The sequence below is a fragment of the Varanus komodoensis genome, unplaced genomic scaffold (assembly GCF_004798865.1).
Source record: "Varanus komodoensis strain SLA01 unplaced genomic scaffold, ASM479886v1 scaffold1, whole genome shotgun sequence".
Lineage (NCBI taxonomy): Eukaryota > Metazoa > Chordata > Lepidosauria > Squamata > Varanidae > Varanus > Varanus komodoensis.
The window spans coordinates 53,970,062-54,114,240 of NW_025335268.1; the positions used below are offsets into that span (position 1 = coordinate 53,970,062).

The 144,179-nt window shown below is 42.6% G+C and overlaps 2 protein-coding genes across 2 annotated transcripts in view; one reads left to right on the forward strand and one right to left on the reverse strand.

Moving 5' to 3' along the window:
- Positions 1 to 58,954: 58,954 nt before the first annotated feature.
- RFX6 (regulatory factor X6) lies at positions 58,955 to 105,364 on the reverse strand. The gene is made up of 19 exons (XM_044420437.1): positions 104,545 to 105,364; positions 102,494 to 102,650; positions 99,862 to 99,985; positions 97,022 to 97,083; positions 85,976 to 86,053; positions 84,943 to 84,970; positions 81,945 to 82,052; positions 80,278 to 80,355; positions 80,068 to 80,181; positions 77,488 to 77,537; positions 76,018 to 76,177; positions 74,168 to 74,312; positions 70,927 to 71,036; positions 67,068 to 67,185; positions 65,803 to 65,925; positions 64,582 to 64,791; positions 63,704 to 64,219; positions 61,599 to 61,811; positions 58,955 to 59,130 (listed from the first exon to the last, which is right to left on the reverse strand). The coding sequence occupies exons 1-19, from the start codon at positions 105,362 to 105,364 to the stop codon at positions 58,955 to 58,957; spliced, it is 3,390 nt and encodes a 1,129-aa protein (XP_044276372.1).
- Positions 105,365 to 129,114: 23,750 nt separating this feature from the next.
- Positions 129,115 to 144,179, forward strand: part of GPRC6A (G protein-coupled receptor class C group 6 member A) — a 16,986-nt gene continuing 1,921 nt past the window's right edge. Inside the window, exons 1-5 of the mRNA XM_044449099.1 lie at positions 129,115 to 129,308; positions 133,977 to 134,280; positions 136,800 to 137,630; positions 142,190 to 142,402; positions 144,076 to 144,179. The exon at positions 144,076 to 144,179 is cut by the window's right edge and continues 20 nt beyond it. Of these exons, the coding sequence (XP_044305034.1) occupies positions 129,115 to 129,308; positions 133,977 to 134,280; positions 136,800 to 137,630; positions 142,190 to 142,402; positions 144,076 to 144,179 (1,646 nt within the window). The remainder of the gene's footprint in view (positions 129,309 to 133,976; positions 134,281 to 136,799; positions 137,631 to 142,189; positions 142,403 to 144,075) is intronic.

The following is a 144,179-nucleotide window of genomic DNA, read 5'->3' on the forward strand; positions in this document are numbered from 1 at the left end:
ATTTGGCCACTAAAGGAAGGATTTTTTTTTTTTTTTTTGAAGGATGGATGGATCCTGAATTAACTAAAATTGATTCTGAGGAAGAAGAAACAGTGAAGGTTGATTTGCAGCAAAAAACACAGCCATTGGGAATAAATACTGACCTACAACAAATGCTACAATCACTGAAGATAAAGCAAGAAATAGTGAAGACTGAAATACAGACTTTGAAGTGGGTTTTCAACAAATAACACCAAGGGGAGAAAGATGGGCTGGAGACGTAAAGTTTAAAAATATTGATTTTCAATAAACCCTATAAAAACAAAAGCGGTTTGGAAGAGGTGTAAAAAAGAAATCTTAAAAAGGAATGGTATAAATGGGTTGGCATGTTTATTGTGGTATGGAGAGGCTAAGGTATATGATTTTAACTGTGGAAGCTTTTCTACATTTAAATGTGTTGAATTATGAAGAGATTATAAGATAAGATTTAAACTGAACTAAGAAGGAGAAGAATAGGAGTGGAGTCCCCCCCCCTTTTCCCCCCTCTCCTTTGTGGGTGATATAAGGGAAAATGAGAGATTTTTTATTATTTTTTTATCTTAAAAATGAATGACCAAAAGCTAAGTTGCATGACTCTTTTGTCTTTGAATTGCTATACTAGAAAATGAGTATTATGGGAGTAGGAGGAGCTGTACTAAATAGATTTCTTTTTACAAGCGAGATATATTAAAGATTGTAAGGAGCTAGACTCTTATAAGGGGTTAATTGTATGTGATTAAGTGAAGTGTAAGCTAGATGAAACTTTAATAAATTAGCTTAAAGAAAATTTGTTTAAAAGATATCATAGATAATTGTTGTCGTTAAATAGATTAGATAAGATGTCCTTAAAGATGCTAAATGGATGTTAGACATGTGAACAGAAATTGGGTTAAAAGTCTTTAGTTCTTTTTTAAGCTTGGAACTTTTCTTCTCTTTCACTTTCCTTTTTAGTGGATATTAAACTGGAATACTAGTAAGCAAAAAATGTATTTGATCGTATTTGTAACTATTATAATGAGGAGCTTATCTGTTTAATATTAGAAAAATGAAAAGATCTGGAATTGTGTACAGTTGGTTAGATTGAAACTACTATCGAAGAAGAAAGAAGATATTGACTTTTATCAAATTTGGAGAGTCTTTCTTTTAATATTGGTCAAGGAAAACGGGACTCTGTAAGAAATGGATGGTCTGATCTTACCGCAGAAGGAGAAAGAAGATAGTGACTTCTATCAAATTTGGAACTTTTTTTTTTTTATTGGCTGGAAAAACGGGACTTGGTTTAGATCTAAAAATGTTTTTTAAGATTCCATAAATGGATCTGAATATGATTACAGAACGTTAAAAGAAATGTAGTAAGGGGATGACTCAGTAGTTCCAATGTTTGTGATGATTGATGTTTTTAGTACTGTTTTAAAATTTAATAAAAAAGTACTGCAAAAAAAAAAAAAAAATCAGCCTGTATATGAAGGGTGTTATTCTATGGTTTATTCACTAGATGGCATCATACAATTTTAGAATTCAATGGGATCTTGGAAGTCATCTAGTCCAGCCCCCTGTTGCATCACAGAAATGTGCATCAACACATCTGCTTATGCCTGGCGGGAGACAGGAGCTTCCTGTGGCTGTGCTGTTCCTGCTTAAGAAGGACAATGTGGTCCTCTTCTAGTTTCCAGACTAGTGTGTAATGTCATTCTCTGTGTTGAAGGTTCGGGTTGTTGTAAGGTGATGTGACGTGTACATTTTGGACGCCAGAAGAAGACACAGTGGGCAGAGTGTGACACAATGTGAGCATTTTGCAGAAGAAGAAAAAGTAGGCATCCACATGGGACCCACATGGTCTGAAAGGGACAGTGCTGGAAAGCTGTGAGGACAAGGCAGGAGACATTCCGAGGAAGTGAAATGAAGCACATATGCCATGGTCTAAGGCAGGGGCTGGCAATGCCGATGCCTCCTTTGAACCCTCAGTTACCTGGCCAGCTGGGCAGTGGAAGCAGTGAGTAAGCCACAGGTAAGCAAGCTGGTGGATGGAGGGGGCAGCAGGAGCAGCTGGCCAGCAGGCGGAGGTGATGGAAGCGGGCTGCGAAGACAGGAGATGGTCAGAAATAGCTTCAAAGCAGCCTTGCTGGGCGGGTTGGCATGGCGGGGGGTTACTTCTGTGAGTGGCATTATCAGTGAATTAAGCTCTCCCACCTCTTTCTACTCCTACCCTGTGTCTGTGTCCCCTGCATTCTCTCTTTTTTTTAATAAAGATTTTTATTAAGATTCTAAACTAAAACTGAAAACAGCAATCATCAAATACATCGGACATACTGGGTCAGCCCCCTACTACATATCTTTTTCACATTCTATAGTCATATTCAAATTGATTTATAATAACTTAAAAGCATCTTTAAATCTAAGCCAAGTCCCGTTTCTCCAGCCAATCATAAAAAAGATCCCAAGTTTGATAAAGTCAGTATCTTCTTTCCCCTTCAGTGATAGAGTCAATCTGTCCATTTCTGCACAGTCCAGAATCTTTTTTTAAAATCAGTTCATCGGTGGGTAGTTCCTCACTCTTCCAGTATTGAGCAAGCACAATCCTTGCCGCTGTGATTAAATGTAACATCAAATACATTTCTTGTTCGCTAATATCTTCCGGTATGATGCCTAACAAGAAAATTTCAGGTTTAAAAGCTAAGGGTTTTTGTAGCATTTCCTCAAGCCATTTATGTATTTTAATCCAATACTTTTTTGCATTTTCACAGGTCCCCTGCATTCTCTATGTACAGATTCTATTTTTTGTGAACTTTAATTAGGAAGACAAATTTGAAATAAGGTTAGCTAATTAGCAAAGCAAGCTGTTCGTTGTACCACAACCGATCTATCTAGTGGTTCTGAGGTCTGTGTCTGGAATTCAAAGAATGAAAGCTCCTTCTCTTGGCACTGGGCCGAGCAGTTGGTGGTTCAACCCCCGCCCCCCCTCCATGCCCCATCTGTGCATGGAGGAACTCTCAGTCATGGAAGGGCTGGCCTGGCGGTTTTAGCTCCAGCACCGCAGAACATGTTATGCGTGGGAGCTCATCCTTCTTGGCTGGAGATACTGTTGGATAGATCTGTGTAGCACATGGCTTTGCAGTGGCCTTCTAATGGCCCCTTCGTCAACAATTCTGGGTTGGGAGTTCTGATGAGAAGAAAGAACCACCTGGAAGGCCTCTCACGCCGCATCGTGGCACTGCCCTGCCATTACCACCTTCACCTGCTGCTGCCGGCACTGAAGGCACAGGAGCACAAAGCACCTGCTACCAGCTTCAGTTGGTGGCCCAGTTATGCCGCTATCTGGAGAGGGATAACCCGGCTTTCGGTTTATTTCAGTCACCTCCAGATTAGATCCCTGCAAAGCGCCATAACTGGAGTTTCCTTTGAAAATGGTTTGGAAGCTGCAGCTTGTGCAAAATGCAGTAGCGAGACTGATCATGGGAACCAGAAGAGCTGAGAATGTGGCGCTGATTCTGGTCCAATCGCACTGGCCGCCAATATATTTTCAAGTGCAATTCGAGGGGCTCTTCTTGATCTAGAAAGGATTACATGGCTTGGGACCACAGGACTTACCCTGAACCTACACCAGTATCAGAGGCCCCCCTCTGAGGGCAGACTGGAGGATGGCAGCAAGAGAGAGTGGTGCCAGCCCTGCCACTGGTCCCGCTCTCCCCAGTGGGGTCCTCTTGGGACCAGCACTGCCATCTTTCCACCAATTGGTAAAACTGTTCTTCTACCTCCAGGCAGCATGGGATGGGGCATTTTTCTTTTTATTAGGTCCTGGTAGTGTACCTGCCAATGGTTTTCCACCTGCTTTTAAAGAGTTTTAAATCTCTGAATGTCACAGCTTGTATATTTTGCTTCATCATGCTGTCAAAGAGTGTGGCTGTTGGGCAATTCAGAGATGTAAGAACTGAACTGAGTTTCAGAGGCTTCAAAAAGGCAAATGGGATGGCGAGAATCTTTTGTCTGGGAGTCCTAGCTGTACTACGTCTGTGCTGCTTTGGAGGTGCACTTTTTAATTGGGTGGATAAGGCCTATTGGTAGCAAAGCAAGGGTGGCTATGTTTTGGCCTACAACTCCCGTCATCCCTCACCACTGGCTCTGCTGGCTAGGCCTGATAAGGGGACATCTGGACAACCAGAAGTTGCTCACCTTCTAAATACACCATTCACTTAGTTTAATTGTCTCGAATAGCTGCAGTTAATGAAAACAAATCTACCTGTGGATTTCTTGCAGTTCATTCCTCTTTAATAACCCTCGACTTCTTCCCTTGGGCCCAGCAATCAAGCAGTGTTGTTGTTTGCTTGTTTAACATGAGATCCCCCTACTCCATCTGCAGTTCGTTGTTTGTGATTCCATTACTGCTCCTAAGAAAGCAAATAGCATTTGGGATACAACACAGTTGGTGTTTAGAGCTTCCATACACTTCACACAAATTGCAGTTCAGGTGCCCCACGGTGTTGAGGGGACAGGACAGCATCCCGATCCCTCGATGGCTAGAGGAGGCAGCAGGCATTCAGCCAGAGGAAGTCTAGCAAGTCTTCCTTGCCTGATCAGAAGGCAAGATAAGGATGAAACTCTACCTGCCAGAAAGAGCCTTTATCCCAGTAGGAGGATTCTGAATAGAAAGGCACCCACACAAAGACCCTTCAGCCTTTGCTAAAAGTGAAATGCATTGAGAGGTCGGCACTAGGAATGAACTGTGCTGACACTCAGTATCAAAAGAAATCATGCATCCTTCATAAGATAAATTTGTTAGACAAAACCCACCAATTTAGTGTTATTGTATTATGATTATACTGTATTTTTTTAAAATTAAGGCTTTTGAAATTTTAAATTGTTTTATTTAAATGTATTTTTATGATTTTGTAAGCTGCCTAGGGCCTTTTTAAGTAATCGGCAGCATAGAAATGGAAATATAAATAAAAATAAATAAACTGTTTTTTTAAGTAAGGGAAAAAAATAAAGAAAGCAGTAGAGAACCTGTGCAATGCAGAATTTGGAAGCAGTATGCATTCTCAGCTTGTTGGAACACTTGCTCTGGAAACTTCAGTGGCAGCCTTTACTGCATGAGGGATCTCTACCTACAGGAACTGGGTCACAGCTTATGGCCCATATTCCCTCTTTAGTTTTCAGTCTGATGAAATGGGAAACTCAGCCGGCACCAATCTCTGGTGGCCTTAGCTTCTCTCACACAGGGACACATGCATTCTGGACCCATGAAGATCAATACAATACAGCTACAGCGGATCGCAACATTTATCTTTATTCCTGCTCCAAATGTACCTTGCTCATGTGTTCTTATGTAATCACAGATGCTTGTGTTGTACCTCTGCCCTGGGTCCTAGCATACTGCTTCCAATGAAGTTCATTTTGTTTTGTGTTTGTGTCTTATATCATAATTCAGAAAGGCTGGGATTATAAGCAATTTATATTTCAGTGACTGGAACCCTTGTCAGTTTCCTGTCAAGTGGTTTGGGAATTCAAGGGAAAGCTTATTAAGGGAAATTTCACTTATCAAAGTGAAAATAAAGTAGCAGTTTCATAAGTTGCCCCATTTTCAGTAATACCGATGAGCTTTAAGTACATGCTTGAGAAGAGATCTAAGAACAGCTGGATTTAAGTGTGTATTTAAATTAGGTCGTAGGAGATGCTGGACTATATAGTGACCAGAAGCAAAAAGGAGCTATTTTTATTCTCTGTTGTGGAGACCAGCTTCATCTGTATTGCCCAGAATTCCATTGGAATGTAATTTACAGCTCTGGGATTCCAAATGGTTCAAAGTGAGTAAGAATGCAACAACTGATACAATTTTAAACAATATGTTAGCAGAAACATGAAACATCACCAGCACAACAAACTGTGATATACCCTGAAAAAATCCAGATTCTTGCGAGAAAGAACCCAACACTCTTAAAACTTGCTTTTGAAGGAGCTTTCTCATTTCCGCATATCATTAGCATGACCTTCTTTTTCAGTTGCTGCAATATGGACAGAGGGGTCTTTCTCTTGTTTCCGTCTCTGTCAATAGGTTTCATGTCTTATTAACATGGCCTCTAATCTTTCTGCCCTTTGACTAAGCATTGTAAGTCCCACCACAGCTGTTCTGTATAAGTTTAATCTATCTTACTATATATACGTACAGAGGAGAATCTCCAAATGCCACTTTCTACTCAGATGTTAGCAGAAAGACATAGTGGCCTTGACCTTTCATGTCTCTTGGTTGGACATGAAAGGTGGCAATCCCCAATCCTTCGCCACATAAATTTCATGCCTGTTACATCAGCTGCTGTAGTGCGGAAGAATGTATTATCCCCTCCTCCTGTGACAAGTTCATCTAGCTCTCTGCTCTGCAGCTCTCTGAGAATGGTCTCAGACAACCAGGTTTTCCCCAGCAAGCTTAGATGCATTTTTGTGACCAATAACTGACGAAAGAAGCCATACAAATATTTATTTATTTAGGAGGCTTCCATGCTGCCCCATTCGCCAAAGCCTCGGGGCAGCTCACAATAGAGCTTATGGATTCACATGGACTTTTGCCACCAAGAAGTTGGTGAAGTTTGTATGTGTGTTTCTATTGCCTTCACTTTTGAAATGGCAGCTATGGAATCAGTTGTGCAGAAACAATTCAGTCCCCCAAATTCACACACTTTATTTTTCCTGTTGGAATCAATTAGACTGAGTTTATTTTCATTTCTTTTTACTAGATCACTAGGAACGTTAAGAAGTAGGTTGGTGCAAATTGATGACCCGCAACAGCAGGAGCTTGGACCTGATGGCCTTCTTGACCCCTTCCAGCTCTACTGTTCTGTGTGCCATTTAGAGAACTGTGATGGGAAGAACCAAGCACGCAGTGCCCAGACTTGGATCTCCGCACTTGAGACAGGCATAAAGGGCAGAGATTGCTGGGCACCTGCTGCAGATGCACATCTCATCCTCAACATCTCTGCTGAGAAGAGCTCCTGTGACCCGCTCCTGCTCTTCTCCCTTGTAACCTTGCTTGTTCACCTGCCTCTCACTGTGGCCAGGCAATGGTGGTGGGGAGGAGGAGGAGCAGCAGCAGATGCCCCCGCCTGCTTGGCCACTGGTTCTCCAGGCCTGAAAAGCAAGCCTGTGGCAGCAGCGCTGAGAAAGATGAGGGCAATGACAGTGGTAACAAGAAGGTGGACTCACTGAAGACAGGAACCCATTGAGAATGTCTTGCACCCGTGACTGAGAAGGGGTCTGCCACTCTTTGGCAAGCTGCTGGCATCCAGGTGTGATGGCTGTCAAAATCTATTTAATCCCTGAGCAACCCCTTCAGAGAACGTAGCTCCACTGTACATCCAATCTATTCACTGACTGCAAGAGGAATCACGTATTGTCTGAACCCACCTGCACTTGGAGTTCTGTGTGGATGTGGTCCTGCATGTGCTACAGGCATGTGACGTAACAATTTCAATAGATCTTGCATGGAAGCAGAGCCTGGCCATGGACCATGTTGGCTGGGATGGAAGGGAGCTGGAGTCCAGCATATCTGTAGGGTGACCAGTTCCCCATCCTGGTGTCCAGATTCAGAAAAGTATATGGAACAGTTTTTATGGGACTGTGCCATTGCATGTTTAATTGCTTGCCTTATGACAAAAATTCTGAAAAAGTAGCATGTGAAAGAGAATGTGCTGCCTTAAACTTGTCCATGTCATATTTATTTATTTAAACTTTTACATGCCGTCCTTTATGCATGGCATCTCAGGATGGCTTACAGTCATTAAAATCAGAATGCAATAAAACAATCCATAACAATATAATAAATAACATATAACCAGTAAAAACAAATATAAAGCAACTGTTGAAACATTAAAATACTAATTTTTAAAATAATGATTGAATAAAAATGTTAAGTATTCTACAAGTATTCAATACTACATATAAGTATTCTGCATGTAAAGAGGTATTTTAAAAGGAGAAGGGAGAGAAATAATTCAAATGAATAAACTCCCAATTGTTCTCCAAAAATGGTCCTCCTGAGTTATTTTATATATACCTTGCCTATTCTTAGCCAAGCTTTCACAATACAAAACTCACATAGCAGCCATACATTAAAACAGCAGCATAATAAAATGTCATCGTGCTATGCATAAAAACAAACAATGCAATCTAATGCAGTATAGGAGGTATAGAGCAACTCCAGTTTCAGCTCCTTTCAGCTTAAATATCCAGGCAAGAAGTAAGAGCCATAACCAGCAACTATTTTTGTTTAAATGGCTGGAAGGAACCTGCCCGCATTCCTTTAGCTCAGGGAAAGGTCCCACAGGAAGTTTTCCTTACTGCTACTGCTGGGTACGGAGCCCATAGATCTCATGAGCTGGCTTTTGGCCTAGGGAGAAAAGATACTTACCAGCTCCTAAAAAAAGGACAACCAATCAGCATGGAGTGACTGCCGATGCAGTCTTTGGTGCAGTACAAGAACCTTCTATAGCAGTCATTGGAGATACCAAGCAAAAATGACTGACATGAAAATGGTGTTTTGTGGTTTGTTTGTATATGTATGGCATAAATCATGTGTTGCATCATGGAAAGCCACATTTTATTTCAGCTTCCCCAATCCAAGAGGTGCTCTGCATACAGTAAAACCTTGCATTGTGAGTAACTTGGTCTGAGAGTGTTTTGCAAGATAAGCAAAATTTTTTTCTAAATTTTAATTTGATAAACGAGCGATGTTTTGCAGTACGAGTATCATGTGCGCTTTGCCTGCTGAGAGTCATGCCACAACTGAGCGCCGGTTCTTCTCTCTCTCACTGTGGGTGTGAGTACAGCATCATCTCCCCCTACCCGAGCGAGCCCGCTTCAAATTTTTGTTATTAAAAAAAAAAAAAAGTTACAGAATGGATTAACATTTATTTACATTGAACCCTATGGGGAAATTCGCTTTGATATACAAGTGCTTTGGATTACAAGCATGTTTCCAGAACGAATTATGCTTGCAATTCAAGGTTTTACTGTATGATGTCATACAAACCCCATTTGGGCATTTTCTGAATCCGGAGAAACAGAAAATGCTTATCATTTAATTGGTTGGTTGGTTGGTTGGTTGGTTGGTTGGTTGATTTCTGTACTGCCCGACAGCCAAGGAATTCTGTCAGAACATTCTCTGCTATCAGCTAAGGCTGAACTGAATTCTCATACTAGCTCACTCTTTTTCCAGGAGTCTCACAACTCCCATAATTTCCATCCTGCCACCACACATGTGTGTGTGCTCTAGATACAATGACATACATTTTTAGTCCATGATGTGTTCAGGTTTTCACTAAAACCAAGATACAGCACAATACAGTTTTATCAAGAGCTACTTTCAATGTCTTAATCCCTTGAAATGCTGTGCTGTATGTGTTAGATGGTTTACATATTCGCTGTTAATTAAGGGGAACAGATGGAATCTGTCAACATTAGAAAAGCACTGTGCTAAAGCGTCCGTGCCAGCAAAGAAATCCTTAGTCTGTATGACAATCCTATGTGAAATATTATCTCAGGACTGCATTTTCCTTACAATGCTGCATGTCACACTCTTAGTAGATATTAAGGCTCATGAACAGCAGTGTGCTTCAGTGTATTGTAATTGTTTTCTCTCACACAAAGCTCTCCAAGTACCTTTGGGGACACTGTCAAAATTACTGGGCCTAGAAGACTCCCTGGCCATTCTCTGGCCTGCTTCAGACAGGGCTTATTTTCCATAGTGCAACTAGTATCTTTGGGCGGTCACCATGACAAAGAATTCTGGGAACTGTAGTTTTGTGAAAAGCTGGGAATTGTCTATGAGCCCAGACTTTAACTTGACTGTTTTTGGCTGCAGTCAAGTTATATCCACCACAGTCCTCTACAGACTTTGTTTGATCGTGTTGGTGACTTGCCACTTCAGTCCAACAACAGAATGAAGAGATAACATTTGAGGTTGCTGTTCTTGTGAAGTATCAAGAAATAGTGCATACAAATGTTCCTCCATCTCTATAGAAAAGAGAGTGAGAAAGGACTGAAACAACGACAGATTCTGTAGCTGAATCAAAGCACGACAAAGTCAGAATTACAATCTACCATTTTAAAGACAAGATGTGGCAGGCTTGTTTATTTAAACAGAGGGGCTTCCAGTCCCCTCTGGGGGGCCTTCTTGTAAAGTAGTCCATTTTCCAAAGGGCAGCCCCATTACTGGGAGGCATCGCACAAAACAGTGTGTTTGGTAAACAAAGGAATGAATAGGGTGAGCTCTCAGTTCCTGGGCTTTCCTGAATGCATGACTGGACATCACTAGTCCAAAGTAAAAACAAGTATGGAAGAAACAACATAATACCTGGCCACAACTGAGAGACTCACAGTGTATTCCTCAAAGGATAATATCTGGGGAATGTCTTGTCCTAAGCGGAAAGGACAGCAAAAACAGAACTCTTTATAGTCTTAATGAAGCTTCTCCAGACTGGTTCCCTCCCGTTGTTTCAGCCTACAATACCCAATATTCCTAACTATTGGCCATGCTGGTTGGCATTGATGGGAACTGAAATCCAAAGAATATGGAAGGCACCAGGTTGGGAAAACTTGATTTAAACTAATTCCTAACATTCACAGTGCCTTGCAGAAGTATTTGCTCCCCTGGGATTCTTCCACATTTTGTTGTACTACAGCCTGGAATGGAAATGGATTTATTGGCAGTTTTACCACTTGATAAATGCAAGATAGTCCATGCTGTGAAGATGCAGAATATTTTTATTGTGACACAAATATTAACTAAACAAAAACAACTGGCAAACTAACTAAGCAAAAACAACTTTTCTGTGACATGCCTAATACATTCTGGTGCAACCCACTGCCTCCAAAAGTCACATATTATAGCTAAATGGAGGTAACCTATGTGCAATTCCAGTGCCATATTAACTGAGATTAATGTTTTTGGAAGGTCTCAGAGGTTGCTGGAGAGGATATCGAAACAGCACCAGGAAGACCATCAAAACAACTCCAGGATAAAGTTCTACAGAAGCACCAACCAGGATTTGAATATAACCCTCCCACCCAACCTACGAACATGCCCCAAAGCATGGCTAAACCCATGATTACAAATGGGATGGATATGGATCGACCGTGACTTTGCCTAGACAGTTTGTCAGAACTCAGTGATTAGGTAAGAAGGCAGTGATTAGGTAAGAAGGCATTAATCAGAGAAGCAAGCAAGAAGTCACTGGTAATTCTGAAGGAACTAGAGAGATCTTCAGCTGAGATGGGAGAAACCTTTCATGGGACAACTATCAGACACTCAAAAGTGGTGAAACGAAAGTCATTGTGAAACAAATCCATATCGAAGACTTTCTGGAATTTGCAAAAAAGACATGTGGGATGCAAAGAAACAGGAAAATTCTGTGGCCTGGTGAGACCAAAACTGAACTTTAAAATATCTATTTTTACATTTTCAAATAAATTACAGAAGTACAAGTATAGAAAATGTGTAACATTATAATAACAACAACAACAACAACAATAATAATAATTTCAGTATCCCCTCTCTCCAAAATATTCCATCTGTCCATGCTTGTCTTGTTGCAAAATTTTTTGCATCTGGTCTTGCTTTGTGTAATGCAAAACCAACAGTGCGGGTTGCCCTGAGACTATGAGGAAGCAGGAGTTGTGTGTTGTTGTTGTTATGGTTTCTATGTTCTTTGTTTATTTGGTTTTTTGCCCTTTGTAAGCTGTCTGGAGACTTTTAGTAATGGAATGGCATAGAAAAACTTTAAATAAATAAATAAATCAGGGTGATGGCAGCACCATGCCATGGAGATGTTTTTCCTCAGGGCTGGGAGCAAGATGGGTGGAGCCAAATGCCAGCCCCCTAAGAACTCTAGAGGAAATCTTGTTTCAGTCCACAAGGGACCTTAGACCAGGGCAGAGGTTCACCATCCAGCCAATGGACAATGAGCCTAAATTTGCATAGCTGAAGTAACACTGGAGTGGTGTAGAAACAAGAATGTCTTAGAATGGCCCAGTCCAGGCCCAGACCTCTATCGGACTAAGAATCTGTGACAATACTTGAGAGCTGATGTTCCCCAATGGTCTCCAGAGCTGGAGCAGTTTTGCTAGGAAGGCTGGACAAGCAGTGCAGGCTTTGGATGTGCCACGCTGATAGAGATTTAGCCAAGAAAACGCACAGCTATAATCACTGCCAAAGGTGCTTCTGCCAAGTACTAACTCCAGGGAATGAATACTTATGTAACCAACAAATGCCAGTTGGCTTTTATTTACTTAACTTTTCTACAACCATAAAAATATTTTGCACCTTCAAGTGTTAAGTATCTTGTTTCTGTCAAGTGGTAACAATGCCAATGAAATCCATTTCAATTCCAGGCTGTAACACAACAAAAAGTAGAAAAAATCAAAGAGGGTAGTGGCTGAATAGTTCCTTGCTAAACCAAGTCCAGTTTCCGGGTTTAATTTATCTATGGAATATCTTCACATTCGCATGTCTTATGTGCTTATTACTCAGTTATAATATTCTCACTATACATAGTTAATGTATAACAGAACCCTCTCTTTACATATAAATGGATCAGTCCAAAATGTGGCAGGTGGCGATTAGTCCCATTGATTTTAATAGCATGCAGAGGGAGGTCATATACTCTGTATATGCAATTGTCATGTGGCTGGTTACTTGTGCTATAATGCAGAAATCAAGTTAAATTTACATCTTCCTGACGGAGTGCTTCCTTTCCTTCCCACTATTTGGCTGGTCGGTCAGCTGACCGACCAGCCTGCTTTCCTATCTTACACTTTTGGTGAAATGCATATGAAGCATATAAAGTCTCACTGGGTGGCACTACATTGCTGTTGGCCTAACTGCACCATGAAGCAAGGCCTCCCTTGAAAGCAGCCCACTCTTCTTCATCTTTAATAGGGGAGATGTACGGTTTCTGGTCCATGGCATTTTCTCTTCCTTAAGTAGCAGTCAGAGAAAGTGCACAAAGAGCTTCAGTGTCGTGCACCCCAAAATGTGGTAGGAGGCATTTTCATTTGTTATGTGAGTAGGGAGTCCATTACCTGTTCACAACAACCCCCTTGGGTAGGCCTTGAATCTGCATGTCTGGCACCAATTATTTGGTGGATGGCACTGGGCTCCACACACAGAGAGAGGGCCTGCCCTACCCACATTCAGGTGCCTGGAAAGACATACAAACATGAACAGATTGAGTCAGAAGGGCCGTCCCCGCCCATCTAGTCTGACCCAAGGCTCCAGTCAGCTCCTCTCATGACATGCCTACCATGTGCATGTCCAGCCTATCCTTGAATACCCTCATCAATGGGGCTTCAACTACCTCCTGTGGAAGCGCATTCCATACCCTTGGGGTCCTAACTGTCAGCAAATACTTCCTGGCATCCCAACTGAGATTTGGTTCCCTGAGCTTTGGTCCACTGGAAAACGTCCTGCCCTCCTCCACAGGAAAAAACAGGTCTCTACCCACCTCTGTGTGACATGACAGTTGTTGGCTCATCAAATGTGGCTTGACCATCCCTCACATGCTAAATAATAATCTGGTGTAATCCAAATGTGAAGACAACCATTCCTCTAGAGGCAGTGGACTGAAAGAGGTATCTTCACATTACATCAGTTAATAGGCAAACACTATGAATTTCTCTCCTGCGAGGATTTATAGACAACGTATCAACTGCCCCAAGACATACATTGCAACATCTTCAAAAAAAAAAGAAAAAAAAAAGTTCCATTCCCTGTATGACCCAGCAGCGTTCACTGCCTTGGAATCCCCAACATTACTGGAAGACTTGGCTAGCTCTACAAAGAAAACCATGTGAGCAATATATATTTACAAAAGATTCTTAATGTACACCTAGCTTGACATCCAGACACTCAGAGTAATGGAGTGAGGAATTAGATGCCACACCAACCACACCAATGGAAAATAGCTACATCCTCTCTACAGTCCATATTCTCTGACCAGGAACTGTGTCTTAACAGCAAAAGCTCTTCTTTGGGGCATATTAGACTCCACAGTGCATCTTTTAGGGGGAAAAAACTATTCACTTCTAATAGATGTTGGTGATGTGGGATGGCAGGAGCATTATTAGTGCACGTGATGCGGAAATGCCCAGGGGTGGCCCCCTTCTGGACAGAAGCCGTAAGACACATCAGCTTTGTCCTAACACAGAATTGCCATTTAAAGATGTCAATATATTGCTGATTGACTTCCCCAAATCCTGGAAACCATCCTCTGGCCACAAGAGGATTATACAGGCCCTCATGGTGGGTAAGAGACTCACACTACAGAGATGGAAAGACAAATTATCTCCCTCAACCACACAGTGGACTGAAGACCTCACAACATGGGCATCCTATGAGAGAATAGGATCCCAACATTTGGTCAACCTACCTAAATCTATAGTAGTGCTGTGTAACAGGAACTTTGAATATTTCTGTGCATATGTGTTAGTGTATATGTATACATATATAGTATGTATATATAATATATATATTTTCAAGACCAGTTCAGCATATCTCAGATCATTACTGTGTGGCTACGTGTTTAGTTGTTTTGTTTCCCCCTTTTTCTGTGTATGTTTTTGTGGTTCTATTCTTGTTTTGTATTCTCAGCAGTTTTTCACCGTTGTTTGGTTTTGCTGAAACATTGTAAAAATCAAATATCAATTATAAGTATTTAAAAAATTAAAAAGAGGTCAGAAGATGACTGAAGTCTAAGATTCAGCATGAAGGTGATTGAGCAGGCTTAACAGTATCTGAACACTTTCACTGTGTGATGATAAAGGAAGCAAGGAAGGTTTATTTTTCTGCCTGCTTGGTGTCCTCAAGTAGCCATCCAGCTGAGCTTTCCTGAGTGGTTTAGGGGTCTGTTTCATTTCATCCAGGAAACCCAGTACTGGAATCTTTGGAGGCCCATTGTGATGAGTTTGCAAAACATTTTGACAATAAAAAATACTTGTAACAGAAGGTCATCAGAGATTCCCCATTACCCCAGCCAACTGGGCAAAATCCAGTCCAGTATTTCACTGATCCTTCAACCCAGGACCAGTCACTGGATTCAGTACAGGACAGCCCAAGCTTGGGGAGCAAAAGAAGTTTATTTAAATGGATAAAATAGAGAGGTGGAGGGTTCTAAAACATACAAGCTAAAAGGATAAAAGCAGAATAAAATAGAGGAAGGGATGGGGAAGGCTGAAGTTGGACAGCAGCAACAAGACAATTTAGAGCTAACCAAGAAACCCTAACTCCCAGGTCCTCGTTGGCTCATTTGGACTAGAAAATAAAAAAGCTAATCCTATCCTTAACCATGCACCAAAGGTCTACCTTCTGCAGGATCGAAATGTACAGGGCTTCACAGCGTTCTTCATCACAGTGAGCAGGAAGCCAAGTGAAACCTCCCAAAAGAAGAACAATGATCCTCTTTCCTCACTGGCCTTTATTCCTCCCACCCCTGATGCTGGTCATATGACCCCCCCCCCCAGGCAATGGCCTATCTCCCAGTCCTTGGGGCCAAAAATGGACTCCAGGTGTTGCTCGCTAACCAGTCATTGCTGCTATCTCCAGTGCCCTTGTGGCCATAATTTCTGATAAGCCCCAAAATGCAGTTCCACGGTAGGGTGTTTGAGAGTGTTGATGTCTCAGCTGCAGATATTTCTGAATCAAACAATTATCTGGATCCATCCCTGTCTGGACTAGGCCCAGGTTCTGATGGTGTCCTCTTTTAGGAGAGGAACAGGTTGGCTGCGACCACATTACTTGGTCTCTCAGCAAGGGTGGTGGGAAAAGAAGGCCCACAATGACTGGGGCTCTGAATCTTTACTTTGGGGCCCACATCTCTGGGAGGCTATCCCTACTCTGCCTTCTGTGACCACCTGCACTGCTCCCCTTTGCACCCGCTGAAGTCTTGCAAAAGCCCATTTCTGTACAAATGGAGTCAGGATCAAGACTTCCAGATGGGATCTCACAGAATGTCAGGTGGAATCACCAGGGCTAGGAAGAAAAAAGGTGGCATGGCTGTTTCCCAGAACCCTGCTTGGTGGGTCTCTTGGGGCAAATGCCATGGTGGATGAGCATCTGGCAGGACCCTTAGGCACAGCCACAGAAGGGGAAGGAGGCACAGCAGCAGCAGCAGCAGCCATCTTGGCCTTTTCTACTTGAGGCAAATTAGTTACCACTTTGCTGAAGCTTCTTACATTTTCTTTGTGCGACATTCAGAGTATCCTTCAAACAGAGCCTTTCTGCCCCCCTCCCAGGCATTTTTCTTCTCTGCCTTTGTAAACATTGCATGACACAATGCAAGGTGGCACTGTGGTACAGAGCTGAATCATGAAATATGCTCACCCTCTGAGGCAAATAGTCACACAATCTGGGAGAATATCAGCGTTTCCTCTCTCTCTCTCTCTCTCTCTCTCTCTCTCTCTCTCCAAAAAAAAAAAAAAAAAAACAACTTCCACAGGTAAGGAATCTTGAGAGTACAGTGAATGCCTTTCTAGAGAAGCCCTCTTTACCAGGCTCTGCTCCCATGCCTTTAACAGCTGTCAGAGCTATGACTTTTATTGCTGTGCCCCGAAAACCTTCTCCTATTGATTTCTGTAGAGCAGACTGCTGTTGAAGGCACAGAAAGATGCCGAGCAGGTTTTCCTGAACAGTGGGAACTCCAATTGCAGGTGGAGGTTTGCAGTTTGTGTATGAGCAATTTATGAGAAAGATGAGATCTGAAATAGGAAACAGCTTATGCTCTTAGCTGCTAGTCTCATTAAGGACCCCTGAAGTCACTGCAGTAGCAAACATTGCAACATTCAAAAGGAGTATTTCCCATAAATTTAATCCTTGCTCTTTTTACAGGGTGTAACAGTATCACTGACTAATTGGCAATACTTGTGAGAAGCACTAAGTCTGGAGGTCTCTGTCTTACAGTATGAATAACTGAACGGAGTTGGTGTGGATTAGTTCTTACAGGCTTACTGATCTGGAACAGTGATTCTCACCAAAGAGAACCATTTTAAAAAAACTTCCAAGGACATGGAAGTAGAAGCAGTTAAGAAGCAGTAAAATGCAAAGTAAAACCCAAGTATTCAAGTCCAAAGCACTCTAAAGAGATGAGATGGAAAGCTGGCGACTGATGGCTGTAGAAAGATGTAATAACTTAAAAGGGAGGAGCAACTCCCTGTGAGAAAAGGTACTACATCTGGGATTGTTCATCTTAGAGTAGAAGAGACAGGATGAACGAGCACAAAATTATACCTGATGTGGAGAAAATGCACAGGGAAGCATGTTCTTGTAATCCTAGAATCCAATGAAGTTGAGTAGTGAGAGATTCAGGACAGATAAAGGAAAGTACTTCCTCAGGCAGGGTATACTTAAACTAAGGAATTCACCTCCATGGGACTGCAAATCTGGATGATTTTAAATGTGGATTAGACAAATTCATAGAAGATAAAGCTATCAATAGCTCTGTGCTACCTCCAATATCAGAAAAGTTGTATGGGTTCAGACATAATGACAAACCACAATAGAAACTGCACTGGCATGGCTTGTTGTTATGCTGGAACTGAGGAAACATGGTAAAGCATGAAAGGTAAAGCATGGTAAGGATGGTCTCCATGGAACCGCACAGAAAAACAATGGCTTGTTCTACCCTTCATCATGGCTTGCTTTAGTCTCTGCACCCAGAAACCATGTCTCCACATGATTTCCAGGTTTCTTCCATAGAGTTCTGCTCACAGAGTGGTTCTGGCTGCAGCAGCTGCTCTGCTCTGTGCTCATTATTGTCCAGATTTGCCTAGTAACTGCTGATTTGTAGCCAGTAGCACTCTGATTGGTTGCCATATGCTCATTTCCTCCTTTTTTCTGAACGCTGACTTTGGATGACCACTTGCATCTGCAGAAGTTTGGCAACACTGGGGCATTGGCTGCACCGCCTCCAGCAGCACTGACAGTGGGATCAGCCATGCCTGGCACTCCTGTCTGGTTGCTACAGGTTGATCAGGCAGCACCTGGAAACATCCTAGCAGGTGATCTACTCATGCAGTCAGCTTTCTCCTCTTGTGAAAGTTGCCTAAACAAGGGGAGCACGCAGGGTGCATGTGAGCATCGCCAGCCGGGCGCTTTCTCTGGAAATTCTGTGTCTCCAGCTCAGTCTCCCCCGCTCCACTTCATGCCTATCCTGTCCCCGGCATCCCTTGGGTCTGTCAGCAATTCCTGCTGTCCCCTACTGCCTGCCGCAGCTGCAGGACAAGCACATTTCCAACCGGGAAACTTTCCCAGGTAGATGGCCACATGCACTCCCTCGGGGAAGTCTTCCTGGCAGGACATACTGCTTTTGCCTGGGCACAGGTGCCCGCACTGATGCCCTCCATGTGCCTGGCTGCAGGGGGAGGCAGTCCCTGGCAGCCCGTGTGTATTCTGCTGTTGTTTCCCAGCAGACAATGTCTTCCTACCTACAGCTGAAAGCCTTGCTTCTTTCTATGGCTTCCTTCAAGGAAGCAACCCTTTGGTCCAAATGTCTTTACATTTGGAGGGATGAGGGCATGGCAAAAATTTGAGTGTGGACATGAGGCCACGTCCTCCTAGGCTTTGCTGTGCAAGCAGCTCACAATAGATCCAGACACCCTCACAGAAGGGTCTTTTCTCCTCCAAAACACATGAGAAAACACTAATGTCTGAGACTGGTGTGATGCTGCCTCTGCTCTATGGCCAGCACGGAGAGAGATGGGGAAAGGATCCATTTGGGCCTCCTGCGAGAGATAAAAATGGAAGGCTCTCTTCAAGCTCTGCATGTGTGTGTATCACAACCAGTTTTTCTAGCCCTTAATACATTCCACCACTGCTGCAATTTGTCAGCCCCAGCTGCATTCTCCTAAAACACTAAACTGTACTGCAGAGTTGTCATTTATAACTTACCCTCTAAAGGATGGGAATAATAAAACTGGGCTATTTAGCAGGTTTCATGTAACCCACGCCATTTATTTATTTATTTTTCAATTTATATCCTGCCTTTTTCCTACAAAGGGCTCAAGACAGCTTACATCATTCTCCTCCTCCATCTGATCCCCACAACAACAACCCTGTGAGGTAGGTTGGGCTGAGAGTCTGTGACTGGCCCAAAGTCACCCCGTTGGCTCCATGGCTGAGCGGGGACTAGAACCCAGGTCATCTGAGTCCCAGTCCCACACTCTTAACCACTACACCACACTGGCTCTCAATCACACCTTTTCCAGCCATAGCCCTGCCTGCCATATAATGGGTATTATAATGTTGAACATTATTTGCATATGTTGACTGTATCCATACAATGCAACAACCCATTGTGGATGAGAAGTCATAATGGGTTGTCATTTTGTGCAAACCCATACTGTTTTCCATATGGTGGCTTGTTCACAGGCAACACGTCATCCCAACCATTCTTGTAGGAGGAGTTGTACCTATTCCTGGATGTTGTGTTGTTCAGAGCTGGGCAACTGACCCCTTCTTGGGTACTGAGAAATGGTGAGTGAGCCTCTTGGCAAGAGAAGTAACAACACTTGCCAGTCCTGCCAGGGTTCCCTGGGCCAGTGCTTGCTGCCCTGCAAATGCTCAAGGTATACTTTGGGGCAACAATTACCAGGTTGATGATTCCAAATGTAATTGTGTACTTTTTTTTCCGGCTTGCTGTAGATTTTCTTCCCTCTCTGCCTTTTCCCCAAAGAATATGAAAAGTTATCTCCAAATTGAGAGTCATTCCTAGCCCCTCCAAGCTTTCTCCATGGCACTTTAGCCTGCCTGCCACTGGTTAGCCATTAAAAACAGTGTGTCCTAAATGTGTCGCTAAGTATCCTAGACATCCTTGTGCCTTCGTATGCTTTTTCAGGTCTGTAATAGACCAACTTACCTGGGCATTGTCCTGGCAGGTGTCTGTTGTCAAAGTGCAGGAGGTGTCCTTCACAGGCGTTGATTCAGAGAGGTTGTAAAGAGGTTTCAGGTTCACTTTACTTTCCCCTGACAGCTGTCAAAAGACAAGTTGATGGGGAAAGAATAGCCACAAGTCATCTTTACTGGCATAAGCAGGTGGACACAGAATACTCAGTGTCTTTGCATTTCCCCCCAAATTTTTAGGTGTTTGGGAAGGTGTAACAGTGTGATCCACTACTTTTTATGGAAGCACAAAATTTTGACATCTAGCTGTCAAAACCCAGTCTCCCCCCCCCCCCACTATATATGTATATATATGGACAGGGTTTATCAGAGTTTTTTCACACCTATATCTCTCCAGTCTTTCGTAAAGATTAGCACATAAATACATTTATATCAGTAATAAATCTTCACATTTTAAAGAAACTGGCCTTTAAGCTACACTTAATAAAAATAAATCTAAAATCAGGACTGCATTCTAGTTTCCAAGGACACTTAAAATCATTTTCTTAATTGTCCTCAGTGGTCTTTTCATTCTCGATACTGACGTTAATTAATGATGTACTGCCAATTTTCCCTTTTTTGATCCATTAAGCCTTCCTTACACAATGGACATTTTATTCTCCAAGCATACTTTGCAGAGGCTGTATCTGTAGCAGACGTAATTCACATTGCAAGTGTTGCCTGGAAGGCGCCTACTATGTGGAGCACTCAATTGTTTGGGAATTGGACTGAATGAAGCCAATAATACACTGATGTTGCCATAAAATATGTTCCCACATAGCCTTTCTTAAAGGACCTTTTCACATCTAGATTAGTATCAGTGTTTAATTGACAGCCTCTTCACTTAATTAATTACTGAGGTTCTTGTGACAAGAAGGAGAATCTGGACAAAAATATTTGTGTTATGTATAACATCACTCTCAAAACAAAGACATGGCGGCGTCCTGCCCAGCAGGGTGGGTGGTGGTGGAAGGGATCTCTTTGCATCTCCATGAATTTTCATTTGCGAGTTTCAAAGAAAAGAGGGATTTGCCACAATAATGCTGCTGTTTCAAAGGAGGGTTAGTTGAATGCATTTATATTTTTAGGTGACTATTGAGAGAAACTCATAGTTGAAGGCTGCTGTTCACCCTTTGTTATATGAAAATACAGCCACAGAGAAATAGCAGATACACTCTTACAGACTATGCAACAAATACAATAAAAGCAAAGCAAAGAATGACAGCCAGAAACTAAATAACTGGCAGGTTGATTCAAGTCAATTCTGCCCCTGCTGCCTCACTTAATTTTTTTGGTCTTTTTTGTCTATCTTAGAGCTCCCAGATAGCAGTGCTGCCAGGAGGAAAGAAGCTGTAATGGGCATAATTCCATTGCTAGGGCATCCTGGAATCCCCAGTGTGGCCTGTGGGTACCACCAATATATTCTTGGTGGCCATGAAGTTTCCTGTTTCTCCTAATATTTTATTTTATTTCTTAAGATTTTTCAAACCAAACAAAGGAATTTTTAACTGAGAAGGTAGCATGTTGACCTATAAGCTCAGCTTTATTTGAGCTCAAGAGAGAAGTTTTGTGCTTGAAAGCCAACCCTCCATCTCTGCATTTTACTTTGATTCTTGGAAATCCTACTTTTCTTTCAGCCTCCCCACTTCACTTTATGGAAAATTATAATTTCAGAAGCTAATTTTGCACCTGAGCATCTCCTGCCACAGCAGCCATGTTGTGAGGACATCCATGACCCACTCTCAAAACTCCAAAAGTTCCTGGGGTCCCCAAATGGAGGAGGGGCCCTGAAATACAAGTTCCACGTGACAGACTGGGGCTGCCCCATTTGCACTGGCGTATCAGTAAATTTTGAAGTGCAGGTGATTAGCCATGACCCCAAAGAAAGCCCGAAAATGCCAGCCACCATATTGCCCCATATCAGGTAATCAATCCCAACATTTTTCAGCGCTGCCATGAGCAGGTCTTTTGTAAAGTGGACAGCTCTCAACTTTCCATTCAGAACTGAGCCACTGCCCTCCTCATCCCACGAACAGCGTGCAGCAGGGATAGCCCACAACAATAGGCTGCTGCTGAGAAAACCGTCCCGTAGGGGTTGCAGCTAGGCTCAGAGGGAACGAGAATCACGGACTCATAGAACAGTAGAGTCGGAAGCAGCATGAACATCATTGGGTCCAACCCCCTGCTGTTGCAGGACACCAGGGTGGTGGAAGTTGACATGGCTGACCCTGCTAGTCATGAAATCACAGTGCATTGACCCTGCTGAGTGCCAACTCCAAACGCCCCACCCTAAATGCCACAGAAACTTTGCATTTAGAAGTGCCTCTTTCATGTTCTCACTTTAGTAGTTACATGTCATAACAGGGCTACAGAATTCCTCAGTACAGGCAGTCCCTCCTCTATGAATGAGTTTTGTTCCTGAGAAAATGGACATTCATCTTTAAGTTGAATTTGTAGGTAAGTCAGATCACACATAGTCAGCCCTCCACATTTGTGGGAACTAGGGGCACAAAATCCCTGTGAAAGGGGAAAAACTGTCAGTGCCTCTACCTGCCCCCCACCCCCCAAATCACCAGGGCGTCTTTTTTGCAGCGAGGAAAGGCCAGAGAGTTTTCCTTCTCCAAATAGGCAGATCAAGAAGGCGTGCTCTGGAGGCCTCCCTCTCTCCCCTTTCACTTAATCTCTCTCTATGGTGATGCTTTGGAGGCCTCCCTCTCTACCCTTCTGCTTTCTCTCTCTCTATGGTGATGTTGATTTTCCACAGTAATTTTTTTTAAAAAATTAATAGGCTTTATGGCAGCTTGTTTGTAAGTATGGGTTGTTCACAATTTGGATGTTTGTAACTCAGGGACTGCATATACTGGTGCGCCATTAGATCAGATGTAAAAATTATTTCCACCAGTGATTAAAAACTATCAAAAACAATACCAGTCTGCTTGATAATTTACCCCAAATAACAACTTTCCACCACTGATTAAGCCCATACAGCTTTCTATCATGCTAGTCTTTTCTTGTTGGCTCTTATTTTCTTTTTCTTCCTAAATCTCATGTGCTTTGGCACTGCACAGGATAAGCCTCACAATAAAAGTTTATTGGCAGAAAGAGGGCCATGTCCATCCGTTTATGGACCCTGTTGCACAGGCACAGAATTCCATGAGTGCATGCTTCTTAACTTGAAATGTGAAGCAGGTCGCTAATTCTGTGGGCAGAATCCCCCAGCAGGCATTGCCGGCATTTCTCTCATCAGTGGTAAATATCTGGGAAATCTGTCTGCATTTTTTGGCATGGTAAATCTCACCGCAAGCTACAAGTTAGAGATAAATCACAGTGCATTCAGCTACTATTCAGTACATGTTAGGTGCATCTAAGCAAACTTTGCAGCAAGCATGAATGGATAGGCCAATATATGAACTATTAATCCAGGGGAGATCATGCTTCCTTATTCATGGGTATTAGGGATTCTCCCACTGATTAAAGTAGATTTTTTGCACACATTGCTAAGCTATATTGTTGATGACTGGTTCTTTCTTCCAGAAAAAAATTAAGCGCTAAGAAATTAACTGTCCTTCTCTTTAGGAGTCCATAGTTTGTCCTGAGAAATAAAAAAGAGGTTGCCTCTGCCACTCTTGGAGAATTTTTTCCAGTATGGCAATTGGTATCATCTGAAAGAGAAAGTTCAGTTTAAGTAGTACATTCATTTTTATAACTGAAATTCTTCCCAACCAGGATGCGTTTAGTTTAGTTCATTTCTCTAAGTCTTTTTGGATCTTCATCCAGGTCATTTGATAATCGCCTTGAAATAATGTATCATTATGTCCAGCGAAGTTTATCCCTAAGTATTTAATTGGGTGTGAAGTTATTTCTTTGGGGGCAAGACGATGACAGTGGATGCCCGGCTAGTAATAGCACTTGGATTTTCAATATATGAATTAATGGATTCACACAGCACAGCAACAGATTGTGAGTTGTTTAACCTAGGAGTTGTGGGGATGAGTGAGTGTGCAAGCTGCATTTCCACTTTTAATTAACAACAATTCACAATGTGCAATTGGCAATTATTGCATGAATTCTGGGTAATTTCATCCATAAACAACACAGTTTCAGGTTCACCCTTCACAAAGCAACCTAAAAATGCAGTGTTCCTGGCTCAATGCAAAGTGGAAACAACAAGGATCTGGCTTGTGTGCTCCCTCATCTTTACAATTACTAGATTAAACAAACCTGGAAACTGATGCCCTGCTATGCGAATGTTGCACACACCATATTGTCATGTCTGGTTATAAGAGGACACAATTCGTGATTGCACAGTAAAACAGATCATAACACTCAAGCTTTAAACATGGCACCTTCCAGATGTTTTTGACTACAACTCCCAGCATCCCTGAATATTGGCCACACTGTCTGGGGCTGATGGGAGCTGATGTCCTGGAAGGTGCCAAGTTGGGAAAAGCTGCTGTTAAGGGAATCGGTCTATTTATAAAATGCCTGCAGCTGCCTTCATCCATTAGATTTAAACAACAACAACAACATGCTAATCTTTTTATTAAGGGTGCTTTCAGATGGAGAGCTCTTAGTGCTGACAGTTAGAAGGCATTATGCAGCTGCTCCTTATCTCTTTTTCCTTATCAGATTTTCCAGGCTAAGATCAAAAGACATAAGAAGTGGTGGGAAAAAGCAGGAGGGCTCTTCTTGGAGGACAGTCATGTCTGGAGCTCCACACTTTTCTGTAAATGAGGCAGGGCAATATTATGATAAATGCCACATCTGGAAGTACCTAAAGATCAACCAAACAGGTAACATAGTTTGCAAGCTTTGCAGGCCTCTTCTGGATGGATGTCAGAGGAAAGAAAAATAGCTCTTAAAAAGAGGCACAATAGAAAAGTCCTGCTGTGCAGGCATGGTGTGACTTTGGAATAAAACAGAGACGTTTCTTTCTTGACTCACAAAAGTGTCTATATGAAATGAGCTTGTGGCAGGTTCTGCTGTGCCCTCCCCTGCTATTATTCTGGGGTCCTCCTCCAACACAGCATTTGGGGCTGGGGAGGCCGACAGCAGATAGGCAACCGCCTCTTCTCCCACTTCAGGCACAAACATTCCCGTCAGCCACCCAAACGGCAGGATTCATTCCACCGACGTTCTGTTTTGTACAGAGCCAGACCAGCCATGTTTACGGTCGTGGGCCCTGCCTCGTGCGTAGCACCTCTTCCACTTTCAAGGGGTTCGTTTCAGCAGGCAGGCCCTGCTCGTACTGCAGGGGATTGGGCGGGCCACCATGGCCAGCAGTGCCATTAGGCAGAGCGAGGCGAATAGCTGGGACAGCCACTCCACACAAGGCCTCAGGGTGCGTGGAAAGCACCTGGAGGTTTGCAAATCAATCCCAAATCCACCTCACACCACCCACAAGCATTGGAATTCTCAGTGTGTAACATTTCCTGTTAGAGCAGGAACCAGATCAAAGACAGGAGGGCTGAGAAGTGATGACGTTTGTGACACAGATTACAGGAACAAGCCAAAATAACAACAGACCTCAGCCAGACTCAGGCCACCTTGGGTTTCCTTCTGGGTTGTACTCATGAGACTTGACTACTTTTCAAAAGGCCTTCCAGGGCTTATCTTTAACATGACAATCACTACTAGTGTGTTAAATAAAATTGTATTTTTGTGCAATAGGTGTTTAATTATTCCTCAGTAAGCTGAACCCCCTCACAAATGTGAAACTGTAACTCAGTGAAGAGAAAAATGGACAGTAGAGTACACAGAACTACCCATTGTAAAGACAGGAAATTGCTGCCTGGGAAAGCTTTTGTGGGTGCACCTGAAGGAAATAAACTTAGGGAGTTTGACTCTTTTTCCCTTGATGATCTGAAAAGATCTGGGAATCAGCTCCACAGAATGAAAAAACCACATAAATCTATGAATGCTATTTTACATATGCAAATTTATATATGTTTTAAAGTGTTATGGGGGTGGTCTTTAAAAGGCCCTGGCTCCTAAGGACTCCCCTGTCTGTAAAAAGAAATATAGACAGGGGAGGGGAGAGCATTTGATTTCAAGAAAAAAGCTGAGGAAAAAAGATTCAAGGAGTAGGGGTAGCAAGAGCTTGAGCACAGTTTTTGGCTAAAAATCCCCCAAATCATGGAGATCAGAGGCCATGGTGATCATCAGGGCCCCAGTACCTGCATTTCAGCAAGTGCCCATGGGCAGTAGGCCGGGGGGACAGATATCCTCTTGGAGTTTGGGGGCCCCAAAGGAGAGATGCTGGGCTCCAGGCATAGTGAGATGCTTGCTAATGCTACCCCTGGTGGCAGAGCTCTAGGCATACATTGTGTAGATACCCTTTCACTCAGCTGAACAGGCAGATGCCAGGGTGTCTAGGTGGGGGACATAGCTTGTCGACATCATCCTTCTCCCACTTCTCATATCCATTGGACACACGGAGCGTGCCTGCACTGGGAAATGAATGTTTTTATTGCCATTCAGTTCTATCACATTCCTTTGTCTTCAGTATAGACATCCAATGATGCTCATAGTGGAAGCCACACCTTTAAAAAACCAAACAGAATTTCACTGCTAGAAGTTAAATTTTGATAAATTTTCAGAAAGCCTAACTGGAACAACAACACATTCCATTGTTAACTGAAGGGAGATTCAAGTTGCTGGCTGCATTTTGGAGATGGTACTTCTTGCATGGCAAACCTCTAGGTCCTCTTCATATACAGTATAATGGACTGTAAACGCTCATTTTAATAGCACATAGTGCCTGGTAGATTATTGAAATGAGCTTTCCTGCTTTGGAAATGAGACTCCAACTCTGACTCCTTCTCCAGGCTTTGAAAGATCCAACTTTATATGTACTGTAATCATGTTCTGTTCACTGAATAGCAGCCACTTCTTTCAGCTGGTGTCTTCCACTAATTACGTGTAATATCTAGCTAAAACGAAGTGTTAATTCCTTTAAAATGCAGCAATGTTAAAATACAGATAAGAATTACTGTGTAATTTGGAATTAAAATAGTAGAAGGACAAGCAGGCAAGTTTTGTTTGGCATGCATTGTATGTCCTATTCAATCTGGCATGCCCTCATCCAAGTAGGCACAAGGCCATCCTTAACAGATGGTCATGACTGAAGCCTGCCAAAAGACCATGTATGATCATCAGATGTGTTTGCTAAGGGCAGGATTCCAGACTGGGAATGTCTAAATTGTTTTCTATCCCAAGCATACAAGCCTATGGCTAAAAGGGCCACACATTCACCTCTGTCTCTCCCTCTCTCTTTCCCTCTGGCTATCAGTCAGGTGACCAGTTAAAATACCAAAATTGGTTCCGTGGTTAGATAAAGTTAGAATGAGGATGTGGCAGGTGATTATGAGTATCCTGGGAAAGGATGAAGATAAAAGCTATTAACAGCTCTGGGTGTTCCACTCCCTTTTGGGACCTTTGGAGGGCTTCACAGCACTGGCTTTTCCAGCAGCTGAACCGGATGGTCTAAATCTGTGACACAGCATTTACTAGCTGGGTGAGAGAGAGGCTGGACTGGGACCTCGAGGCTGCAATGATCAGCACAGGGCGTTCTGAAATTTAGGGCATGGCCATCATGCACCGCTCTTTGCAGTTGGTGTGATGTCTGTGTCTAGCTAGAAAGGTCAGAGTCACGTCAGAAAAGGCAGCTCCAACCTTCCCCATGAACATGAGAAGGTTGGCAATGCACACTGTATATTCCACTGGCACTTGCCAGATATCTTGGACTGTACCACCCATCATCCCCAGCCAATATGGCCAATGTCAGTGCTTTCTAGCTGCTCGTTAAAATAAACACTGTGCAGGTATGCTCTAGATCAGGATGGGCAGAAAGCAAATCTCCTGGACCAACTCTCAGGATTCCTATCCCTTGACTATGTGATTTCACCAAAGAATCTGGAGATCTGACTTCTGGCTCATGGGTCTCAGTCACCCGTTAAAACGGGGGGGGGGGGGGGTTGGAGTTGGGAGGGGTCTTTGAATGTCCATACCATGTTTTTTCACCTTCATCCTCCAAGTTGTATCTTAGAATTGTAGAAAGGTTAGCAGCTACCGGTTAATTTCAAATTGGTCTGATGGGCAGAAGAAGTCATATCTGACTTCAGAAAGAGGGATATTTCTTTCTGACTTACACTGACCCACATGGAAAACAATGTTTATCCATTTGCTTATGTTTGTCTGTAGATCACTCTCTGTTAAAGGAAAATGCCAGTGCTTTGCAGACAATGCGCACATATGGTGGTGGTGGTGGGGGGGGGGAGAACGGGGGACGGACGGGGATGGACACAGGCATCTATGTTAATAACGCCTTACCGTGAATTGTGGCTCCTCTCCACCAATACCTAGCCAAATGGCACAGCAATTTAGGTCAAAAAGTAACGCTACAAGAATGCTACATTGAATTAAAACTTTTGGTTCAGATTGAAATGGTCTTGCTAAGCTCTGGCATCACCAGGAAAAAAAAGAGAAACAGTAAAAAGGGGGGCAAAGTAGATTTTGAAAGCCTAAATGCTGTCTCACATATTAAACATTTTATTCCCAAGCAGAAAGTTATTTTATGTTTTACACTAGTGCTCTGATTTCATTGCAAACATTTATACAGAGACAAGCAAAATTGTTCATCAAACGCCCTTTATCCATTCTTTCATGTATGTTTAACACTGATATGATACTGCTTTTACACATTTTACTTTACTTGAAAAGGCTTCCTTGCAGTGTGAGTCTTGCTAATCACATAAAGAGAATGGTAATGTCATGGTACCACACAGACAGCCAGATTTGGTTATGAAATGGCATTGTGAAAGATGAAGAGGGAGACCTCCATTTGCTCCTCTTCTGAAAAGGAGAATAAGGGGAGAAAAAGAGAATGCACTGCATTTCCCCAATGTCACAAGGAACGTCTTGCCAAACTGTTCTGATCGTTATATCGCCTATCAAAACAGTGCAGCGGGACCTTTGTCACAGTTCGGCTCTGATTGTGTATGACTAGTTGGGACAAAATATGGACGGGCACATTAGCAATGGGAGATGGCTGCTCAGCTCCAAGGCAGTCATGCTGCGGCATCCCACAATGTTGCCCACAGTGTTATTTCCCATCTTTATGAAATCACCACAGAAGAGGTGGATTTGGAGCATGGTGACACTAGCATGCAGATGGCATCCAGCTCTATCTATTTTTCTCCTGCATCAGAATCAGGAGAGCTCGACCAGAGCCTGGAGACAGCCATGGGCTGGATGGGAGTCAATAAACTGAAATAAATCTTGATAAGATGGATGATCTATGAGTGGGTGGTCCCCATCAGGTAGAAGGCCCATTCTGGATAAGTAAAATTCTCCCTGATGGAGCATCTATGTTAATTTAGGAGCACTTCTCAATCGCTGGAAATTCAACTGGCCCCAGTATAAAGGAGTGCGTAGGGCCAGTTATGGATGGTTCACCCACTATGAGAGTCCCTGGACCAGGATAACCTGGCAACAATGGTCCATGCTCTGATAATGTCCTTAATGGACCATTGCAATTCTTTCTGTGTGGTGTTTGCCTTGAAGACTATCCAGGAGCCTCAGTGGGTGCAGGATGCTGCTCGTGTGTGGACAGGGCAGGGAGATCACAGCTTTGAAATCTCTGCACTGACTGCCATGAACTACCAGACCCAATTCAAGCTGTTAGTATTAGATTAAAAGGTAAAGGTTTCCCCATGACATTAAAGTCCAGTCATGTCTGCCTCTTGAGGGTGGTGCTCATCTCACTTTCCTAGCCGAGGGAGCCAGCATTTCTCTGCAGACAGTCTCCGTGGTCATGTGGCCAGCATGACTAAACACCAAAGTGCATGGAACGCTGTTACCTGCCCACCAAAGTGGTACCTTTTTATCTACTTGCATTTGCATGCTTTCGAACTGCAAGGTTGGCAGGAGCTGGGACGGAGCAATGGGAACTCACCCCGTCTGCAGATTCGAACTGTCGACCTTTCGATCAACCAGTGCAGCAGCACAGCAGTTTCAACTACTGCGCCACCCACAATCCCAGTACTAGATTACTAAGCCCTAAATGGCTTGAAGGACTCCCTTTCCCAGTATTGACCTTCCCAAGTTTCATATTGGCTGGGGAAACTTTGCTTGTGGCAACTTTGACGTATGTGACCTGAGGGGCTCCCGCACACGGCGAGGGATCTCAGTGGCTCCAGCCCAGCAATGAACACCTTTCTGGCAGAGGGTCGGCTGACCCCATGCCATGTCACTCAGGGACCACGTCAGGCATTTGTGCACGCACACCCTTTGAGGGTATTTGAAACAACTGCTGCTTGTATCAATGCTTGTGATGTCCTTTATTATGTATAAGTAATTTTAGCATTGTGGTTTTAATTATATGTGTTACATTGTTTTTATATTTGCAGTTGGCTATGAGAAAAGGTGAGACATAAAGGAATACAAGGTGATGATTCAGGGTTTGGCAAATTGCCCTGTGAGGACAAACTGAGAGAACAGGCTATGTTCAGCATTGGGAGGACTGAGGTGGGACATGGTAGCACTTTATAAGTACCTGAAAGGCTGTCACAAAGAGGAAGGTCAAGGTCTGTTCTCACTGATACTGGAGTGTAGGACGCAGAATAATCAACTCAAGTTGCAACAACCCAGATTCAGACTAGATATCAGGAGAAGTTTCCTCACTGTCAGAGCCATATGACAGTGGAACCAGTTGCCTAGAGGGGCTGTGAGCCTCCCACACTAGGGACATTCAAGGCAAAACTGAACAGTCACCCAAGAGGGATGGTGTACATTGATGTCCTTCAGCAGCAGGGAGTTGGACCCAGTGGCCTTTGTGGCCCCTTCCAACTCTACTATTCTATGATTCTAGATGATGATGATGATGATGGAGCCATGTGTAGTAATGTGCTGCAAATGGAAAAGATTAAAATTAGGATGAATATCTGTTTACAAATTGAAATTCAACCTATTCATCCATGTAATGCTACTTTCAGTGGACTATGCATTCACACTCATGGACTAGTGCAAGGGAGCACTGGCCCAGTTTCTTTGCCATCAGGGACATGCTTCCACCTTCCTTTAACACCCCTCTTTTGAACAGTTTCAGATCCTTTCACAAAACAGTGTGAAAAATCACCTGAAATTTCAGTGGCAATGTTAGCAAAGCCTATCTCCCATTTCAGGTCAGCATTAGCTAAAGGTGACAACTACCAATGTCAAGCCGTATCAAAGGTGCACCAAGAAGGACTTTCTGACACAAGGAGTACCCTCCAGACAAAGAGCAAGCAAGAAAAGGAGAGAAATCTGCACTGAAGAAGGAAAGGTGCAGTTGTGAGAGCAGAATGAAGGAGTGAAAAATCCACTTGTACACAAGACCACTTGCTTTTACTCAGCATTAAAGCTGGACTAACCTCCTTGTAACGCTTAAGCCTATTTACCTCTTATTTACTCCTTCTGCACTCAAAACTTTAGAACAGCCTGAAATGTCTTGAAGAGTTAAGGCTTTCAACAACCAAGCCTAGAAGGCAATATTAAGCTGAAGTGAAGAAGGACATTTTGACTTGCAGCTGTGATGGGGTTGCATTCCTAGAAGTCTGTTTAGGATGATATTGCTTTTACAGCAGCTGAGACTTTTCTCCACCTCTCTTCCAAGTTTTCTCGAAATCATCCATGATCCTTATTGTTCCTCTTTCCTCAGGCATAACCTAGCTAGTGATTTGTGAGGAGGAAGTGATTTGGTCTTTCCTGATAGCCCACTCCATATGTTATGCCAGCAGCTGGAGGAAGCCATCTCAAATGGCTAGAACTGAGACAGAATGTACCAAGGAAGAGAGGTGAAACGGCATTTTCCAGCACAATGAATGTGGTTTTTGGAATCCACTGCATTCCAAGGCACTTATTTTCTCAGCTAAGAACTGGGTTCGAACCAATGAGAAAAGCTAGAAAGGGAAGGAGGAGACTGGAGAAGGAGAGACTGTAAGAAGTGGGGTAGTTACAAAGGGTTCAGCAGTAATTTGCATAAATATATAAACAACATAAACAACTGCTCTAAATGGACAGATAAAAATATTCCCCCTCCCTACTGCACATTGCAGATTCAAGAATGACTACATTCTAAGCAGACTATTCTGGTTTTTACATTTTCATTGTCTTCTAGACAGTGTTTGTGCATAGTCTGTGTTTTCAGAAGATGGCATTCTGATGTGGCGGCCTCTCTTCTCTTCACTCCTATGCATTGCAGTGCAATGTAACATTCAGGGGCACTTCAGTGGCTGCTTTTCTTGACATGTCGATTCATACCATATGAGACAAACGAAAGTAATCTCTTTCTCTCTCTCATTTGAGGTATGCGGCAAGGCAATACATGCAGGGCTTCCTAATGCACAAGCAACAAAGAGCTCTTACGGCATTCACACATTACATTGTCATGCTTTTCTAATTTGCTTTAGGTTATTTATGACAGTGGGATTTAATTAGTCTGCCTTAAGTTAAGCCCTGGCCATGGCACCATTTTCTCTTGGGTTGTGCTGCAGGGTACAGATACTTGGGAGCTGTACATTAGAATACATTACACATTATGCATAGCCACCTTCTTTAAAGAAGCGGCATTGTCAAACATTGGAGGGGAAATACTATAGTGGTGTGTCTAATGGATAAATGGGGCTATAAGAATGAAAGAGGCACTTCCTGGAAAATACATTTTTACTTCCCTTTGTTCATAGTCATGAAATGGAAAAGAAGCCTTTGACAGTTCTAGTAAGAGTACTTTTCCAACCCTTATTTGAGCATTCCCATGTGGCCAAATGTTATGTTGGTTCCATGTTCTGCTCATGTTTCCTACATGCATGTTCAGAATATAGCTAATGAAAAGTCAGGTCTGAAATATTCTTAGCAGCTCCGGATCCACACAGTGTTTTCAGTGATCAGAAAGTCCACGTGCAGTCCATAAAAAGCAAAACAAAAAGTGTCTCTCCTCTTGCCAGCTTTTGCTGTTTCCTTCCTACTGGGAATAGTATTCCAGTTGTATTGGGATGGGGTGGGTACGATACAACGGTATCTTGTAATTGCTACAGTTAAAAGCATCTGTTCTCCTCCAAGTGTACTGCAAATGCTTTGTGTAGAGAAGCTTCTGGTGGAACTAAGGTGTCTTAACTGCCTGCCTAAAGGATAACGGAAAAGGGGTTAGTGACTTCCCTTGGGACAGAGTCCCACAATCAGAGCACTACCACCAAAAAGGCCCTGCTCTGCATACATACAGGACATACCTCCCTGGTTGCTGGAGCACAGAGTGCGGCCACAGAGAAGATTGCTGCTAAAAGGCAGGTTTTCTTATTTATTGTTAATACTTGTATAACCATATAATAAAATCCATAAGGAGTTTATGTAGGAAGAGATGGACCTTCATCTATCCTAATTGAAAACCATTTAGGATAACAACCATAGGACCAGCACTTTGAATTTACTAGGAAATGAGTGGGAAACTAAGACCAGAAATTATACTGAATGTAGCGCTTTGTGCCAGCTCCATGCAGTTTCCAAACATTTTTCAAAGGTGGCCCATCTAGCATGCCTTCCAGTGGCATCCTTAAAATAGGACTTCAATATGGTGAAATACAATGTAAATACTTTCCTTTTAGTCACTTCTCATCCTTGCCAGACCTGACTTCATTGTATTCAACAGAAACGTGTGCCTCTGGCTGGAACTAATCCATGAAGTCCTGGGCAGTGAATTTGATACTGCAAAGGCAGTACTGCCATCTAGTGGTGTGGTGGCCATCTTCCAAAGGCTTTCCTCCGTTTCATTTTCATTCTGCTCGTTTTCAACCCATGGCAAAGACGGGCAGGAATACACTCTTGTCCAGTTCTGTTACATCCAATTCAGTGAAAGCAAGGGGAGCAGTGTTTGTCCCCTTTTCACTATGATGCTAGCTGTGGCGGTGTCTCTGATAACCTGATGAAAGGCTGGGTACATTTCAAGTAGTCTGAATTTCCTTTCCTGTCTGGCATACTGTATATGGGAGCCAGGACCATTATAATTGGTATGTTCATGATGCTCTTGAAGTCAAATTATATTACTATTCACGTCGTAATGATGCAGCCGTCACCATGTTCGTTGTGCAAAAGAATGTTTTTCCCATGCTGATCTGACAATGCCCTTGCATTAGCTATTTTTAAATTCTATTTCAAATGTGTCTTCCCACCTTGATATCTGATGGTCTCCAAGGCAGCAGATGCAAAGGAATACAAAGGATTTAACCCAATAGGATCTAGTAACTGCAGTAAACTGAAATCCACCAGAAAAGAAATAAGCAATATTGCTGACATCAGTATCTGTATCAGTAGCTAACATTAAACAGAGTTGAATGAAGAAAATACTAGCTTGGGGAGCAAAGATAATGTTCTCTTATATAGACCCTTAGTTATTGGGAATGCATATGTAGTTTCCAGAAATATTCTGGGAGGATACCAATATATACCTTCTAGCTGTTGGAGTTAGCGTTGCTTCAGATGTGTGCAAAGCCTTGGGGAATTTTGATTTTCCAAGGAAACAGCTTTCCTGACATATGAAAAGCATTGATGCAGATACCAGGGAAGTACATTTGAGAAAGGTTAAGGTCTTCTTCTGCTCTTGCTATTTCTTTCTTAGTAGAGTTATTGCCCGTGCATTAAGATATTTTTCAACTAATTCTTTAGATGTCTCCAGATGTTAAAAGTATTCAAAGAATGCTATGGATTTTCAAATTAACCCCATTTTGAGGTCATTGATATATTGATATGATTGCTTTTTCAAAGGGATATTTTAACTTCATCTATAACATCAGTAAACTCGGTGGGACAATAATTTATAGTTCCAGTAATTTCTGTCAACTGGATTGCGGGTTGGGCTCTAAACCAGTGGAGGGAGCCCTAGTATTGCTTTGCTGGTTTCCTAGGAAAATGTAGTTAATGCATTACCTCCACCAGTAACCCCACTCTAGAATAGGAGGCCCAGCTCACATTTGTTTAGTGTTTGAGAAAATGTGTGTAATTGTCAGATACGCTTCTAAAATATTTGCCTCTCCCCACTCTCATCTACTGAATGACTCATGAAGTTCCTGTCATACTTTAAAGAAAGTAAGTCATTATCAGACCTGCTATCCAAATTCAGATTTGTGTTGCAGGTCCAGAATAGAAGCTAAGAATCTTTTGAAGAAATTAGAAGGCATTTCTGGTATGAAGCCTTTTCAGTATTTGGTACCTCAATTAAGGTCAGCATCATAGATTGCTGTACCTTCCCACCATCCCATGGAGAGCGTTTCCAGTTTGGAAAATGTACGGCTCTCATTATTCATGGGGGCATCCTTACCACTCACTGGTCAGAGTGATGCCGGATGGAAACAGTGGCCTCTGACAGTTTCCCTCTTTTAGTGTCTGATACAGTCTTGAAGTAAAACTAAATGCCACTCTAGTCAGCTTCTGCATGTGATGTGGGGAGAAAGCACCATCTTGTTCTTTGCCTCAGACAGCAAAATGTCTGGATGCCACATGACATGTTTCCCTCTTCCCTCTGCCACAGACACCTCCACGACTGGTGATTCTCTCATGTCTGAACTCCAGCAACAGAAAGGGAGGGAAGAAAGGATTCCAGCATCATGCTGAGCTGGGAGAGATAGTGGACCTAAAGGCACCACAGTGCTCCTGGTTACTAGACATGTCTCCAAACCAGCAGTAGATATCTGCCATCCCTGGTGTAGATTAGCTACTTCCCACGGAGGTCACTGGGAAGGAAAAGCAAAAGCAAGCACCAACAGCTGGAAAGGGGAGGGAAAGCAAGCCCACCACTCATCTTTCACTGTGCTTCACTGCCAACAGGAACCTTGGATGAAGGAACCTGGAAGGAACCTGGGAGGAACCCTTGGATCTTCTCAGTTGAGGTGGTGGGCTGCCTGGTGTAGAGTGTTGGATTGGAGGTCAAGTACCCTCTTGGCCAAGCTGCTCACAGGGTGATTATGGACCAGTCATTGATTCTCAGCCTAACCTACCTTCCTGGGTTGTTGTAAGGATAAAATAGAGAGGAGGAGGATCATGAAGCTACCTTGGGTTCCTTGCGGGGGGGGGGAGATATAAATTTAATAAATGAATGATAATGATGTGCTTCCCAACTTTCCAACTTCATGTGGATAATTTTATTTTATATTCTCTTGTTTCATTACTGCTGATTTAGCTACTCTTTTTAATGGCTGATGTTGGTTTTAATTGGCTTTAATATTAAACTGTAGATTGCACTGTCAAACATTGTACTATTTTGCTAGCCATGCCACTTCTACTGAATGACAATAAAGATTGGTTATTTTAACCAGTCAATCATGTGGCTCCAGAAGCTTAAATTCTGGGCTTACAAATTTGCCAGCGAGTACAAACTAAGAAATCCTTCTCATTTAGAAGGCTGTCTTCCAAATGAGCAGTGCCCATTGTTTTGTTGGTTTAAAATGAGAGCTTCAGCAAGGAAATTGTATCAGACTTCCTTTCTCTCTCCCACACTTCCCCCGACACTTTTTTTGCTAGCTCAAAGTCTAATTCTGCTATGAGACATGATAATAAATCCGCCTACCCAGTGAACATGTTAGAGCCACACACTACATTGGGCAATCCCTTTTCTTAAAATTTGCAACTTGAAGGTTGGATGCTTAGTGTCTGTGTGCACGTGTGTAATCGTCATGTACTTGCTTCTCACTATTTTGAATCCCTAAACTGCTCTACCAATCATAAAGAGGTTTCAACACTGGGCAGCCCAAGGCTTATAATGCTACATATTTGCTATGTGCATTTGAGACCTGATGATTTTTGCTAACTGGACTAACAGAGCATTCAGCACACTCTTTCCGAAGGTCACAATAAACAAAACATGCTGAAGTGGCCTCCAGTGTGGACAGCTGTTTACTTGACTTGACATCTTTGTGGAGGAGAAGGCAATCAGTTCTGATGTCTCTATGCTACCCTCAGGTCAGAAGCAGTGTGTCTATGTACACCAATTGCTGGGGAACTTGGGCCAAAGGGTGCCACTGCACTCACATCTTGCCTGTGCCATTCTGTGAGCAGCTGGTTGGCCACTGTCCTGGCCTAGATGGACTCTTGATTTGATCCAGCAGGGTTCTTCTTATGCTCTTAAGAAAAGTTCATTTGCACTGGCTTCATTTTGAAGTCATTGGTGAGGGACATCTCCCCTGCCTTTACCTTCCCCTCCTTTGTTTCACCACTAGTAAATATTATATTATGAAGGCAGAGAAAAGAACACCCTTTCCTATATGCAGGAAGGGTTGCTACAGCTTCATTCCCTCCACTTTCTATAACCCAAAGTGCTTTTTTTTAAATAAGTTTTATTCTTAATATACCTAACAAAAAGAAACTAAGAAGCATCAATCATCGGAAACATCAGACCCACTGGGTCAGCCCTGCACATTTTTTCTTTTTATGTTAAACTATAAACATGTTTAAGTCTATGCATAGTCCCGTTTCTCTAGCCAATAATAAAAAGAATCCCAGGTTTGCTAGAAGTGTGTATCTTATTTCTCCCTCAGAGACAAAGTCTGTCTATCCATCTCCACACAGTCCAAAATCTTTTTTAGAATCAGTTCATCGGAAGGTGGTTCTTCACTCTTCCAGTGTTCGGCAAATGCAATCCTCGCTGCAGTAGTTACATGTAGAGTCAAATACATTGCTTGTTTACTAAGATCATCAGGTACAATGCCTAATAAGAAAACTTCAGGTTTAAATGTTAAAGGTTTTTGTAACATTTCCACAAGCCATTTGTGTATTTTAATCCAATACTTTTTTGCTTTATCACAAGTCCACCACATATGATAAAACTTACCCAATTTGTGTTTGCATTTCCAACGTCCATTTGACATATTTGGAAACATCTTAGCTAACCTATTTGGCTACAAATACCATCTATAAAACATTTTATACAAATTTTCTTTATATGAAGTTGCTAATGTTTACTTTAATATTTCTTTCCCACAGTTTTTGCCATTTCTCTAACTCAATATTGTATCCAAAATTTTGTGCCCACGTTATCATAGTTTCCTTAACCTGTTTATCTTCCATTCTCCTCTCCAGTAGGAAATTGTACAATCTTTTAATCATTTTCTCATCAGATTTAAGAATCACGTGATCAAATGCTGTTGACTCCTTATAAAAACCCCACATTCTATTATCTTTGGCATATCTTGATTGCATTTGAACCTTGTGCCACCAAGAAATATTAATTCCTTGTTCTTGTATTTCTTGATTCAATTTTAATCCTCCATCATTATCCAAAATATCTTCATATCTCACAATGCATTTGGATATACGAGAGCTTCCATAGGTGAAACCCATCTTGGTAATATAGTATACAGTTTTGTCTTCCCACACCAACATTAGTGATTTCCTAATATAATGATTTAAGAAACAACCATGTACCTTATACTTTTCATACCACATATAAGCGTGCCAACCCATTTGCAAGTCATGCCCTTTAAGATACAAGATTCTCTTATTTCTTAAAGTTATCCATTCTTTTAGCCACGTTAGAGGCTTGGTATTACAACATCCAATTAGGAAGACCAAAACCCCCATTCCCTTTAGCCTCCTGGAGCATTTTTAATTTAATCCTTGGTTTCTTCTTTTTCCATATAAATCTTGAAATTTGAGTGTTTAAATAATCAAAAAACATTTTATCAATTTTTATGGGAATCACTTGGAATAGAAACAAAAGCTTTGGTAATATATTCATTTTAACAAGTGCTATTCTTCCCAGCAAAAATAATTGCAAATTAGCCCGTTTTTCCAGATCACTCTTAATATCCTTCTATAATTTATCATAATTATCTTCTTTCAATGTAGTACACTTAGCTGTAAAAAGAGTTCCCAAGTATTTAACCTTTTTAACAATTTGAAGATCTACTTGTTCTACCAAGGTTTTTCTCTACTCCAACGTAAGGTTTTTTACGAACAATTTTGTCTTGTCTCTGTTTATTTTCATCCCAGTAACCTCTCCATATTCTTCAATCCTTTGTAGGAGTTTAGGCATTGTTACCAAGGGTTCCTCAGTTATAAAAACTAAGTCGTCTGCGAATGCTTGCAATTTATAGCTTTCATCTCTGATTCTAGTGCCCTTAATATCCATATCATCTCTAATATTTCTATTTAACACTTCTAGAATCAATATAAACAACAGTGGTGATAAAGGACATCCTTGTCTCGTGCCCTTTTGTATGTCTATAATGTTTGTAAATTCTCCATTAATTATAATCCTAGTGGACTGTTTTTGATAGATGCTTAATATCGCGTTAATACATTTTTCTCCAAACTCCATTTGAACTACTTGTTGCTTCATAAATTGCCAGTTGACATTGTCAAAGGCCTTCTGTGCATCCATGGATAATAACGCCATTGATTTTTCAGAATGTACCTCATAATACTCTAAATAAAATGTCCAAGATGATTCTCATATTATTCCTCATTTGTCTTTTAGGTAAAAAGCCATTTTGGTCTGGATGTATAAAGTCTGTTAGATACTCCTTTAGTCTTTCTGCCAGGCAAAATTTTTGCAATCCACATTTAATAGTGATATAGGTCTGTAGTTCTGGATCTGTGTCAAGTCCATATCTTCTTTCGGTATTAGTGTAATGTTTGCCTCTGTCCAAGTATTTGGTATTTTAGGATCTAGCAATGCTGCGTTACATATGTCCTTAAGAGGCATAGACAGGATTCCTTCAAAAGTTTTATAGAACTCTGCTGGTAACCCATCCGAGCCTGGGGTTTTGTCATTCTTTTGTCATTTAATTATCTCAATTATTTCTATCATTGTTACTTCTTCATTTAATGCTTTTTGGTATTTCTCTGGTAGCTTTGGTAGTTTTCTGTTTCGTATATACTCATTAACTTTCTCAGCTGAGATCTCTTTATTCTGATACAGATTTGCAAAGAAATCTTCCACTATTTTCTTAATTTGTGTGCTTTGTACTTGCAGTCGTCTTTCTCCATCCTTCAGTGTATATATTAATCTCTTCTCTCTTTCCTTCCTTACTTTATAAGCTAACCATCTCCCTGTTTTATTAGCATTTTCAAAAAAGTTCTGTTTGGTCAGTTTCATTTGCTTGGTAAGTTCATTTGTATCCAAGAGGTTGTACACATCAAGAAACAACACAGTAAACTCCTGGATTGTCCAATGCTGGGAAAGCTATTTATATCTTCCGCTTCTCAGAAGAAAAGAGGTTTAGCTTTATATATCAATCAAAAATTAGACCCCAGACAGATACTGGCTGATGAAGATGGTAGAATACTGATGGTTGAAGTTACAATGAAATTTAAAAAGGTGCTTTTGGTGGCGATTTATGCCCCAAATGACCACACCAGGAAATGTTCTACCAAAAATTACATACTTTACTTTTGCAATTGGATTGTCAGACTTTGTGCTTAATGGGAGATCTCAACACAATTGTGGACAAGAAAATGGATCATAAGAGTGAGATTAAGGAGAAGAAAGGCAGGAGGATACTTCCAAAGTCTTGCTTTAACATAATTGAAGAATTTAGATTGACAGATGTTTGGAGACATAAAAACCCAACCTCTGCTAAATATACTTTCTATTCAAATAGACATAGGTCATGGTCCAGAATTTATATGATTTGGATAACTTCAGTTTTAGTACCAGACCTGTTAGAAACTGAAATAGAGACAAATGTCTGGGCAGATCATAATCCTGTAACTATGACATTGAAAGGGACAGAAAAAATGCCTAGATGGGTCTTAAACAAAGCCTTATTAAAGGATAAAAAAATTCAAAGAAGAGATAAATAAGGAAATGGAATTTTTTTTAAATCAATAAAACTGAAGAAACCTCTTTGCAAAATGTTTGGGGCACAGCTAAAGCCTATGTTAGAGGACTGATAATAACATACTCAGCAAAAATAAATAAAATGAGAAAGCAGGAACTATCTAAATTAGTATAGGAATTGATGAAGCTTGAACAGGAGCTACAGGAAGATCCATCTAAAAACACCTTAAGACACAAATGAATATTTTAAAACACAAACTGAACCTCTATAACCCAAAGTGCTTCAGTACATATCTGTGAAAAACAGTCCAGTTGGACTATGAGTAATTGTCTGGCTTGGGAGTCAGGGCAGATGTGTAATAAGGCTCAGAGGGCAAATCTGAAACTGAAAAGCAAGAGGAAAAATTTGTATACCAGAGATCAGGTAGTCCTTATTGCTTGAGCAAAGTTTTACTGAAATAAAAAGTCCCTTGATAGGCCCAGGGGACACCAGAGGCCAGCTTCTGTAGATCTTACTGAGGAGGTTCTTCACTGAGAAGCCATCAGTGACTTGGTTTGCCACATGGGGCAGTGGTTGGTACTTCCTGAATCTTCATTGAGAATAAATGAGGCTTGCCATGCGGGGCAGAGATTGACAGTTCCTGACAGGAGCTAACTTAAAGAAAGTGATGTCGACCACAGGTAGCAGACTTCCATGTCTTTGTTTGCTTTCTCACAATACAGAGGCATGCACTTATTCTCTGGTGTCTCTCTAATGCAGTAGTAAAGATTTAACAGAAATGTAATACCTCTGTTACGTGATGATTTCAAGTGATACAGTAACAGGGCATGGACAGGTGGCAATATCTAGGAAAAAAAAAACAAACACAAGAAGTCCACCTGTGACCATGGCACACTGACATCTGTTTAATGTCCTCCAAGCTATTCTTCACATGCTACTGTTGCTAGTACATTTCCTTCAGTGCCTCTTCTCGACAAAGACATTTGGAGAGGAAAGGAAACATTAAAGAACCCAATATGTTTAATCTAAAAACAGATATACATTTTAATATTGGCCATAAGAAGGTACTTTTGTTAAGAGAATGTTTTATTGCAGGTTTCAATAGTTTTGTTGCCAACATTAGTGAAAGCTTTGCAAACCAAAGGCTTTTAAAATAGAAATATGGACTCCCTACTGCCAGATCACACTGCATTTAGCCCTTTTTAATAGTTTAAAAATGTCAGCAGGTCATGGCTCATTTTGAAAAAAACACCTGATGGCTAACGGAAATGTAACGGTGACTCCTTCCATATGAAGCTAAGATTGCTATAGAACAACACATCTTGCTTTTGTCTATTTAGCTATTCATATGTTATCACTGCAGCGTGAATATCCTTTCCAGGTCAGCATTCATATTGCATCGATAATGTCAAAGGACAGAAAAGGCATCCAGTGGGTGAATAATGTGATTACGGAGCAGCTGAAATATTAATGTCCATTTTTAAAACATTGAATAATAACTGGCATTTTACAACCCTGTTTTATAATTAGGTATGGAGCATCCAGCTAGTCAGGCCAGGCCAAGAAATCTTGCTGCTTGCAGCAACGCTGGCTCAGGTTATTTGCTCATGAGCAAAGCACCTTCAACAGCTCCCTCCTTTTGTGTCTTGATTCAGACAACATGAGTATACTTATGCATTTATTCATTACATTTATATCTCTCCTTTTTTAAAGAACACAAACCAGCTTACTTCATCATTATCCTGCTGTTCTCAGTCTTATCCCCACAACAACAACCCTGTGAGATACTTGGGCTGAGAGTCTCTTGACTGGCCCAAAGTTGGCTCCATGACTGAGCATGGACTAGACATTGCCAAATTCCTAAATTGCCTGAGTCCCAGTCTTTACTGCTGCACCACACTGAGTTTGATTCTGGATTGTTACTGTGAACCATTGTTCTGAAACAGGGGTTATTGTATTGTTTGAACCCAGCCAAGATAAACAGACCATGGTGGGGAACCCACAGTTCACACTCCAGCAACAAATAATGGATTATCTTCATGGTTTATTTGTGGTTAAAAAACCATGGCTTCTTAGTGCAGCTAAGTTCAGACAATACAATAACTCATTTTTGCATAACAACACACAATCATCCCACATTCAGCCCTTAAGTGTGAATTATTGTGCTGTCTGAACCCACTCTGTCACTGTCTAATCAGAGGTTTGCCCTGCATTCTCCTTTTAAGAATCCTATATAGAAAGATGAATTTGAAAGGATGCTGCTTTATTGTGAGTCAGATCATTTGTCTATCTAGCTCAGCACTGTCCTTCTGACTGGCATTCACTTCCCAGGAGTTTCAGACAGAATTATTCTCAGCAGTACTTGGAGATGCCAATGGACTGAAGCTGGGACATTCTGCATTCTACACATAGAAATAACAATTACATCAACTTCACATCTGGGTTATGGCCTTTTCCTCATTAAGTAAGCAAGTTCATCAATTAATATTAATTAACATTAATATTTGATTAATTTTCGAGCTGTATTTGTAGTGTGCTTACATGTTACTGATCCAATGGATGGTGTTTTATCCTCCAGAGCAGAACCATAGCACACAGTCATGATCACATTTCACCTGCCTTTTACTTTATTTATAACTGCTTGACCATCTTTCCTTTTTGCACTGTGATAACATAAAGATGTAAATAATAAAACTGAAGTGAACAAGTCATGATTCAAAAAACAGATCCAATGCCATACAAGGGACATCAGCACCTGGAAGTATACAAAACAGCTTCCCTCATCCATTTCTGTAATAGTGCTATCTGTCCCTTGTGCTTCCAGATCTGGACTGGGCAAACTGGTTCTAAAGATGAGATGTGTCCATAACGGCTGAGGTGGGGAGAGGAGCCACCTCGCCTTAGGTGACTACCTCACTCCATTCACTCATAGGCGAGAAAAATAGCCTGGATGGTGCTTCATTTTGGCCTTACAGGCATGGCGGCATCTCCCAGTCCTGTGCTTTGTGCTTATGGTTTCTTTTATCTATTTATTTACAAATGTGAAGTATGAATTCAAGGTAGATCCAAAGGTGCCTTTGTTCAGAGCAGAAATTTAGATACCCACCTTCCTTGTCATGGCCAAGCTTAGGGAGACCTTCCAAAGTAGCACAGGAAGAGTCTCTGCATTATACTAATTTCTGTCATAATATTGGTTGGCCCAGCTCCAGATACTGTAATACTGGAGCTCCCTTGGCAGCAGATCATCTGATCTCTTGGTTTTGATGGTGCGAATCACCTGCCATGGGTCCCTTGAAGCAGACTTTGCACCCTCTACTCCCAAACAGGTGATCTGTGCCACGTAGCAAATGAAGCGGCATATGAATGTTAATAATAATAAATAAGGTCAGAGCTGTAGGTATGCAGTGTAGCCTGTAGGTTAACTTCACCCTGTCTTCCCTTCACACACCACACCTTTTGTGTGTGGGATCCAAGCCAGGGGATGCTCCAAGTGAGTTTCCACATACCAATCACTCTTAGTGGATGGGGACATTTCTTATCTTTGTCTAGAATGTTACCAATTAAACTCAGGAAGCTACTGGGCAATCATCTGTCCCATGTTTCATGATAAAGTCTTTCACATCTCTGCTGTTGAAGCTCCTTCTAACAGAAGATGCCAGAGGCTAAATTGAACCTTCTACATTTAAATCATGGCCTGCACCACTCAATTATAGCCCCTTTCCTAAATAAATTAGTGCTTCAGGTGGGGCCATTTTTCAGAAGCTTTTAAAGAATGGAGCAATGGTGTTAATCACGGGATTGTGATCACGCAGCAGCAGGTGTCAAACTTCTTTCAGATCAAAGGCCAAATTCAGTGGCAGGCAAAGCAAAGCTGGAGACAAAGGCGTGGGTCAAAGGCAAAAGGGGTGGAACCCAAACACCCAAAATGCCAGCTTAGTTTAGCTTAAAGCTCTTAGTGATAGTAACTACACCTAAATCACTCCAAGCTTTTGTTGCTTCTTGTTATTTGCTGTCAAGTTGTCTCTGACTTTTGGCAGCCCTGTGAATGAAATGTGCTGTGGACAATAGTCCTGCTCAGTTCTTGTAAATTTGAGCCTGCGGATTGCTTTATGGAGACAATCCATCTTCTATTGGTCTTCCTTTTCTTCTTCTGCCTTCAAATTTCCCTAGCATTATTGTCTCCTCCAGCGAATCTTGCCATGTCCCCAAAGTACAACAGCCCCAGTTTCATTATTTTTGCTTTCAGGAATGTTCTGGCTTGATTGGATCTAGGACCCACATGCTCATCTTTCTGTCAGAGCAGGATATTCACAAAGGTCTCCTCCAAAACCATGTTCTGAATTCATCTATTTTGTTCCTGTCAGTTTCCTTCACTGTCCAGCTTCCACACCATACCCTGTAATTGGGAATACAATAGTGTGGATGATCTTGGCCTTGGAGTCCAGTGAAATGTCCTTACACTTGGTGATCATTTCAAAATTTTAGAAGGGGAAAAAACTCCATAAAAACCCAGAAACTAGCAAGCTGTCAGCAATCTGGGAGAAGTGATCTGGGACCAAGGGAAGGGGCCAATGAGCCTTGGAGTCTCCTCATATTGGGAGCCCAGGTGGGGCAAATTTGGCCCACAGCCCTGCAGTTTGACACCCTCATCATACAGCCATTCTGACCTATGTACTGTATATACTTTCCTGGTGGCCTAAATGCTTCCTTGCCATAGTAAAAGGAATACCTGTTTATTTTCCTTGTCTTTGGCAGAGTACTAAATGCCCCAAAAGTCAACTAGTAAACCCTTCACAAGGCTGCAGGTTAAACACTGTTCAACATTTTATATATATATACTTGGAAAGGGGAAAGTCATGCCTGGCCTATAACAGATGGTTTAAATATAGTGATTACAAAATCCAGAAGTTAAAATAGTTTAATTACAAAGTCAATACTGCCACCAACCCGACTAAGCCTCCAGCATAAAAACAACAGACGGCCTAATGCAAACGGTAAGGCAATGTTTAACCAGAACTTTGCGTTAGCTACTGCAGGGCTGTTTTCCTGAAGATCAACTGCTTTCCTGGTTTATGTTTGTTAATCATCCCTGTTTTGATCTTGAGGCATCATGGTTAGTACATCTAATGAAAATAGTCTTCTACAAGGTTAAGTATTTTTAATGTCTTTTAAAAAGCAACACCCTACTTCCCCCACTCCCTCTGAAAGAGAGCCACACAGAGGGGCTACAGGATGTAAAATGCATAATAAAGTCATAAAAACGTAAGCACCGGCCACACAAACCCATTCACAGTCACTGTCAATAAATAAAATTAAGCAACTGCGGAAGACATTTCCTTGCTTATGAGAAATTATTGGCAAGTTGTGTTCTCTTCTATTGTGGAAAAGCCATACCGTTAGGGATCCATTTTCTCAGGAACCATTTTTCTCTGGAGAAATGGGAAGGGAATGGGCAAGGGCTATGTGGCCCTTTCCCCTACATGTGTGTGTACATCATATGTTACTCCACTGCAGCTGCCTTTTTCCCTATAAGGGGGAAAGAAGACGGGCCCCACAATCACCAAACACCCATCCTAGGTTGTCACCTGTACAGGCATGGGCTGCTTTCTGTTCATTCATTGGATTGACGGATTTTTATACTGCCTTTCTGAAGCCAACCAAGGCAGTTTTTTATAAAAGGGCTCAGGAGTGTTAAAAGCCAAAAATGCAACCAAAAAGATATGATTGTTGGGTTCCAAGGAAATACGTGGATTTTGATTTTTTTTTTTTTAATGTTAACCACTAATATCCAAGGATGCTTTGTGGCTGTGCTTTAACCACACTCTCTCCTGTGTTTGCCATCTTACATTGTCTGGCCCAGAAGTGGGGCCTTCCTATCAGTGCAGATAAAATTGGGGAAGTCAGATATGGTCAATGGATGCATGCATCTGGATATCAGGTATCCAATTGTTCTCCCCACTGATGTCGTGGCCACATATAGCTCAGAAGGCTTTGCTTTGATCTCCTTTCCCACTACTCAGTTTGGCTTTTGAAATCTCAGGAGCTCTTCTTGAGAAGTACAGATAAAATGGTGCTTAAGGGAGACAGGATTTTCATGGGCAGACAGTTCAGGTGTTAAACAGGAATTCTAGACATTTGTGCTAGCTCACAAAGGGTCACAGAACAGATTATTAGCACTGTTAATTTTAGTATGCATTTTTATATTTGTTTTGTTGTATTTTAGTAGTTTAAATAAAAATTTATTTTAAAAGTACTGTTAAACCTTATTTAGGCTACTTCAGGTTCAGATCCACTTTGCAAATGCTGACAAAGATGCAAACATAATTCTTGGAAATGAAGAGAAAGGTGAGCAGAATCACCAATGTAGCAAAATGTCTCCCATAAATAAATAAATTGCAGAACAATAAATCCCTAACATTTCATTATTAATCTGTTATGAGCCACGGGGTATCAATTTGGGTTTCTGGGAAATAGCGGGAGAAAAAGAGTAATAGCAAACTTCAATTACCTGCTCAAAATCAAGCAAGCAAGCAAAATTCTGACATATTTTAATAACATTTATTGTGGTTATTTTTTGTATCTTATAATAAGCATAGGCAGCACTTCTGAGAAATCACACCTGCGGTGCAAAATTCAGGAGGGGATAATGCAATTATTTCCCACAGACCACTAAAGTGGCTTAGTTTTGCACAGTCCAGTGGCACTATGCCATTGCATGCCAGTTCAGTATAATTCTTAAGAACATATACATTTATTCTGAGCACAAACTGAGCCCCCTCAACTTACACGGAAAGTCCATGGAAGCTCATTCCATATCAAGAGAGCTTCCTTCTCTGAGTGAAGGTATCCCTAATATGTTCCCAAGGAACTTCCAGTGGTTGTTGAACTGGGGAGATCTGTACTTCCAGTCATGAGAGACCAGAGGCAAGGTATTCATGCAAAATCCAGGAATCACCGTTGGGGCACATGCTAATGAATACAGCACTGCTTCCACTGTGTTGAGAATGTGATCTTGTGTCACACACAAATGCAATTGCAGAAGAATTGGAAAGGGGGTGCATGCAGGGCAAGGGCCCATTAAGTTTCATTTGCATGTGTGTGTGTGTGTGTGTGTGTGTGTGTGATTGCAGAGCTCAGTTAGTTATGCTCAGGTTCACTGGAGCACAAGAGGAAAGGACAAAGGAGAAGTTTTTTTACCCCTCCTGCCTCCCCACAACAAATCATGGAGAAGGAGAAGGTTATACAATCCAGATTAGAATGACAGAAATAGTGGGAGGCCACCAGCTTGGAGTGGGCATTATGTGAAATGCAAGGGAATCAGGCATTTCACACTAAAAATACTTAGTGTAGCTTGACTGGTAGACAAGCGGGAATCTTCTTGTGGTGGGAATCTTACAAAGCTGGAGAAGTTAAGCTCTTCACTGAGGGGTGGTCTAAGTACTTTAAAGCAAGACTGAAAAGTAGTGGTGCTGGTGGCAATTAGTCTAATCCTGTGGCTCCCCACCACAAAACACAAAGCCCATCCGACAGCCAGAAATGGGAGAAAACCTTAGAATTGCTTTAGTTCTCATGTGTCTTTCAGTCTGCTCTCATCACTTATATTTCTATTTGCTTTCTTACTATCCAGAACACACAATTCCTCCTATAATTGACAGTATAAACATACACTCTTTGAAGAACTTTCCACCCAGCCATAGTCTCCATCCAAAATGCTTCAGTTTCATGTTAGAAGACAAGAGCTTTGCTCAGAGATAGCACAAAGATTTATATGGATAATCAAGTCAGTGGAAAAAACAGCTGAAGAGAAGCTTTTCTGAACAACTGTATATTGAGGAGAGGCTTGAAGGGTTTGGTCTTCTACAACCTGCCCAGAAAAGTACAGCAACTTAATAGGTAAATGTATGATCCTGGAAATCCATCAAAAGTTCACCTCAAATGCTAAATCACTAGGAAGCCTCATTCCAACCTCCGTGCCCTCTGTCCATATCTTCACTATGCAATAGCAATATTGACCTCCTTTACAGAAGTCTCGTATGCAATGATATAGCAAAGCTTAGGCTTGTGGTGTTGGAATCCCCCAACTTTTAGTTGAGGAGGGGCAATTGCATCATCATCTACCCCCTCAGACTTCCTGGTTCCCCCTGAGCTTTGCTGGAATCCTCAGAGTCACCATGGGGGCAGAGCGTGGGATCAAACTTCCCAGCAACAAGATGTTGCAAATGATCTTTCTTTGGGGTGGACTTGCAGCCTGCATGAAGCTGTCCTGCAACTAAGCCCCAGTGGACTGACTGTTCGCTGAACAACCCACGGCACGTGCATTGGAACATCAAGTTTGCTCTCCTCTTCGTTCTTCTGCAATCCTCCCATCAGTGGTTGCGTGCATCCCAGCTGCCTTTGCTGCAAACCCCAGCTTGTTTTCTCTCTTCTGCTTTCCCTGCTTTGATCATTTCCCTTTTTCATTCACCACTTTTTGGTTTTGATGCTTTGAGAGTATGCATATAGGTTCATTTTTCAATTATTAAAAAATAAAAAGTGAAAAAATAACTTAAGGGAATGAGTGATGGTTCCTCCAAAGTGCCATTTGAACAGCAATGGAGGGCTGGTCAGTGGTGAAGGAGGCTGGAGCAGGGGCTCAACTGATAAGCCTGTGAAGTTAGATGCAGGCTTTCAGCTGCTCTTGACTAGTGATCCTGAAAAACCACAATGAAATGCAGATTGGGGCAAAAAATCCCAGGCTCCAGCATTAGCTTGATCGGATCTAAGCTAGTGGCGACCGACTAAGTAAGGGATCTTGGGATTGTGGACAGCTCAGTGAAAAAGGCAACTGCTGTGAAAAAGGCAAGCTCCTAATTACACCTATCATGACTTTGCCTCTTCTAAGGAGCTGAAAATAAACCTTCCAAGATCATCCAAGCCTTTCCTGCAATTGCACTTAGAATATTGTGTACAGGTCACTGCACCTGAAAAGGACATTGTTGAGTTGGAGAAGGTGCAGGGAAGGGCAACTAAAATTATGAAGGAGTTGGAGCAACTCCCCTGTGAGGAGTGGTTGCAACAACTGGGGTTGGTTAACTTAAGAGAGATGTGACAGAGGTGTTCACAATTACGCATGGCATGCAGAAAGGAGAGAGGGAGGGATTTTTCTCTGGCTCCCAAATGTTAGAACCTGGGTTCATCTCATGAAGGTAGTTGGTGGGAGATTCAAGATAGATGGAAGGAAATGCTTCTTTATGGAACTATGGACTTCACTGCTTTAAGCTTTAAGCAGTGAAGTCCACCAATCTGGGGACTGGGCTGGGCAAATGCACAGAGGAGAAGGCTATCAGTGACTACTAGTTCGATGGCTGTGTGCTATCTCTGGTATCACAGGTGATATGGCTCTGTACACCAGCGTTTGGGGAACTTGGGCAGGGTATGTATGTTGTATCCTGCGGGCAACTGGTTGGCCACTGTATGAACAGAATGCTGGACTAGATGAATGGATGGTTGGATCCAGCATGGCTTTTCTTATGATCTTATTTTAGAAATCCCTCTACTGGTTTCAGATGACACTACAACCCACCACCAATATGAACAACCCTACAGCAGGCTTGTAGAGTGGCATGGTTGGAGTGAGGAGACAATCCAGCATGGGCGATTGTCCTTGATGGGTTGTTCTGTCATGCAACCCCAGTCACTAACTTTGCAGAAGTTACGTCCATGAGAACTGGCTTAACTTAGAGATAAACTGTTCCTCTCCGGTGCTGAGAAAATTAATTCTGGGAAAATCTTGAGCTGATGGTCTTTGGTTGTTTGAGTTCATGTGGTCTCCCCTTCTTTCTCATTCTCATTCAGTCTCAGATGTCTTCAACCCATGTCCAGCAGGCTAACTGCCTTTTGCCTGCTGACCATCAGCTGATCTAATAAATTGGGTATCATGCTGTCTAATACAGCTCTTTGGAATGTGTGTATGCATCCATGTACATACACACACACCTGGACCAATACAACTGCCTGCATTTTGGATTCTACTTGGATCCTGGTTGAGGGTTCTGGGATGGTGAGATTTGCCACTAGTTTTAAGGGAATGTATATGAAAATTTTCATCATTAGAAATGTGCTATGAGAAATATCTTTATTTCGTTGAAGTTCATTGAGATCCCCATATGTTGAAACATAAGCAGTCAATATGAGGAGCTTCTTGTGGAAATATGTCTTGTTAAAAAGATATAAATATTTATGCCCCACTTTTTCACACAACATGCCCAGAATGGTTTACAATAACAAATTCAAATACAACAAAGTAATATAAAATACAGCAAATATACATTTCACAATTTGGTTTTAAGCATGAAAAAACAGTCATCCTATATGTGTTTCCTGTAAGAGTGTGTACTTTTGTAATTGAGTTGGATTGTAAATGTACGTGTGTAGTTTCTTTTTTCTCTTCTGATCCAATGAGAAAGTGAATCTTTTGTACAGTAAACCTCCTGAGTAAAGCTCATGGTACAATGGGAGAAATGCCCTATTAACTTGCTACTATTGCAAAGACATACAGTACACGGAGGAGACAAAAAGACTTTCAATATCAATCTCTTTTTAAATGCAGAATTTAACTGTGTATCTATCTTTACTATAGCAACCAGGGCATCGGGGCAGCCTGAACATGTGGCCTTTTATTTGATCAGGGATAATAATCAACTAAGCTAAGAGGACGGGAAGTAGATTTTCCTATTTCAACAGCTTGCAAGAATCTTTTTGGTATTTCCAGTTGACTGTGCTATTCTAAAAAGCATTAGCGTACTACATAAGCTGAAGTCTAGGAACAGAGAATCTTCCCACTTGTAAACATGCAGGATTCTCCCAGGCATGTCCCTAGCATTCTTATTTAACAATAAAGAATCTGCGATATTTTAGTGTAGAGCTTCCAATGTTTTAAATGCTTTCCTCCCTTTGTTGGCCATGGCCAACATTACTAGAAATCTAACAGCTCTGCCTTTTTAAATTATTCTTCTGGAGTAGGCTCAAGGCTACTGATTAAAATTCTCTCTCCCTATCTCATACTAGGATACGGATTCAGACTGAGGGCCTTAGGCTTTCTGCGATGGGTGCGGCATAAACATGTTATAAATAAATAAATAAATAAATAAATAAATAATAGTCTAGAGTAAAAATGAAAAAATGTAGAATGCAGCATGCCTGGACATTTCATGCAGCACACTAAGCATACATTCACTATGTTGCTCGTTGAGAAGTCGTGTCCGACCCATCGCGACCCCATGGACAACATTCCTCCAGGCCTTCCTGCCCTCCACCATCCCCCGGAGTCCACTTAAGCTCACGCTGACTGCTTCAGTGACTCCATCTAGCCACCTCATCCTCTGCCACCCCCTTCTTCTTTTGCCATCTATTGTTCCCAGCATTAGGCTTTTCTCCAGGGAGTCCTTCCTTCTCATTAGGTGGCCAAAGTATTTGAGTTTCATCTTCAGGATCTGGCCTTCTAAAGAGCAGTCAGGGTTGATCTCTTCTAGGACTGTCCGGTTTGATCACCTTGCTATCCAAGGGACTCGCAGGAGTCTCCTCCAGCACCACAACTCAAAGGCCTCAATTCTTTGGCGCTCAGCCTTCCTTATGGTCCAACTTTCACAGCCATACATTGCAAACATTCACTATACTGAAACTAATTCAGTCTGTTTGACACCAACTTGCTGTGTGCTTAACATGTTGAGTCGTAATACATCTGTCGTGCTATTTGCATTGACCTGGATATATTTTTTCCCTTCTGGTAAAATACTAGCAAGTCCCTAGTATTTTATTAGCAAGTAATAGCTAGTATAACCAGTATGTTACTAGAAAGTCCCTCGTATTTTACCAGACTCTGTAGTTGCATCAAGAAATGAGACTATGCAGATTAGGGTTTGGAGCCATGTAAGTAGCAGCTGACTCGGTTCTTGAAGACACCCATTCAGTTCAATGGGACAAAGTAAATTGGCTGCAACATGGAAATAAGGGAGAGGATGCAAACCTTCACTTTCAGCCTAGGTACTGGATTCCCAGGGCAGGTGTAGTGCTCATACTCATAAAGTACCCAGTGCGTCCTCCTTTTTGTTGACATGATTGCCATTCACTCCCAACAGGCAAGGTAAATTTCCACCTTCAGGGATGCTTCTCATTGTGTTGCCCCCAGAAATTGGCACAGCACAGTTCCTCCTCAGATACGCACATGCTGGGCTTCCCTGCATGTACCCTGTCCTGCTGATGGTGTGCCATTATTCTGCATATCAAATCCAGCTGGACATGTAGTTCATTTATACCTTTATAAGACTAAGTTGAAAACTTTGGAGAGATGATGTGGGGCTGCGTGTCACACTGAGAGAGTGGCATTCAAGGGCCCAGCATCTGTATTCCCTGTAATCCATCTCCATGCCGAAGCTCAGGGAAGTAGTTTCTGGAGGTACTAGGAAACCCCAGGGCAATTGTATTTGATCTCAAAAGTCACACTGGAGATGCCTTAGGGCAACTGGTCCTGAATCGCTGTCCTCTACATGTGGGAGTCTACGGAACTGGACCAGTGTCCAGTTGGACTGGAACTGGGGACAACTAGGTCTAGTGTCCTTTCAGCCATGAGTGACTTTGGGTCATTCAATGACTCTCAGCCATACCTTTCTCAGAGGGTTGTTGATGTGTGCCTACAATGGAAAAGTCACCATGGTTTCCATGCAAGAGAAAGACAGGTGGGGTATAAAGTAATGCCACCACTATTGCTACTAATACTACTACTAAATGCCAGCCAATGGCAAGTAAGGCAAGGCAGGGCTGGGAGGTATTTACAGTAGGTCAAAAGGATAGTTATTGCCTCCTTTTGAGAGAGGTGATATGGTAAACAATCAGAGAACAACCCTATTGTTTATATTAATTTATTTAATTCCATTTCCATACCATCTGAAGCTGAAGCTCCCTGAGCAGTTGTGCATCTTACACCCTAATAATGGTTTTGGGGGGCAATGCTGGCATGGGGAGATCAGCAGCATGGACATAGGTCATGTGGCCTAGGGTTTCTCACTAAACTCTTGTGTGTTCCTCACAGCTTTTACTTTAATGAAAGAAGTGGGCCACAGAAGTCTAATGAATGGGATTAAAACTGCGAGGTAGAAGAACCACATTAATGCTTCACCAGATGCCGAACTCAGCAATCATAGAATAATAGAATAGCAGAGTTGGAAGGGGCCAAAGGGCCATTGGGTCCAGCCCCCTACTCAGTGCAGGACTCCAAGTTAAACCATCCCTCTCAGACGGTGGCCGAGTTGCATCATGAACGCCTGTAGTGCGGGAGAACCAAGCACCTCCCTAGGTCATTGGTTCTATTGTTGTTCTGCAATAACATTCAGGAAATTCTTCCTGATGTCCAGTCTGAACCTGGTTTTCTGTAACTTGAGACTGTTATTCTATGTTCTGCACTCTGGGATGATCGAGAAGAGAACCTGTCCTTCCTGTTGATAATCGAGAAGAGAACCTGTCCTTCCTGTTGATGATCGAGAAGAGAACCTGTTTGTGACAGCCTTTCAAGTACTTATAGACTGCTATCATATCCCCTCAGGGTTCTCTTCTCAAGGCTAAACATGCTCAGTTCTTTCAATATCTCCTCACAGGGCTTTGTTTTCAGTCCCTGGAACATCCTTGTTGTCCTCTGAATCCTTTCCAGTCTGTCTGCATCTGTCTTAAACTGTGGTGCACAGAACTGGACACAGTTCTCCAGATGAAGCCTAAGCAGTGCTGAATAAATGGTAACTAGTACTTCACATGATTTAGAAGCAATACTTCAATTAATGGAGCTTAAAATAGCATTTGCCCTTTTTGAAGCCACCTCACATTGTTGATTCATATTCAGCTTCTGCTCTACAGCAATTCCAAATCCTTCTCACTTGCCCTCTTGTTGAGCCAAGTATTCCTCATCTTGTAACAATGTGTTTGGTCTCCTAGGTGCAGAACTTGGCATTATTCCTCACTGAATTTCACTCTGTTGTTTTAGCCCAGCACTCCAACCTGTCAAGTTCATCTTAAATCTTACTTCTCTCTTCCAGGATATTAGCTATCCCACAAAGTTTTGTGTCATCTGCAAATATGATCATTGTTCCCTTCACTTCCTGATCCAAATAATTAATAAAAATGTTGAAGAGCGCAGGGCTGAGAGCCAGGACTAACCCCTGTAGTACCTCACTTGTTACCTTTCCCCAGTTAGAGAAGGTGCCATCAATGAACACTCTTTGAGTCCTAGTTGGTAGCCAACTGTGGATCAACCTGATCCTTGTACCACCTAGCTCACTTTTTGCTAGTTTGGTAATTAGGATATCATGGGGCACTTTGTGAAAAGCTTTGCTAAGTCAGGATAGATTATGTACAAAGCATTCCCACAGTCTGTCAGGGAGGTTACCCAATCAAAAAATGAAATCAGATTAGTCTGGCAGGATTTGTTCTTGAGGAATCCATGCTGGGTTCTAGTAATCACTGCATTACTTTCAAAGTGTTTGCAGACTGACTGTTCCAAAATTTTCACAGGGATGGATGTCAGTCTGATTGGTCTGTAGTTCCCAGGTTCTTCTCCTCACCCTCCCTTTCTTGAAGATGGAGACAACATTTGCCCTTTCCCAGTCATCTGACACTTCTCTTGTCCTTCATGGTGTTTTAAGGATAATGGTGCATCTGAGAGTTCTTCCGTCAGCTCCTTTATGACTCTAGGATGGGGTTCATCAGGCCCTGGAGACTGGAACTCATTCAACCCAATTAGATGATCCTACCCCTTCAGGTTGCACTTCCCCTTCATCAGGAATGTCACAGATCTACTTCTGGGGAAGACAGAGCCAAAGTGGGGATTGTACATTCTGCCCTTTATCACCTGTTATCAATTTTGCCACCTACATTGAGTAGTTGAAGAACCTCCATTTCTTTCCTTTGTCTTTTACTTTGGACATAACTGAAGAAGGCTTTTTTGTTGCTTTCAGCATTGCTCACTAGCCTCCTTCATTCCTAGCTTTACCCTTCATGATGCCATCCCTATAATTTTGTGCTACTTGCCTGTATTCTTCCTTTGTAGCCTGGCCTTCCTTTCACTTCCTATACATGGCCTTTATTGTTTTCAGATCATCTGTAACCATTTTTGAAACCACATGGCCTTCTTCTGTTGTCTTCTTTTTTCCCTGTTGGAATTGTTTGTGCTTGTGCCTTTAGAATTTCATTTTTAAAATTAGGCCCCATTGCCTAATTGTAAAGCTGGCCTGGTTTATGGCCTAGCCCTCTTCATGCAACTGGGTGATTTCAAAGATGCAGTTATCAATATCTGGTTGGACAACATAGGATCACATTCAGAATAAATATTCATCCTGGACAAATGTTGGCAGAATCATAGAATCATAGTGGAGCTGGAAGGGACCTATAAGCCATCAAGTCCAACTCCCTGTTCAGCGCAGGACCAAGAGTGGAAGCATCCCTGAGAGACTGCTGTCCAACTGCCTCTTGAATGCCTCCAGTGTGGGAGAGCCCACCACCTCCCTCCATTGCTGTGCTGCTCTAAAAGTCAGGAAATGCCCCCCCCCCCGCCGCAAAAAGCCATGTGAAAAATATGCTAAACAACCAGTGATTAACAAAAGAACAAATGAGATTGCCATTCAGTATCATCACAAAGGAGTTCTTTAATCCACAAGATTAGAAAACGTTAAGTTTGGTCTAGATTGATTTGAAGTAATAAAAATTGACTTTGTAAACATTTCCATAGGAGGTAGAATTCATATATTTGACAATCTGCCAAACAGAATTGTAAGTAAACTCTTCAATCCCAATAAATAAAGAAAATCACCTCTATTAAATAATGCTTCTTTGTTTTTACAACACAGAAGGTATGTAGGAGTGACAGGAAACTGCTTTGAATAAGTAAAGATTAGATGACTAATTTTCTCCATCCCCCTACTACACACTACACATGAGAATTTGTTGGCCTTTTTCTGAAAATAGACCATAACTACTGGGATACCAGAACAATATTCCCAAATAATGCAACCCATGCAGGTTTTGGCATCACATGATAGAAAGAGAAAAAAAGTGGCAGCTATATGCAATGCAATATGGGTCTACTTAGGTGTAAGACCCACTGAATTCAATAGGACTTATCACCAAGTAAATGTGTACCATATTGCAGCCTCTATGTTCTGGGAAGCAGTACTTTGAAAAGTCAGGAATGGCCATTTGTGCATGGCCCTTTGATGCCAGCAAATTATGGTTTCCGTATAGATGTGTGAAAGGCCTGACTGGAAGTTCTGGCGTAAATTCTGTTTACCTTGTTGGGGGCCAAAGGGTCATGTGGGAAACACACCCTGCCTGCTGAATTCCATCTGCACCTCTTTGCCCAAATATCCTTGCCTTATTAGGACTGAAAGAGATGCAGCAGAGGTCACTGATAAGGCTCAAATGTTGAATTAGTAAGCCGGTACTGAGTTCAGGTGGACCATTGGCCATCCTGCTGATTCTGTATGCAGGAAGGCCAAATGATTCAGTGGGAAGGGCACACAAAGAATGCTTCCACAAACAAGCACTTGACTCATGAGATCAGCTGTTGCTTGTACTGGATTTCGCTGAAGTCACAGTGATAAAGATCATGCTGCTTTACTGCCTTTACTGGTTTGCTGCCTGGGTTCATCTACCCCAATTTTCTCTACAAGGACTGGCAGGTGGTCTCCAGGGTCTCAGGCAGAAATATTTCCCAGCCCTACCTGGACTTGCCAGGACTTGAGCCTGACATGCCCCTGTACATGAAGCATGCACTGTACCACTGAATGAATGCGCCATCCTGCATTCATTCATTCATTCATTCATTCATTTATTAAAAGCTTTTCTATAGCGTCCCCTATATAACATCTTTTTGCAAAATGAGTTGGCCTCATACATGTAAACAGGCCTACCCAACCTTTCCTGCTGCCTTAAGCAACGTTTCTTGTTGCCTCCCCACTTGGCTGGCCTATTTGCCTGCTCCTCCCTAGGTTGGCCAGTTGACCATGCTGCTCAGGCCTGCCTGCCCAGCCATTCCTGCCCTATGCCCCAGCAGCTGAGGGCTGGCCAACAGGTGAGGAAGCAGGCAGGCAGGTAGGGCAGTGGCAGCTGCCTGAGGTAGGAAGTGTCTGGTGGTGCACTTAGCAGGTTGCTCTAGAGATCTCTTGCTGCAGCAAACACCCTCCTGATGGGGCCTTCTAACAGGGGAGGAAGAGAGATGAGCAGCACAGGTGTCCTTCTTCTTGCTCCATCCCCTGATCAGAAAGCATAATGATAGGACTGGCACGGTGCCTGCAAGAACAGCAGGAACCATGCATGCAGCAACCAGATTACCACATCCTAGACGTGATAGTGTTAAACAATTTGCACATTGGCACTTAACCAAGGCCTGTAAAATATTAATATTGAAAAGATGGCTGAGTAGAGAAGTCCAATTGAATAATTGGATTTGAGTAATTTGGGAAATGCTGGCATTTAGAACAACAGAGTACACCCCGATTATGCCTGATAGTTGCTGCTTCGGAGCCATGGCACAACTGCAACACTTTTGCTATGAGAAGATCTAGAGCCAGGGATGGCAACTATTTTGAGTTTGTGGGCACGTTTTACAAGTTAAGAAATGTTCCTGGGCACCACCACCACCACCACCACATGGGCTTCCATGGGAGGCACGGTTAAGCACAAGGACAAGTGACCCGCCCAAACAACCAAGTTCAAGGCAGAGATGGGTTGGCACCTTGGTGAGCAGAAGCATCATGATGCAGCAAGGCCACTTGGTCCAGTATAGCCACCATTGTTAGGGGTTCGCCTAGGCACTTTTGCAACCCAAGTTCATCTCTAAAGTAGACCATACAGCATGGAGAGAGGGATAACAAGGTTGCGAGCAAGGAAGGACCAGTGGTCGAAAAGTATTGCTTATAATTATGGCCTTAGAAGAAAAGGGAAGATGGACAAGTACTCATGTATTTCAAACCAGAAGAGCCATCGTAAGAGACACCTAAAAGCCATTCTGTGATTATATTCCCATTCATATACCGGGCATATTCTGTGTCCAGCCATGGACTTGTGAGTTGTTTGCAGTGCAAGCAAAATCCTTCTAGGTGGTCTCTACAATTATTCGTACTGCTTTTCCATTCCAATCACTAGAGGTTGTTGTTAGCAGTTCAGTACTGGAACAGGAGAAGGATGCATCCACATCAGTAAGTCAGGTGCCTCCAGCAGCGGTTCCCATAAAAACAGTATTGATTGGTGGTAAAGATGTGACCATCTCACTGCTGGCTTGTCCAGAAGAGTCCACTGTCTCCTGTGAAGGACACTGTCTAGCATGGCCGTACATGCACTGGGAGGAGGAGGCCGATATAGCAGGCTGCATGTCTGAAGCTGCAGAGAAAATGGCAATTGTTACTCCTTTTGCTGCTTTTGTTCTAGGTGGTGGTAGGGAGGGAATCTATCCCAGTGATTTAAACCTGTCTAGAAATAGTAGTCCCTTATCTAGAAGGCATTCCTCATACAAGCTGGTATGCAGAGACATTCGAAGTACTCAGTAGTAAGTGCTCCAGGTAGGGGCACTTTTAACAATCCTTTTTCCCCCTCACATGTTTCAAGTTTATGCTATGGCAACACAAAGAGCCCTGGCAAAAAGTAAAGCCATCCTCTTCACTTCCACACCACAGATATACGTGAAGCAGTAATTATGAAGGGTCCTTTAAAACCTCTCTTTTGCTTGGTGGCCATCCATTCATGTTCAGCATCTTTGAGTCTAAGCTCTGTATAAAAGAGATTTCATACGCAAAGAAACATTTCCAGTATTTGCAAACAGAGCAATTTGGTTGTTTTTGCACATCGGAGTAGGACAAACTACAAGCAGCCATATAGCTGTAAAGACAAATCCAAAATCTGGCAGAAATGCAAAGTATTTAAAAATGCAGGAAACAGAGCAGAATGGGAAGAGACAGATTAACTCTTTTCAACCTGTAATATTTTCAAGCCTATATATTAAGACCTGTTCAGGAGTAAGCTTCTCACCCTGAAAGTTATCATTTATGTATGCAAATGTTAGAAATGTTTACATGTTTCTAATAGATGCATTTGGTTTGCATCCATGACGGGCCTTCTCCTGACAGAATTGTGGGGGGGGGGGGATGATGGGGAAAATCATAATTTTGATGGTTGCTCCCTTTCCCTGCCCCACAGCAAACCCATTCAGCCAAGTCCCCTGACCCTCCGTGTAGCCTTTTCAGGGGCTACCACAGGGAGAGGAGCAGAGAGGTCCACTTCTGCCCGACCAGCTGCTTGTGTCTAAATTGGAACCAGCCATCCGTTTCTGTATTAGATCGGTGCCAGACTTCTTATTGCCTACACATCATTGTTTTGATTCCCATTTGCCCAGGTCCTTGGTGTTCTTTGATTGGTATATATTTTATACTTAATTCACATTCCCCCCACTGTCTTCTTTTTCTTTAAGAAACCATTTCTTTAGCTGTTTCCTGTGAGCTGGCTTGAAAGGGGATATATCTGATAGAAATATGAGATATAAATGATGTTCATTCCCTCTCTCTTTCTTTCTCCCTTTCAAGCAGCCCACCCCAACTTAGTATGACCCTGATATTTTTGACTACAGCTCCAGGCAGCAGAAGGGTTCTGGGAGCTGGGATCTAAATCATCTAGGAGGGGGCATCCTGGAGAAACCTGTGCTAAAGTGTTTATGCCCTTTCCTTTTTTGTTCTGTCAAGAACCCTGTAAAGTAAACAGATGATGTTCCAATTTACCAGATGAAGACCTAAGTCTGTAGCAGTGTGACTTGCCTGAAGAGACCAGCTGGGCCATACTGGAACCTCATGGAAGAGAGTGCCATGGAAGAGAGTGCTATGAATTGTGTGAAGTAAAGGACAGCCATTATGTTCAACATATCATAATCAAGGCAACTAAATTAAACTGACCACACATGCAATCCTACACAAGTTTAGACAGGAAAAACCTACACTTTTTCTTTTTGCTTTTTTTGCCTAAACTTGCATAGGTGCCTTAGTGGCCCAATCCTATGCATATAGGATTTACCTTGATTTACCTAATCTTACCACTTTGAATGAGACTTAGTCTGAGGTAAGCATGCTAATAGGATTATAGCCTCAATGCAGCTTCTCAAATCATATGTATACTGGATCTTAGAGCTGGGGGAAAAAATCAACTCCTCCTGATTAAAAGTGTTATTGTTAGTTGTGGTTAATTTATCAAAAGTGTGCCAACATTTCAAGCCCCCTCAAAATATGGCCTTTGAGCTGAAACAACAATTCCCACATATGTACAATTAACTAGGTTATTGGTGAAGGAAATTTCTACTGCTCTCTTTCCAGAACTAAGTTCTGGCACTAACTGCAGGTTTTTCAACAGGGGACCCAGTACATATACCCAAGGCCTAAGTTCTCCCCTCTGGTTTGGATCCTCATGGGGAGCAAAATTTATGGAGGTAGAGAAGCAATTTTGCACTGTTTGGCCCTGCTCCTGACTTCTACTTGTCTGAAGACTGTCTCTTCACCCAGTTTTTTCGTATCAGGCCAAAGGTAAGAACAGATCCTACACATATATGTCCATACTGGGCTTATGCACACCAGAAGGGATCCTACTCAGAATTCACAACTGTCCAAGCTCTCTGTGCACAACACCTGCACACGGGCAGAGCCTGTTCTCACCTTTGCTTGTGGCTGGAGGAATGGCCAGACGGCACAATTGGGCTCTCCTCCCAGGTATTTGCTGTTTGTTCTTCCAGGTGTTCTCACACAGACCATATGAGAGAAGAGGGCTTCCATTAGAAGATTCAGTGTTCTTGCTTTGCCATCAGATCTACTTACCTGTGGGATTTCGACAGGCTATGGAGGCCTCTGGATAATAGGTTGGTCCCTGTTTCCTTCCAGTGTCCTCTAAGATACTGAGTGAATCATGAATGTCACTGTACGGAGGCAATGGTCGGATGCTACTAATGCTGCTGATAACAGAAACGTGCTGATCTACCATTGACCCAAGTCTGTGGGATTCTGTATAGTTGATATTATTTCCATAAAACCCTGTCAAACAGATTTGACAGTAAGAAAGTAAGTATTAGTAAATAATAGCTACACAAGTATTGGTTCAGAACAGATAAACAGTGCAAGCAATATTCTCATAGGATCTGGAATAATATGTGAACCTCCAGATGTTGCTGGACTGTATCTTCCATTCACACTCACCATTGGGTATGCTAGCTAATGCTGATGGCAGTTGCAGTCCATCAAAATCTGTCCCCCATCCTTGGTGTATGTTTAGCTGCAAATAACTTATACTGGTGTTTTGAGGAAACTAAACAGCACTAGTCAGTAGCTGCTCCCACTTACCAACCAGGTAAAATTAGAACAGGCACCATTTTCTACAAGAGGCTCACTGTAGCAAGATGCCCATAAGATTCACCTTCTGAGCTTGGCTTACTTCTTTGAGCTGGATTGCTAGGTAAAACAACAATGTTGATCTGATGAGCTCTTAAGGTCATTTCCTGCTACACAGCCGGTTGAGACAATAGCCAGGGCAGACCTCCTCCTTCTGACAAAGTGTTAGCCTTGGTAACCCATGTAATTTCAACTTTTTGCATTATCACTGAAGGCAGGCTAGAGAGAGAGGGAAATGCAGGCACACTGGGAAGAAAGCTGAGATCCAGTGCAGCTAAAGGTAGCACTCTTCTCATGTCTTCTTCTCAATGAGCTGGCAGCCTTCTCAGGTGAGAGGAGGATTGCAATACTGAGGGCAGAGATTAGATGCAAGTCATGGGCCACAAGCTGGTGCTGGTCTGATGTAAATGAAAGAAGCTTCTGGTCCACTGTGCATTAAGAAAGGAACCCAAAAGTCCTTCTGAGGCCATAGGATTACTCATGGTCCTGCAATCCTGGAACTGGGACTCTGGAGACCAAGCCTCCACCCCACCTTTTTGAAGCAGGTGCAGGTACATGCCAGCTGCCCCATTCAAGGCTGTACCTGGGCTTTGGTGGGGAAAGAAAGGGCACGCCAAGGGTCAGAAAGGGGAGGAAGTTTGGGTCAAAAATTTATGCAGATTTATTCCCTTGTACATTCTCTAGACGCATACTACAGCAGAGCTGCAAATGCCCCTAGCAGGAACAGCATGTGAAAACTAGGAGTGGAAATTTCAGACTCAGACTTCAGGCCAACTTGCAAAGTTTGTGAAGTTACGTTTGTTATGATTCACACATTAGTCCAGGATCTGGAGATCAATACAAGCCAAATGGAGTTCCCTCTGTTCACAAACTTCATGTTATGTGCCTGTTGATATACGTAGTTGGATTCAGTGAGATTTTATTGGGGTAAATGTAAGTTTGCCATCTTAAATGATTTTAGGATTCCCTAAGGATGTGATCCACAAAGTGCAAACAAGTTCTAAATATCTCGGACAGTTCCTTGGAGAATGCCAGCATTTGCCCCTGAATGATGCGTCAGGGTCTCTCACCCCACACAGCAACACTAAAGAGGCAGTACACTTGCCAGTGCATTACTGGAGAGCAACAACATGTCCTGTTTGCGGGATCCTCAGAGGCACCTGCTTGGCTTCTGCAGGAGCAACGATGCCAGACTGCATAGCCCTTTGGCTTATCCAGCAAGGCAATTACGCTGTCACTCAGCAGAGGTTGCTGTTCTCCAGAAAACTGTCCAATGAACTGCTGCTGCTGCTGCTGTATGGAAGTCGGAAACTTTTTATTAGCCTGTGCTTGGTCTGGGGAGAAAAGGTGCTTTCAATGGACTCATTCCATGAAGGCCGTCATCACAATCAACCTGTCAGCCTTCCAAGGGCCACAAGGTCCTTTGCCATGGGTACTGCAGCTGACTAACACAGCATCTCCTTTCTGGAAATAAAACCAGACCCTGTTGGAAGGAAGGAAGGAAGGAAGGAAGGAAGGAAGGAAGGAAGGAAGGATACCATTGGAAGCAGTTGAAGAATATGACAATCCTTGACAGGAATTAGCTGCTGAATTGTTCATCAAGTTGTAGCCCCCACTGTTCAAAAACTGCATGCCATGTGTCTCTTGCGTGGCTAAGGCAGAGCCGTAGTTTGGAGGCGACCTGGCACTGTACGGGGACACAGCACAACTGCTGCTGAAGTAGTCCCTGGAGAAGTGCTGTTGCTCATTTGAGGACGTGAAGTGGCTGGGCTCTGCCCTGTGCTGATAGGCTCCAGAGGACGGATGAGTCTGGCTCCTGAACATCGCTGGGTAGCTGGTACCAACACCATAAAAACTTTGATTCACTTGTGGCACAGTCTGATAGAGGGTTTCCGAATAAGAAGAGCAGTGAGAGGGTGCAGGCAATGGTGGGCCGATACTTGGAGGGCTGCCAGCCACGGGTCCCTGGTTGATGACACTTCCTCGACTGACCATGGCGGGAGAAATGGGCGGGGTCATGAGATGGGCAGCGTTCTCAGAGAGATCTGTTTGACCTGGGAAAACAGACAGCTGGGTGAGGGGTTACACGTGTTAGGAGCCTGGCCTGCGTGATGGGACTTCCCAGCCTCTCCTCCACCTGAGCTTCCCATGCATGTCCCAGGTGTGCTCCAGAGGGTTTTCCAACCTTCCAGGACAGAGCTGGGGGTGGAGTGGGAGGGAGGCATCTTTCTACTGATGGTTCCTTCCTGCTGGTGGAATGACACCACTGAATAAAACCTCGAGACTTTTCAAAATCTAAGCAAACAGAAAGAGCCATGAAATTTCATGTATTGTTTACTCCCATGATCCTTTCAATAACACATACATAAAGGAAAACATGGAGGGGAAAGGGGCAGAGGGCCCATTTGTTTCCTACCTGTCAGCTCTATGTTCTCATTGTTCCCCGTGGAGAATGAATTCAGACTGGAGGACAGGCCACTGTGTGGATTGGCTGTCAAAGGGAAATAGGCTTGTTCCACAAGACATTCATTTTTCACTGCAGCATCAGTTGAAATTGTACCTGCCTTGTTGCGGTTTGCTAGGAAACAAGAGCTTGGGGATGCAGTGAAAGCAGCTTTGCTGGCATCTGGAAAAATAGCATTGGTGAAGTGTCAGCTAGAGCACAGTATATCTTATATAGGTGACTTAAAGACAGAAGAATAGGCTGGTAGGGAGGCAGTTGATTCTTTAGGGAAGCTTCCTGTATTACAACTGACTCTTCCAGTGTGATGCAGAAAGAGAAAAGAGCAGAAAGTTTCCTCCAAAGGGATGGATGAGTGCCATGGGCACCTGCAACTCATGCATTATACCATGTTGCCCGGAGTCAAACACAATGGGAACAGAGTTAGGTTAGGTTAGGTAGTTTGGCTAGGTAAGTTAAAGCAGTCATCTCATAGCCAAGCCTTTTAGAAAATGTCGAGGGGTTTTCCAGAGATCCCAATGAATCACAGACTCAGAGTTGCAGGGGGCCACTTAGGCCATGGAGTCCAACCCTCTTGCTCAGGGGGTATCTGTTATCTCCATTGTGCTACTCAAGGTGCTAATTTGGACCTATTACATCTGTAGCAGTTTGGACCTAGCAGAGCTAAGAAATTGCCTTCTTCTCTATGACCAGCTAGGATTTTCTCTGAGACTAATTTCTTCTGTTCACCATCATTATGCTATCTCCAAAAGGAGTTAAGGCAAAGTGATGATCAGAAATGGAGGAAACGTATTTGCTCTTGTTCTGCCAATTGCTTAATTAGAATGATAGATTCTGATTTTGGTTGGTCACATGCCTCAGGATTATCCTACTGTTTAGCCACTTGATGTAGAGTTATAATAGATAACTTTGTCTACATTTGATATATGAAACCCAAATACCACAAGATCCTCAAATTGTTTATTCAGAAATTGTGCCATTGACTTCAGTTAGGCTTACTCTCTGGTAAGTGTATCTTGGCTGAGAAACTTAAATAAATCTTTAAAATGCCATTATTAGGTATGAAAGAATAAACACCGTAAGGGTTGAACTCTGAGCATAAACAAATAACCAGTAAACTTGGCTAAGTTTACATTGTTAAAACTTCAGAACTCTAAAACTACCATTTCCAATTACCCGTGTTCTTCATATACTTGTCCAATAAACTCTGGAGTTCTTGTTCTTTGTCATTGTTGAACTGGGTTTCCATAGCAAGCAAGATGTATTCGTCTAAAAGCATGCGGATCAGATGAAATGAACCTGGCAGAGGGAGAAAAGCAGAGAGAGTGGGCATGTCATAAAGTTATCTTGGTGACCATCTCGCAACACTTTACAAGAAGCAAGTGAAACAAACAAACAATTGTTGGACTTTCGATGACCTGCTAAGACCAACAAGGAGCAGTGCTTAACTTCTCAGCTCTAATCTTGCTTTGCCTTAGCCCACCTAGCTCAATATGTTTACTGTCCTGTAGATTATTTGACCACTAATGACATCAAAGCACAACACTGATGAAAGTGAGATATGGTTTATACTTGAAGAAGGCATACATCAGAGTAAGATAAAGCTGAACTCTCCTGCTAGGAGAAGTCTAGGGTTGCTGTATTTCAGTTTCCTTGATACTAAACAGCCAGAATGTAGTTGTTGGAGTTTTCTTGGCCTACCTCTATAGCATAAAGTTAAGTCAAGATTGCCAGGAAATGTGGATTTAAAACCACATTTAAAACCACCTTTCAGTAGTAGCTGGCAGTGGTATTGGATAATAGATCTGCCATTTTCTCCAAGCCCCCATAATAGGACATAAACAAGAATGATAAAGGAATTTAACACATGTCCAGAGTGCTGTGGTCTCTCTACAGTACCTCTTCTCTATGCACTTGTGGAAAGGGAAACCAGACAGAGCCTAACATTAGAATCTGCTTTATGGAACAGTGATAGATAAGCTGCCGTCCATGAGCAGAATACATCTCATCACATGGAGTAATCACAATCAGCATCTGTATGGCTTAAAAAATGTTCTCTTCCATTTGGGGAAATAGGTCACCAGTCCGTGTGTAATTCAGAATGCCACAGCCCACACGTTCCATTTCCTGAAAATTCAATGGAATACGACTATGGAATGTGCTCCCCAGAGAGGTTTGCCTGGTGCCAATATTATATTATTTTTGGTGTCAGGTAAAAACCTTTTTGTTTTCCCATCATTTTAATGTTTAATTGATTTTAACTGGGGTTTTATCTTCTCAAATTGTCAGATGTCATGCTGTTTTCTTTTACTCCATTTGTTTTTTATTGTAAGCCACTAGTGGGGGACGGGTTAGAAAAGCTTTTAATACACAATAAGATTCTGGTTACTCGTTTCCATCACTTAATTAGAAAAAAGTGAGAGTTTGATAAAACCAGATACCAAAACTGGATGCATTGTTCAAAGTGAGATTATGCATGACTCGTGCTCCAAAAAAGCTCCACTTGAGAAGAAAGTCTTGTGCCCTCTTTTTGAGGGATCGACCATTCTGCTTGCTTGCCTAAAGAAAAAGGAGTGAAAAGAAGAAAAATGAGAAGAATTTAGGCACATTGCACAGCATTCCTGGGGGCCAATTCATATTGCTCACACAGAATGCTACCTTGGACCGAAAGCTGAGGCATACACTTTTAAAAATAAACAAATGATTCTATCCCTCTCCTTCTCACTTGTGCAAATTCTCTTGGAGATTGTGTGTTAACTGTCTATGTTGACCATTGCCTTTATCCCAAATGGGTTGATACAGTTCATTAGTACAGATCATGACTTTACATGCTACTTTTGAGGCTATAGTATACAGACTTTTATTTGGATTCAAAATACCATTCTATGCAACCAAATCCATGTTGCAGAAAGCACATTTTGATTGCAGACTGAAGGCAATCAAGTGCACAAGAAGTGGGCCAAAAATACAATTTCAGCAGCTTCGTAAGAAGTGTGTGCTCCTCCTTCTCTGTGTAATAAAAAGGTTAAGACCTTTTTATTTAATCAATATTTAATAAGTTTTAATATTGAATTTTATCATCACATTTTAATTGCAGCCAGAGGGGTCATTAATTTATTTATGTTATATTAGATATTTGTATTGTATTGTATTGTATTTGCATACGCCATCCTGAGGCTCTTGCAAAGGACGGCATACAAATATCCTAAACAAATAAATATCCTCCAAGTGATTAGAAAAATTAGCATAACTGTTTAGCCTTCACATTCTACAGAGAGCCAGTCCACACATGGCATTTTTACAGAAAAATGTCCTATAAATCCCAGCATGCACTGTGTTAGGAACTGTATGACTGTTTTTGGTCTAAACACCTATTAAGGTCGCAACCTAAATATATCTAAGTATTTAATGCGCATGTTCTAAATTTATTTATTTATTTATTTGCACTATATTCTGCTTTTTTCTTACAGAGAACTCAAATTCCTTAAATATCAGACCTGCAGGACTCATCCAGAATTGAGATGAGCTGCACAGAAAGATTTTTAGCATTTTCACTTTGTGTGGCAGTTCTGCTGAAAATTACCCACTCAGTTTATATGTGCCTTGGGAGGGAAGGTTCTACACATGTCCATGGAGGCGTGTGCTTTAGCACGGTGTAATTGTATTGGTGGGTCCTTGTCTCTGTTGCTCTTTCTCACTCTTCCCCACCCCAGTCTGTTGTTTGCCACAGTTGGAGTAGAGATGGAGACCTGTCTTTTAAGGGCTTTTCTACATGAAGCTTTTAACCCAACATTTTACTGAGGATGCTATGTTGAATTACTTTGTGGATTAAGATAAGCATCTTTACATATCCCCCGCTCCTGATGTTTTTTTCTTTGCCTTCATATTCCATTATACAACTAGTAGGTTGCACTGTGGTATAGCAGAAGGTTTCATACTAGAGGGCTTCATTCTAATATTCTGGGATACAGAAGATTTTCCTCATCAAATCAAATCAAAACAAACCATAAAATGGTTGCGAAACATGGAAAAGGCCCCGGAGAATGAGGATGTCATTTAAAGCCCCTGCAAATTTTCATGAGTGAGGAATCAATAAATGCCCTATTTATTTATTATTTATTTATTTATTTATTAAAACGTTTTTATGCCGCCCCATTCGCCGAAGCCTCGGGGCGGCTTACACAGAAATTCGCCGAAGCCTCGGGGCGGCTTATGCAGAAAAGCTTGAAGGTATTCTGCACAGTGTCATGTATCTTGATGGCAGTATATAATAATTCAAGTATCCATGACATTGATCACAGATACACATAGCAATATCTGTATTGGTACCTTGGACTGGTCTTAACTGGGACAAACATAGCAGGCCTCTAAGGCCTTACTGGTAGGTCTGCTTTCAAGATCCATCAGATCAACAGGCTATTTCTGTAATCACCCATTATCAGTGGAACTTTCCCGCAGAAGAAGTATATATGGTCCTTCCTAATTCTTAAATGGAGGTTTGAATCCTATTTGTTTCATACTGCATTCTATGAAAAGTGTACTGAATCATTTTTCAATGCTGCAAACGGTTGTTCTTTTGTCATTTCTCTCTTTTTATTAGATTGTTTTATTGTAAAACATGCTCTTGCAAGGGAGGCCAAAGTAGAACATACAGAGCACGCAGATGTACTTGCTTTGTCTCCTGTCATCTGATGCCCTGGCCACCCCACTAGAACTGAGCAGCAGCTTGTGGTAACATTATAAGCTGCCACTTTCTCAAATAGCAAACAAAAGGAAACCATTTGGTGTGATGGAGAGGCCCTGCACTTTTAAATGAACAGAAGGTAAAGGGCAATGGAAGGATTACGTGTTCTGTAAATCATTACCACTTACTCAGCTAATCTTGATTCATATAGTAAATTGTTAGGCATTTTTTCCCAGATGTGCGAGGAAAACATTGGAAACTATACCTGTTTACCCTAGAACTAGATTCTATAATATAAACTGAAAGCTGGATGATTCCCCTCTTCTCTGATTTCTCTGTTTAATAGTGATTATATCTAAAGATTAGTTAAACGGAATAGCATTTTACTCTGTAATGTTTCGGTTCTTTCTTGAAATTGAGGATGGAAGAACCTTGAATACCAGACATGTAAGGGTTCTATGAATTTCCATTCTAAATGAATTCTCAAGGCTGAGCACCTCTCCTTATAAAGTGTGATGTTGACCATACTATGGCAGTTCAAATGCAACCATTCCAATCCAAGAAACTGGACCAGTTATTTTCCATTGGTACATCCCTTTCTTCCTGTTTTCCCTCCCTGCTTGACATATCTCTAGTCACTATTTTGAGAGTTTTTAAAGCCATCATTTCCTATGACATCCTAACCCCATGAAAATGTGGTTTTTAGTGATTCCTTCAAAGTTCAAATCAGGATATCAAATTAAGTCAGTTTCCCAGTTCCAATGCTGTGAAAAACTCTGGCTTACTAGATCTCCAAACTATTGAATTAAGATGCATGAGAGAAGGGAGAGGGTTGGGGAAGATGGAATATGTGCACATGTGGCTTATTCCTAGGATAAATATGTCTGAACCAAGCCTATATCTTCATAGTGGATAAATACCCTATCCCTATGTCTATGAAAGAGGAACTGTACTGTTTTTCACTTCCAGTGAAAGTTCATAAATCAGAACTCATGGTATATTTATTTAAAATACCTGTACAAAGAACTTCTCATCCTATTTTGAAAGGTCATGGCATTTTGGTATATATGTATGCCTATAAAATTTATTGGCTACATTTTCTGCAGTAGGGTAGCACAACATAGCAAGTCACAGTAAAAACCATGTAAAATAAAATAGTATAGCATAATATTACACAGGGATGTATGTATGGAGGTCCCTTAGCCTTCAGTCTTTTCTCCTCTAAGGTTTGGGCCATACGTTTTTGGAGAAATTGGAATGCACCCTTTCCTTGATTAGAGTGAGGCTTCTGCTGCATTCATAACTGTGTACAGGATTGCCGTTGGGTATCAAACAGCACACAGAAGTTCGTGTTTTGCAGGCCATGATTCCCCTAAAGATCTTTTACATATACAAAGCTTGAGAAGTAGGTGAGAATTAAGCGATCACATGGGTACAGCCAGTCATGTGCCTCGGAGGCAAACCCCATAAAGAGTGCTAGAAGGTGTGGGAAGGAACCCAGCTGGAGGAAGAGTCCTTATCATGTGGAAAGAACCACCCCATTGGCTTGCCAACAGACCTAACAGTGAAATAATTTGATTTCAGTTGTCAATCCAGGTAGAATTGCTGGAGCTTACCTTGATGACCCTTTGCTCAACCACAGTATCCAGCCATTCAATAAATGATTCCACGGTAGCATTCTTCTTTAAGAGGTCCTTCAGCTCTTGGAACACTGTAATAGAGTCATCTACCATGTAAAAAGGAAAATAGGTGGTTGCATTCTACTCTGAACAGGGGAGAAGGCCACTCACCAGTCACTGATAGTTTTGTAGCATGTAAAGGAAAGGAAAGGAAAAGGAAGAATTAGAGCAGTGCAGCTAGGGGCTAGAGCAGCAGGAAGAGAGCACCTTGCAGAGATTTCTGGGGGCATTTCAAGACAACTACTGCATTTCCTCGAACTTGGAATACTATGGTAAGAAGAGGATTATATGTCTGTGGGGCTCAGATTTTGTGTGGAAGGATTGGCACAGGAACATGGTGAGGGAGGTGTTAGTGAGGGAGGGAGATGATTTTAGAAGTCACCTTGTGAGAGAGCAGTTGAGGGGAGCAGTTCCTAAGGAGATGGGGGTGCTGCTGAGCAAATCTAGGGATGGTTCAGAGTGGAGCCTGAACTTTAAGGGCTTGGCATAATGCTCTGGGACAAAATGCTGGGGACAATCCAATGCTGTATTTTCTCTGGGACATTTAAATGCTGCATCTTCTCTGGTCTAAAAGGCTCACCAAAAGTGCCAGTTGGATTCCAAAGTTGAAACTAGAGGGTCACAATGTTGTCTAAAGAACTCAGAAATGACTGTGAGAAGCCAACGATATGCATATGGGAAATGCTTCATATAGAAAAGCCCCTAACCAAGAATTAACCCATTACCTTTCCAGGGTGTTTTTGCAGTAGTGCTTACTGAGTGCTTGAAAGCTGAGTGAAACGTTTTTGAGTTGGGTTTGTTGTTGTTAAAAGTCCTTTTAACCAAACCAGTCCCCACCAGTTTGCAGGCACTTGGCCGGAGGCAGTAATAGAGAGCCTGAAGGGAGGAAACTTTGCCAGAAAGCCGCCGCAGCTAGAGAGGCTTCCATGGCAGTCCAGGATAAAAATGGTAAAATAAACGTGAAAAGCTCAGCCCCCTCCTTACTGTGAGGTGAGCACTGAAGCCCTGTGCCCTGAGATACTTCCCCAGAATTTCTCTGAAGTTCTCAACATCCTTGTAAAAGAGGCAAAAAAGCCGACTGGCTCACATGCAGGAAAACAAAGAGGCTGCAAAGGACAGGTGGGGTTTGGGCACAGCACCAGGTTGCTAAAGAGTCGGAGGACACTCTAAATAGGCTTTGTCATTAAGGAGGTCACCTTGGAGACAGAAAAGGTGGCATGTAAATTATGCACTCACAAAAACAACAACAACAACAACAACAACAACAATTTAAAAAGCATTCATTCTCTTGGTATATGCCTTTTATTTTTACGATGTGTTCTGCTGCCAAGGGAACCCTCATTGGTCAAATGCCACATTTTCTTTCTTTACAAATCTGACATTTTTTGTAACGAAAAAGAAATGCGTCTCCCTTCCTCATATCCTAGATGTTGTGCTTAGGACTGGAGTATTAGTCTTTAAGACCTTAAATGGAGATCCCCTTACTCAGAGCCTAGCCACACGGCCATGCAGAAGGACATACAGCTCGGTCCCAGCAGCCTCAGGGCTGGGGTGGCAATTCATGACTACAAAGCTGCTGGCAGGAATACTTTTTGCCACAGGTTGAAGAGGACTTCTGACCCTAATGCTCCTTGCCACAGCTTTTTGCTGGACCTCACAATTACACCTTATTTCTTTCTAGGGGATCACAAGCAAAGACCCTGAGCAGGGTCAGAAGCTGCAGAGAAGGAGAGAGGCGGGATCCAGAGCACCGTTCCTGCCACTGCACAGTCTGCCACTGCGTTGCGTGGTGCCACAAGCACCGAGGTCGCCATGCTGGCCTGCCTCTTGGGTCCTGCCCAGACAGGAGAGGCCACTTAAAGAAAGGCCGAAACAGGCAGTCCTGTCGTGCGGGGAGCCAGCTGGCATCCTGGGCCAGATGTGTATGAGTAACAGGTGCAATAATTAGCACTGCACAGAGTTTGAAAATGGGACACAATTTGCAAACTGGGAATAAATTTGGGCTTTGCTGGTTTTCATCCATTCCTCCATCCAGCTTGATTGAAAAAAAAAGTATGCTACAGGACAGCTGAAGTTAGGCATTTTAAAATCCTTTAATTTCAGGGGGAGAGGTTTAAGCAAATGCTTAACTTTCCCATTGAAATCAGCAGGACTTAAAATATTTACCTCTGGGTAGACCCTGTCTTGCCTCTAGATGCTCCTCGGGACACACAATTTTGAGCAACTCGGGAATAAAATACCTTGGTAGTGTCAGAGTGCCCTCCCAGGTCAGTTGCCCTGACCTCTGTAGGCTTCAGAACAATCCACCTCAGCCCCCAGTTGAAGGCACCTAGTAGTTAACATTTGCACTTCCCCCGTAAATTAATCAGCCCTTGTCTGCTCATAGCAAAGAAATCTACACAAGAACAGGAGGCTGAAGTCAATGGCAAAGAGAAGAAACTAGAGTGAGAATGTAAATATGTCTTTGACATACTTTGTTGTTTTAAAAAGGAAACAAAAGCCAGTTCCGAAACTAAAGCTGGGTAATCTGCACGCGATGATTTATTTACTCACAATCAAAAACTATAGCCAGACACAGAGACATTAGCCAGATAAGCATATAAGCCATCAAAGAGACATTCAGTATATTAGTGGTGTTGAAATGAGTTCATCAAAAGTTTGAAACAGCCAAGTGCCTTTCTGGGGGCCACGAGTGGTGTGGGGCAGGCAAGGGCAATCGGAACAGGCTAAAATTTCACGTAACATTCTCAGTTGTATACAGTCACCTGATGAGATGCTCTGTCATTTTCCAAAGCATCAGCTGAAACCAGGAGAGCTCCACCAACACTTCAGTGTCAAAGAGAACTGTGTGAGCATGACAAGAAGGGGTGTGTGGAGCTCCTGCCACCACTGAAGTGAATGAGGAAGCGCCTGCTTGCATGGAGCTTCAGGTGCCTGCAGTGAGCATCTACAGAAGAAGGTGCCTCTTTGCACATAGACCAGCTTTGTTTTAAATTGGCTCCTAATGCAAAACCAAAGCCAGATTGCCTGGGAGGAACATTTGATTTTTTTCCTTGCACTTGTGGTAGAAGTCCCTTCTGTAGACCCTGACATGTGCTTTTTAGCATCGCACACATGCAACTGTTCTGTGCTCTAGTTGTGGGAAGCAGCAATATGTTCTAATATGGCACCAACTTACATTCAATGTAGCCCTCCCCATCAGAGTCCATGGTTCCCGATCCTGTGAGCAGTGCCTGAGATCCAATGCCGTATAGGTCTACTTTCTCAATATCGGCCACCATGGCATTCACTGTGTGTTGATCAAAAAGAGCTGGTCTTGCAATCTGTGAACAAGAAACACAGAAATATGCTAAGATGACCACTGACGGGGGAGGCAAGGGCGTGATGGCGCCACCGTGGCCCTTCACCTTTTGTCTTCTGAACAATGCATTTTGTGCAGTATCAGATAAAGGTTATTTTGTCCTGCTTAAACAGCAATATGTGGCACAGATGAAATGGAATTAACACCAAAAGCAATGTTCTTCCAGCTGACATTAATCTGAAAGCTATTGTGGAGATGAAACAAAATCAACTCATGTTAGCTGCCCAGCAGCTAACACAGAACTAGTTCAGATGGCCCGAAAATGGGTGTTTAGTTTCAGCATTCTAACTAGTCCTAGCTGATAAGTCTTCATCTCTATAAGGAACGGATGGATGGGCAGCAAGGGTAAGTCTCTAAATCCCATTGCACAAAATGGCCACTGTGCACACTGCACAGCCACCTGGGAAGAGAAGAAAGGAAGAGGGCTCCAGGAAGGAGGGAGGGCTTACAGTGCGCAATCTGACTGTCCAGGAGGGCTAAATATGATCATCAGACATTCCATGAGCACTCAAAGAGGGGGACCTGAGAGCCACCCACTTCTCTTGGTCCCAGTCTACAAGTGTTCATTAAGGATGGGCAGAGCAACCCATTTTTGATACGTGGCAGTGCCACATGTGCGCATTCATAAAAACTGTCCCATCCTGCTTTGTATTGCCATGAAAATTTGAATTAATTTTATTTTTAATGAAGCATACATTTACATCTCCATTTTTCTCCTAAAACACATATTTTTATATGCAACTTAACCTGAAATACATACTTCTGTGGACTTTGGTGTGCTTTTTGAGCCAAGAGCTGTATTGCAAAATTGGGAGATGTGCGAAACCAAAGGAACAATTGTTTCTGATATACATATTGTTCTAGGAAATGCAAATCAGGTCAGTCCACTTAAAAATGAGGATGAAACAAAATCTTTGAGCAGCCCAGGCAAACGGGATACCAACATACAAGATGCACATCTCTCCGTACAATCAGGAACGCCACAAAAGGCCACCTCCCTGGCTTTTAAATAAGTATGTGGAGGTTGAGAATGGAGACAGTAGGCATAATCCCAGTTGTCCCATGCATTCATGAAATGTAAGAAAAAAGCACTTGTGATCATATTCCACTGATCTGCAGGGCTGAAGCATTTCTGGATCTTTCTAATAAATATGGGTTAGCTATGGAAAACATTTTTACAAATATAAATGATAAAGTACAGGATTTTCCATAAAGTAATTTAGATGCTGTTTCATACCAATAGTATTAAGCATCATCACCGTAGATAAAACTTCAAAGAAAATCCATAAGAGACAACTGGAAAAAATATGCTGAAGTCCATGAAGGAATGGTATTTAAAAATACTAATGTGGTTTCCCTTGTCTTAGCAGACCCGGCTGGAACAAGGGGTCAGACTAGATGGCCCAGGAGGTCCCATCTGACTCGCTCTGTTTCTATGTTTCTAAGATGGTACCAAATCAGTCATGATTATTTTTGCTCCATTTAGTTATTAATATTATGTAAGTATAAGGAGACTGAGAATATAAACCCACAAGAATATAAACCCCACTTTCTTATACCTAGAAAAAAGAATATCTAAAAACAGGATTTTATCAATTTCCCCAGGATACATCCTTTCAATTTACAATATTATCCATGCTGTGTAATGATTTTTACTCTTACTTTACCTGTGCTAAGTGCAAAAAGGAGGTCTGACGCTTCAAAGAAGATACAAATCTTCGTGCTATTGGTATTTTTTTTGTTGCAAGGCTTTCTGGCAGGTTTTCTAATGATGAAACTATCCAATGTTCCCAATTTTTAGCAAAATTCCTTATATCCGCCAATAAACTGTAATGAAATGAAGAAAATAACTCTGGAATCTGTTCATGGACTTTGGATATACTCACTATTTCACCAAACCCAAAAGGTGAACCACCCATTTCAAGTATTTGAGAAGCCAACATAAACCATTCATCATTGCTTCAATTTAACTGAAAAACTATGTGGCCAGATCCCAAGAGCCAAATTTATAGGACTGCGGACAAGGACTCCCACAATGCCAAATGGCACAACAGAGATTGCTATGATGCCTTGGCATAACACAAGGAGACAATGCTATTGTACCAGTGCCAACGGATTTGGTCTTGTCCCAATGGCACATTCCAATGGATTTGGCCTGTGGCTAAACTGCCTATGATCCCTGCAATCTGACCTCATCTATGCAGCATTTGGTCATTGTCGACTATATAGTATGGTGTTAAATAAGAGAGAAGGAAAGCACCCCCTTCTACAGTGAGCTTGAGTCCCTGCCCTCCCTGTGCTGGGATCGGGGGTGGAGGGGCTGGACACCCCTGTGCAGTCTCCCAGCAGCAAGCTTCCCCTGTCAGAGTGGAAGTGCAGCAGGCTTGTGGCAGGACCAGGGAGCGGCTGGGCGAAGTTTCCCTTCCTGTACACAGTGCAACCGCTTAAAGAGAGCTGTGGCCAGGGATTCGGTCCAGAGAAATCTATGTAGCTTATTCCATTTACAACATAGAGTTAACTCCAGTTAATAGAAAGGACACATGTGAATATCTGTTGGGGAGATAACCAACAGTGTTAGCTAGGGCAGTGCTAACCAGCTTTTGGGGAAGGAAGGAAGGGCAGATGCAGTTTCCCCCCAAACTGGCTATCAGCATCGCCCAAACTGATGATATAATTTGTATGAATGTCAGCGAGGTAAATGACATTGAGTCATGGTCTTGTGTAGTGATGGCAGAAATCCAACAGTTGAGACCACTTGACCTTGAATCCCTTGCTGGATAGGGAAAATAAATGCAACTGAAATATAAATAAAATAAGGATCTCACAGATTAGAAGTATTAATTATTTTGTGACCCGTGAAATTACATTTACAACCTTGAAAGGTGATCGCCTCATTGCCTGATAAAAGAGGCATTTCTGTTACATTAGTATTCAACAGTTCATATAATATCTGCATACCTTGTATTAGTAAATAAAATATTGCCACCAATCAAGCTATTTCTTCTGCTGTTGCAGTTACTCACATCTCTAAATAACAAAGATCAGCATTTAAAAAATAGGCATTTTTTTCTTAGATGTCCACTATCACTGTGTTGGTCTGATGTTTTGAACAACATTGTGTGTAGATCATTTCTTACCTTTCTGGCATTTCTTGCATAGTTGAAGGGATCAATACATCTGTAAGGACCTTAAATACAATAAGAAGTAAATTGATATCTCTCTAATGTAAATGTAAATTTGTGGATTATTATGAATTATTATGGATTATTATGGGTGTGTCTGTATTTATTGGGTGTTTGATTTGTACGCCATCCAGAGACATGCAATGTGATTGGATGGGATAAAAATCCCCAAATAATTAAATGAATGAATAAATAAAATACTTCAAATAAACATATACAACATGTAATAGGGAACTTCCCTCCATTTTTGATATTTAGTTTGATTGTAGGATATTATAGGGTTAAACTTTTTGTGCATCTACTAGTAAATTTTAGCTAAATCTTTAAACTTCTAAGACTTACATGTCCTTTATAGGTTAAAAGTTTACCGGAATACAGAGGCCAGGAAAATTTTGCTTATGAATCAGGAGGTTATAAAGTTCAGCCTGGCTGTAAAATGTTAGACAGGATGTGTAAACCAGTAGTTCTGGGCTGTTTAGGGGCTAATATGGTTTTCTGTTGGGTAAACCTCTGGGTTGTTTGGCCTCTGAACAACCCAGTACTCCAGATTCACACATTGCAGTCAGCAACCAACAAATGGTCCAATCACTGACTGAATAAAATCGGGAGCAACTGGCACACCTGCTATTTCCAGTTCGTACCTAACAAACAACCTACGTAACCAATGCTGTTACATATCAGCTGGCCTAGTGTTTATCTCAAGAATCAGAAACCTAGTTAGCAGAAACGAATAAGAAATTACCGTCTTTTCTGGTTAGGGTTTTTGGGAGAAAAAACAGTGATTTTGGAAGATAAAAACCAAAAGAGGCAAAAATGAGGAGAGAAAGGGAGAGTGAGAGAACCCTAGAACCAAAGTCCTAGAGATCTAAAGAAATGAACAAGTCACAGCTGCTGAACCTGGAAAAACAACTGAGAAGTAAGACCAATTAGAGTAAAGACCTTATAGGTCTAATAAGTTCATCCCTAGTTGTGTATACCCATTCCAATTTTAAAAGTTTTCCTTACTGACATGAATTTAAACTTTGTTGTTTAAAACTATGTGGATTCTTCTTTTTTTTTGTGGGAGGGGGGAGGTGTTACACCACTGTCTCTTTTTAATAGCTGCCCACACTAACCTAAACCATCATTTTAATAATTAACGGGTTTAGATGTTTTAAGATTTTTTTCTTTCCCACAGTCACATTTTCTATTCTTTTCCTCCCTTTTCTTTTCTCTTAGTTTATGATGTGCTGTTCTATATTGTTTTAATAATTGTGATTTTATTATTGCAATTTTACATTGTGTAAGCTGTCCTGAGCACTTGTCAGAAGGACAGGATATAAATGTTTGCAATAAAATAACTAAATAATAAAACATAATAAATAATAATAAGAAGAGTTTGAGGCTGATTTGGTGGAGGCTGCCAGAGAAATAAAGATTTCTACCTGGTAACAAAGGAAAAGGCCACAGGAAGGAAAACCCTAAAAGGAGTGTGAGCATGTGATTCTGCCTGTTCTTCCTTCTCCCCACAGAACTGAGTGCCAGTTCCACTGTGAATTCATGGCAACTCTTGGGATGCTGTTGGGCCTGATTTTTTATTTTATTTTATTTTTTTGCTACAGTTTTTTGCTACTGGATGTTATGAATTAGTTTGCCATTTCTGCTCCTGAAAAGTTACTTCAAATGTGCCAGGGCAGAAGTGGGCACCTCCAGAGACCACATCCCCACCACTGCCTGTACTTTGGCACCTAGCTGTAACCGTGGCCTTCAAGCCCAAATCTAGTTTGAAGGGCTATCAAGTTACATTTGACCATGTAAGACTGCTGTCCTGGTTTGCAATCACAATACAGCAGTTTCTTTTGCTGCTGCCACATGGCAGATTTAGCAGGCAGCACATTTAAGGCCCGGGCATCTGGTGTGACCTATGGGCTATGTTGCCCACTGCTGACCTAAGGCATTGCATCAGTGATCACTGAAGTGAATAGGTCAAAGTGTTTGTAGATAAGGATGAAAAACCCTGTATTGCAGAGTCAACTATTCTTCTGAAGACCCACACATCCATGCCTGAAGGAAACAGGAGCTGCTCTGCCTGAAAGTGTGCAAAAGGACCAAATTTTCCTTTTTGTTTCATTATCCTCATAGTATTTTACTTGGTTATATATCAAGCAACTGTGGCCAGGAGATAAACTGGTGCCTGAGATGTATGACTTCAGAAACCATGTGGAACTGGATGCTTAATCCTTCAAAAAGTTAATTTCATGTAGGAAACTAGCTATCAAAATGAAAGAATATCTAAGATGCTTGCTTTCTGCTTATGTCTGAACATGGTGAAGGGAAGAGGTGCAGTATTCAGTTGTGTGAACTCTACCTGCTGGGTGAAGTTGTAGAACCCAAATACAGGGCTGTATCACACACTTGTTTCCCACTGAAAACCAGGCCAGGAAATCATAGAATAGTAGAGTTGGAAGGGGTCATGAAGGCCACTGAGTCAAACCCCCTGCTGTTGCAGGACGGTTGCAGGAAGAAACCTCCAACTTAAGTTAACATGCAACACACCTTATACAGTATTGAGTCACAAACACAGAAGATGTCAATGATAACTGGATTCTCAAGAAGGGGAAGAAGATGGTCAGGCATCCCTTGCCAAAAGTGTAACAGGAAATGTTGGATCTAGGGAAGAACAAGCAGAGCACAATATGAGCTACATGCCGGCCATGTCCTTGGACATGTAACAGGACACGTAACATGTGCTTCAAAAAGTCTTACCTCTTCAAAGTTGCCATTAATGGCATTGTCAAGAACACACTGACAGTGGGTTTTATACATCATGATAAGGGTATCCACCTATGTTAGCAATTAAAAACATTAAATTAAATCAAGTAATTTCAACGGAAATCTGTTCTGCCATCTGCAAGGTAACTGGCAGATGTACATCACTGGATACAACCCATTATTCCAATTTTGTTCTATTTTGCATGTTGCTTAGATAATTGAATATTATCAAGCAGCTAATAAAAATAACAAACAGACCCTTTGCATGGGCTCAGATTCCTGAATTTCACAAAGCTGAAGTTGAAACAAGCAAACAAACAAGATCAAAACTGGAGAGAAATGAAATGTCCGTAAACTGCTTGCCAGCTTTGATATTTAACATTTTGAATTAAAATCATGCCGTACTTGGAAGGGTGCCCCCCTTGCTGTAGGATATACCAGATCTCCTGCTCTGAGGTCAAAGAGAGAGGTCCAATCTCAATGCTCCCCTCCCAGCTCCCACAGAAAATCCCAGCGGTCAGTTTTCCCACCATGCCACAACTCCCCGGACAGAAGTATGCCAGGTGGGGTGAGAGGGAATGCCCAGAAAATCTATGGATCCGGCCTCCTAGTTCTGAGCCGTACTCCAAAACAGTTACAGAGCCACACAAGCATTGCAGCTTGTGTAAGCTGCTTTCTTCCCATCAGTTTCTTAGGACAGAATGTCCGTGTGCATGAGAGACAGAAATACAGAGAGAGAGAAGTTGGCCTGGAAGAGGACAGGGAATCAAAAGCACTGCTCCAGCTTTACTTCTCCCCTGCCACCATCAGCCACACAGAACTTTGGAAATGTTGGCCCTTCCATCTTCACATTTGTCTGCCTCCAACAATAGGATTGCTCTGTCCCTTTAAAAAGGCCAAGTCACGGGAAATTGATTCACCGTCCAATGAACTTTCACTGGAAGTAAGTCCCATAGAATTCAGAAGGGTTTACTTCTGGGCAAGCCCACTTAGGAGTACATACATTGTTAATGTATTTCTTATTTTAACATAGACACTTATACTATATCAATTTGTTGACATCATGAATGTATAATTAAATCCTTGAGTCATTTTAGTTTCCCTCCTGTAGATAATTATAAAACTCACAATTAAAAAGAGTTACAATTTTCAAAGATTATTCACAAAAGGACTGCAGCAAAATAACTAGAGTCTGCTGATTAAAACAGAACCCTGTCTATAAGATCAGTAAATACAAGAGGGCTATCAAGTGTTCTTTGACAAAGGAGGAAGGAGGAAAAGTGTTCTTTGACAAGGAAGGAGGAAAAAGCCATTTCATAATTTGTCCCTCTCTTATCAGTGCTAAATTAATCCATTGGTATTTGGAATGAATAGGACTCCTAACTGTTTCTTTGTTTTGCCTTCCTCAAGGCAAATACCATCTATCTGTAAAATATTAGGCAAGTTAATATGTAAATAATTCAACCACCTTTCCAATGCAAAGTCAGTTAATTGGCGATAGTGGAAGTTTGCTCCCTCTATAAATCAGTCAAGTTTATTTGATTATAGGCATTTCTAGTGGTCTCATGTCACTACCTGAAGCATTTGAGGGCAGAGATTAGAATTAAAAAATGCAGATGTAAAAGTCAATGCGACATACAAACACACACTCCACATTTTACCTTGTCTTTAGAGACGCATCTATCCAGCACAAGATGCTGAGCACTGGGGAATTCTGGAAGGAGGGTCCCAGTTTTGGAGCTCAGGGAATATTTTCGAGTAAATCCACCCTATAACATGTGGAATAACTTTACAAATGCATGCCAATAACCTAGCCAGAATGATACTTTGTATACTGAAGAAGCCCGTGCTAATTTGCACTCATTTGGAATTATGAAACTATCTTCAGTAAAATAGGTTTCTGCTCTAACATCACATACAAATGTGATTGGTCAGGAACAAGTCCCAGAATAATTTTATTTGCAAAATTCCAAGGCCCCCTTTATACCTTTTGCCTGTGCCTCTATAGAATGATACAGTAATAAAACAAAACACCAGCAGCAAGGATTTAAAAGACAATATGGGAGGAAAAAGAAAGAAAAGATAAGAAACTGGCTACCAAATTTTGAATTACTTTTACAAATGGTGATCTTTGTTGCCTTCTCTTTAAGGTTCTTTCTACCACCAGTCTTTGAAGTGTATGACTGATACTTTACATTGAAGGAGGGAGCTGGACTTTTCAAAGTCTTTAGGAATTAAAACAACAAGAACTTTCCACAGCAAGGAAACTCAACACTCAGAATGCACTATGACAATCAGTATAATGTGGAGTGAAAGAGACCTGTAGTGTATCCATTCTGAAGTATTTAGAGATCTTTTTAAAATCTTTAATTTTAGGGAAAGGGTATATGGGTGAGATGGGAGGGAAGAGGATGAGGACTCCAGATGAGCATCCCCCGTTGCCAACACAGGAACCCCCATCAAAGTCTCCATGGGTTTCTGGGACCTCAGCAGATTGATGCCACATAAATGGCTTGATGGTTGGCCCATCTGAGATACCCCAATTATACTAGTTGCCTGTTTCTTTTTAAAACTTTTCTCGGACAAGAGGGTTGCTTTTCACACTCCTTTCCTGTCTTGCTGTCAAAGTCCTGCTTTAAAACAAAACAAAAAAAAAAAAACCATGTTTCTGTCTTGGCAGATTTGTGGAGGTGATAGCATCCACCTCGCTTCCTTCCATCCCTCCTGTCTTCCTTCCTTTCCTGACTGGTGAAATGGGTACGGCTTCTGCAAGCCAACACAGCCACACACACACCGTGAGTAACATCAATCCAGAAGTGTGGAATGGGAATAGGTAATGCAAACACAGAAAGGGTGCAGTTGGCTTGCCTTGACATTGCATCCTTTAGGCAAATGCCAATTGCCACAAGATTTTGATTGAGTTATCTACTGGCAATCACAGAATGACCCTGCTGGTTGAACCAGTGTTTCTTCCTTGCTTTGCATTCTATCTATTATCCAGGTCGGTCTCAGGAAGGATTTCAGTTAACCCATCAGATTTGTTAATTATTCCTTAAGATAATAAGGATATCCAGGCTGCACTTTGCCTAAGTCTCTGGCTACTCAAACAAACACAGATAAATAACTAAATAAAAAAAGTGATGGGCATTCACCTTCTTAGTTGACATAAACTGAAGGGAGTTTAAAAGACTGTCAAGATTGCAATTAATAGTTATTATTAGCATTTGGGTGTGGGAAGCTAACCATGACAACAAGAACAATCTGTGAAATATTAGTTATTATGCAACTATACTCTAACTATATTTTGGGAAATGGAGATTAAATGAGGAAGGGGGTGTGATGTGGATATTTTGTATTGGAAGCAATGGAAATTATACATACAATTAAAGACTCTGGAAGCATCAGATCATTTGAACCATTGTGAAGGCTATTTTTAAAAATTAAAAACATCCATAGTAAAACAACTTGTACCACAATCCTATGTATAACCCAGAAGTAAATCTGACAGGGTTTAATGTGACTTAATCTCAGCTAAGTGTCCATAGGATTACAGCCTTAATCCTCTTTCCAAATTAACAAAAATGGCACTAGTGGCATATGGGTCATTTTTTATGCATCACACTGGAGACCCCAAAATTCAGATTTACATATCTAAGCTGGAGCCTGCCTTTATTCCCTTAGTGTGCCTGCAGTCTAGATGAGAAGGGCACTTGCTGATGCTGATTCATTTCAATGGATTTAAGCATGCATAACTCAATGTTATCAGGGCCTCACATAAGGCTAAGGAAACAACTAGGAACTTAGTCACATTGACTGGATCCAGACAATACAATACTCAACTCTTGAGTATGGGTTATGTGTCAGCTGTAATTAAACCACTGGTTGTTGTTGAAATGTTCTAATGTTGCTCAAATCCAGCTGAGATAACAATCCATGCTGAACAATCCATAGTTCACAATCCAACAACAAACCATGGATTCTCCATGGATTGAAATGCATAGCAAGTCATGGCTTGTCAATGAAGCTGCATCTAGACAACCCACCGTTCAACAACAACCTACACACAACCTATTAGAACCTAGTCACTGAGTCAGACCGTTGGCCCATCTAGCCCAGTACTGGCTGTGAGAGCGTTGTCCAGGACTGACTCGTCTGTGGTCTTTTGCATGCAAAGCACTGAGCTGTAGGCAATGTGATTTTTGCACTGAAATGCAGCTGTGCTTATTTCTAGGTAAATATTTTTAACTTCTTAGATTTCTGTTAGAACCCATGCCCCCAAACCCTCAAACACTCAAATTTCACACACAGACTTTCACACGCATCATTTATTGTAAGCCATCCTGAGATGTTTGTAGTGGATGGGTTAGAAAAGCTTTTAATAAATAAATAAATAAATAAATAAATAAATAAATAAATACTTGCACTAAAAACACATGAGCAAAATATATCATAAAACAACACACAAACCAGCAACACGCAGACATAGCAGGAATCATCACAGGAATCATTAAAATCTCTAGATATTTATCTATAATTATCTATTTAATTAAAAGTCAACTCTGTAAAGAACTGGCCAGGTTTAGGCTACACAAATATAGTCTATCCATTTCAAATGCAATCATTCCTAGTAGAACAAATAATATAACAACCACCACTCACCTCATTCTTCAGTTTGCTTCCAGAAAACCTTGGAAAACCAAGATATTTTACTTTTAATTCAGGAAAGAATATTGGACCATAATTTTGAGAAATACATTACCAATACTGTCATAAAACAGGGCAGTGAATACAAGCAATAAATCCTAGACAATCTTGTTCTTGTCATGTTTTGTCTCTAACGTCGTTATTTCCAGATAACTATGCCGAGGTAGGACAGCAGCCAAGCTGACACTAATTAATTAGGCATTATACTTTTCCAGGGCTGGGGGTGAAATTGATATATAGATATGCAACATGTGCACACGTGCACACACACACACACCTGACATTTTCAGCTCCTGCATGCCAAAAATTACCACCACACCATAGCCAGCTGATGACTGCACACTTTCTGTGCAGTCATCAGCTGCACAGAAAGCTGAATTTCTGTGGAATTTGTAACCATGTGGAAATCTTGCCCCCCCCCCCCAGTGCGCTTTTTGGTCTTGGTTTCTTGGATTACTGTCTGGTTAGAGATGAGGATTAATCATCACTTTGTAATTTACCTAGAGAGTCCTATGGGGCTAATGGTTGCGGAACAGAAGTTTAATTATAAATAAATAAACAATTTTCATTATATTGCCTGAAAATATACAGAACAAGCTTCGTATGCAAAGCAGGTTAGTTTACAAATGGCAGCCACTTGGAAGGACCAAGCACCGCTTGTGCCATCCACTCTTGTGAAAATTATGAGGTTTGCACAAATATAGCATCTGAACAACTAGCACTTGCTTGACACTGCTGCATGTACCAATTCCCTGAGTCTGCCATATTCAGCCCTTTCATATCCTCTCACATTTGTAGGATCTTTATACCACTGCATGTATACAAAACCATTCCTTTTCGTGGGATCTTTCACAATCCTCTAGGGTTGAATAACTGTGCCATCAAAGATCAGTAGTGTGCATTCAAAAATGAACTGATCCTCCTAGGTGAGCCATGAGACTCATCTTTCATCATTATTGAATGAGACCTTGGAAATCTTTTGCCATACCTTGTCAGTCCTTTCCCAGAATACACGGAGTGGTAGTACGCACTGCTTTCCTTAATGCCAATTCCATAATAGTGATATCTACAGCAGAGGAAGAGGAACCAAAACATTAATATTTATAGGTACCCAGAAAAGGTAAAGGCAATCAGAAACAATATTTAAGATTTTATTTCCTTGATGTGTAAAAGCATGACAGAGCCATGGAGTATGGAGAACTGATGGAGAAATTGTATGGAGTCATCTTTCAGTAATCCTGTCCCATGAAATAGTCAGCAGATTTTCTCCTTGCTCCTTTCTCCTTGCTCCTTTTACATGTTCTTTCCCCTCCTTTCTGTCCATTATACTAGAGGGAATTTGTGCCCTCATAATATTTCCTCAACCCCTACCCAGAGGGTAGGAAATACAAAACCTGAAGACACAAGGAAATTGAAGTGGGGAAGGAAGTAATAAGATACATAGCTGCCACCTTCAGTGGCAACCACACGTTTGTCATTTATCTGGTCTGATCCTAAGAAGTAGCCTTATTGCTCTGAGAACACAGGTCTTGAGAAGCTGCCTCATTCCATGTCCAACTAGTTAGCTCAGGACTATTTATTCTGATTCATACCGCAATCTGGTTCATAGGTTTGCACATCACCTGCTAACTGATCCTTTTTAAGAAATGCCAAAATTAGAATCATAATTAGAATCAAATAAATTGAGTCCAATCTCAATCCCTACTCAGTGCAACAGGTAATCCTTACATGATGCAACTACAGCATCCTTGCCAGAATATAGGTCCACCTTCTGCTTTAATACCTCCACCAAAGTGACCTGTGAACTTCCGCAAGCAACCATATGCTGGACCATTCAGTTATGGTCCTCCAGTCCAGTATTTACGACATTAACTGGAAGATCTTTTCAGCACCTCAAGCACTGAGCAGCATCCCAGTGAACCATTTCCAAGCAGCACTCACAGCTCGAACAATGGGAATATGAGCATTTCTTTTAGGAAGCCTCTCAGTGAAAAATAAACACTCTTTTCTGGATCTGGTCAAGCAGTAAGAGCTCCCTTATGTGGGCTCTGTCAACCTGTTCCAGTCTATGGGAGCATTTCTGCTCCTCCTGTTTCTGGAGGAAATGCTAAATCTCCCCTGTGCATACACAGGGTACGTCTCACAGAATGGAATTGGCTCTGAGCCCTGCTTGTGGAACTGCTATAATGATACCCTAAGATTACTAGATAGGTGACTGTAAAGGTATGCTTGGATATGGAAGTGCAAAGGCAAGACTATTTATTTATTTATTTGGAATTTTTGTATGCCGTCCCATTTCCATAAGCCTCGGGACAGCTTCCAACATATGAATAAATACTAATACAAAAATACATATAAAATCTGGAAACATCATGGCTAAATATGTAGTGGTTAAGAGCATGGGACTGGGACTCAGACGATCTGGGTTCTAGTCCCCGCTCAGCCATGGAGCCAACTGGGTGACTTTGGGCCAGTCACAAACTCTCAGCCCAGCCTACCTCACAGGGTTGTTGTTGTGGGGATAAGATGGAGGAGGAGATGTAAGCTGCCTTGAGCCCTTTGTAGGAAAAAGGCAGGATATAAATTGAAAAATAAATAAATAAATAAATAAATAAAATATTTTAAAAACAATAAATAATATCAACAATTATTAAAATAGCATTTAAATAAAAAGGTTTTGGCCTGGTGCCGAAATCAAATAACGATGGCGCCAGGCGGACCTCTCTGGGGAGCACATAAGTGGGGTGCTACCGCAAAGAAAGCCCTCCTCCAGGTACTCACCCTCCTAATATCTTTTACAGAGGGTTCCTGAAGGAGGGCCTCTGCCACTGATCTCAAGGGGTGGGAGGGCAAATATGGAAGTAGGCGTTTCTTTAGATACCCATTTGAAGTCTTGCTGCTTGGCCACCTCCCCAGAAATATCACTGCACATAGCAAAGGCCAGACCCTCAGCAATTGCTCTATAGTGAATCTATAGCATGAGAACTAATTTTTATGTTTTGGAATTTGTATCTTGCCTGCTAAAAGAAATTCCAAGGTAACTAGTACAATAACATCAGGAAGGATGCAATTCTATAGCCTTTCAAACAGAAAAAAGGCCTCTAGATGTACATAGAACTGTGACTTAATGCATGATTCACTGCATCAGTGTATTAAGTTTTGCTTTTTCCCCCTCCATCTCTCAATTGCAGTGAATGAATCCTCAAAGAACAGAATAAGAACAGGGGAAACAAAAATTCAGCCTGGCTTCAGTCAGCATGATAACCCATACTCATGGGTTGTAATTGTTGCTGTTGAAACATGGGTTATTGCGTGGACTGAACACAGCCATTCCAGCAGGCCATGGTTTGTTAACCACAGCAACCATGAAGCAGACATACCTTGGCTTGACGCTGAGTTATGAACTGACGGTTCTTCACCTTGGTTTGTTATCTCAGCTGGGTTCAGACCACACAACCCATGGTTCAGTGGCAACCCACACCCCACCTATACTTTAGATAACCGCTTTAGGCTGAACCTTTCTCTGTGACATACTAGCTTTGGATGTGCTGGACATTTTCTTATGGGAAAATATTTGCAGGTGCAACACCGTGTGAGCAGCCCTGCTGGATCAGTGTTCTGGCATTTTGTCCACCAGCTGGCAGTGGGAAGGGCACAAGGATGGCACTAACCCTTCCCATTCATGTTCCCCTGCAACTGGTGTACTACTGCTGCTCCTCTGTGGATTTGCCTCATCAATTTTGAAGCCCTCCAAGGCGCTGCCCATCTTGTGGTAACGAATCCCACAACGTAACCATGTCGTTCTTTCCAAAGTGGCACAATCCCGGAGCTTTATAATTTTATTCTGCTGCTTGTGCCAATTAGACAAAAGGAGTCAGCCAGATCCTCTAATGGCGCCCACATTTAGTGCTCATGTGTTTCCCCACTTCATGTATAAAGTCGGGTCTAAAGCTCTAATTCTAATATCAAAACAAAATGATCAGAATTCTGCCCCTGTCCCTGCATTACCTCTTTGTGTGCAGTCAGAGGGACTCCATTTGTCTGCAGAGAAGGGGCAGTTCCCCTCACCCATTTGCTCATTTTGATATCCAGAATAGACTCCTCCTGCCTCTGTATGTGGCTAGGACACTCACGGGAATGAACAAACATGGCCGTTCCTGCCAAGTCCTGGGGGATCCTTACAATATTTTCATTCTAATTCAAGGAAGCATCAAAGTTGTCACTTCCACAAATGGAAGGTGTTCTTATATTAAGTAACAGGTATGTATAACTGGAAAGAGAGGAATGTTAAACCTCCTTTTTGGCTTTTTGGACACTCCTCTTTTTTACATGCATGGGTTTCCCAGAGGCTTTCTCGGCAGTCCCCCATTCTCTGGGAGCATCTACAAGGAACCCCCATAAGATAATTAATCCCAGTGTCTAAAGAGGATGTTGGAGGGCTGGCTTGGGGAACATGCATAGGATGATGATGGCTGACAGAGTTTTGGAATATTTTACTGAATCAGAAAACAAGCCAAGTTATTTCTGTTTGGGGGGAATTGGCTCATTTCCTATGCAATCTGAAATGTAGGGTTGGGCATTCACTCATCCCTGCAGCATAATTCTTTCTGATAATAAAAATAGGTTTAGAAAGTTGATCTTCTCATGCATGTTACAATGTATGGCATCTTGTTTCTATCTATAAAACAAAATTTGAATATGAAATACATAGTATGATGGAAAATGATAGGTTTAAGGTCAGCTTGAGAAAGGCAATATAGGAGGGGCAGGATAGTCTGACCAGTTCATTTTAGTGTTACATTATTGCTATTGTATTGGAAATAAATAAAAACTATGGCACAAATCCTTGGTTTTCTCCTCCAGACATTCAGGAAGAAACAGAATAAGTCATTTTCTTTTGCCCTTCCCGTCCCATGTGCATTAACATATGTTCCCATGTGGCAAGTCTCCCTGATTGGAGCATATGCCAACACAAATGATGGCTGATAAGGCAATGATACAATTAAGCTGCTCAGAGAGTTGCAATAACTCGTTATCGCAAGGCCAGCTGCCATATCAGTTTTATTAGCCCACTAAATCACTTTTAATAAATAAGATAATGGATTTCAGAAATGGTCAGGGGAAGTTAAGATTCAGCAATGATCAAAGTCTACAAAGAAATTAAACTGTAACTTGAGCTCAAACAGCTCAGAAGTGTGTCGATTCTACTCCACATGCATGTGCTATTCCTCAGCTGGAGTCCCAGCTGTAACCAATTGTGGCTACAGCCTATGACAACTTCGGCATAACTAATGTGTTTGCCACATTGATTTTAGCAAGGCGTGTGTGCAACCAGCTTTCTCTGAATTGGAGCAACTGTCATTTACACTTTCTATAAAATAAGGGTCTGTAGAATTTGATGGGTGGCAGGGTATGAGGGTCATACTATGGAAAAAGAAACTAAATGCATTGTTATGGTTGTGGAATACTTGGTTCAAGAATAGTGCAACTGAGAAGAACCTTGGAATTGTTGTAGACTGCAAGCTGAATATGAGCCAACAATGTGATGCGGCTGCAAAAAGGGCAGATGCTATTTTAGGCTGCATTAATAGAAACATCACTTCCAAATCCCATGAGGTGCTAGTTCTCCTTTACTCAGCACTGGTTGGGCCTCATCTGGAATACTGTGTCCATTTCTGGGCACCAGCGTTTAAGAAAGATACAGACAAGCCAGAAAGGTCCAGAGGAGGGTAATAAGGATGATCCAGGGACTGGATATGAAGCCCTGTGAGGAGAGATTGAAAGTCTCAAGAAGACAAGACTGAGGGGAGATATGATAACTCTCTACAAGTACTTGAAAGGCTGTCACAAAGTGGAGGGCCAGCATTTCTTCTCAAACACTCCAGAGTCCAGGACATGGAATAAGGGAGTTCCAGGAAGCTCAAGTTCCTGGAAGCCTGCTCCCAGCTAGACATCAGGGAAAATATCCAGACTGCAAGTGCAGTACAAGAATGGAACCAATGACCTAGGGAGGTTGTGGGCTCTCCCACCCTAGAGGCATTCAAGATGCAGCTGGCCAGCCATCTGAGAGGGATGGTTTAATTGGGAGTCCTGCACCGAGCAGGGGGTTGGACCTGATGGCCCTCTGGCCTCTTCCAATTCTACTTGTCTTTGGTTCTATACACTATGTAATTTTCCATTTTTTAAAACCTCTAGAGCAGTGGTGCCCAGACTTGTAGCAATGGGGATATAGCTTGACTGACAATCATTTTGTGAAGAAAAAGCAACAAGCCTGTAACTTCCCTTAAGTGTTTAATTAATAGATGAAATCACAATTATGATACATGTTTTGCAAGGGAGGGCAACCCATGGCCTCCCCCAAAACCTGAAGATCATGCACAAAAAGGTGTTTTGGGGTCACACCTTCAATTTACCTCCCTCTTGGGGTGGGTGAGGTTTGAGTGCATGCATGGCCCAAGGATACCTCAGTTTTGCAGTTCCCCCTAAATTGGTAGCACATGCAAAACTTGGGGGAATTCCCACTGATGGGAATAAATGCAGTTGAGAGTTTATCCATTTTGACCAGAAAGATCTCTACACTGTCCTGGCAAAAACTGAATTTAAAGCTCTTCCAAATTTCACTTAAAAGTGCAGTTCCAACTCTGAGTCAGAATGCTCATCAGACATTAGATTTAAATGTTCTGGCAGTGGAGTGGGGGATGAGTTCAAAGCTGAGAGGGTGCTAGGAACACCTGATTTCCTCCCCCCCCCCCCAACAAAAACCCCAAGGGTCCTTCCCCAAAAAGGGAAGCATGTCTTTTTCATAAGGGCTTGTTTGGGCTTTGCACACCTCTGACAGGTCAAGATCTGACACCTCTTCAAGGCTTGCAAAGGGGGAAATATGTACCTGCATCATGGGGTGTGTATTGCACAGATTGGGTACCTGAGACATTTGAGTACCAGGCATCCACCCAGCCAATGCACCCCAGACTCTCTCTGATGTGGTACCCCATTGTGATAGCTTCATGTAAATCAGGCACAGCAGGTTAAAACAAAAACAAAACAAAACAATGAGTGCATTATCTCTAAGCATGGCAAATGTTTTTTCTTTTCTTTTTTTTTAAGAGGGGTGATCACAGGGAGGCCCTCCAAGGTGCAGCAGGGACAGCTTGGAGGGACAACTCATAGCCGCCCCACTCCCAAGAACAAAAAGTTTTAAAAGCAAAGGCTGCCATGAGCTGGAAACAGCTCTTGGGAGCAATGGGGGATGGCGGGAGACTTTGCCAACCAGCCCCAGATGCTGCTTGGACATCTTTGGCAACGCAAGCAGGCAGGGGGCTGCTTGCCGAGTACAGCACAGCTTCTTTGCCACTCTTGGCGAGTGGCTCTGCAGTGGTCTGGCTTGCCCCAGGATGGACCACGGCTGGGTTTGGATGTCAGCCTGACCACTTGACAAACCCTGGGTTGTCAGGGTGGCTTGTGAGCCAAACCCATCACAGGTTAATATGACATGCTAACCCATGGCCTGCTTCATGTATCATGTCAACCCAGCCATACTGTTCAGAAGGAAGTAGACAGCGCATGGGGGAGAGAAGAAGCTCTTCTTCGGGAGCCCTCTTGGAAGGAAATGAGGAGGGTAGTTACTTGGAGAAGGGCCTTTTCAGTGGTGGCGCCCCGACTGTGGAATACTCTCCTCAGGGAGGTTCACCTGGTGCCGTCGCGCTATTCTTTTTGGTTTCAGGTGATGACCTTTTTATTATGCCAGTATTTTAACAATTAATTGTTTTTATCCTGTTTTTATTACTATTTAGATGCAGTGTGCTGTGTATTGTTTCTTATGGTTTTGTTTTTGTTTCCTTCTTTGTAAGCCATCCAGAGACATTTTTTTAGGAATGGACAGCATAGAAAAAATTTAAATAAATAAATGAGAAATCCAGCATTGCTATCCAGTCTCCTGGAGTGTTGAATTTTGCAGAGGAATTCGTTCAGGTGGAAGCAAAGAACGTGGTGGTAGGAGCAGAGCTTGCCGGGAGGAAGGAGTGCATAATTATGTTTGCACACACTCTGAGGAAGTAAAGGGGGGCTCTTGAGGTGAGCAGTTTTTCTGATCAAGCAAACAACTTGAAAGGGAAGTGAAAACCACTCCCGGTGCCGTTCTGCAAGCAACCTGATAGCTTGCCGAAGCAGGAGGCCCTGCTGCACACGGTTCCCTGGGAAAGTGCTGAGCCGCAGTGCATGAAAACACTGCTGTGATGACTACTGTTCGCCCCGTTGGCGCACTCCATGCCAATGGCTGTTTTGGGTTTCCAGACAAAGAATATTCATCCATGTAGTTCACTTGGTCCCTCACAATTTAGGTCCTGTACTTCATGCCTGTGGAAGCCTCCTGCTACACTGAACTAGGAAAGTCTGCATAAAGTTTAGATCCACAAATTCCCAGTCTGCTAACCCAGACCCACTGATAGCAGTTGGAGGAGAACTGACTATGGGAACACCAGGGTTGGCCTGTGTAGAGGACTTGTTTACTCAGAAGTAAAGTCCTCTGTGACCAATTAGGCTTACTTCCCACATACATGGGTTTAGAAGCCTTACAGAGTATAATTGTCCACAATTTGATTTAACTTTTGAGAACTTGTTCCATATCAGGAAGGAAGGAAAGAAGGAAGGACACAACCTTCTATTTTCATCTATAAAGCAATTTTAGAGGGGTTTAACTGCACTGAGAAATTAGCAAGGTGTAGTTGATTCAGCTTTCTCCAATGTACCAACTGATCCGCATATTCAGCAAATAATATGCATAATATGGAAACAAGGTTGCTCAGATTTGGGGAACTGGTTTATGACTTCTCTAGGCTGGTGGTAGTTGGGAACACTCTGGAGAAACCACTGTAAGCACTGAGGCTGTGGCCTAAATCAGCCTTCAGCAGACTTGCCCTCCAGAAGTGTTGGACTCCAAATCCCATAATTCCCTGCCAACATGTCTTTTGGTGTGGGAATCATGGGATCAGCAACACAAAACATCCAGAGGATGCCAGGCTGGAAAAGGCTGATCTTAAGCAGGGTATATTTATCTATGTTGTAAGCCGCCCCGAGGCTTCGGCGAATGGGGCGGCATAAAAATGTTTTAATAAATAAATAAATAAAATAAATATTTGTCTTATTCATAGAGACAGTTTGCCTTTCCTGATGTAAACCAGAAATCCTTTAATAATATCATATTATTAATGTTCTACCAAATGTTAAGAGACATCATGTATTAATTGTAAATATACCATATTTTTAATATTTTTATATTAGATGGAAACCCTTCTTAAAGATGCATTACTCAGAATTTCTCATAGCCATTAGAATAAATAAGAGTAGATTTCACAGCTTGCATTCAATAACATGCAAATCACATTGGGTGTTAGGCTGGAGTCAGTTAATAATTTAAAAATAATTCTGTCCAATGGTAAGATCAATATAATGTTCCAAAATACATGTTTGGGCAAGTGTGTGATCTCAGTTTACAAGAGATCACAACAATTCTAGTTCAAATTTAGACTAAAAGCAAACATATTAAATGAAACCAATCTGAGAAGGCCTGTTGGAAGAGAGACATCATTAACTCCTTCTTGAAGGTAGCAATCTGGGTTATTTGGTGCCCCTCTCCTGACTGCCCATTCCATACTTTAGGGGCAACCACTGAAAAAGTCCTCTGGGACATGGGCATTAATCTTAGCGAAGCAAACTTCAGAAGATTATCCCCAGAGAATCTTCCTGGCAAGGTGGAATATATGGGTAAAATCACTCTGGAAGGTATTTTGGACCCAAGCCATGAAGGGCTTTTAAGGTTATTACCAACTCCTCGTTCTGTACTCAGAAACAAACTGGCAGACAGTGCAGATTCTTCAATATCAGTGATATGTGATCTGCCCATGATGTCCCAGAGACCAGCCAGGCTGCCATATTTTGCATCAATGGCAGTTTCCAGAGTAGGCACAAGGGTAGCCCTATATAGAGCACATTGCAGAAATCGAGCTTAGAAGTTACCAGCCGGTCCTTCCATTCACAACAGAGCTGCTGAAGTGATAAGCCATCATTCCTGTACCATTAATCCCACATGTCCTCTGGTACTGACCTTATTACATCCAGTCAACATAAGATGGCACCTTAAGACTGAAGTGCTAGTGTGGTAGCCCACATACTCCGTCAAGAAATCATAAACAACCAGTTCACAAATTACTGAAGGCAAGGGCATGATTGGGAGAAAAAGGAGAAGATCCTTGTGCCACAGAAAGATCTGTTTATGAACTGTCCTATAAAAGCATTTTTGGTTGCCAGCCATAAGGCATCCTTCATTCAAATCATTTTTATAGAGAATCAGAATGTGTTGCCCATCACTTAACTTCCATGGTGAAGTTCTGTCTTTCTTCAGACATCATTTGTGGCATTGCAGCACCAGCCTATCCTGTGTGGGCCTGCTGAGCACTATGGAGCACTCTGCTGAGCGTGGGGTACTAGCATTTTGATTAATGGCCTTTACTTTGAATTGTTTATTTTAAAATAGTTGCTTCCCATTCATTCTCCATGACAGCAGCATTCTTGAATTTTTGAGGTGTCTTCCTTTTGAGGGTGTCAATAACTATTAACTAAATCATAAAAATCTTTGTCCTGCCAGAGTAGCTGCTCGTTATGGTTTTTAATTTTATTTGTATGTGCAGCTTTGTAACTGCAAACAAAATTAAAACAGATTTCAATCCCCTCCCCAAAATCACAGTGTGGTTGGATTCAGATAACACAACAAGCCAGGTTGTTTTTTTACAACCATTTTTTACATGGTGGTCTGTTGAGTTGTCTGAACCCAGTCATGGTATTTCACCATGATAAGTCTGGTCTTTAGAAATCATAAGAAACAACAGTTCATTCTATGGTTTCTCTGTACCACCATGGCTTGTTGCATTGTCCAAATCCAAGATCATGGTTTCCACATTCCTGTATGTAACTACCACAAAGTGCTCTGGAAAGAGTGGCAACTGCAGGAGTTGCTCCAGCCATCTGGCCTCTGTGTGCAGACCAATGAGGAAGAGGCAGACCAAATGGGGGGGATTGAATTTCAGGCACAGTGGCTGATGGGTTACATGCCAAAAGTGGGAGGACTAAGCAGCAAGGATGGAAACCATGTTGATATAGGAACCACTTGATCACCTGTCAGGTAAATCATGGAAACACACACACACACACACCACGGTGACCACACAGTTGCTTGTTGTGCTGTGTGAACACAGGTTCTGGTTGCAAGATGCAAACTTAACAGATGAAAGTGCAATCTTGTTTATGCCTATTCAGAAGTAAACCCCACTGAGTACAAAAACACTTACTCCCAGGTAGGTATACAGAAGATTGCAGCTTAAAGTTCCAGTGCAGAAAATGGGAAGTGATTAGATAACAGCAATTCAGAAATGCTACAAAGAATGCATAGGAAGCATTTGATCAGCCAGAAGGAAGCTTCTAATTAAGGGACCATTACGGGGAGAAAGGTGGCTTTCAGGCCCTGATCAGGGGGCAGTTGCCTCCCCAGCAAGCAATTTTTTTTAATTTTTACAGCTGCTGTGTGTGTAAATCATCTGCTGTGAACTGCCCCCTGCCCCCACACTCCCTGGATTTGGGTCTGCAGCCTTTGCTGAACTGGACATACTTCTGAGGGCACCTGCAGTGAGATCTTGCCCATGGAGCTCCATTCACAAAAGTTGCCTCAATCCAGTTCTGGGTGATTCCATTCCCCTCCAACTATCACTTGTCACACATACAGTCTAGGGTCCAGGTGATTCCCAAGCCCACTGCAAAGGCTTTTTGGGATTTCAGGGGACTACAGGGCAGGGAAGAGGAGTAGAAAAGTCTCTAACTTCTTTCTGCTCACAGGAGGCAGGTCAGTAAATTGGACAGGTGTCATATTTTCCCATGCATTTTAAAAACTATTTTTGCAGTTCATCACATACATGGAGTCTAAGGGGATTTAAGGTTTAACAGATACAAGTTAACACAGGTTAAGAGCTAAATGTGGAACATTTCTTACTTTGAATGGCCCCTTGTGCCCAGCCGCCTTGTGGTGAGAAGAGGAAATTTCTGACGAATGGTCTAAAGTGAAATGTCAGATATTAAAAATCTGGAATCATTAAGCTCAAAAAGCAATATTGATAAAAGGACAAACATATCTGAACATGTTTATATCTGTTCACAGTAGGTGACATCAATGTCATTGTTAGACTTTTTTAAGTAGTAAAAAACCTCTAAATATCTGGATTCTCTATGTAGATCCATAACAATTTAACATGCCATGTCAAGGTGAGTCTATGCAGTGCTCTCATTTTACCCGTGCTTCTCATTTTGAAGTGCTTTCTCTAGAAGCAAACATGACAAAACTGACATACTTTGGACACATCATGAGAAGGCAAGACTCACTGGAGAAGACACCCATGCCAAGGAAAGTTGAGGGCAGAAGAGAAGGAAGACCAAATAAGAGATGGATTGACTCTAGAAAGGAAGCCACAGCCTTGAATTTAGAGCAGCTAAGTAGGACTGTCATGGATAGGACATTTTGGAGGGCTCTCATTCATAGGGTTGCCAGAAGCCATAGAAGATTTGACAGTACATAACACATTTTAATTGATTCAATTTAATTGATATTTAATTCATCACATTTTAACAAGCAAAAAGGAAGTGCTGATTTACTGGTCAACACATTTTTGTAAAGTATATTACTTTTTAATACGATTATTTATATAAGCAGCACATGGCAGGCACAACTGGAGAAGCAGGATTCCCTCTTTACTCACACAAGAATGGAATGCCTCTTCTAAGATTGTGACACAGGCACAAACCATCTAAATCCAAAGGAAGACTTCCCCCTGCAAACTATTATTTCAGTCATGCATAATCGACGTATTAATCAATCAATTGATTAACCAGTGCAGATGCCTATAATCAGATTTTCCAATTGTATGAAATGAGGGGAAACATAATTGTAACTTGTCTGAGACAATTGGTGAAAAAAATGTGGCCATGAGGAGTTCAGGATTCAAGCTAGCCATGCCTTTTTCCAGAAGACTATGCTCTCACCCATGTTTTCTCTTCCCTGGTTTTCCACCCCGTTCCCCATCTACACCCTGACTATTCATTCCACACCCTGTGTAATTAAGCACGCTCATTCCATACCGCACCCTTGGGTGCTCCCTTATGATTTACCTAAATAATTGATTTCTGCAAACTTTGGGGTTTCTCTAAGCATCATGACACCTTTCTCTGCAACATGGATGCATTCTTGGAGAGTGAGTATATGCAGCTCCAAGACTGTTCAATTTTCTCTGTTAAACATTCCCAAAGGAAAATGAGAACGAGCTGCATGAGTCAAACTGTATTTTGAGAGATGCAAGGGAACAGGACCAAATATTTGGAGCAGGGTTGCTCCAAATAAAGAAGGGTGATTTTTAGAAGGGTGATAAAGAAGAAGCTTATCGACCTTGCAAACCTCTATCAGTTTAGATGTTGTGGACGCCCCAAAGCATCCTGGAAATTCACAGTTTGATAAGGATACAAAGAATTCTGAGCTCAGTCATAGGGTTAGAGTTCTCAAGCTTGGGTGCAACTGAAATCAGTGGGATTGCTAACATCCAGAGATAAAAGGGGTATTTCACACAGAATGCCTGGTGTTTTTTAATTTTCTACATTTCCTACACCATGGCATTTGAAGATAAAACATATTAACTTAAAATTCACATTTGATTTTTAAAAGGGTCTCCTTCCACTTTGGACAAGAGCCATGCAATATTGATCAATGTTCCAAACATGACCAATGGGTATTTTCAGCATTGTGTATGCAACTCTTCTGGAAACACTGGCAAGACATTTGTATTATATTTGTAGTCTAGATCTTCTCCAGAAGTAATGTGGATAGTGGTAGCACTCTTTGGTTTTAAAACAAGTTTATCTGGCTTGGCAAAACAATTGAAGCATGTGTTGATACTGGGGAGTTCCACCAGCATTTAAGCTGTTTTTAAAGACACCCCTTGAAATTGACTTTTGCAAGGGGACAGCTCAGTGTGAGACATATTGACAGAAGTTCCTGCCCCGTACAAGACCAGAAGTCCAACAACAGAAGAAATTCTGGAGCCAGAATTCTGGAAAAGCAAGCAGCTAAGTGAAAAAAAGACAATCCCACTCTTTCCAAAGTTGGAAGAGGAAGCAATGCAAGTTGTTTTACCAAAAAGAAAAAGAAAAACCGTTTAAGGTTAATTCTTTCCAATTGGTAATGAAGCCATTTAATATCATAGGGAGAAGAGATTCTGATTTTCATTAAACTAATGTGTTTCAGCTCTTCGGGGAAATTGCAAGAGATCATGGGTGTTCTTTAAAGAGCTGATCTCTGAAGCTTTCTTGGTGTTTAGTTTCAGTAGTTCCTAATAGTTCGAATTTAATTTGGAAAGCCCACCTCTCACATTGATTAAATAATTTCAGCATTAAAGCATGAGTGGGTGGTTACAGGTAGGAAGAAAATATCATCTTGCAATCCTATCCTTTCAACCTTTCATTAACCGGTCCTTGTTCTCACAGTAGTTAGTGCAGAAGGTACATTCCTGCCAACTTTGATAACTCCACCACTCTCTTTCCCATATGTTGTTGCCTCTGGAAGTGAAATGTTCCATCTCATCTGCTGCAGATCCCAGGCATTTAGTACTGTTCTTGCTCAATACCATGTTACCAAACACAAAGAGCCCTGAGTATATCCCACTAGTAGCTGGACTTAAAATCACCTTTCCGTTATTGAGGGCGTTTTCAGGTCTGTTTTCATGAAACTACTGAGAGATTTAGGCATATGACACTTGAAGGAAGTGTAGGAAATGGTTTTGTTCTATTTACCTTCCCAAAGGTTGCTGCACAGGCAGGTTCAAGTTTCTCCTTCCTGCAGAAGTCTAGGTAGTGTGCATAAAGGATGCACCTAGGCAAACAAACTCCTTCACATACAATATAATTCTCCTCCAGCCTGAAGATAAAAAAGCCAACAATATACAGTATGCATTGCTATCTTAATTCCTAATTTCTCCACCATTTTTAATTCATTGGTTCAGAATTTTAAGGAATACTTTGTGCCAATAAGAACTCCAATACATTATCCTAATATTTTTTTAGCGCTGCAGAATCCAACAGTCTGATCCTAAAAATTCCCAATCTAATTAGTGACAAAGGATTATTTATTTCTCTGACATATACTATTTTTTCCTATGGGCTCAGGGTGACTTATGGAATGTTAATACTCTGTCCCCTGTGGATTCACAAAATAAGAAAATCAAATGCTTTAGAGAAAAAAAGAGGCCAAATGAAAAAGCATACTGTAAATATAACAGCTATTTTAAAAAACAAACAAGCAAACCCTTAGCCAAAATATCCTCACCACACTGTAAATAACCAGTCCAAAATTTCCATCCATAGAACAAGGCTTTGTGCAGGCAAATATCCACTAAGTGCCTCCTTAATAAAGAGGTTGACTGATGATTTCTTCTAATTTTGCCCAGGAGGGAGAGGAATCTTCTTGTGCCTAAGGGCTGTGACAGCCCAGAAATGTGTGTTGCCAGATTTTGTCAAACCTATTTTCCCTACTTTTCTTCAGCAACTCATTTATTTATTTATTTGGGATATTTCTAGCCTGTCCAATCACTTTCGTCTCTGGACGGCTCACTTCCATTTCTGCAATGACGTCACAGAAGACCCTAAATCGAGTTGGGGTGACTATATTAAGGGGGAAAGGTTATCCCTTTTCACTTACTTACTTACTTACTTATTTAAAGTAAGTAAGCTTTGTAATGTATGCCACAATGACAACGTGATTGTTCCTTGAACAACCCGAATGTAGTAGATAATCTGGGTGGTTTCTAGACTTAAACATAAGAAGAGCCATACTGGATCAGCCCAAGGGACCAAGAGCCAGTGTGGTGCGGTGGTTCAAGTGCTGGACTGGAGACCTGGGAGACGTGGTTCTAGTCCCCACTCAGCCAGGGGCCCACTGGGTAACTTCAGGCCAGTCACAGACTCTCCGCTCCATCTACTACAGAGAGTTGTTTTTGCCAGGATAAAATGGAGCCCTGTGAGCCACCTCAGGTTCCTCACAAGATGGAAAAGGCAGGATATGAATGCATTGTCCTTGTCATCCCCTAGCCCAACATTCTGTTCATATCGTTGTCAACCAGCTGCCCATGGGAAAGCTGCAGGCAGGACAGGAGTACAACAGCATCCTCCTGCCCATGTTCCCCAGCTGCTGGTGTATTTAGATACACCACCCCTGATTCTGGAGAACTCTGAGATAGCCTAAGCTTCTCAACAAAAGAATTTGGGATAGCCGATCATATTGCTTAACAGCTGATGCTGGGATGGTTAACAATATCATACAGAGCTTCAGTTGGCAACTGGTTTTTCTGATAGCCGCTCTGAAATGGGGGGGGGGGGGGGGGGGGTGTTAAGGATGCAGGAATCAGCACCTCACCTTCCAGCTGTTCCCACAGTAGCCTGCCACCTTGCTTTCTTTATGTGGGAGGAACAAGGGGACATTTTGTCCATTCATCTTTTGCCTCTAGGTTGATGGGCCAGGGGTGTCTAGTCACTTATGCCCTTTGCAAAGAGATGGGTTCTGGCTGTGTAATGTCAATGCTAAATTCATAGGATGATCATGGAAAAGCACCTTTCAGGATATATATCCCAGCTGCTTACATCAAAAGGATTAGAGAGTAACATTGAACCTTCAGTGACATTGATATCATACTGACATTGCATGGGATTTTGCTGAAGGCAAGAGTGCTTGGCAGATAAAAGAATTTATACTCTTCTCTGCCCAGTTCCCTGAGCATCTTTGGGTCTCTGGTAACATTTTAAAGCAGTCTTCCCAAACCAGGCACCATCCAGATGTTTTATTCTACAGCTTCCATCAGGTCCAGCCAAGATGCCCTGATTATAGGGGGATTATAGGAACTGCAGTCCAAAATATCTGAAGGGTACCAGGTTGATGAAGGCAGTTTGAGATGTTTGGACCAAGGAGCTGGACTGGACACAAAACTTTGATGAATCAATGCACTTATAGCTCATTCCAAACAGTTAATAGTTCAGTAAAGTGATATCATGGATCAATATATGCAGAGTAAGAAATTGACCCAACTTCCTAAAGCATTGGCATGCAGTATTTGCAAAAGTGTGTTTGTGCGTGCATGTGTGTGTCTAATCCTATGCAAGTTGGGACAGAAAAAAGGCCTACAATTCCCAGCATGCCCCATCCTGGTGGTGGTGGTTGTTGTTTTGTCTAAACTTGCATAGACTGTACTTAGATTTCAGTTTATTTCATGAGAGATTTCATACAGCCTGCTCAAGGAAAATGTGAACCCAAGCAGATTTTGCTTATTCTATGAATCTACCTGTTGGTGGTTTTCTGCCCATGAAAATAAAGAAAAATAAATGTAGCAGGTAAAGGTACACTGAATCTGCACTGTGGGCTGGTTAACAAGCTTACCATTGCAGGGTGAGCTGTGTCTGCTTCTTTTTATCCTTCATAATCTGAGTGATAGTTTTCTTTGGAGGCAAATGTTTGCTGAGAGATTTTATCTTGTTTTCAGGAGTCTCTCCATCCTCCTCTTCTGCAGAAAGGGATTCACTGCTAAAATGAATTTCTGAGTGCAAGGGGGTTTGAAAACAAAATACAAAAAATCAAAATGAACTGTGAAGTGTTGTCCTATGTCTGCCTGTCTCTTTTGAGTGACTAGATGTATACTTGGAAAGATATACACACTTTCAGACTTGGATTTCCTTGAGAGAAGTGTCTTTCCTGAGGCAAACGGAAGTTATGCTGACTGGAGAAGTGCAAGACCAGATTGGTAGGTAGGTAAAAATTAAAAATAAAACCCTTCATATATGCTGTTGTTCCACTATGTATTAAAAACTTCCCATGGCTGTTTACCTTTAAAAGAAATAATGTTGGGTTTTGCCTTTAAAGTGTGTTGTGTGGCTAGTGAAGCTGCAAAGAAAATCACCAGGTAAAACTTTCTCCACATTTTATGCTGGCAAAAGTTAATCCTGGCTGAACTGTGTAGGTGGGAGGAGACTGCGAAAGAGTAAGCAAAAAGAATGCCTGATGAACTGAGAATGTGAATATTACCAAAGCAAACAAAAGTTGGTCCAGTAAATGTTGCTCTTTTAGCTATTTTATTCATCTCTCACATACATAGACAAACTGTAGAATTTTGGGTATCGCCTCTATATAATCTTACACCAGTGGAAATTAAACCAAATGTGTACATACATAGATGGATGCCATAAATAATTTTGTGCTGTTTGTGAATGTGCAGACTTCTGCCCTATCAAACTCTGTGCTGCTAAAAGATTATAGAATAAGTAGCTAGAGATGTGACTGATGCAAAGGTCTGCATAGCTGTAAATTCGGGGGGGGGGGGGCACACAAATGCAGGGAATTTACATTCCAGTCCAGTGTGTGTTTACTTGGAAGTAAGTGCCACTGAGCTGAGTGATACTTACTCCTCAATGCTTAGGTCAGATAAGTAGACAAGCCAACAGAGGCAAAATGGGATCATTAGGAAAATGAGGAATTCAGTGTAACTGAAAGCCTGCGTACTTTTCCTCAGCAACTCCCAAAACGTATGTTAGCTAAAACCAAAGATGATGGGCTTCCCATCCTGTAATCTAGTGTCAACCAGTTTGCAGGACAAGCTACATTATTTGTCACTTTCACTTTTTACTTTGATGTAATATAAATAACGCGACAAAATGGAAAGGCAATTCTTTGGGGGGAAAGGTTCTTGCTGCGGTGGATGCGGACCCACCGCATTTAAAACGTCAGTATCTCAGAGATATGTTTAGATAAACGGCTTCATTTGTGTTTCCCACAACAGAACTCGGCCCCAGCCTCTGTTTCCATTGTCCAGCCTCGAAAGCAACACATAACAAACGAGGAAATTAGCAATGTCCCGGAGCAGGTGCAAAGTGCCCTCGCCTGGTCCAGGACCCAGCGCGCCCGCGCATGCGCCTGCGGGAGCGGCCGCTTGGTCCACCCAGCGCAGTACTGAAGGCGGCGGCTCTCCGGAGCTTCAGGCTGGTCCTTTCCTCGTCGTGCCTGTGGATGCCCGGGGTCGCCCCTGCGCCTGTCTGCACGCCAAGCAGGTGCTCGCCTGCTGCCCCACCGAGCCGCCCCCCACCCGGGCTTCACAGGCTTTGAGCAGGCCCGTGGCAGCGAGGGCGACGGGAGTCCTGCGGAACTTTCAGCCCGCGGAGGCGAGCCTGAGTCCGCATCCCGCTCCGGAAACGCGGGCAGGACGATTTGCAGGCCAGCGGAGGTCGCCTCGCCACCCCAGGCATCCCGAGGCCGGTTGCGAGTTCGCGCGTCTCCCGTTCAAGAAATCACGCGCTACGGGGCCACGCAGCAGGTGCCTCCGGGGGAGGGGGAGACGCGCTTCTCGCGGAGCCCGCCCGCGCCCCCAAACTGTCTCTCCTCCCCGCGCAATGGAGCCGAGCTCTGCCCCTTCGGCTGCCCGTCTGAGGCCGCCCCCTCACCTGCCTTGATCCCCGCGCGGAGCTCCGGCTCCCGGTGGCCAACGCGCAGCGCGCTGGCCGGGGGCAGCGCCTCTCCGCCGGCCGAAGCCCGGAGCAAGCCTTTGGTCAGCAGCTCCGAGTAGCAGTCGCCCTCCTCCTCCTCCTCGTCGTCGTCGTCGTCGTCCTCGCCCTCCTGCTGCGCCTCCTCCTGGAGCTGGCCGGGCTCGAAGGCGCTGTCGCCCCTGGCCGGGAATCTGGCCATCGCCGCCGCCAGCTTCAGGGCGCCCCGTCCTCCCCGTCCATGGGGCGTCGCGGGCGGCGCAAGGCAGACGAGAGCGGGGCTCGGCGCCCGGCACTGGCCTCCCTGCTCCGCGACCACAGGCTGAGGGAGAGGACGCGACGCCGGGCGGGCGGGCGCGCAGGGGGACGCGTCCAGGATCAGAGCCGAAGAGGCGGGCGCGCTCCAGGCAGGCTTGCTGCGGGAGAGGAGGTGGTCCGCCGCGAACAAGCCGCTCGCCCCGAGATCACTGCCGGGCTGGGCAGAAAGGAAAGCCCTACCCACCGCCCGTCGACGGGGGTTCTGCCCCACCGCGACCGATGTGCTAGGCGCCCCCTCCCCCGCCCCGTCCACGCCCTCGCCCTCCTTGCTCCCTGGAAACGCTTTTCTCAGCTCAGCTCCAGCAGCCCCGTCAGACTCCTGGAAAGTCTTGGCAGCGATGTGCATCTCTTTTGTGCATGTGCAGAGTGGCGTTCTGGGCTGCAGAGTTGCTCTGGTAGGTTCTCTCAAAGCTGGGTACCAAGAACAGCAGAGGCTGTGATTTACAAGCAGGAGCTCAGCCATCGCTCTCATAGCAACAGGCTCGAATCACAGTACACGAGTTGACACTGGATCTTTCATTTTTACAAAAATACTGTGGAATGGGTGCAGCTCCAAGACACCCCTTATAGATGAGACAGAGAGGGATATAGTATTTCTTCAGTCAAAGTGAGAGGCATTGACCACCTACAATGATGTGCACTGCCAGTTCACAGTAGAAATGACAGTACCACCCCTGACAGTACCATTGCAGTCTGCTTGTGTTTGTGTGACCATTTTCAGGGTGCTTGGAGGGGTTGCTATGGGAAGGAAGAGGAGGCAGGGAAGTTCTCCTCCAACAGCCCAGTTTCATGTGCCTAAATTTTGGTTCCAACCATCAACAAAACTCACCACCTACTCCTCCCTGCATGTGGAAATCTAAAACTGGACTAATGGGTATGAACTGCCCATATGCAGACATCTTTTAAAAAGATGGGCATACAGTATATTGCACAATCCAGAAAGAATCGGCATGGGCTTTTCCTGACTGTTTGAATTGGCTTGTAGAAGATTTCATCCAAATGCACAATCACATAGACACTCTCTTGCCATTATAAGACCAGAAGGAATGAGGGAATCAGGAAGCTCACTTTGCTGAAGCTCTTCTTTCTCCTTGTTGCAAGTCAGGATCGTCTCCCCGCTCCTGACCTGCTAAGGATCCTTCCTGACTAGTGGGTGCCAACAACACAGAGCAGACACACCATACATACCAGAATGCCTGCAGGGAAAAGGTAGGTCCCGTTCACAGAGGGGAGAGCCATAAAACCTGTTGGGTCATTAGCACAGCCCGGAACTCTTTCCAACCTGACCTCAGACTCTGGCAATCCATTAGAAACTGACCATGAGGTGAAACTGATCAAATCTCCCCTGGAGCATTTAAGGTAGATTCTAATTCCTCCATTCATTGCTGAGTTCCATTTCACTTCATGTCTGTACTGCCCAATTGCTGCACAGTTAAAACTACAACTCAAACTGCTATATAATAAAAAACATAAATCTTTAATGCACCCAGTCGCCCAGTTATGACTTTCCAAGTTAAGAACAACCCCTACTTACGAACAAGCAAACCTGGAAGACCTGCTTTGTCCTTGAGTGGCAGGCATCCACCTGCGGGCCGTGAGTGGCAGATGGCAAGCAGCAAGAGGGCACCCGCAGATGGCAGACAGGAGAGGAAGGAAGGGACGAGGAAGGGATGACGAGCAAGGGAAGGAAGGAGGGAAAGGGGAGGTGGGGAAGCAGTGAATGGCGAAGTTGGAACTAGTTCCATGGTGGCAGCAGAGCTAAAGTAGTTTTTCATGCTCATGACAACAAGCATATCCAAGCCAATGTGTTTCGGATCACATGCAGCTAGTGTTGCCTACTGTAACTTGTGCTGTGCTTGGTTTGTAACCATGCCTCCAAAGCATAAATCTGATGCAAATGCAGGTGATGCATCAACGAAAAGAAAAACAATCACAATCAAAGCTAAAATGGAAATAATAAAGCAAGATGCTATCAGTCATTGGGAAAGCATTAGGCTTTAGTCATTCAACAACTGGATTCTCTTTCTCTCTTCAGTACCTGTAGTTACTTTGTTATTACTATATTGTTATCATTATTACAATGTTGTATTGTGTTTAAGATGTTTTAGTGCATATGAAAGTGTTTCTTAAATGTTTTACATGTTTTTTACATACAAATTCAACTTGAAGACAAATAAAAGCCAAAGCCCAATAAAACAGAGGTGCAGAACCTCTGAACTAATCCAGATCATGGGGTATTCCAGACCGGCCTGTAGAGCCTGTTAGGGTGGTCATAAGCTCTAAGTCCCTACCCTGGAGGAATTCCCTTGGAGCATATCCCCTCACTGCAATGTCTGATCTGAGAGTGGGGATAACAGGGGTTCCCCTCCTGGCCTCTGCCAGCTGCAGAACCCCTGGTCTTAGCTCAGACTGGAGACAGCAGTGGCGGGACGAGGGCAGTGGCATTCGCCCTGGGCAAGTGGCCACTTTCCCTGGAGCATGTGGGTGGGTCCTACAGTCCCTGTCCCTGCTGCTGACTCTAACTGGAGATCGGAGAGGGCAGTGGGAGTGAAGAGCAGTGATGCTCCTCTGCTTAGTCTGCCCCACCTGCTTCGCGCAATGCAGAAAGGAAGCAGGGTACACAAGGCAGTTGAGTGCCCTTCTCTTCTATCAAAGTAGTGAAGGGGACATGTGAAGATGTTTCGGCAAGGGGCGGCATAGAAATGTTTTAATAAATAAATAAATAAAAAGATGGGGTAGCGCCAACCCAGTGTCCACAGCTCCCCATCAGAGGAGTGAATGTCTGGCTTGACTTTGTGTACAACACTTACCTAACCAGGAAAGTCTGGGAGATCCATCCAGCACTTGGGCTAGGAGCAAATGGCCTCTAACACGCGTGGCTACATCACCTGAGATCTGCTAAGGGGGGTCCTGCAGCAGAACAGCAGACACCGAAAGCCCTATCTTGTGCCATCAAGGGAGAGCCACTGTAGCGTAATGGTTAGGAGTGCTGGCTCAGGGGACCCAGGTTCTAGTCTCCACTACACATGTGGCATGTTTGAACCATCAGAATAAGCCCCCATGCATATTTCAATCCAGGCATTTTGTTTATTTATTTATTTATTAAAACATTTTTATGCCGCCCCATTCGCCGAAGCCTCAGGGCGGCTTACAACAAATAAGTTAAATAACATTTTAAAATATATACATTAAAATAAATTACAAATATACAATATAAAATGTGCTGGACACATGATGGACGCAAGCTATGTAATCTGCTCTTAGACACGGCTCGTCTTACTGTCTGTGCAGGTTTGTTGGAGGAAGAAATGACACTCTAATAACCCATACACTGTTGTAAGTTTACTGGAGTGTGATGTCTCCCTCCAAGAAGCCCTACCACCCAAGTTCCGCCTATGTGACAAATTGTGCCAGGTAATTATGGAAAGTGTGTCACCCAGTCAGCACCACCATTGAAATAAGCCACTTGCATGAATGAGATCGATGTATGATGTAGCATGCATGGCCCCCACATACACTACACACAGTGAATTCTAGAAAATAAGTGATATTAATTGCGCATTATATTTAGCTTGTGAAGAAATTTAGAAAATGGAATAGAGATTTAGAAGCGCCAGTCCAGAGGCCAAAACCAGCACTCTGGAGTCCTCCAGGGGGCCGCCTCTGGTCCTTGGGCCACTCTGATTGTTTGGTGGTTTCCTGGTTTTTCGGTAGTTTTTTCTCATTCTAAAGGCTGGCTTGCTTAAGGCCTGTTGTTGTTTTTATATGTCATCAAGTTGTTTCCAAGTTATGGCAACCCTATGCATGAAAGCCCTCCATGACAGCCCTGCTCAGCTCTCATAAATTCCAGGCTGTGGCTTCCCTAATGGAGTCAATCCATCTAATATTTGGTCTTCCTTTCCTTCTGCTTTTAACTTTCCCAAGCATGATTGTCTTCTTCAGCGAGTTTTGCTTTCTCATGATGTGCCCATGACAGCCTCAGTTTAGTCATTTTTGCTTCTAGGAAAAGCTCTGGCTTGATTTGATCCAGGACAGACTTGTTCATCTTAGGTTTAATAACTGGTAATAAGAGCTTTGAGTTATAATATGCTTGTAGTTTAGGCCTTTTGCTTCCACTCCATTTCTAGAATATTCACAAGATTTACAAACTTTTACCACCCTCATCTTAGTGATACGCTGCATCCTTTGGGGCTGATGAAAAGCTCGTGTAGAATGACTGAAAAGGAACTATGGGCAACATGCAACACTATGTGTACAGCCTGAAACACAACAAGCACCAGGAAGATATTGCCCGTGTGTCTGTGGAGCTTGGAAGGGTGCTGTTGCTTTCCAGCTTCCATTTAAAAAAAAATCGCTAACCTTGACAGAACCCAAAATGCAATGTTAAATGCATGGGCATTCTTCTGCCCAGTTCTTTTGTGGATAATTAGCCTGCTTTCCTTTAAATGTTAAGCCAGTGAATGAATTCATAGCTATGACTGATTCACCCATTTCTGAGAAGGAACTGCCCATCTTATTTTTAAGACTTCCTAAATGAGGTTTTTGCTGTTTTTTTAGTTTTTCCTTTTGGAGAAGTGACTGCTGCCTGACTGAAAACTATTAAGAAATTGGGGGTTTTAGTGTAGCTGTGTTTGGGCAGTTCTGTGTCCACCAAAAAACAAAGGAAAGTGCCAATGATCTTTCTAAATCAGGTCTTATTTCATTAGAAAAGGAAGCTCCCTGCTTTCCAAGTTTGAAATAGTTTTAAAACACTACCAGGCTAATGCAGATATCATTATTATACCTACATTTTGGGCGGCGGAGGACGTGGTGCAGTTAAGAGGGAGAAAAAGAGGGTTGTGCCAACCCAGCAAAATACTTCAGTGCTATTATACACGGCTTGCTTGAGGGAGTTAGAATATTGCACTGCAATATAGCACTCGCCTGTTGGGATTTCTAAGGAAAATGAAGTTGATTGTTGCAGAAGTGCAATTAATTAAGGGTGGAAGGGGATTAAGGTTGCCGTGTGGGGAAACTTGAGGGTTTCGGCCATGGGTAGAAAGACATCATCCAGGCACTAATATTGTTCTGGTGATAAGCAGCACATCTAGGGATGGGGAATTGATGAGAAGGGGGACAGGGGGTGCTTCTACAAGAGGATGGGAGTTGCCCTATATTGAGCCAAACCAGTGATCAGTCTAGCCTGGTATTGTTAACACTGACTGGCAGCAGCTCTCTGGCATTTCAGGCAGGATGTTTTCCTAGTCCTCCTGGAGATGCCAGAGATTGAACTAGGGATGTTCTGCACTTGTCCTACTACCGACATGTGGTCCTTCCACAAGGAGAGATTTCCAGGTGAACCTCAAAGGGGAAAGCTTCTTCACAGAAGCACTGTGGGTGACAGTAACTGGATGATACACTTTTTAGTACTGAGAGCATGCTATTTTGCCCCAGACCAAAATGCTCAAGGTGATCTAGAGATGTAAAACTAAATCAGGGAAGCATCTAAATGATGAATTGCTGTAATAATAGTATTTTGAGGAGCATATCTCTAAAAACATCAAAGCAATAATTATTAAACAATGTTTTCAAGTAGAGATGCAGTTGGGCCATCAGATGACCATGGTGTTCAAGGAGTACTAAAGGAGGGTAAGGAAATTGCAGAGAAGTTGAAATAATTTCATTTGTAATCCCTGCAGAAGATCCAGGACAGATGCCTGTCCTTGAACTGATGCTTTCATGACTGGAGTTGGAGGAATTGTGGGAAATAGTGGCAACCAAAGAGTAAGTTCTCAACCTTATTGACAAACTGAAAGTGAATAAAACACTCAGTTCACACTGTATCCTTTTTAGAGATCGTCAAGAACTCAAATATGAAATCACTGATTTTCTCACCCAAATGGCCCTAAAAGTAGCCTCTTTACAGAGGATGGGAGAATGGCCAGTGTAACACCAATTATTAAGAAAAGATTCAGGTGGAGTTGCAATCCATCAGCTTAAATCTGTTCTGACTAAATTGGTTGAAATGATTATTGAATATAACATCAATAAGAATCATACAGTCCTATTAAGAACCTATCCTACTGACTTTTGGAGTTCTTTAAGAATGTAAGTGAATGGGGATGGGCTAGTAGATATTGTTTACCTGGACTTCCAAAAGGCTTTTGGCAAAATTCCTCATGAACCGAAGAATCCTTGTGACATAATAGGAGATATCTTCTCATAAATCAGTAACCTGTGAAAGAACAGAAAGCAGACAAGTAAATTTTCCCAATGGAGGAACGTAAACCATGGGGTCCCACAGAGATCTATATTGGCATCAGACCTTTTCAGTTCATTCCTAAATGCTCTGGAATTAGGAAGTGACTCATGAATGGCCAAGTTTGCTGATGACACCAAATTAATAAACAAAACATTAGGTTAAAACAGATTATCAGTTCCTGGGGAACAAGGGTGGTAGGCGTCGACTTCATGACCTGCTTGTGGGATCTTGTGGGCAGCCATTTGATCAGTGTGTGAACAGAATGCTGGACTGGAGAGACCCCCGAACTGATCGAGCAGAGCTCTTTGTATGTCCTTATGCAGGACTCCTAGTGCTACAATGAGAAGGCATTGATTAGCCATGCTTCTTCTCCTTAGAGGATTTTCAATGGTAAGGAAAAAAACAGATGGATGAAGCTGTGGGTAAACATAGAAATGGAAGTCACAGAAGCCAAACTGGAGGGATGCAACATTGCCTAAGGAACCCATTCAAAAACCTTGTTTTTTAGAAAAGCCCATTGGCACTTCAGAAGCAAAGGGCAGCTCAATGCCATCTCACTTCCTAAGAGGATATTTCAGGAGGGAGGGAAATTTGGAGAAAATATACGGGCTGTGTCTCACCAGTAGTATATCCCAACTAGGATCATCTGGGAAGGAAAGGAGTTGCTATTTTCTGGCAAAGCAAAGATGAAGCTGGGCTCAAAGAACGCACGCCAGCCCCTCCCTCCCTACCATGGCCAGTTTGGTTAGGACTCCACACCTATTATCACGTCTCTGTTCTAGCCTCGTATGTGCTGTTTGTTTTTCTGCATGAGTAGAGGCTTTTTCCTATCCTGCCTTCCCCCATTTTGCATTCTTACCTTCAAGGTCAGCAATTATCCAATAATGAAAGCGGAAGAGTGTAGGCTTAGCCCTTTATATAAATATACTGCATTTTCAGCAAATACATGATGCTCAAATTGGCTTACGGAATAGAAATGTAAATACAAGTGCCATAAGTAATAAAAATCAGAATACACTACATTGATGGTTCACAATTAACAGCTCATTTAAAATATATCAAACATTTAGATGAGTATAAAATGTACTGAAACATTTGTCAGTTTTATAGACCTATTTTCTCAAGAGAAAATGCTACCAGTAGATGGCAACATTTAATTACTTATTCTTTGCCATTTTACTGTAATTCTAAAATGGAATGAACTGGAATGCACTTTATTATTCCTCAAAGAAATGGGAACTATGCACAGCCATAAATGCAAGCCCCACAATCTACAATAATGATCATTCACTTCTGTCCAGTGAGCCACAAAAACACAGTAACTCGGAGGGCTAAATTTTCATAAAGAGGTTGATTAAAGTATGAATGTTTTCATGATAGTTACCTGGTTTGTGATGTAAGCTATATCTGTGTCCATATGCTTATACAGGTTTTGGAGCTACTCTTTTGTAAAAATTACTCTCCTCCCATCCCTCTTTGCTGTCTTAGGACAAAGAGATGTGAAAGCTTGCTGCTTTGAGGGATCCTCAGTCTTCCTCTGCCCCATGGTTTGGTCTGCCTGATTGTTCCTTTCCCAACTCTTGTTTATTATGATGCATTTTTAAAAGTATGCAGAACAAATGCTTCCATGTTTTGCAATGTCATTTTGAACACATCCAAGAAAGGCCTTTGAGTTTTGCTGCGAATGCTGTGTCCCACAAAAACACGCACTGAAACTTCATGGCTGCTTCCTCAGTGGGCACTTAAACAGGACTCGGATTTGTAAATGGTTATATTTGTGTCTCTGAGTGAAATACAGTTAGAAACCATTGCTATGATTGAAACAGCAGTGCAAATACGACTCTCCAAGACCATGTGCCTACTGTGTTTGCTATCTGGGTGACAACCACTGGTGAGCAGCTTCATGGCCCCCGTTTTCCCTTTTTCTAGTATGTTATTATTTATTATTACATTCATATGCTGCCTTTTTTCCCTTGCAAGGACCAAGATGATTTACATAGTTCTCCTCTCCATTTTTATCCTCAGAACATGTGAGGCAAGTCAAACTAAGAGTCTGTGACTGGCCCAGAATCACCCACTGAGTTTCATGGTCAAGTGGTGACTACAGCCTGGATCTCCTGAGTCCCTAACCACTATGCCATCTGGCAGTTACCTTCTTTGCCGCTGAATCAAAATCCCTTCAGATAGAGGAAGCCTTCAAATCAAGGACTATGTTCTGACAAGTCTTCAAGCAGAGGCCCTCTGGACACGTGACCATCCTAGCAGCTTTTCTTCTGAATCATAGCAGATAATGCTCAACAGAGGTGTGGCCAGGGGAGTAGATGGATAAAATACAGCTATATTATAAAACGTTTCTCTGAAATGAGAATGATAATACTTTTTCACTTTTTCCTGTTGAAAGAAATATTTACCTAAAGACACTTCCATTTTCAGGGCTCCTTTTGGTAGAACATGGGCAAGGCACTTCATAGAGTGGACATGGTCTTTATAAAGGTTATCTCCAGTCTTTAATGAGACTCGTTGATGAGTTTTTATTGTTAACACACCTTAACCAACTTGGGGGGTGGGGGGTCATCGAACTGCCTTCCGTATGCAGTTGACTCCTGAGATCTTTGGAGGAGACCTTAATGGATGCTCTGTGACCAATGGCCCATACACACACCTTCTCAGTTTTCAATACCCTCCCACACACCCTCCCACAAGTTTGCACACCAACTTGTTATGGACAAGGCACTGATCTTTTTATTGATGTCTCTTTTGTAATGTTTTTAATTCACTCATTTACACTGGTTTTATGTTGGTTTTATACCAGATCCAGTACTCATTGTCAACTGCACAGAGATTTTAGGATATTAAATGAAGTAGAGGACTTTTAAATGGAATAAATTATGCATAACTAACCAGTTATACAAAGAAGGTATTTATAATAACTTTAAGTTAACAGAAGTATTAACAGAAGTATTACTTCCAAATCACAAGAAGTAGTGGTTCCCCTATATGCCAAACTAGTAAGACCCCATCTGGAATATTGTGCCCAGTTCTAGGCACCAAAATTTAAGAAAGATGCAGAAAAATTAGAAAGGGTCCAGAGGAGGGCAACCAAGATGATCCAGGGTTTGGAAACACTGCCCCATGAGGAGAGACTGAGAGAATTGGGCATCTTCAGCCTTGAGAGGAGAAGACGAAGGGGGTGGGGCATGATATGCTTCTATAAGTACGTCAAAGGTTGTCGCAAAGAGGAAGGTCAAGATCTCACTGATACCAGAGTGTAGAACACAGAATAAAGTCAAGCCACGACAAACCAAATTCAGTCTAGATGTCAGGAAAGCTTCCTCACTGTCAGAGCAATAAAACAGTGGAACCAGCTGCCCAGAGAGGCTATGGGCTCTCCCACACTAGAGACACTCAAAAAGAAACTGGACAGCCATCTGAGTGGGCTGGTGTAACGTGGTGTCCTGCAACTGCAGTGGGTTGGACTCAATGGCTTCATGGCCCCTTCCAACTTTACTATCCTATGACTCTATACTTCTTTGTGACAAATATGCTGCAATATATTATGGTGCATTCCAACCTTCTTACTGTCTTGGCAAACAAAGGACACAAGTTTGCAGCAATCAAAAATAGGTTTATCACCTGTTTGTTGTGTGTGTGAAAAACATTGTGTGGGATGTCTTTGGATGGGAGAATGAGAAATGTGCATGTCTTCCTACCTCCTTTTTAACTTTCCTCTACACGTTTAAATTTGTTATGGAGGCAACAATAACCAGCTTCAGCTAGTCTGTTCACTCCATCTAGTGTCCACAAACCCTTCTAAAACATCACCTGCCCTGTCTAGGAAGTGTTTAGCAAACATGGCAAAAGTTTTTGCTGTGTTTTTTAATTCAACATCCTATATGAGTGGGAACATTTGGATGGGGTAACTGATCCTACCATCCCACTGAAATCCGAATCTTAAGTATGTTATGAAGAACCTTCACTATTTCTGGTTTTCTTGACATGCTTCTGAACCGATAGCAAAACAGATTGAATGCAGATTGTGCTTCATAATTCTATGGATCCACAAAGTGGATAGAAACCGTTTATCACAACCCAGGGTGACCCAATGGAATGGAGGGCAGTGCTCCTGTACCATTCAGAGCTGTAACTGGGAAGGCATTTTATTATACCCACTTGAACTGGGAAGAATCTCACTTCTATACAATTTTTGAAGGTGTGGGAACATATTATGTTTGGTAACACTAACAAAAGTCCAGCAATCAGGATGATTTAAATAAATTCTAGTACCTAGTTTCACAAAACTGGCCTGGAGTCTGTCCATTCCAAGAATTTCCAGGGATGAATTTGTGACATGTTAACAGAATACATTTCTACTTTTCCAAGTTCTCTGCGTACAGGAACATTGTGAGCTGATGAAATCGGAAGCATTGTTTCCCATATCAACTAGAACTGAAGAAAGATACACACTGGTATTTTTTTTTCAATCAACTCTAAAGCAGCCTTCCCAGCCTTTACCCTCCAGAGGTGCTGGCTACAGTTCCCATCATTCCTAGAAAATGATACTCCAGCACACCTGGAGGCCACTGGTTGGGGAAGGCTGATGTTAATAATGAGAAGGAAAGGAACTCTGTTATATAAGTATTGGTCAGGTTGGAGAAACATTTGTCAGGAAGAATGTACACAGATCATTATCAGGAATAATATTATGGAACTATGGCAAAAGATAGCACTAAAGCTGGAACAATCAGAAGTGAATTCAGCCAGTTGCCTTTTGCAGTACAATGAGGTAGCTCACCAATGGGAACTCCCAAGGGGGGCTGTTTGGCGGTCAGCTTTCCTTGCTCCCCAGCATGTTGATAACAAGCATGCAGAGTTAAATAAGCATTCAAAGAACCCATAGGGGAAAAAATCACATTCCAAAGATACATATAAAGAGCAACAATACAGAGAGGTACTAAAAGCCTCAAAGATGCGATAGATGAGAAAAGACCATGGGTAGAGAAGGAATATCAGAAACTTCATGCAGAGACTGCACAGCCATCTGTCATGGGTGCCTGTCAAGGATGGTTTAAGCTACACTCCTGGACTGGGCAGGGGTGTGATGGCCCTCCCATGAAACCTGATTTATTCTTGGATAGAACTTCTGTGGAAAAGACAGGAAAGATCCTACTGGTGTTTGTTGTTGCTTTGTATGTTGAAGGGGACACCAAGCACAGTAAATTAAAACCTCAGGAGGAACAACTTTAGCCACAGAATCACTATGTGTATATGTAGACCCAGCATATCAAGACAGTCCTCAGGTCATCATGTCACTCTCTTAGGACATCCTGTTGTTCTGTTGATGGTGATCTGGGATGGAGAAAGAAATTGGTGAGCCGGGCAAAAGAGGAGATAATGTTCTAATGGGTGACTTCAAGTATCCTTACATAAACTACTGGGGTAACCATTCAGTCCAAGGCAAAGAAACAAAATTTCAATATGCTTCTGGATGAGAATGATTAGAAACTCAAGTAACGTTTCCACATTTGCAAGCCAACATGTGGCACACTGGGTTGTACGTTGACACTTGTACTTGGCTATGTGTGCATGTCCCATCCTGTGTCAAATCCAGATTTTGGAGGGAAGGGGCAAGATGCCCCGAGTGAGTGCACCTTCCTGCTACTGCTACCACTGTCCCTTTCTCTCTCTCTCTCCCTCTCCCCTCCTCTCTTCCCAGCCTGTACCACTACTCAGAATGAGCAAGCAGTACTGGTGAAAGCCACCTCCTTTGCTTGCCCTCAAGAGTACAGCTGGAGAAGACAAATGAAGGGGAACCAGGGATGAGGGGGAAGAAGAAGAGAGACAGGGGCTCTGGGATCAGTCCTGGGCCCACTGCTGGGATATGGGCCTCAGTGGGTATCCTGTGATACCTTACAAAGTCTGGACCCACTTCCTATCACACTGAAGAGGATAAGTATATACACTGGCCCTAAGAATAAGTTGCATTGGAAGTCCTGCCACACAGGTTTGTAGGAGAGCAAGCTCCATTGCTTCACTTGGCTTTTTTCTTCATCTCACACTGTGAACTTGTTTGATGCAAATGTATTCTTTTCCTCCCTTTCTCTTATAAAACAAGAAGATGACACAAGAATAATGTTAAAAATGTTAAAAATCTCTAGAGCTGAAGTCCTATGCAAACTTACTTGGAAGCAAATCTCATTAAATAAAACAGAATGTTATCTGGGCAAACATGTACATCTGTTCTGTTATAGGTATGGATGAGAACACTGGAGATTAGGGTGCCTTGGTTTGTTTGTTTGTTAAATTGCTGCCCTGCCCATTAGCCAGAATGGTTCTCTGGGCAGCTATTTCTCTGGGTGGCTGATTTCTGAAATAAGCGGACAGCTTCCCCACTCGCTTTTCTTCAGATTTCCAGGTAGCAGGTGTTACTTCCAACTTACGGAAGCAGCAGCCCAGAAACATTCTCTCCACCTCTCTTTTTGTTCCTTGCCTTGCCAGCCCCACCCTTGCAGGTAACCTTTCTATACACAGAGCCATCCATCTACAGTCATGAGCTGGACATTCAGATTTTTTTGTCAAATCCCATCAAAACCATAGTGATTCAGAGCAATCAAGATAGGAGGAATGTATGAACTGGTATACAGACCCCTCATTAGCAGAGGATTTCATTGTGATGTGCTACTGGTGGATGCATTTCAGTGAAAGTTAAACCAGTTAATAAGAACTTGGAATTGGAGATCCTTATCCTCAAAGACTCTACAGTGGAGCTCATCAGATCTTTCTGCCACTTAACATCAAGCCTGAATTCCTTGCAACACATTCGCCATTTAGTTCAGCATCAAGAAAACCTTCATGCATGTGAGGCGTGGCTGCCTGGAAATTGCTGGGGAAACGCAGATAAGAGTTCCATTTGCACACTGGAGCCTGGCACTCACAGACTCCAATGTGCCATGGGAAGAGGCTGGTCAGAGGGGCAGTCATATCAGACTTACATGAAAAACAACCATACTCTTTTAACGTCTAACCAATTTAGCAAGGCATACAATTTCATAGACTGCAACCTGGTTCATCACATGCATCTTCTGTTGGCAGGTTTACATAGCTACATGAGTGTAGAAAAGGAAAGTGTTGCAAACAAGGGGAACAGATAGCAGTCGAATGGCAGAAGTACAGCCTGCGACCATTGCATGCTTTAACTGACTGGGCTCAGACTACATTTCTCAAATTTTGTGGCCATTTGAGCTCATGGTTTCCAGTATTTTCCCTCTCCCTAGCAGGGTAGGGAGAGTTTTTCAGTCTGAGGCATTTGATCATTCCCACATGACTTATCTTCTGGATGCTGCATGCCATTATTGCCTTTCACTCTCACACATACACCACACGCACCACAAATACAGAACACGCAACATACAGCGCTCGCAGTGCAATGCACCACAGGCGCTTGTACCAGCACCAACACACACAAAAAACATACTGCCATCCATCATACATGCGCAGCTTTCCCCACCGCCCAACTATTTCCTGATAATCTGGGCAGAACAGAAAGGACACTGAGGTAGGGAAGACTTTCCCGAGTCTCCCTCTTAGTCTCAGCTAATCACAAAACAGATGAGTAACAAGAAAGAGGAAGCAACTCCTCTTGAGAGTTTTGACTGCTTCTGTGCACTCTAGCTACCTTGAGGGAGGCTCTTAGCAACCCTGGTTATCTCAGTGGGAAAGCTGGGATGAGACAAGCATTCACGATCTTCTTCAAGGTACTCCAATCTCTTTGAGGTGGAGGTTCCTGATAGCAGAACCGAGGAGCAGGGCTTCAGGGGAGGGGAGAGGCCTTTACCCCAACTTGGACCAGCCAGCTGGGGAGGCATCATGGCCAGAGTTTGCTCACCACTGCTTTACACTCATGCATAGATAAACCTGCCAGCTAAAGGTGACTCACCTTTAGTGCATTCACTGGTGTGGTTGATCATCCATGAAAATATGCCACAGTACATTTGTTAGTGTCTGAAGGTGCTACAACACTGCAAATCCCTATCAGAGCACTTTCTCTCACTGCCATACACCTTTCAGATTCTGCTCATTACATCAGGGCTATACTTTGATGAAGTTCTCTCTCCGATTTGTGGTTTCTTTTCTCCATTGAGTGATAGTACAGACATGGTCATGAATAAAGAGGAATGGAGCACCAGCGATTTCTATATTTCCAAGTATATATGCAAACCAACGCTGGTAATCTTCAGCACAAAATAACCATAGGTCACTTACCTTGGGTTGCATAAAAACACTAAATTTTTATTCCCCTCAAGAGTAACAAAAAGGTATGATGCATAAATGACTCACATTTCCTGCTCTGCACCACATCTTATCAAGTCTGAAATGGCCCTGCGTTCAGCGTTGGAATGTGATTGGACTCTGCAGACACGTTTGCATTGCTATTTTCTCCCACGGCTGGGAACCAAACAAAAAAATTAGATTCCCACTGAGAGTGTGAGGACCCAATGTAAACAGACATGAGTGAGAAAAGACGGAAACCATAATGCGATCAAAAGAACAGATGGCAAAGCTTCAAATTGCAATGTGAACCCAGTGAAGCTCCTTTCCTAGAATCAAAAATCAGTCCGTGAGGTTTGCTAGCTGTAGCAGCATCCACAGTCTTTGAAACTGTTTTCAGTGCTGACTTTATTTCAAAGAGTGCCTATGGAACAGTTTCACTTGCTCCATGTGACATTCGTGGCCAAGTTACTTATCTCTGAACCATATCAGTTTGTACAGAAAACTGTGAGTACAAAGGAGTATTTTTGTTGTTGCTAATTTTGGGAAATTTGGACTCCATCTCTGCCTTGTGCTTCTTCTTGGGTTACTTCACTTTTAGCCTGGCTGGTACGCCTTCCAGGAAATGGATGTTTTGTTATTGGTCACCCCCACCATGGCAGCCATTTTGTGAGAGTGCCTATGACACACTGAACATCCCAAAAGTTCTCACTAATCTCAGAATGTTCAGGACCTTTTGCTCTCATTTCATCTTCCAGAATTATAAATATTTTGCTAGTGTACATTTGTTGTATTCACACCATTAGGCTAAGTAAACTGTATTTACCCAAGAAGGATAGGGGTCAAACTGGGGCTTTGCCAAGTGTCTACTGACCTTCTCAATGAGAGATTGTAGACAGTTATGGATCATTTCCTTGGGCACAGTCCTACTGCCTGCCACTGTGGCAGAGGAGAGACCGAGAGAACTGGGCATGTTCAGCCTTGAGAAGACTGGGGTGGGGGGCATTATATCCCTCAGTAAGTACCTCAAAGTCTGTCACAAAAAGGAAGGTCAAGATCTCTTCTTGCTGATGCCAGAGTGTAGGACACGGAATAATCAATTCAAGTTGTGACAACCCAGGTTAAGGCTGGACATCAGGAAAAGCTTCCTCACTGTCGCAGCAATATGACAGTGGAACCAGTTGCCCAGAGAGGTGGTGGTCTCTCCCACACTAGAGACATTCAAAAAGAAACTGGACAGCCATCTGAGCGGGATGGTGTGACTTGGTGTCCTGCAATAGCAGGGGGTTGGACTCGATGGCCTTCGTGGCCCCTTCCAACTCTACTATTCTATGATTCTATGTTTCTATGAGATGCACAGAAGCCTCTGAGCTTGGAGGCTTCCAAGTTTCCAGTGCCGGAGTGAGGCATGACAGTAGAGAGCTTTGCTGTGGCCATCTAGACATAGCACCAGGGAGAGGGGAGGAAAGAGAAAGAGACGCAGATCAGAAGTCCATCTCTGCTCCCTGACACACCCCCTTTCCCCCCTCTGACCCAGTTTTAACCTGAGGCAGGGCATCCGCATGGTTCTTTCTGCACTAGCTGTGAGGGGTATAGCAGGGGCTCAACCTACGGAGGTCAGTGCTTGGACTCCAAAAAATTCTATGGTTTCCCACAATGCTGGGAGTGTGTAGGATTGTCTGAAAGCCATGGTAGTCAGAATAAGTTCACTATACCCCTGCTTATGCTCAACTCTCCTTGCACCATCAGAGAATGGTAAACTCCAGTTCACCTGGTTTTATGAAAGCATAGGTTGCTGTAAAAATCAGATCTCAAGTGACCTCCTGGAAGATGTTACGATGAATTCTTGTAATACAAATGCACAAAGAATATAAACAAAATGTACATGAGTGGACTGGAAACTCATATGCACCTCCTTTAATTGAGTCAGCTCTTCAAAGCAATCGTCAAAATAATGAATGAGAGAAGAGAACATAGTCTTCTGTTGTTGCTGCCAGTTCAGATGATCAAGCATATGAAACAGAAAACAATGAATTGTTGGAATGATAGAAAGGAGGACAATGGAACTGGATAGCACAGAAAATTTTGTGACACCAATGATACCAGTAGGGAAGTATCATGCCGGGAAGTACTATATTTCAGTATGTGTTACAAGATTATTTTTGGCTCATTTATTATCAGATGTCATGAAAACTGTAAAAAAAAAAAAAGGAAATAACATTTTTATTTATTTTTATATTTATAAACCACCCCATAGTCCATAGGGCTCTCTGGGCAATACACAATATAAAACAGAATAAATAACATTAATATCTAATAAAAACAATAAAAAACCAAATGCAAGGAACTCAGGGAGTCAACAAGACTATAACAAAAATAACACAGCTTATAGTACAGTAAAATCTTGAAAACAAACATCAGTAAAAACAATATTAAAACTTAACATTAGATAATATTTAAAATATCTGGCAAATTAAATAGGCATAACCTGGAGCTGGGAGGAAGGAGATCAAGGATGGCACCCGACAAATCTCCTTGGGCAGCATGTTCCACAGGTGGGGTGCAACTACAGAGAAGGCCCTTCCCCTAAACATTGACTCCATTATTGGACTTGGACTGGGACAATGTGGGTCAAATACTTGTTCAGCTATGGAACACACTGGAGCACCTAGAATAAGAAATTAATTTTTAGTTTGCACTACCTTAGAAGTGTAAGAAGTCTGTTTTGAAGGCAGACCTAATGAGGAACCAAATTAACCAGGAACATGTAACTGGATGGGAAGATACACTAAGCAATAAAATTGTATGGATGTCACAATTCAGTATCCTTTTCAAGCAATAGTCCATATTCCAGGAAAAAAAATAGACTTAGAAGAGCAACTTTCAAAGGAACCACATCAACCAAACTCTTGAGTCACACATATCTAGCAGGACTGAGCTATACTGCCTTGCAGAAGTATTCACAACCTGGGACTGAAATAGAGTTTTTTGGAGTGAAACATATGGCTGTATATGATCTAATCCAAGAAGAGTGTGGGGGGATTGAGAGATTGAAAGAAATTGAGAGAGGGGGAGAGGGGGAGGGGGGAGGGGGGAGAGAGAGAGAGAGAAGCTTTGTCCTGTCAAACCACCCTGGTAAGCATCGTACCCAGAGTTTAGATTCTGGCTACTATCAGGGGCAGGTGGAATAATCACATCAACTTCTTTTCAAGCAAATATAACTTGCTCCCTAGTTTTTTTCTTGACAAATCGTTAGGAGCCTCATCTGGGCAATGTCCGGTGTTAGTTAGCAATAGGTTTCCATCCCAGGATAGTGCCCTCATGAAGCCTACCGAGTCCTCCACTTCCATAACTGTGATCCTATGAAGTTGTGTAAGTGTTGCTTAAAAAAAACTATTTGTGCAAAACCTTTGGCATTCCCTGCCCCCTCTCCCCCCAGAAAAGATGCTGTTTGAGCACTTTGAAAGGGCGAAAGCTAGCCATCCACAACCAAGTTTGGGTGACATGACAAATGACAGCATAGGTTGATTGGGGGAGGGGCTTGATGTTCCCAACAGTGCATTGGGCACACTGTGGATCCTTGTCCAGCACCTCTTTTGCTTCTTCAGCCCTTCCATGGGTTGCTCAGGGGGCATGTTGGCAGCACCAAGATTTTCCCTTACTCCCAGCTGTTTTCTGCTTTCTGCAGCTTAGACTGTTCTTTTCTTTTTTTTTTTGTTTTTTGTGGTGGGGAAGTGGGGAGAGAAAACCAATTTCACAACAGACTTCATGATCACTGTGTAGGCATACACAAGGTGCCCCCATAATACAGTGGAGGAGCTGTCTGTAGTTGATCCCCCCCTTTTTTTAAAGCACAGTTATATGAACAAATAATTGTGCAGTTTGTCCTTTTCTTTTAAGCTGTCTTGCCAGATTTATGGAAACCCAGCAGGGCAGATTAGCAAAGGGCGTCCTTAGGATTGATACTGGCTGAGGAGGTGCCTACTGGCTCAACTCAGCTGGTACCCACCCTGTAGAGAGCCCGCCTCAGATTACAAACAAGCATTCCCCTGCTTCGCAAGCCTCTGATCATTCCCAACCTGTCTGTTGCTTGAAAAGACCTGGGAGATCATGGTTTGTAAGACGGGGGTCCTTCCTCACCCCACCTTTCCCCAACACACTTTGTGAAGCACAATCTTTTCTTTGCCGAATGCATAGGAACTGTCAAGATCAGAGCTCGATTTTTTAAAGTGAGATCCAGCAGGGGTTTAAAAATCAGCTCCAGTGGGGTAAAGTGCAGGTATGTAGTGTCTGCATATCTAAAGCTGTTTGGGAAAAATATTGCTGAGTCCTTCCACCTGAAGAAGAGACGCTGAGTCTGTTATTAGTTTGGGACATACCCAACTCGACATTTGAATCTCTTCTAGCTTTGAATGTTCCTGATCTCCCCCAGAAAGACCCAAGGATCATGATGTGAAAGGCAGGAATGAGCCTCTTTTCCCCAAGATCTCATGGGACTTTGCAAGGGGCAAAAATACTGAGCAGGCACTGTGCAGTTGACCATTCCCAGCCCTTTGCCAGGATCCAAGCCTCTACTAACCAGCCCTACTAGATGTGTGCAAATCTGGTTGAGCAGGCTAAAAAAATGGGCGCAATTCTATCATGACAGCAACAAATTAAAAAGGGAATAACCAAGGGTAAGCCTTCCAAGGAATCATGGCAGGTCCCTGAAGGGGCACCTCATGGATGCTCACATGGTGACCACAAAAGCCACGGTGAACCTAGAACAACTCATAGTGGCAGTGGGGGGGGGGGCTTTGCCAGTTTCGGCATTTAGGGGTGCCTGGCAAGAGTGGCTGCCTGCTCCCACTTGTCCAAGTGGCTCGATAGTAGTTGGGCTAGGGGTTCAGATGACAAATTAACCCCTGGTGGGTCAAACAAACCAACTACGAGTCATGGGTTGTCAGGGTGACTTGCAAGCAACATCAACACACACACACACATTCCATCCCACAGCAAATCCTATGCAGGTTCACATAGCATGACAATCCCCACGGCTTCTATGTTATACAAACACACTGTGGCTTATTGCCAGGCTGGGTTGTTGTGATGTGTACGGTAAACCCACCCGGGGGATGAGAGGGACTGTGTGGCTGCTGAGAAAGGAAAAGAGGATGAGGTGGCAGAGGGAGAGGAAACTGGCCTGCTTGTAGAAGCATAGGAAGCGTGGACTTAGGCCAAGCATGGACTTAGGCCAAGTCCATGTGCACTGGCTGGCAAAAGCTCTCCAGGGTTTAGGCAAGCATCCCTCCCAGATCTGACTAGACCTACCAGGGCAGGACCTAACCCAGGATCTTTTACATGCAACATCTGTGGCCTGCCACTGGGATTCAGCCCAGTGCCCTGCTGGTGGTAACTGCGGGTTGGGGCTGGATAAAAAGCTCAGCTCTCAGCAATATACGGGAAAGTTTCAGAATGAAGACAGAAAATTTTCCTCTTTTCATTCTCCAGGAACATACAGCCTAACTCTGATGTATAATAATAAAAAAACACTTTAACCCTCTGTAGGACTGTGGGAACATCTTCAGAAGCATACAAAATACTTACTCACTCACGCCCATATACCCCAAACAGTGCTACAAATCTATTTCAGATTGGTCTGAGCTCTGAGCAGGAGGATCCTTGGGAGTGTTGTGCAACATTTTGTTGCATTCTGCATTAATAAACTCCTAAGTCACATTTCCCGGGTTAGAGTTTTCCACTGCTTTCAGGCTGTGCTTCAGTAAATGTGAAAGATCACACATGCATAAACTGAAGAACTGAGCAAATATGATAAGAGCAAAACACACCAGTATTCAGCCAGGGTTGGGGGCACTGAATGGGGACACTTCTGGTGCTCTCGCTACAGCTTTCTTTGTGCGAAAAGAAAGACAGCTTGAAAAATGGGGTTTGTAGAAGCAGGAACAAAGGAAGCAGAATAGAACTCTGCCAGGGAACAAATTTCATTTTCTGTACAAATGTCATTTTCTGTACACTGTTAACTCTGTCCTAGATCTGGACTTAAAAAAATTGACCTAGAGTAGAAGTATTTCTAGGTAGATGCCTATCATGTTGGAAGCCAAGCAGATGGATCCATCTCTCTCTCTCTCCCTCCCCCTCGCCACCCATTCACTCTCTCACACACACACCTGTCTGTTAAAATGCTTCCTACAGCCTTGTTCTTACTGAAAAAATCCAAATGCGTGATGATTCCTCGCATCAGTTCATTGTGTTTCTACAAATAACAGCAAGTTATGCTCCAATTACATCTTATGTTTATTCTGTCAACTTCCATTTCCAACGTTTTCCTGATCTAAACCTTATAGTTCCAAAACCTGCCAGGTTAGCTGCCATGGGCCAGGGCAGGATTTCCAGCTCTTAGCAGTTAGAAAGAGAAAAAACAATCTGACAGATGCCCCCAATAATCTGACAAATTTTGAAAGCTGTGGATTCTGCTGTTGGCATCCTGTACCAATTAATTCATATATTGCAAAAGGAGTACTTAATTGAATTGTTTCCCATTAGCCAAAGGAACAGCATGAGTCAGTGTGTCAAGAAATAAATACAATTATAACAATTATGTGAACAACAATTAATCTGTTGAAAAAAATCATGTATTCTGCAATTACTTTGTGCTAATCAGGTTTGGAAGAAACCATGGCTGGGACAGTTAGAGCTTTGCACTAGAAATGTATAAAATAGACTGCGTTTAGTGTTTGTAACAGTGATGGACGGAAATGGGAGTGCAGCTGGTTCTTGGTTTTCTTGCAATTTATTTGATTCTGAGGTGGGAAAACCTGGAAGATGTAGAGATGCAAGCAGCCCTCCTTAGCACAACGCTTGGATACTGTTTGGACTAATGCATAAACACACATACAAGCACATCCCATACCAACCCCTTCCTCTGTTGCGCACATCGGGTTCTTCCACCCCCGACCGGCTGAGCAGCATGAAGGATTTTTGCTGGCATTTCTTTCTCAATAGCCTGTGGTTTTGCAAACTATTTTCATGGCGCGTGTGGGTTCCAGGGCCTACAAAGACACATCTGGTCCAATCTAGCAGTATTAGGACTCTTTTCAGTAAGAGTGACTTTAAAGCTTTTCTGCTCTTTGCTTGCACTGATTTGTGGACAGGACTGGAGCTCATCTCCTCCCATGCCCTGTTGCTTTCTCTCTCACTTGTTCTTGCACGTCAGCAGCCAGCAAAATGCGCTCCCTTTGCTGTGGCACAAAGAATAAAAGGAGGGGCAGAGACATGTGGAGCAGGGGGGCAGCAGCAAGGGACTTTCTGTCATTCGTAGTAGGAAAAAGTAGATTAGAAAACACTGGCGCTATCTACAGACTTCAGATTTAACCTGTAAACTATAGATTTGCAACTTTTCCCTTGAGCAAATGGAGATTGTAGTTTGGACTACAATTTCCAGGATTCTTTGGGGAGAGCCATGAAAGTTAAAATAGTACAAAACCAATATAGACCTGCAGTGATTCCAGTGATGCCTACAAGCAGCTGCAGAACAAAATCAACACAGAATGTAGATGATATATCTGAAAGAGAAAGCTAAACGGGAAAATGTAATAGAGTAGCTTAAACATAACTTATCAAATGCATCTTGTTAATGATTTTATGGATGAGGGAGGAGATTATATCAGTTCAGGATTTTACCACTTAGAACGTAATGTTTTTATAACAGTCTTTGATCAGTGTTGATCTGCTTGTATGTAGACTCTTCACCATGCTTTGGTGTTTTGCAAACACGGACAGACTCATGAAAAACTAAAGTGAAGACAATAAAAATTGTTAGAAAATATGTTCTATTCCAGCTTGCTGTTTTTGTTGGCCATTCATATCTATGACCCTTTGGGTTATATTGATCTTTCATATCTAAGACTATTTGAGCTGGTTTGGAGAAACCTGGTCAATGATGTGATGTGGACCTGGCCGCTCCCATTTGAAGAGATGGCACATCTAAAGTTTTGCCTACCATGTGTAGGCAAAATGCAGACTGCATGCAGCCTCCACCATTGCCTGCCTGCCTCCCTCCAAAAGAGAAGAGAAGAGAAGAGAAGAGAAGAGAAGAGAAGAGAAGAGAAGAGAAGAAGTGTCCATTGTAGCTATGGAGCAACCAAACAGCCACATCTACCTTGGTGATCTGCAACAACTACAGAGCTCCAAAAAGGTTAAATTTAGCCTGAAAATAAGTTAAATGTAACAATTATAGCACTATGTAGTATTACAGTGCATTTCGCCACTCCGGTTTGCCACAAATTTGGGCATTTTGGTGGGGGGTTGTTTTCTAGGAATGTTCTGTGGACTTTCACAGACAAAACTGGCCTCCACAGCTCCTGATACTTACCCATAAACAATAATGCACACGGGCCTTGATTGTGTAGTCAGCTTCCCAAAAGATTGATAGTAAAATCAAACCCTGTGTGTTTTGCATATTTGCAGAGGGTGGAGGTCAGACCAGTGTGAGCTGGGGGAGGAAGAGGATAGACGTACCCTTGCTCAGCTTCAGGGGATAGGTTGGATCAGTCAAAATCGGTTATGACTGTAAGAAAGAACAACTTTTGCTAAACCCAGTACAAAGTTTAGCAAATAAAAGGCTTGGGAGTTAAGAGTAGGGAAGTGAGTGGCAAAGCAGGGGAAACAGGGGAGGGGAACTGAGAAATGGGATGAAGAGGGACCAAAGGGGCATCCAGACAGATAGCTCCTAGCACTTGCATTCAGAAGACATTGTGCAGTTTTTCATTCTTCATAGTTCGTGAGAAAAACGGTGGACAAAGTGGCAAGAAAAAACAGAAACTCCACGCTCCCTGATCCTATAAATTTCTATGAATGTGACTGTGTGATCACTCCCTGGAACAACCCAAGAGAAGGCAGCAGAGCTGAGGGGGATGGAGAGAAAGGCATTACAGGGTGGAGGAAGAAACGTGGCTCACATGGGATGCAGAAGAACTGGTGGTATGACCCAAGGATGAGGAAAGGAGAAAGCAGAGGTGATGTGGATGGCCACCTCTGGGGAGCAATTGGGAGAGTGTCATGCAGGGAAACAAGGGAAGGTGCCCCAGAGATGAGGATGCAGAGAGACCTGTGGGTGGAGAAACTGTGAATACTGATACGGGGGGGGGGGGTGCAAGAGAGAGACAGAGGCAGCTGAACTATGGGGTAGTGAGAGAAAAGGAAGGCAAGTCCACAGAGGGGTTCAGACAGAACTGTAGCAATGGAGTACTGGAAGACAGAGAGGGAGATGAGAGAATACACTATCAGGTGAAGACTTAAAAGGCAGATTAACAGAGAATGGATTAAAAGGAAACACGCTTAGAATTGCAGTAAAGATATATGTCTCTTCCATGCTTGATGTCCTGAAGTTTTACTTGGCTCAGTAAAATTAAACTGTGGCTCTCGACATGTCTTGAATTGTGCACCTATGCTCGAGAAGGCTTTGGCGATGACATTTTCTTCCTCTCCTGTTCTCACAAGCTTCCCACCCTGCCCCCAACTGCTCCAGTGGTATCAGTTCAACAGCACGACCCGTCAGAGCTGGTAACCAGCATTGGGTTAAGGTGTGCCTGGCTTCCAGAGCAGCCCTTTCCCTGAAGTGCTGTTTACAGGTGAAATAGGGATGGTATTGCTGGCAGAGCTGCTTGCTTACTTGACTGAAGGCAGCTAAGAGCAAATGAAACAGAAACATGGCAATATTTGGCTTCTCGCTGCCTGTCTTCCTGATTTGCTTTCATCTCGGTCAGTGCTGCTGGAGTCCTGATGACTTTGTGGGTGCCAGCTCTCCCGGAGATATTGTCATCGGAGGCTTGTTTGCAATTCATAGCAAAATGTTGCATTCCGAAGAAAAGCCCCTGAAACCTGTGATTGGCAATTGTGCTGGGTGAGTAACAAGAACTATGTAATAGAGTAAGATGGCATGGAAAGGAATGGGGCCACTCAAAACAAAAGGAAAGGGAATCTCTACATGTTCTGCTTTTTTGAAAGACTGTATTAAAGGATTACTTTGATATAACTGTCAAATGAAGTATGTGCTTGTGTGAAGTGGTGGGGATTTTCCACAGCAATCATATGCGTGGAAAGTCTATGGTGATCTTGTGGTCTTTATAAGTTATTAATAAAATAAAATCTGCCTATCTCTTTAAAAATAAATATTCTAATACTGCAAAGCTATATCCAGTTTCCTCTGAGAAGTCAGTGGGACATACATTTGAGTACACATTACACAATCATGCTGTAAGACTGTATTGTTATGTACACTTACCCGAAAGTTAATCCTGTTGAATTTAATGGAACTGGCTTTAAGTAAACATGTATAGGATTGCACTGCAATCATCTTATTGGCTATTGGCTATTGGTTTATACCTCTTTTACAGTATAGGGTTAACCACTGCATTTTGATGACTCCTGTGACGGCAGATTAATACGGCATGAAGTATTTTACATATCTGGAATCTGGTTTGTATTGGCTTTCTCCTGAATTGTACCAAGTATTCAGCATTTTAACTTTGAGTGTGCTAAAGCCTAACAGTGCCATTCTCTACTTGCCTACTCAGAAGTAAGTTCCACAGAGTTCAATGGGATTTGTTTAGTCATTTAGATTGCATCCTAAATGACTTAGCCATTCTCACTAAGAGGAACTACAGTGGTAAGGCCATTTTTGACACAGAATGACAGGTTTTAGAAAGTACAATTGTCTGTTATTTAGATGGGATTCCCTTTTCTATCATATGTACAAGAGAAAGTCCTTATATTGCATATCCCTACTATTATTTATGTAAGTCAACCTTTTAAAGGAGCAACCTAAAAGACAGTTGAATTATTTTCCTCAGACTCTTTACATTACTGTAGATCTGCCACAGTAAATATGACAACTCCCAAAGGAAGCAATTTTGGGGATGCAGCACATCTGCTATTAAGAGAGGTGTACAAGTTATCCAGAAAGGTTTCGAAGCTATAGCCACAACTTTGCATCTAACTGGAGCTTTCACTGCACAGAGAACTTTTAGTACCATCTGCCTTTCAACAAAATATTCTGTCAGCACAGGGACATGTCTGAATGACTGAGTTAGAAAAACTTGGCAGAACAGCATGGTAATTCATTACATGTCAGTAAGTGGACATCACCACCCAATTCTGGAAGAAAAGGTTGAGCTTCTTGATTTCTTTGCTCAGTGAATCATCAGAATGAAAAGAAAAATAGATGGGGGTAGCCTTCATCGTCAGTCACCTCAATTCAAATTTATCCTCAGTATCCACAATTCTTTCCCCCTTTCTAAACCCATGAACACTTTAAATGGGTTGGTTCGCTAGTTAAGGAATGAATTAGGATTGCAGTCCTAGCTCTCATTTATGACTATTCATGCACTCCTTATGGGGAGGCTGGAGGGTTATTTATGCCATCCTGAATTTTGTGGAGGTAGAGAATCATGCAAATGAAGCTATTACATAACATTCCAGGAAACAGATCAGGCCCTCAGTCATAGGGCTCTTGCACAGCAGTACAAAGCAGATCAATGGTACAACACCTGTCTTGCAGGTGGAAAAGTCGTAGTTTCAGTCCCCAGTATCTTGAATTGAAGAGCAACCCCACTTGAAAACTACTTCCAAGCAGTATAGACAATACTGAGCTAGATGACTTGCTGTATGGTAGCTTCCTCTGAACCTTTTTCTAAAGGCACTGAGGAGCCAAGTAGATAGAAGCAGCATCAGAACCATAGGCAGCATTAAGGCCAGGCATGTTGGGCACCAGCCAAGGGCCGTGTGGGATTGCACCTCCTCTTTAGCCTTGCTACCTGCTTGTTCACCTGCCTCTCACAGTTTTGGATAATAGTATGTGCCATTGTGCAAGATGTTGCTTCCTAGGTGTTCAGGGTACTTCACAACATTTTTTTTATAAATTTGGTCTGTGGTAGGGCTCTCCAGCATCCCTGTGTCTGCCCCAGGTTTGGACCATGCTTTATGCATGTAACTGAGAAGATGGGCAAAAATGAGAATGTATTGCTTTCCCATTGGGTGGGATAGCCCAGTTAGTCATGAAAAATATCAACCCAGATAGGCATGAGTATCCAGTTTCAGTTGGGTTTGTGGTGGAGTGGACTGGCAGGGAAAGCTTTTCCAGAGCAGCAAGAGGGAGTAAGGAGGTTCCCTTCCACTCCTGGCAGGAGAAAGGCCCCAGGATGGGACTCCGGTTGATTCTGGTGGAGAAGTGCCTTGAGAGCTTTCGTGCAGTGGCAGAAAGCCCCACAGACATGGACCCAAAGGAAGGAAGCCCTAAGAACAGAACTACTCATATCATCTAAGCAAGGTGACCCTGCTCAATGATAAGAGGGAGAAACTTGAATAAACAGGAGGACACCCTAGGTACTAGATTCTTGAAATTGTTCTGAAACTAAATTGTCACTCCTAGGAATGCTTGCACCACTATTTTTGTGAAAACAAGAGAGAATGGCCTGATTTGGACAACATATGATGGCTCATCATGGGTAATTTAACCCATGACAAGTCACAGTGTCTACAGGGGCCATTCTGCATATGCAATCCCAGCTTGGAGATTTTCTTGTTGTATGAACCTGGGTTATGCCACAGTTAAACAGTCTTCATGTCAGTACAGACCATGGATTACGTGAGGGTTGTTTTAGCCTCAGGTAACTCAGATTTTCTGGGATTACATGACAGAACAATCCCTGTGTGGGAAATGCATGTTGAAAATGGAGGCTACAAATGCCCTGCATGTATCATGACCTCACCATGAGCCAAATAGTCCACAGTCAGCAGTCAAGTCATGTGAACAGCTCCATTGAATGGAAATGTGTGGCTGCCCCCCCACCCATGAAGGCCCCAAAGGGTGCAACCACAGGCACCAAAAACAGTGCCCAATCAGAAGTGAAATGGTGTAACATCACCAAGAAGTTACAAATGGTGCTTCTACACTGAGGTCCCTTGTGCTATTCTGCCTTCTCCTCCTTGCTGGATTTTTGTGGGAATAGAAGAGCCGGAAAAACATGAGAGGTTTGCAAGTGGAAGAAAATATCAACTAGGCCCCTTTCTGAAATTCCATAACTGAAACAGGCCGACAGTGGGATACAAGTGCCTAGAATCACCAAAAAGTGAGACTCCTCACTTGTTGCTTAAATGTGTTGATGAAAGTCATATTCTTAGGATTTTGCCAAGTTAGAGCAACAGCTAAAGTTTTTGCACTGACAAAAATTCCAGCTTTTTTCCCCAAGTGTGTTCCCAAGCAAGGAGATAGAGACTCAAAGATATCTTGAAGCTAATGTTTTTTTTAAATTTTATATGAGAAATTGAGTTTTTTGAATAGAAATGGCCAAATTGGGGTGGGGGGGAGGTCATTTGGTGAAAGGGGAAGTGATTGTGGAATTTTGATTCAGCAAACAGTTTGTGTGCTTTAAAGTCTTGCTTAATCTGTTGATTTATGTCTTTCACAGGAAGAAGTATTATTCTTTTAAGAAGGGTCTGGGGAAGGGTGTGGTCTTGTGAGATTGAGATGGGAGAGAGTTAATGGGACCAGAATTTCTGCAAAACTTCCTTAATAGCCAATTACAAAGCTGCAAGGCTCATCTTAGGTTAGGGAAACTTCTGCTAAACTGCCCAAGAGGACTAAGAGATGGTTAGAGAAAATAACTCTTCCATATTTCCCACCCCATGTCCAGAGGAAGGGCTGAGTTAGCAGTGAGTGGAAAACAATAGAGTCCATTTGGGGGGGGGGGAGCAAAAACAGAGAGCTATGTTTTAGGGCTTTCTAAGCTAAAATTTTGGGATAATGTTTGCCTTTCACTGTAGACCTCACATGGAACAATGGATATCAGTCAGAGCAGCTTTCTCCAACTTAGTGCTCTCCAGATATTTGAGACTACAACTGCCAGCATTCCTGACCCTCATCTATGCTAGCTGAAACTGATGGGAGTTGAAGTTACTAGTCATGATGGCTGTATGTTACCTCCAATATGCAAGACTGTATCAGTTGCTGAGGAACACATCTGGGTGGATTTTCTTATTCTCAAGCCCAAATTGTAGTTTTCTCATGGGCAACTGGTTAGCCTATGAGACTAAGTCTAATCCAGCATGGAACGTCTAGTGTTCCTGTGAAGTCCAAAATATCTGAAGGGATCCAGGTAGGAGGAAGCTGTGCTAGAGGGTTTGAACGTATGGAAAAGCCCAACTTAGACTATACATTTGTAAACAAACTCCAGTCTTTCCCAATGCATAAGTCTCCAGTGATCACCTTCTATAGGAAACCAGGCCTGGGTAACTATTGCATCCATGGACCTCTTAACCAAGTGGGGCAAGTATAAGCATATATATTAGAGGAAAATGTGAATAATATTGACCCAAAGGTGCCAGCTATGTGTACAACTTGCTGGAGCTGCAATTGGCTCCTGGCTCCGCACTCCAGGATGCACTGGAGAAGTGAAGGCATAGCTGCCTCACAGGCTTCAGGGGAGCCTTCGGGTGCACGTGGAAGGCACACGCTCATTCTGGATGGTGCCATGCATCTTCCATTGAATAACTGTGATGCTTCTCTTGACAGCTTTGAAGTCCAAGTGTTTCTCCAGAGCCTTGCAATGGTGCACGCTATTGAAACCATCAACAACTCAACACTCTTACCTGGAATTAAGCTGGGCTATGAAATCTACGACACTTGTGCAGAGGTCACCAGAGCAATGGCCGCTGCTCTGCGCTTCCTCTCCCAGTTCAATGCTTCCAAAGACCTAGTGGAATTCAGGTGTAACTATTCAGACTATACACCCAGAGTAAAAGCTGTTATAGGCGCCACCTATTCAGAAGTGTCCATGTCCGTTGCACGGATACTGAATTTGCAGCTAATACCACAGGTAGGTCACTTTGGAAAGTTATTCTCCTTTTCAGCCATAAGATCATATTCAGCAATATCTTAAGTGACTGAATCATTCGATAAAATACTTGAAAGCAGAATGTGGTACTGCATGAGCTGGGATTGGTTATTACAGCAACATCGAGATCCCAGGAAAGGGGCAGAACTATAAAGAAAGAATGAGCTGCATATTTACATCTTGGTCACTATATTTCTAGGTGACATACATTTCCAGCAATGTCTTTTGCACGCACATGAGATTGCAGATTTACTATCCGAGTCTGTCCGCATCTGCTCCAAAATAAGCCCACTGAGTAAGCTGAGTTTACTGCCAAGTCAAGAGATACAGGATTGCAGCCTTGGTCTTTAGAATGCCAAGGAGTTTATTAGAAAATATCTCCTAGAAAAGATCAAAGTTAATCCCAACAAGCAGGAAAAGCACACAGCACATTCCTCCTGTGGCTGTTCCACGTCAGACTGCAAGTAGGGGGTTATCATCTGTAAATATTCTTCCATGCAAAAATTCTTTGAAAGCTAGCATGTCAGGGAAGAAATATGCAGCACACTCACAAAGCGGCCAAGGAGGACAGCAAACATCCCTCATGGCAAAGACACAAACACAAGTAAGGATTCACAGTAAGCAACCCTGGCATGAAATGCTTCCACTTATTAATGTCCCGTTTACGGCAAGTAGCATGCCAAATGATTTTGAAAGGAAGCATTCATTCCTGTAGTCACTGCTGTTTCATGTAAGTGCAATAAAAAAACCACAAAATCCTGGATTGAAAGATTAGATGCAGATTATTAAATATGGTTAATAATTCCCCAAAGGGGATGTGTACATTTCATCCAGAGCACATGGAGGATCCTCTGAGTTTTTCAACGTAAAGCTGTTTATCAGCGAATTCTGGTTTTGCAATTATCATGTTTTCCCTGCTCTAGAAAAAACTTTCTGGAGGCATTCTTTAGACTCAGCTATCTGTACAACCTGTAGACAGCCATGAATAGGGAAACTGTGCACAATAAGTGCCTCCCGTAGAAAAGCCCTAAATTATTCCGTATCAGGTTTGCCTCATGTGCTGGGCAGTTTATATGCAGTAGCCTGCTATAGAATCAGGAGACTTTCCCACACCACAGACATGGCACAGCCCTAAGAAAAGCTCTGTGGCTGATTTAAACGTGTTATTCAGACTGCAGCCCTATTAGCTAGGAAGAAGTAGGAATGATGTACTTTCTGTCCATGAGTGCACATGGACAGAGTCACCCTGACTCTCTGCAAGGTGAGCTGATGTACCAGGACGTCTTGCTGGGCAGTCAGCTGCATCCACTGAGTTGCAACGTGCTTCAGCCTTCAGTGATAGGGTGAATCTAACCTTTAAATGGAATAGAAATGAGACCAGTTGTTGCAGCCATTCAAGTGGCTTTCGAATAGCTGAGCCTGACCATCTAAACTGATGTCTCTGTGTACTAAACAAAACACCACATTAGCCCAGAAGTTTTCATTCACTGGAATGAGTGTTTTTTCAGATGGCTGACCTTGGACAACCCTTTCCACATCTACCCAGAGAACCGTCATGTGTTCTAGATGATTCGGACATGTCCTCCACTGCCAAGGGTCATGCGAGGATCTGGCTTGTCATCTTTAAGCTCACCGCTACTCTGTGCAAACCGAGAGTGAACGCCAAGGAAAAGAATTAGAGATCTTTTCTCAGATTAGGGGTTTTCGATCTTAAAACATTGTTCACACAGCAGGGTTTCACTCATCACCAAGTGAGACCATCTGCCTCTGGCTCCAGGGTCCTTCCACGGAAGTGTGAAGTCTTGCTAACCATCCTAAAGTATCACTGGAGTTCAGTGGGGTCCATCCACCAAGTATATGATCAGCAGGGAAGGGGAGCAGTTCCTGGCTTGTAGGAAATCCTCTGGTGTGCACGAGAAGAACTTTGCTTGAAAATCACAGCCTAGATGGATAATCCCCACGCTGGAAGGGTGCGAGTGGATTGGCGGATTATCTCTACACAAATGTGCTGCAGTTGTTCAGCCTCCCTCAATCCAACCTGGTGCCTTCCAGATGCTTGGGACTAGAATTCCCATGAGCCCCAACCCTTGGCAATGTTGGGTGATGCTGGTATGAATACAGAAGGACATGGTCGTGAGTACGGAGCAGGGCGTTTTAAGTGCTGTCTAATGGAGCTTGTAGCAGAGCATGGGTTTTTTTGTTTCTTTGATTGGATTGAGTCTTTGATAGGTCAGTAAGTAGCCCCAGTGTGTTTTACTCTACGGCAGCAGAGGGTCTCCAGCATAGCCATCATCCACTAAGGGGAGAGGCTAGCTCATGGTGCATCAGGGCTGCAGAAGGTGCGTTATATTCACCTTGGCTTCACAAAAGCATGGGGTGCTAATTTGCAGCCGCTGCTGCTGCTGCTTGGTGCTCAGCCCTTCCAGGATAAACTCTCGTGATTCCCCTGGCACAGAGTTGTTCCCAGTTTCTGTCACTAAACTGCTTTGTCACTTCCGCAGGTGAGTCACGCGGCCACGGCAGAAATCCTTAGTGATAAAGTCCGCTTCCCCTCTTTCCTGCGCACGGTGCCCAGTGATTCCTATCAGACCAAGGCCATGGCACGGCTGATCCACAGGTCAGGGTGGAACTGGATCGGCATCATCGCCACGGACGATGACTTTGGGCGCCTTGCCGTGGAGAGCTTTGGCTTGCAGGCCATGGCAAACAACGTCTGCATCGCGTTTAAAGAAATGCTGCCAGCTTATCTCTCGGACAGCACCATTCATGGCAAAATTAATCAAGCCCTTGAGAAGATTGTCAAGGAAACCAGGGTAAATGTCATTGTTGTCTTTCTGAGGCAATTCCACGTAATGAGACTTTTCAGAAAAGCAATTGAAAGGAACATAAATAAGACCTGGATTGCAAGTGATAACTGGTCAGCAGCTGTCAAGATTAGCACTATTCCAAATATCAGTCGCCTGGGGAAAGTAGTTGGATTTACATTCAAAAGTGGCAACATGTCATCTTTCCACAAGTTCTTGAGCAATCTACATGCAACCCCGACTGGAAACAACACGTTCTCAAGGGAATACACCATGCTCATGTCAACATGCTCACATATAAATGATCAGGATCTGAGCAAGTGCATTTCTAATTATTCTGTCGAGAGATTGCTACAAAACTGCACTAGACCAAACAGCCAGCTTTGGAGGGAGGAATTTCTCATTGCCAATATCGAGCCAGGATTTATCCACAGCACTATGCTTGCTGTCCGTGCAATTGCAAATGCCATTCGGAATCGATGCAAGGACAGAAACTGCGAAGACCCATATGCCTTTGCCCCCTGGGAGGTAGGGTTTTATCATGCTTCTCATCAGTACATGCATCTTCCTGAATGCCCCCGTCTCTGTATCTCTTCTTGCCTTATATTGCCATACACAGACCAGTGGCCAAGTGGGCACTGACTTTTCCAATATAGATATTTAAGTTCCTCTTGCAACCTATTTCAAACATGATGTAAAATCATGTACAAATAATATAAAGCATCATGAAAAGCCTTTGCAAGATTGAAATAAACTTGCTGAAATCTATACAAGTATAATCTCCAACATTAAAAACGGGCTTTTCTAAGAAACTCTTTAACTTCTTATTGAAAAGCCATAGGAATAGAAAATATTAATACTAACTTTAAAATGGTGTTATGCTACCTAGATCTGGTGTGGTATAGTGGTTAGAGTGTTGGGTTGGGACCTGGGAGAGCCAGGTTCTTCTAGTCCTCACTCATTCACTGGGTGGCTTTGGGCCAGTCACTCACTCTCAGCCTAAGCTTCTGAAAATATCCTGGAGAGGAAGAAGATTATGCAAACCACTTCATGTTAATTGCAGGGGGGAAAGAAGATAGAAAAATAAATAGTAAAGAAGTTAATGGGATGGGTGGGAGTGGTGGGGGAAATTATGATTCCTACTTGAATACATGAGACAACTGGCACTGAAAGAAAGTGACTCACTTAAGGCCACTCCCAATGAAAACGTGACTACAAAACATTTGGCCTGTATTTCGCAGCTGCAGCCAGCCCTAAGAAACGTTGGCTCTTTTGCCTATGGTGGTGATAAACAACCAAGGGGTTTCTTTTCTTCCTTCTGGCAATATTTCTACCCAACATTTGATGCTATGAAATGGCTGCTTTGGTGCTAACTTTCATACTGCACATTGTAAGATAGTACAGGGTGGGGCAAAAGTAGGTATACTTTTGGGTCATGTTTATTCTCTTGGGTGCTCAGAATGTTCTCCATCAGTGCTGCAGCGTGCCTGGAGCTTGTCCACAATACTGTGCTACAAATTCTGGTTAGTACTCATGTTGGTAAATGCTTGCGAAGTGCAGTCCTACGATTTGTCCACTGTGTGAGGTCCTCCATGACCCGAGCAGTGCTGTATACCTACTTTTGGCCCACCCAGTATATGCCAAATTCTATGGGTGGTTGAGCCTTTCATGATGCTAGTGAGTCAGCTGCATCCTAGTGGAGTTTGGAACCAGATACCGCTGCGATGATGAGAGGTACCTGACCATATGGTAGCAATCACAGGACAAAATACAACATTGTGCAAGCAGGCTGCATCTGCACACTGGGACTTCCTATGTCTGTCCTCCCCTGCAATACCCCAACGTGCTCCAAGAGATTCTCCTAGCCTCTAAAGCAGACTTCAGGGGGACTCCAGGGAAGAGCGGAAATCACACTCCACCATTCATGTGTTGGAAGTCATTCCATCAGCAGGAGAAGTTAAGTCTTTGATCTAGTGTACATGTTATAACACAACTAATTCTGTTCTTCTGGAAGAATTTTTCATGAGAACCCAGGGTACATCCCTAAGAACACACTATAAGACGTGCTTCTATCTGTTGTATGAAAATAATAATAATTGTCATGGCATTTGCCGAAGAATTCTGGGTTTGATATTATGCTGAGGGTATTGATAAGTCTTTTTAAAAGATTGCTTAGCTTCACGCCCAGTGTGAACTACTGATAGCCTTTTCCTCAGCATCGTATTGAGTTACAGATCTGCTCCCAAGCTTAAATCTGCCATGTCACTGCACATTTATCAAGGCAAAGTGTTTCAAGGCATACATAATACAACAAAACCAAGTGTTAGTTTTTGAAAAGGTGAAAGACTGAAGGATCAAGGTGGTTCTTCAAAGGCAGCTATCCTTGAGATTGCCCAGAGCTGATTATTTGCATATATGAGCAGGCTACTGGGGCAATTCAAATGAAACTGGTTTTCATGCAAGTACTTGACTATGCTGACTCTAAATAATTTGTCTGTTTACTTAGTTAATATGTAGCTACCACTGGCATAATACTTCACAATCTCCTAGCAAGCCAACATAATGATCTTCTGGAGAATGCCTTTCAAAGAGAGAAAAGGCATTGCTAACTACTCTGCCACGTGAATATCCCACCCTTCAGCTGGCTTCAGGAGCTGAATGTAAGGAGACCATTATTCTGTCTCAGAGTCGACTGAAACTCTGTGCCTTTGGCATGGGTGGAATATCGTTGCCTGCTGGCCCATGAAGTAGGAAAGACACAGAAGAAACAGGGGCAGAGAGAAGGTAGACAACTAAACTGGGATGGACATTTTTTGGGCAGAAATTTTCTCTGTGTTTTTTTCTTAAAGTTGTTTTCTTGTCAGACAAACAGTGGCGCTCCCTGACCACAGATGATCCTCTATCGTTCTTTGACCTTCTGTGATGGAAGGGAGAGTTTTGTTGCCTGGGCAGACTGAAGAAGTTGACACAGACACTGGGAGGCAGCAGGAAAGGGCTGGAGGAAAGCCCTGTGCACCATGCTTCCAAAATTAGCTACATACCTTCCAAGAGAGTGGAGAGTGTTGACCACTCACCATGTTTAAGGAAGATCCAGTGGCCAGGCCAGTCAGCTTTTGTGCATATGTTGCCCTCTCGTCCTTCACCTCAGGAATCAGCTTGTATTGGGATGCCCCGTTTGTTCTTGTTTGAGTGTATGTGAGAGAGAATGAATGACAGTCAGTGCTGGAAGGCCAAGGAGTTTAGAGGACGTGACAAAGGACAATGGATAGCACTTTTTCACACCTTCCAAAATGGTAGAATTACACAGGGCTCATCCAATGGAATTAATTGAACATTATTGCAGGTTGATAGAAACCATATTTCTTCATAATGCATAATTAGTTGATGGTGATCATGGTGCTGATACACTTATGGAATTGCATAAGCTGCAGTGATTAGCATTAACCCTCTAGATGGCCTAGCAGAAGGCTTAGTCCATTTCATGGAGATTGCTGGATTACAGTCAAACCAGGGCCACCCAGGGGTGGAGGGGAAGGCAGGGATAGTTTTGGTAGGCTTAGGGGACAAAACATGCTCAGGAGGAAGAACAGGAAGCAAACAAACAAGCTGGATATGGCTCACTGAGGACTGAGCGTGCTTTGTGGCCATGGAACGCTGAGTATCTATTGCAGGGGAAGGGAAATGGAATGGCTGAGGTCCTGTAAGTGGGACAGGAGCATGTTGCAGTCCCACTTACTATCCATGAATGGAGTGCAATGCTGAATACCAGTTGCTGGAGGGAAAACTATGGGAAGGTTGTTGCTGCCCTGTCCTGCTTGTAGAAGCTTCCAACCTGGAGGCATCTGGCTTGCCATGGCTCAAGACAGGATTCTGGACAAGATGGGCTTTTCATCTCATCCAAGAAAGCTCTTCAAATATTTTAATTGGCTAGCTGCTCTCTGAAACAGAATGATGGATGAAATGGATCCTTGGTCTGATGTGCTAAGGTGATCGTGATGCTTTCATTTGTTGTTGTGTTTGCACTCACTTAGGCCATTTCAGGCAAAACTGTAAATCTGTCAGTGCCGAGCTGCCCTGGTGTTTTGTCAATCAGTGACTCACAGCTTTGCCTGTGAACTGGGTCTGAGGTGATAGGAATGGTTTGTTTAAAGAGTAATCCACTTTATTTATGGTTATTACATTCATATGCTGCCTTTTTCCCTCTTGCAAGGCAGCTTACGTGATCCTCCTCCTCCTCTTTGTTTTATCTTCACAACAACCCTGTGCAGTCAGTTAGGCGAAGAGCCAGCAATTGGCGCAAAGACACCCAATGAGCTTCATGGTGAGCAGAAACCAGAACCCAGATCTCCCAACTCCAGTCCAACACACGAACCACTACGCCACAGCGGCTCTTACATAATTTAATCTGATATTATGCTGAACAAACAAGCCAATCTATTATGTGAGCACTCCTTTAGTGAGCCTAGTGTGGAGTCTAAGAACAAAAGTGTGTGGCTTTATTTCAGTGGTGCCGCATTTGCTACAGGAGAGAGTTGTCTTGGCTTTAATTATTTCATTAGAAGAAAAGCTTGACAGGCACATTTGTGCCTGTACCTTGATCTTGTCTGAGAAATTCCCTTAATTTCCTGCCCTCCCTCCTCTCTAATTTATTATTGGGGAAGCACATTCACAAGTGGTTCTTGGGAGTGCTATTCATGCTCATAATGGAGTGTGAACTTGAGCTGGAAAGAAGGTGGGGCATGAATCTGAGTGCAATTCTGCCTTTGCACTGAGTGAGACCAACCAGATCGAAGTCTCTGCAGAACAAGTAATAACAGGCAGAAAGCCTTTGCTGTTTCCATTTCTATCAGCCATGTTTTCTTTACATGATATGATTCCGGTTGTCCAGACAAAATCATGAGTGCAGTGGCCTCCATAAGAAGCATTGTTTTCTTAACTATAGCCATAGAAATCCTGAACATTGATATTACATGGTAATGACATTGTAATTGTAATTGAAATTACACTGTAATTGTAAATGTGACTGTGTGGTATACATCTTCCATAAGTGCCATTGACAGCATCATGGTTCCCTTTCATCACTGCAGTTGCTGGAGGAGCTTAAGGAAATCCGTTTCACTGATAATGAAAGGGAAGTCTATTTTGACTCTCAAGGAGACATCACTACAGGCTATGACGTTCTACTCTGGAAAGAAATCGATGGGCGGATGGTGATTACCAATATGGCAGAATATGATCTAGAGAAAGATGACTTCATTTTTGCAGACAAGGAAGATGAAATTGAATTCATGAACCTAAAGGTATCTCGACAGTTGTAAACCCAACGGGACTTGACCAAAAGCTGCTCTAAGGCACCACTAGTAACTGCTGCGACTGGCACATCCAAGTCCAGGAGATACCCCAAGTCATGCACTTGAACCTTCAGGGGGAGTGAGCCCAAACTTCCATTGAGATCCACAGATTTTCCCACCCCAGAACTGTCTTACAGCCTCAGCTTACTTGTCCTGATCCATCATAAAACTACCTCCAGAAATCTGCTCTGGATTTCCACAGCATCCCTGAGACTAATTGGAGGAACATGAAGGAAAACATCTGCATATTGTTGGCATTTCACTCCAAGCTTCTAGAATGTCTATGCCTGTGTATGTGTGTGTGTGTGTGTGTGTGTGTGTGTGTGTGTGTGTGTGTTAGACATGCATGCCTATGATAAGAGGCATAGGGGACAAAGGCCATGAGGTGGAACAGGAGTTCCGCAGCACCACCCTCTAGTTATATTCTTCCTGCCTAGACCCACAGCCCCATTCTACCATGGTTTGACATCCCAGAAGGATTCCATGGTAGGTGGTATCAGACTATTGAGAGGTTCAGGAAAACTTGGGTTTCTCTAGAAGTTTATCTACTCCTTGGTGAAAATTGTCAATCAAAGTGACTAAGCCTATTTTGGTCCTTAAACCAAGGTGCAAACAAGACTGGAATTTAAATAATCAATATCATCCAATTCCTACTAACCAATTTCTTCCTATTAACCACGTCCTACTGCTATTCTATTCCTTCCTGACTGATTTCTCCAACTGATTTCAACGAAACCTACATGTAACAAACTCAGCCTGGACTGGACACTTTGGTTTGTCTCTAGCATAAGGCAAACAAAACATTCTTTGTATCTAATTCTTCCGCAAGCTATTTACACTAGTGGCATGCATTCAGTCAAAATGTTGTGCAAGCAAAATACAGGTTACATTAGACAATATCAATGCATCACAATACAGGCATAAGATTTTTTAAAAGTATTGTCCCAAAAAGGCTGCTGAGAGGAACCATAATTCAGTGGCAATGCTCTGAGGAGAGAACAGAGGCTCACCGGTTGACATTTAGTTTTACATTTCTTTATTTTATAATTTTGTTTCCTGCCTATTGCCTAAATAATTATTTATATACTGCCAATACATCAACAAACGAACAATTCATGCTTTGCACGCAGATGGTCCCAGGTTTAGTCACAGGAAGGATCTGATAGCTAGTAAGATAGCTATCTGAGCCCCTGCCATATCTTAGTCCATCTCACTTAAGTCACACTCATTTCAGTGGGCTTGCGCTAAATCAGGCTAACGCTGGATAAAGGTAAAGGTTCCCCCATGACATTAAAGTCCAGTCATGCCTGACTCTAGGGGGCGGTGCTCATCTCCCTTTCCTAGCCGAGGGAGCCAGCGTTTGTCCGCAGACAGTCTCCGTGGTCATGTGGCCGGCGTGACTAAACACCGAATTGCACAGAACGCTGTGAACAGTGTAACACTGGATACCTCCCAATAAAGAGCTAGAGAGGTGGACAAACATTCTGGCAACGTGCTGCTTGATTATTTAAGCTGGCAGAGTTGGATGATAGAATAAGTGTAAATAATTTAAAATAAAAGATGCAATTAGCCAGTGATTATAGGTGAGATTTAAGGATTTGTTTGTATCTTTGACTTTGCAGAATGTCCAGTCCAAATGCTCCAGGAAATGCCGTCCGGGACAGGTGAAGAAAGTTTCTGCAAGCCCACATACCTGCTGCTATGAGTGTATAAGCTGCCCAGAAAA

Bases quoted from the DNA above. Each gene is read 5' to 3' on its own strand.
- RFX6 (XM_044420437.1), bottom strand. From the start codon at position 105,364: ATGGCTGAGCTCCTGCTTGTAAATCACAGCCTCTGCTGTTCTTGGTAC. The intron at 80,356-81,944 runs GTAAAATGTGGA...TTGCTAACATAG, and splicing joins GATGCGTCTCTAAAGACAAG to GTGGATACCCTTATCATGAT. The intron at 61,812-63,703 runs GTATCCTTCCTT...TCTGTTTGACAG, and splicing joins TTCTTCAACTGCTTCCAATG to GGTTTTATGGAAATAATATC.